General features: G+C 44.8%; 2 protein-coding genes across 10 annotated transcripts; one reads left to right on the top strand and one right to left on the bottom strand.

Moving 5' to 3' along the window:
- The first annotated feature begins 2,206 nt into the window (after positions 1-2,206).
- On the top strand, positions 2,207-94,988 carry LOC117778783 (zinc finger protein 521-like). 9 transcript variants are annotated; one of them, XM_034614574.1, is made up of 10 exons: positions 2,207-2,536; positions 3,221-3,261; positions 10,338-10,391; positions 17,267-17,467; positions 42,767-46,266; positions 46,442-46,526; positions 46,855-46,884; positions 75,831-75,962; positions 83,409-83,524; positions 94,220-94,988. In XM_034614574.1, exons 2-10 carry the CDS (start codon positions 3,222-3,224, stop codon positions 94,247-94,249), a joined length of 4,188 nt encoding a protein of 1,395 aa, XP_034470465.1. In that variant the 5' UTR covers positions 2,207-2,536; position 3,221; the 3' UTR covers positions 94,250-94,988. The 9 variants fall into 9 exon arrangements, 8 of the variants coding, with proteins under 8 accessions (XP_034470465.1, XP_034470470.1, XP_034470469.1 ...); XR_004616844.1 differs by lacking the exon at positions 2,207-2,536 and having other exon boundaries at positions 2,543-3,261; positions 10,335-10,391; positions 94,220-94,739; positions 94,787-94,988; XM_034614579.1 differs by lacking the exon at positions 3,221-3,261 and having other exon boundaries at positions 2,311-2,536.
- An 8,822-nt stretch (positions 94,989-103,810) lies between these two features.
- On the bottom strand, positions 103,811-109,196 carry LOC117778197 (histamine H3 receptor-like). Its single transcript, XM_034613558.1, has 3 exons — positions 108,881-109,196; positions 108,059-108,225; positions 103,811-105,155 (listed from the first exon to the last, which is right to left on the bottom strand). Exons 1-3 carry the CDS (start codon positions 109,122-109,124, stop codon positions 104,403-104,405), a joined length of 1,164 nt encoding a protein of 387 aa, XP_034469449.1. The 5' UTR covers positions 109,125-109,196; the 3' UTR covers positions 103,811-104,402.
- Between the last annotated feature and the right edge of the window lie 3,231 nt (positions 109,197-112,427).

Here is a 112,427-nt window from a genome sequence, read left to right as displayed (position 1 = left end):
GAGAGTACTGTAACTTAGAGACTGAACTGTGCAAGCACTGAGTCAAGTCAACCCTTTTCCCAGTTACTTTGTCACTAATGAAAGTAGCAGCAAAGAGCCCTGGAGGACTGAAGAGCACTGTTTGTTTGTGTTTGAGAGAGCATTCGAGAGGTGCAGGGGGGGAAGGCGGGCGGGCGGGCGAGGTGGTGAAACTTTGGGAGAGCCGTCTGACAGAGCGCTGAGACGGAGAGGGGGAACTTTGGAGCATTGTTAAGATTGAAGTTTTAAGGCAGCTGAGACCTCCTGACAGATTCCAGGCACCGACAAATAGATGTTTCATATGTGTGTGTTTACCAACTTTACTGTAGTTTGAGGGGGGCTTTGAATCTACCAAAGCACCTCACGTCAGTCTGTGTCACTCTGCTTCATTGATCTACTTACACAGGTTGTTATGGCAGCTGGTGGGTGGGAGAAATTATTTAAAAAGCGACGGGGCGAGGGTTGAATTACCAAGATTGAGCAAACAGGAGCGAATCCTTGACATCAAATGTGGGTCACATGTCCCCACTTATTATTTTTATCATCACTATCATAATTATTGTTACGTGTAATTCTCACATATGACGCAAAATAACAAACCATTTTCATGAGAGTCGGTAAATGTAGCTCTGAATTTTCTATTACGTCTCGATTACTTTGTGGTAGGTGATTACCTCGGATGTTTCTAACAGTACAAGGCCTCATTATGAACTCCAAAGTAAAATGTAAACCCTATAGAATAAGTGCAGCATCATTATGTACTCGCATCATTAACTTTTATGGTTATGCTTAACTTTTATAGTGAATTTTCTTTTAACAAAGTTGGATTCCGCCAACAGTAAAAGGCTATCAAAGGTTGTTGTTAATTTTCTCTTCTTCTGCACCAGCCGGTGTTTGGGAGTTGCCCTATCGACAGTTTCTCTCCTTCCCTGTAGGTTTGCAGTGGAAATCTCAGTTTCCTCTCCCATTTGTCTGTGTGAAACAGTCAGAATAGAAATGCATCAAAAGTGGGGGGAAGGGGTTTTCGTGTGACTGTGTGATTTTTGTTTCTTCTCTTTTTTTCTTTTTTTTTAGGTGGGGGGCCCCTGGCATGAGGCTTCAGGCCGTGGAGGAGGGAGAGTGCAGAGTGAGAAGCCCACTGCAGGGCTCCTCTCTGGATCTCATTTTCACGTAGCAAGGGGTAGGGGCCTGGACATCCGCATGCAGGTGAGGGTGTAAACCAAAGGAGGGAAGAACGAAAGAGAGAGAGAGAAAGAAGGAAAAAAGAGACAGAGAGGTGGGTGGGTGGATAGAGAGAGAGATAGCTAGTTAGATAGATGGGTAGGTGGATAGAGAGAGAAAGATAGATGGATAGATGGATTGCTAGATTCTGTGACTATTAACACAACCAGGAATATTATTTAAAACAGAGAGAAATAGAGAAATCAAAGTGTGTAAAGAAAGAAAGAAAAAAAGAAAGAAAGAAAAACACAATAAGAGATATTAATAACTTTAAAGAATGGTAAAGGTGCATGTAATGATACATATGAAGTAATGAAGAATAAATCCATCAGAATAACACAAAAGGGTGCAGACTTTATTTCTCGACACAACAATAGAAATGTTATTTAAAACATAGATGAATAGATAATCTGCAGGTGAGTTTGTAAAGAGAGAAATAACATGTATACCGAGTTAATGACTTTAAAGATTGGCAACGGTGCATTTAATGATGAATATGAAATAAGAAAGAATAAATCCATCAGAATAATATCAAAGGGTGCAGACTTTATTTCTTTACACAACCAAAAAAATGATCTATAACATATAGAAAAATAGAGAAATCTGCAGGTTAGTGTGAAAAGAAAGAAAGAAAAAAAATATATATATCATAACTTAATAACTTTAAAGATTGGCAAAGGTGCATTTAATGATAAATATGAAATAAGAAAGAATAAATCCATCATAGCAACATCAGAGGGTGCAGACTTTAATTCTTGACACAACTAGAAATATATAAATATCTTTATAAACAGCATCAAAACATTTAGCTTTAGATTGCGCATAACGAGATTCTATTATAATCCCAGTGTATAAATGAAGTGATCGAGTGCCATTGTCATGTCATGTCTGTCCCCAGCCCCGCTTCAGGAAAATGTCTCTCTGCTGAACCCTTTCCACCAGAAGGGGGACCAGTCCGTCTGCCGTAGACGGAGAGTGGCCGACGGGCGAGCTGAGGCGGAGGAGACGCCAGGGTGAGCGAGCCGACTCTGGGCGTAGAGTTCGACTCCGGATCCGGGGAAGCAGGCGATCCAGCGCTCCGCATCTTGCCGCGCTCCCTCGGATTTTAATCATGCCTCTCTGTCTGTGTGTGAGTGCAGGCAGGCTGACAATGATTTCCTCAGTGATTACGTACAGAGCGAGTCCCTGCGGGGTAGGGGCCCCCTCTGGAGCCATCCTGATGGCTTTGGGGGCCTTGCTTCCATTTTCCATTATTATGTGGACTACCGGAGCGACAGCGCAGTCCAAGACCTTGCAGGTTTGTGATGAGGAGGGAGCTTCCATCTTCTCTCTGCTTCTTCATCCTCTTTTAAGAGCAATTTAGACGTAGACTTAGATCAGATTCCCGAACCTAATTCATGATTAGCTGACTGGAGTGAGGAAAGGGCTGGAGTCTGTCATAGTTTTCATGCTGTTAGGTGGATATGAAGTGAAAAGTGTATTTATCATTTTTTTTCCTCCTTTTTTTTGCTTTTGTTGCCTTTTTGCCTGCACGCTCACAGGACGCGTTCGGCCGGTGTCTTTCTCACTCGGATGCATTTTGAGGCGAGAAAAAGCGAAACATATTCCACTTTTATTTCTGCTCCAACACCATGCCCGCTGCACGCGTGCGTCCGTGCCCGGAGAATGGAAGCGCATGACGGGATATTCTCGCACTTTTGCCCGCCGATACCCGGCTCCACTAAACGGTCCGGTTGGATTTTATAACACGGTGCACCTACTCATCACAACCGCAATAATAATAATTCACAGTAACAACTCGTAGCGCGGCGAGAGTTGCCTCTGTTTTCCTGCTTTTTTCCATGTGTGATGGTAAAGACGCAGCCGCGGCTTCGCTCCGTGAAATTTAGACAGACTGCTGCACCTTTACACTGTCCCGTGTGTTCGCCCGCAAATTGTCACACACGCAAACTGAGCAACTTCAGCGGGTTTTTCTCTGTAGGATGTCGCGCCGCAAGCAAGCTAAGCCAAGATCACTGAAAGGTAAGTACGGCTGTGTGTGCTGGCTCTCTCCCTCTCTCTCTCTTTCAGAATAATTTCATTTTGAAAGGATGGACAAGTCTCCAGTCTGAACTCGTGGCTCCATCTCTCCTTGTTTTTATTATCTTTACACATTGCGCATGCATGAGATCCACACGCAGCGGCCGTAGCTCATTGTGTTGTGCATAGTGATAGTTAAAGTGCAAAAAAGGGCAAGCTAACGGGGGTGTGTGGGGGGGGTTATGTGCATGATTTAAACGCAAACATCTGGATGTGTTATGGTGGGGAGGTGGTGGGGGGTTTGAGAAAAAAGACGCTCCTGGTCCTGGAACTTGTCTGATGGAATGGGGTGCAGAGTCACGTGACTCACACCCCCCACCCACCACCACCACCCCCTGTCTGAGAAAACTAAGGAGGAAACATTTTATATGTTGGGGGGGAAAGGGAGGGCACTGATGTGTATGTGTGTGTGTGTGTGTGTGAAGAGGTGGGATAAGTGTTGAGTGGTAATTGTACATGTTCATTAATAAGTTGGAAACATCTGGATTTAACAGTCATCAGCTGGAAGCCTGGACACGACACAACTTTATGATGTTTGTTTTTTTAAGTGCCTCACAGTTCACAGGAGATTGTGTGTGATTTGTACGTATTTTCTTACCTTTTGGTGTGGTGGTGGTGTATTTGATCGTGAGTGTGCATGTGCGTGTGTGTGAGAGGGTGAGAGAGGAGGGAGGGAGAGAAGAAATTGAGACAGAATGAGAGAGCAACATGCATGCATACCCTCTTTCTCCCTCACACACACATGCAGACACACACTCTTATTCATGCACTACTTTCCACTGTAGCCCTTTTGGTTGGAGTGTGGGGGGGGGGGGGGAGCTGCTGGGTTTTGGAAGGTTGAGCTCCAGTTCATCTGGCAGGCATTGTATTTTGCTCAGCAAATAATTGTCCACAATTTCACATTCCCAGCTTGTGGTCTGTGGACCCCCTCTCGCCCTCTCCCCCTCTCGTTCTCGGAAGTCTTCATCTCAAAGGAAGATTACATGGTCTGCGGTAGTACATTCATGCAGCCACCATTTTAAATCAATACCCAGGAGAGGGTGGAAATGTGAGTGCATGCACATCTTAAAATTGTCACATTCTGTCTCCAGACCTGCAGCGCTCCATTCACAGTAAACAGCTCTATACATAGATTTCCTATTTTCTCGGAGCAGATTGGCATTGACTGCTTTTTGTTAGTTGGTGTGACATTTGCTATTCTCCGAAGACACATCACTTACATGTAATCGTCTCCTGCCGGCGTGCCTACATGCTACAAGTGTGTGTGGTGCGTGTGCGCGTGCGTGCGTGCATTCGGCAGAAACATCTGTTAAGATATGTGTAAATGTGTGCGCGCGCGGCACAGAGAGGCATCGACGGTGAGCGCATCGCAATGCAAATGAAGTCAGAGTGATGACATTGTTTGTTTTGTTATTGTCACTAAAATTTAAATTGGAAAATTGCAGCTCACAAAACACGCCGACTTTTATGTCTTCATTCCGAGTGCAGGAGCGGAGCTGAGACGCAGATACGTCACAGATATCTCCCTGCTCTGGATCCGACCCAGGGAAGGCCAGGCAGATGTTATTTATTGTTCATTGTCTCCCTCTTCCCTCAGGGACAGAGATACACTTATACAGATGTCCACAATAACTTTACTTGTCATTTCTTCTTAATCGTTGCTCGACACTGCTTCATTGCTGCACTCGAGTTCACAGGAGAACAGCAAATTGTCACTGTGACTGTTTAATAATAAAAATTTTTTTTTAAACACCAAAGTGAACTCTTTAAAATTTGTGGCCCCCAATGTTGTTGTGAGCGTGCGAGAGTCCGTGTCTGCGTGCACGCGTGCGTTTCCCTGCGAACAGAGCCGGGTTGCCAAAGTTCAGGTTTCACTTTTATAGGTTGTCTGGTGCTGACTTGAAGCAGTGGACGGGGCTTCTTTTTTTTTTTTAAATGCACAGAAAGAACACTTTGTTCTGCGGACGGGGAAATAAACAGAGGTGCCGGTGGAACACAGAGGGAAGGAGGAGCGGGCATCATGTGCGGCGGTAGCATGGAGAGTGTGGACATGGAGTGTGTAGAGAGGAGAAAATAACGCTGTGACAGTTGGCACTCCTTTTTTTTTTCCTCCTCCTTCTTCTCTCCCCTGTGTACCCCCAACCAACCCCCCCTACCTCCTCAGTATTGCCTGCTTGTGGGAGTCAGAGGTTATGTTTTTGGTCCCATCGAGGAAAAGGCCAACATTACAAGTCCCGTTTCAATTAAGTCTGAGAGACAGATCCGGCTACGTTATTGCTTGGGGGAATAAATGGCACAGGACAAGACCATACATCATTCGCTTATATGCAAACACTTCACCCCAGCCACTGACATTTACTCAATCCTGAGCCTTACATCTCTCAACTGTAGGCACATTGTAATTTTGTTTTGATGTGCAGATGCTTTTGGGTCAGCACATTGAATCGGTGGCGAGCAGCAAGGAGGGAGGATCTCGGTCCAGATCCTGTGTGAGTGTGTGTGTGTGTGAGTGAGTGTGTGTGATGACTGCCACGTTGCCTGTCCTCCCAGCACTTCCTGACTAACGTGAGGCTGGCTTGATATTTTCATTTGGAGCACAAATGACACTCTGAAGCTTCGGTCCTGACGTGTTAATTGGCTGAGTTGGAAGTTTCCAGGTCCTTCATAGTCTGCATATATATATAGATATATTCTCTGAGCCCATTTGCTTTAAGCCCAGCGGTTGTCATGGAGTCGTTGCTGTGTCATGTATACCTTAAATATTTCATGTTTTTTTTTTTTTGAAGAGTTGAAATTTGTCACCTCATGAATGAACTCTGGAGTTTTGTTTTGCTGTACGTGAAAAGAACATATTATTTTTAAACTTTATGTATGAGCCTCACCGATCAGGTTGATTTATGGAATCTATGGAGGGTATATTAAAAACAAAGTTAGTATTATTTAGCAGTAAAATTCCAGTGCAGATTCGACATTTGTTTTGATTCCCTTCGTGTCAGGGACTAAAATTTGACCTGTCAAGGAAAACTTGAACTGATATTTATCATTTTTTTCAATTCCACGTTTGTCTTAATTTGAAGCCCTTTTGTTTTTAGTGAAAAGAAACTTGACCATGAACTTAATGCCAATAGATGTATAACCACTCCCCTTTCAGTCCTAAGCATAGGCCGGTGTAAGAAAAAAAAAATATGGCGGCACCTTTAAGCTTATTTCTCAGAAAGAAAAAACTACTTTAAAAACTAACTCAGCACTTAAAAAACTAAAAAACATACACTGTACATAGCATGTTTAATGTTAAATGAAAAATCTAAAATACGGAAAACATACGATTCATGCACTTGATTTTTCCTCCCCTGATAAAACGTCTATTAACAGTTCTGTCATTTTCAGTTTATGGGAGACTGCAGTTCTCCAGTCTGTTCACAATTAATGATCTGTGGCATAACACCCATTAACACTTTTCTAATGTGACACAAAAATATGGTTAGTATTATCATTAAGGAAATTATGATGGAGCCGTAGAAAAATCCCATTAGCGCGGCTGTCAGTGCTCTTGACATGCGGCTCAGTGTGTTGGACTGGGGTGTCGCGGGAGCTGGCCGATATCTCTTCTTATTCCAGTGGCATGTGTCTCTCCTGTTGTCATGGATCGTCTGCCACATGGAGGAAGAGTTCTGATTCACAGACAATGATTGATTCCCACCACTGCTGCAAATGAAATCATTACGTCGCCGGGCTTATTTGCATCTGTCTCGTTTGCCTGTATAAATAGCTGATATTTTTTTGGATATTTTTTTGGGGGGAAGCTAAATTTGCAAATGATTGCTTAACAGAATTATCGCCTCATGACAGTGTTTATACTGCTGCTATGGTGGAGCGTAATTTTTAATAATAGCAAAGCTGTTATGATTTGCTTACAGTACACGGCAATATATGGAGGATTAAAAATATTATACAACCTGATTAACACGCTCCTCTATTGCAAATTATTTATGACACTAATCACCAGTTCAAATAATGCTCATTAAGAAAGTTATTCATGTGCAGTGTGTGTCCTCCTCCCTCCCTTCACAGCCCTAATTGAGGAGGGTTGACCTCTTGACCCGAGCTAAATTGAGTTGTAGTCCCTGTGGCGAGCGTCTCCTTCCCGGTCAGTCAGGGCGGATTACACAGCCATTGTGTTCGGCACTGTATCGTCCAAGCTGGCTGTAACCAAGCAGATGAGTCACGCATATCCAGGAACACACTCAGGGTTTTTTTTCCCGTCTTTCTTTCTTTATGCATGAGAAGTGCTGTGAAATACTCACACACACGCACACACACACACACACACACACGAATAGGAAGCGATGCTCTTCTAAAAAGCACAAAACACACACCTCACACTAGTCTCGAAATCATTTGATGCAGTAGGAAAGGGCCAGGCTGCTGGGTCTGTCACGTTTTGCTTATTCACGTCTAATAAATCCTTAGTTTTTGTGATATTTCATCGTCTGCGCAGTCTGTTTTATACCTTTCGCTTTGTTTGGTATATTTTTGTTTTTTTTACTTTATGTTTTGTATTTACTTCCCGCGCAGCTCTCTTATCTGTAGACAATTAATTCATCCTGAAAAAAAGAAACGTCCTATCTTGGGGATTGTCACTCACAATACAATGACAGTTACTATGTTCATTTGGTTTGTGTGTGTGTGTGTGTGTGTGTGTGTGTGTGTGTGTGTGTGTGTGTGTGTGTGTGTGTGTGTGTGTGTGTGTGTGTGTGTGTGTGTGTGTGTGTGTGTGTGTGTGTGGCCCGTGTGTTAATTAGTGGCTTTTAATGCTGTGTCACTTGTTGTGGGATTATGGTTTTCCTGCTCTGCATTTTAAAAATCAAAGGAGCAGCGCCGAAACGGTCCCATGTGTGTTTGGTATTATATTAACAAAACCTAGCAGCATGATTACAGTTTGTCACCGGCTGAGTGATACACTGTACCTTGTCAAACATTAATTAACTGATAGCGGTGACGCATTAACAACAGTCCGGACAGAGTCGCATTCAGCGGAAGTTAAAGTCATTATGAGGTGATCATGAGCTTTAGAGTATCTTAATTAAAACTCTCCGGCTATTTGTGTTTGGACCGACTGTCGATCAAATGTCGGGCCGGTATGAAAACATCACACACAGTTTGCCCTCACTTGACAGCTCATCTTCCCATGATCACTCCAAGCGAGCTAATTAATTATCTTGTGCGCAAACGAGAAAAGCGTTTTGCGCCGTGATGGAGGTTGTTTACTTTAAACGACGCAACTTTTAATAAGTTCACCGTGGTGAGAAATCATCTCGAGCCCGCCGTTATGTTTAAGTTCTTAAAGGCATTGTGGAATAGAATTTTCTGCCTGAACTCCCTCGTCTCACCAACAGGGATGGTAATCAAAACAAAAACTCCAGCTCCCCACCACTGATCTCTGATAGAACCGTGGGGGATTTATTAGGACCCCCTGTCCCTATAGCGCATTTAAATGATCCTGGATGCAAGGCGCTCAACAGTGCTGCAGAAACTCATTAAACTCTCAAGGCGTCAGTCGCTGAGGCCTCCTTTTACAGGACGAGGTTTCCGTGTTGGCTGATACACTCCTTGGTGGCTCCGAGGGATTTACCTCCACGGTGTCCAACTATGTCTATTCCATCACTTTTAATTGATTTAGCTAATTAATTGGCAGACCCATGACCATTTGTTTAGCATATTTCCTGCATACATCAATTATAAATGTTACTAAAGGATTATAGTTCCAATCAGAGAAATTCTTATGGATGTTTCTTTACAAAAGGTTATTTTGAACAAAAGCCTCCTGTCAGTATCCTTAGCAATTCACTTTTGGCTGGACAAGGCCCTGACGGCAACACACTGCAGCTCCGTCGTTTGCCATCTTCACAAGAAACACTTTGTCACTTTCCTCTTCATTTTTTCACCAAGGTTTGACACCACGCTTGACACCGACTCTTGCTCCCCCGAGGAAACGGCTTCTGCCACCATAGGATCCTGCCTTAATTATGCAAAGTACAGGATATTTTGTGCGATTTTAAAAGTGCGCCAGTTTCTGCTTTGGCAATCACTGCCACACTCTCCTACTGGGAGGTCCTGTCAGACTCCCCCCTTCCTCTTTGCCCAGGAAAATGAAAGGCTAGAAAGAAAAGACACAATGGAGAATGCATTTCAACTGCAGGGGTGGAACGCAGAGGCGTAAGAAGTCCTTAGTGAGACCCTCATTTTACATGGAACAGGTGGGAGACTCTTTTGTTCTCGTCCCGCTGTTAAAATCCATTTCATTTCTGGTACTTGACATATCACACGGAACTCTCACAAGTTCCAAAAAGGCTCCGATGTAAGAGGGTCTTACCTTTTACTAAACAGAAGTCGTGTTTTTCAAGGCCAGTGCGGTTTACAAAAAAAGTCCAAAGTGGACGTAATGAGCGGATGTGAGTGCTGATCGGGCTGTCGCTATTTTGTCAACCACTCAAAAATCCAAAATCACTTTGCAGCTGCTGTTATGACACATCTGAAATATTTCTTTCTGTATTTTTCTTTTTTTTTTTTGCATTTAAGTTTTTAGAACAGATTTGTTTTCTGAAGGTTCATGTGTGCACCGGCAATCTACAAATCGTCTTTTTGATCTTTACCTACCCGAGGCTCTGTACCAAAGCAGTCATCAAGGTGTTTTTCACTTGGTCACTGTTGATGTTGGGAGGACGTTTCATGGGAGACGTTCATAATTCATCACGTCATTACCCAGTCCAATATGTTATTTACGTGGGTGTCTGTTTGCCTTGTTGCCAAAACTCATACATATGAAAGGCTTGCGTGGATTCCCAAACCACAGGTTGAGCTGTCGAAAGCTGTTGAAATCTCTTGGAGTTTCCATACAGAAAAATCTCAATAGTAAATAATAAAAAAGAAGGGAAATCTCAACGTGTCGAACTTGTTTTTCACTGTTAACTGTTTCTCTCCCTCTTTTTCTCCCCCCTTCTCTTTTTTTCTGGCAGTAGAAGACAATGTGACAGAGGACCAGCACAGTCCCGGGCAGACTGCCATTCCAAGCGGTAATGCTCCATTTCATATTTCATCATTTTCGGCTGGAAAGTGGATCATGTGTCTGCGTGCTTGTGTGTGTGTGTATGTGTGTGTGTGCCTGTTAAATCTTTGTTGGGCTCAGAATGATATTAAGTCTGCCTTTACTGTTTTTAGTTTTTTTTTCACACTTTAAACTGCATGGCTGGTTGCATGCGTCTTTATAAGACAGGGGCCGAGCGTTGCATCTCTTGTCTGCCAGTTGTGTGCATGCATACGTGCAGCTGTGCTTATAGCTGTCCTTGTGTTTCGCCGTGACGCTTTTCTTTTCTTTTTTTTGGGACTCTTTGTTTCCCAACCTCCTGTATGATGTAGACTGGAGCTACCCAGATGAATGTGTCCTGTCTCCACGTGTGCCATTCACAGTGGCCCTCCAGGAAAATAGCAGTAATTCAGGTCAGGCTAGCAGAGAGCCCCCTATGAATGAAGCCTGCTCCTGATGCACCACACTGTATATTTTCATTTCATTTGTCTCTGGTAAAGGTTAAGTCTCAGGTGTGGTTATTTTAAACCCGATATGGATGGTTTTGCCCAGCAGGCTGGGGACCTTGGGTGCTCCTAGGCTGCCACATTAGTCCAGCATTTACCCACAGTCTTCGGAGCCGCATGCACCACTACAATAGAGTCCGGCGTTTCTCATTCGCTTATGACAAAAGTATGTTCCCATTTTATTTGTTTGCTGCAATTGTCTTCTTTATCATGCAGAAGATATTTAGAGCTAGATTTGAGTTTTTTGATCCAGAAGGTGTCATTTCTGACATTCGGTATTCTCAGTTATTCCTCTCTTATGTTTCCAAATTGCCCGTTACGATATAATTGATCATAAATGTCAGTAATATATTTATTTGTTCCATCCCTGGAAAAAGCAGAGCAGCATCTATCTGCCGCGGTGTTAATGCGTATCGACAGGTATTGGTGGGTGGTTCTGTGGAAAGCAACTGCCTCCTTAGCCCATCTAACCCCAGCTCAAGGGATGAAGGACTGGGCATAAGCGGCAGACTTGCCTCGGAGGCCTCCTGTCATCCAGAGCCAAAGCAGAGCTAATGAGTGTGCCTGATTACAACGACCCCCTCAGACACACGAATACCCCCCCCCCCCCTCTCCCCGGGCCGCCACCACCTCCATCTCCAGAGTGAGGGGAGACAGCCGCCACATGATCGATGTCTGCCTGTGGAGAAATCAGGAGGGCGCACAAATTAATTTCTCACTTTCCTCATTTGACTTCGTCTGACTGATTTATTTTTTAACCCCCGTCTCAGGGATGCAGCTTGACAAATGGTCATTGCAGGATTCGAGTCGTTTGTGGCGGCAAACTTGAGATTTTTCCGGTCGCTACTTCCCAATTCTTCACCTCCAACTTTTTAGAAACGTTTCGCTTGTGAGTTACTGAACGTGGTCTTCGCAGCAGTCTTCCATCCGTCAGTCCTCACGGTTAAACCACTGCCCCACACAAGCCCCCTTTTTTAACGGCGAGCAGCGGAAAAGCTCACCTGCTATAGTTCACGCCTTTGCCACTTTGACCGACACGGCCACAATGGCCATTACTCCCCTGACAAGCTCAAGGCTTAATCAGACATGGTGTCAAGATCTAGCTCATAAGTAGACCCCCAATCGTGCTCTTCTGTGACTCTGCGAGCGTTCTGCAGGCCCTGCATCCTGCTCCTCATTCATGTTTGATACGTAGCAAAGGCAAAGGAGAAATGCTAACAAAAGAGGCATTCTGAAAGATAGACAGTATTATGCGTAGTATAGAGAGGCAGGAACAGTGTGATATCTGAGATTTAATGAGGCTGTGCGCTTTTTTACCCAGAGACTGTCGAGCAGGCTTAAGATCTGCAGCTTGGCTTTACCACTGTGCTGCCTGTGTGTAATTATAACCACATGCCCCATGCTTTTTATTCTCTCTTATATATACATCCATTTCTTTTTTTTCCCCCTCCTCCTTTCTTCCTTTCTTTCTTTTGCTCACGGCTACGTCATATTGAGGCAGTTTTATTTTTTTGGGGGGGAAGAGGGTGTCAACATGGAGTGGACCGAGGCAAAAAGGAGGCTTACGGAGATCTGAAGGGGATGTCTGGATGGCAAGGTGCCGTAGTGTAGTAGTGTAGTAGTGTATAGCGTTGTGGCGCGGCACATGAGACGCCGGCTCTGGCTGAGGTTGAGGCTGCCCACAGATCAATGTACTGCGGGGCTCGCTACAGCAGGAAGAGGAAAGGACTCTTTCACTCCACCACTTCAGAAAATCATATTCTCTATTATTCATTTCCTTTGATGTTTTACTGCACTAATGGCATAGCAAGGCGCTCAATATTATCACTCCCTGTGAGAGAGCGAGGGCAGACAGGCACAGAGAGAAAGAGAGAGAGGGAGCATTTGGTACGTTCAAATGCTGTTTCTCATTTAACCGCTTTGATTTCCATTCTTCCCTGTAAGCTCACATCTTTTTTTTTATTTTTTGTTTTAATGGCAGATGATGGCGTCTGCATACCTGTGATTATATGTGCTACTTCCTTCATGTTCTGTTCTCTGTGTTGTCTCCACTGTTTGTTCTTCCTCCTGTAATTGTTTGGCACATTTTCTCTGTCTGTGCGACTCTTACATTTTTTTTTTTTTTTTTTTTAATCTCAGCATGCATCATAAAATGTTCATAAATTCACTGCATGTTTATTTGTAACATATAACAAGGTGGGAAACGTTTTCTGTCGGCGCGTCACTTTAAGAGTTTAAGGGAGATGGCTTTCGACAAGCACCCTCTGCCATGTTCGAATTTCAAATACATCACAATTATTTAACAGCAATTAATCCTTCAATATGAATCTGGGGGGGGGGGCTTGAAGCAGATAAATCAAATTGCATGTATCCACCATATGAACACAGACCCCCCCCCACGCGCCTCCTCCTCCATGCAAATTCTTGACAATCATTAACAATCTGGCAAGTGTCAAACCTGCAGCCGCGTCGTCGGATCATGACGTCCTTTAATGATGGGGGATCAGTGGATGTGACGGCCTAAGTGGATACCCCCAAATCCCATCCATACAGAGGAGGATACACTCGGAGGCACATGTGGCATTAGAATGTAGTGTGACCTATATATGGAGGGTGCTCGGCAAAAGTTTTAGATTTTTAAATAATGAGGTGCCGGCAACCGTGTGAAGGTTATTCAATCTTAATGTCCTCCTCTTTCTGACAGCCTCCCTCACTCTGATAAAGGAGCGTGCTCACCTTTGATCAGGCCCGCCGACATGTGTCGACAGAAGCTGCTCGCTGGTTAAAATAAATTCTTAATTTGAACTTGGGGGTGGGTGGTTCTAGGGTGGGTTTGCCAGGGAGGGGGCATCATAGGATCAGGGTCTCTGGGAATGATGGGGGGGTGGGGGTAATAATGTTTTCAACACCAAGGTCTTTCATTGCACAAAGAAAGGCTCAGGCTAAACCCTGATGGAGCTTGACGTACTGTATCCACAGGCAAGTAACAGCATATAGCCCTCAGTTGTTTCACTGCTTCTCGTGCTCCAGTGATTTGGGGCTGGATTTGAATGAATTTTGCTTTAAAACACTGACATCCATCACGTGTTGCATTTCAGAAATTGCTCAGTACCCCAAAACAACTGTTCTGAATCTCTTTTCCTTGATCTCGGCATTCAACTTCATTATTTAATCTTAACGCTTTGGGTTAGACATTAGGTCTCCAGTGAGGTTAAAGGGTTCATGGAGAGAGTTAACTTTTTAGGAGGAAATTATAAGGAATTCAGGCTTTGCAGCTCGGCCAGATCCTTCGCTGTATTCCTCCTTTTTCCATTTCTCTTCGCTCATACCCTTCCTCCACCTCCTCCACATGGTCAGCGTCTCCACCTGTCTCAGTGGGTGGGCCAGACAGTGGGGGGACAAGTGTAGGCTTCCCTGCTAGGGACCACACGTCCCCGGTGGGGGTAATGGAGCAGAGAAGAGAATATCAATTAAAAGGTTATAAATATTTAACAGCAGAAATATTCAATAATATAAGGGTGGTGGGTCCAGGGGACTCCTCAACTTACAAGATGAAAGTGGCGGCATGATAAATGTCACGCGGTACCAGAGGAGAGCGGAGTGTGTATGATGGATGGACTCAGACTCAGACGGATATTACACGGCTCTAAAGGTGTCAATCACCATTTAGATTTCCACATTTTATTAGTATTGTACTAATGCACTTCTTCCACCATAAAGACAGAAAAATTCATCCCTAAAAATCCTTCAGTCAGATCTTCATTTTATTCCCCTCATGAATAATTTCTCACACTGAGCCGCGATCGTCTTACTTTGAGCTGACCTTATCACAGTATGGATCAGCTGTGGTCAATGTAGCCTCCCTCTCGTCCTCGCAGTCCACGCCGGCATCGTCAAAACTCATTAACAAAATTAAGCAGGGCGCTATAGGCATGAGGAAAAACTCTCAATGTGCCACACATCCTGCCTCCATATTCCACATGTGATTGTCAGCCATTCCAAGCATGTTGCTATTGATCTGCTGTCCAGCCTGTAGAGACTGGTAGAAGAAGATGTCCTGATCTGATGGATTACTGTATGAGGCCCAGAGGCACAGGAACCTCAGTATTGACGTGGCTCTTTAATCCCAGGGTTGGACGTGACCTTGCCATGTCAACCCCCCCCCCCCCCCCCCCCCCCTCCTTACTCCCGCATCCAAACGTGTAGCAGTGTGCACTTCCAGCAACGCGTCGCAGCGGTGCACTGGAGGTCACCCTCGCTCGACCGAGAGCATCCAACCCAGCCTGAGTTCACTGGAAGTTGCAGCCAAAACTTGTCACTGGAAACAAGAGATAGCAAGGGATTGGAAATCAAACATGCGTAAAGCTCGTTGGGTTTTGTGCTCGTAAATTTTCCCAGTTTCTCTGAATCGTTCTTTTTTTTTTTTCGTCATTCGGCCGTTAGCATAGATCTATTACCCGTGAAACATTGGGAGAAAATCACCTTAACATGAGAAACAGCATGAAACGCATCACAATTCTGTATTTTTATATGAGATAAAACATAAAATGCTTAAATGTAGCTGTAAGTTGTTTCCCTGACAGGACCGAGTTGTAATATTAGAGAAATTAATGATTCATAAAGGAGTCTTAACCTCCTCCACAGGCACCCCGTAAAAAAAAGACATGAAGTGTTCACATTTCAGTGCATATTGTGAATTCTGTGTGTGTGTGTGTGTGTGTGTGTGTGTGTGTGTGTGTGTGTGTGTGTGTGTGTGTGTGTGTGTGTGTGTGGATGAATCATAAGTCTATATTGTGTGGCTTTTGGCCCCAGTCAGAAGTGTTTCCCCCCAGAGCAAGAAAGGCCTGCATCTGCGAGGATTGGGTTGGGATTTTCATTTTCTTGAAACACCTTCTGTTCTGTTCTGCATGGTCCCACTGGGGACCACGGTGCTGATATTTTTAGAGGGCATGTTCCGAGAGCCTCAGTCGCCAAGAGGGAAGGACAATGGAGGGTGTGATGTTACATCAATACTTGGCGCAAGTGGGGGGAAAGGAAAAAATCCTGGGTGGCCTTGATGAGTTCTGGAACGCCTTTCCTCAAGGAATTTCACAGTTTGAGAGCACCCTAAAGAAGGAGGACTTAAAATGGCCGCCCTAGTGTATACCCACCCGATATATAAATATATATGTAAACACCCACACCTGTACACATCAGTACCCCACGCTTCTAGTCCTCGGGCACTGTTAACTGTGTACTAGGCGGAAAAAAAACAGGCTTCCTCCTGACATCCCCCTCCGGAGTTTCAGGACAAGCTGAGGAACACTTGCATCAGTGGGGCTTAAAATGGCTGCCAGTGAAGTGCGAGGGCTTTTCTCCCCCACAAAGCCTTAACCAGGGTGACATGATTGTTTTATTCGAAGAATGTCTTTTTAATCAGTCATATTGTGAAGTGTAATGGCCACAGCGGGGGAGCAAGAGGGCTGCAGGCCACGCCGCCTATTCACATGGTGCTGTCGCCAGCCTGACTCGCTTCGCCATGCCCCTGAATGAAGATGTTTATTGTACATCTTGAGTCAAGGTCTGATTCGTTGTTGGGATATTTTCTAATCACAGTGTTTACAGTATTTTTTTAATCCCAGTCCTGGTTCAGATTAGCCAGGCGCCCACCCCTGGCACTGCTGCAGCACAAAGCCAACAAGAGACAAAACTGCAGATGGATTGAAGAATATTGATGTGCGCGACCCGCGGCTGCCTGCGAGCAAGGCTGAATAATTTAGGGAAGTGTGTGTCGTGACGACAGCCTAACACACACCAATCTCAGTTTTGTATGTTACGCTCCATACATCCACAGTCCTGGCTCGGATGTCTCGATGAAATGGCAACGTCTGTCTCTGTTGATAGACGCTGGCCAATGCAATTCAGCACGCACCGGCAGAATTTCATATTTCTTTGGTCCAGCCAAAACTGCAATCCAGAATTTATTGACTACACATATTCCCATCAGTCTAGTTTCATATACTGAAGTTTTGCTTGGGTGAAGCAGGGCAAACACAACGTAAAACCATTTCTAATAACAGAGCCGTGTGTGCGCGCGAATGTGTGTTAGATTTGTGTGTGTGTGTGCAGTGTGCCACCCTGTCTGTGTGTGCCTGTATATCTCTCACCCTCACCTGCCCAACGGTTCTGTTATGGCATGAGTGGTTGAGTTACAGAGGCCCAAATTGAACCTGCATTTTTATTACAGCTTTTATTATTGTTTTTATTAAATCCAGAGTCTAGAAATCCATTTTATTGTCACCCAGAGGAAGCCGTGGTACTTCACTGTGCGGGTCACCCCTCTGACTATGTGGTGCTGTCATTTCCTGTGGCTCGGCAGATCCAGAGTGCGCCCTCGAGAGGGCGGCGGAGGATGGTGAGACTGGGCGTCTGAGGAAGAGGCTGCTTTCTCCAGAGGAAGGCGAAGAAGGAGAGGAGGAGGACGAGGAGCCGGCGCTGCACAGCTGCGACAGCTGCCGGCAGGTGTTCGAGTCGCTGAGCGATCTCACCGAACACAAGATTAATCAATGCCAGCTGACAGGTAAACAACGTTCAGCCCACCGAGCCTCCCCTCCACTCTGCCACTCAGCTCTTCTCCCACTCCCACACTCACTCAGTGCCTTCACCAGAGAATATGCCACACTATGTGTGTTAGTACACTGCGCCAAGGAGAGCACAACACCAGACTACCAGTTTCCTTGGTGCATATCCAAAAACATAGACACACACAGGCCTCGCACACATAGCACATTATTTATATGTGCTGTACATCAATATCTGCAGACATGACACACAAATAGGCCTCCGTGTGTCCTTATAATAGATCACTGTAGGCCACAGGCTGTATTTATAGTTTGTGCATTGTGTCCTTCCCTGTTTCAGCGTAACACTTTACACAACACTATACTAATTCTAACATTTCACCAGAGTTTAACATGCTGCTACGAGGTCCCACAGTAACCAGACCACCAACTGGAAACAGATCCTTGCTCCAGGAAAGTCCCTCAGCTGGTCCCAGTGCTCACGAGCAGCAGTAGTCATACCTAGTGGGACTGAAAGAGAAGGATGCCATTGGCAGACTGTGTCATTGACCTGTTGATGGATGAATAGAGCTATAAATACCCTGACAAGGTGGCAGACAGAACTAATGATGTGAAATGAAGGTTTCCATGTGCTTCTCCTGGACTTGCTGTCCTCCTTTACATGTCCGTATGGGCCCACATTGAGAGAAACGCCATCTGACACACATTTCCCAATGTTTGGGCGCAGACCGCGTCTCTTTCCATCGTGTTCAGCAACGGAACACAAACAAGCTAAAACTCAATGATCCTGTTTCAGATTTTGCACTGAAGCTACTGTTTATAGATTTCTGAGGGAATTGGAGAGAAAGCTCGGGTAATCTATGTTTACATTCAAGCACAGTTTAATGTCATATTTTGCAACCCACAGTCAGCAAACCACAAATTATAGGGTCAATGTCCCACGAGTTTTACAAAGATTTTCCGTTAGCTGTAAGACAGTCTCACAAACCTAGTTTTGTGCATGTGTGTGTGAGTGTGTGTGTGTTACAAACTATATAGCACAGGTTATAGTGACATGCTATAGGAGAATACGCAATAGACGTGTTTTTAGATAATAGGTATTGTTACTTGTTAAGTACATGATTGTGTGCGTGTGTGTTTAAGCATGAACATGAGGCTGTTATCGTGCCCTCATTGTTGTTAATTTAAGCAGAAACACATGCATGTGCCCTGTAGGAGTGACTTTGTATGTGCGGGCGTGCTTGTTTACTTGTATGTGCGCCACAGATGTGCAGGCGTGTGTGCAAATTCAAAAACACCGATGCTCAGTCAACTAAAGGTGTGAAAATCAATGTACTGTTCCCTTTCACATGACTGTCATCCAGCAAATGCATTCAGCGGTTCGAGGGAAAAAAAGTTCATATCCTCCTGTCACCCTTTTTTCAATGTGACACCCAATTCCATCAAGCCAACACAGATTTGTTGACAGTACTATTTTGGAAACCTGAAAAACAAAAAAAAGCCAATTATTGAAGACATAGGGGGACATGCACTAACCCAGTTTCAATTTAAAAACTCTTTTTAATTGTACTTGTTTTAGCCACTGTCACACACGCACTAGACATCACCCGGAGGAGGTGAACCCGGAGGAGCTGAACACAAAAGTCTGAATCTGTTGAATCGGACATTAAACTGACTCTAGCCTGCTAGCTCTGAGTATAAAGTCTGTGTAATGTCCGACTGAGTCCATGTGTGAGTAGAGCAGGTAACTCTGGGGAGAAGTCATAGCGAGCAGGTGGGAGTGTTGATCTTGTTTCTATCCTGCATCCTCTACCCACCATCCTTCACCTAAAAACAAATCAAGGCTACATCCATCCAACGGTTTAGTTTAACGATCTCTGTCCACTCTAGCTCCGTGGCTCAGTTTCAGTTTTAACCCCAGTACATACCAGCAGGCCTGAAAACGCATTTCAGTTCTTGAACTAAAACGGGGCCAGCAGCATTTTCCAAACTACTTAGTTTAAGTGGCTCTAAAACGCCAGCGTAGTGTGAACGCCATACGTATCTGTACCAGAGTTGATGCGTTTTCAAATCAAAATGTAGCTGAATGGATGTAGCATTTCCAGCTGAGGAGAAATCCCTCCTGTCTGCATCTCCAGTTGTACAGGGCACCTCCTGACAATGTCCAGACCCAATTGTCCAGATAATAGTCGAGCTCAGTTCACATGTGATAACAGCTTTTGAAGTGTAACACTCAGGAACCAGTCAGAAATGTTAATAAAAGAGAGTGTATGTGATTCAGGGGCAGAGCTTTTATGTTCTTACTATTGTAATGTGCTCATGCCTGACTCAGCCATATTTTTCCTATAATTAAGTCCAGCTTTTATAAATGTCAATCTTACGGACAAATAACTCTTAATTGCTCAATGATGAAAAAAACACCGTTTGGATAAGCGCCCCCTTGGAAACCAAACAAAAGAATCTAATTGCCATTAGGGTATTGTGATTGTGCAGAAACACTCTATTAGTATTCAAACACAGTGGGAGAAAAGAAACTTCTAGATGGCATACTAAGTACTTTGAATGTGTGTGTGTGTGTGTGTGTGCGTGTTTGTGTATTCTCTGGAATATGGGAGGAGATTTCCTATGTGGCATTATGTAGACATCCATGACCAATTAATCTGCCTTACATCAAGTCTCTACTCACAGATGGATCCTTTATTAGAGCCATTTTCTAATCAGCCACCAGCACCTGCTAAACCCTCCATTTTTACAATTTCAAATGTCTTATTTTTGGTAAACAAATTGCATTGCTTGACTGGAACCAATCCACATATGGAGATTTGCTTGCTGTTCCCTAACAGCTCGGCTTTCCCCCCCCCCAGCTGATATCTCATAAGGGTATTACTGTGTATTACTTGAACCAGATATGCACATATACACTCAGCACCTCACATGTTTATTCTGGGCCTGATTATATCATGAGAGTCCCTGTTCTGTAGTAAAACACAAGTTTCACAAAAGGACTGAGACAAAACAGACTGAATGAAGTCTAAACAGATTCGAGCAGCATGTCGACCACGCCCGATGGACAGAGAGAAAGAGAAAGATGTTACATGTCACCGCGATCAATGGCGGCCATTGTCTCCCTCCCGTCTGCCAGAGGTATAACACCTTTCCATGCACTTAAGCCGTAACCACTGCAGTGCGCTAAGGGAGCGCATGGGTATGGATTGCCTCGTGTCCCTGATGCGATCGGTGCTATTGATCGCGCTAATGCTGGACTGCGGAGGAAGGCGAGAGCCTGAGAAAGGGAGCAAGGGAGAAGGAGGGAGATGGGGAGAGAGAAAAAGAGAGAGTGCTGCAGGAATGCATCCCCAGGGAGTCCGTCTTGGGCTGGGGCAGGGCTTCAGGAATGCTCCCCAGGAGATCCCAGTGAAGGCTAGGGCAGGGCTGGAAGAATGCTTCTCTGGAGAGTTAAGCGCGGAGGCTGGCTGGGGCAGGGCTGGAGGAATGTTCTCCCAGAGCACCCCTTTAACTCTGGGGCAGAAGTGGAGGGGCTCCACGGGGGGAGAGAGCGCTCCCCCGTCCCCCCTCCGGCTCCAGGATGGCTGCGGATCAGGTTTCCGTGTGGGGATCAGCATCCTGCCGACAGGGCTTTAGGCTGCCCTGGGGAGGAGACAGGAGGCTGGAGGCATTGCTATTCCACAGGCCTTTCCAAAAACACTTCACAAATGCTTTGTCTCACTGTCTCACTGTACTGTCTATACACCCTTGCATTGTTACTGATCCTTCACAGGGAAGGAGAAACAGTGTCTGTAGTTGGATGTTTGTTCTCAGTTGGCACAAGACATGTTCATATGCTCGATATGAGATTGCAGCGGTAGGCAGGGAAACGTGCCTTTAGACCTACTCACCAAAAGAAATACCTCGCTCCTCGGCTCATTTCCACTCGTGTTTACCAGCCTGCCCACACTGTAAATAAAAATAACACCTCTCGCTCCGAATTTAATTCAAAAGATTGCATTTTCACAAAAGCCTTTCACTGTCAGTTCTCCAATTCTGTCTCTCTGAAGATATTTGAATAGCGTAGTGCACACACGGGCTGTCAGCCTGGTGGCCATTCTTTCATTACGGGTCCAGCTCCCTTGAGCAACACCTTTTCTTGTGTCCTTCACTAGAGGAGGGGCATGGCTGCTCCCCCCAGAGAGATCCGTGCCCTGCTATTTTAACCCTCTGTGAGATGACCTTTTTAATAAGTGTCTTTCTCTGTTTTCCTGCCGGCCACTGTGCGAGCAAACAGAGCATGTCTTCTGCTTCCCTCAGATAAAGGAATCAATCAGAGAGGGTGCAACAGTGAAAGAGAGAGAGATAACTGGGCCATATATGGATTTATATTATGTAGATTTCCTCCTTTACTTCTTCCCTGTAGATATTGCAAAATGCACTCGGCTTCAATAAAATACATTTCAGATTTATGAGAAAAATACAAATGAAATACGAATGCTGAGTGAAAAACAATAAGACCCCCCACATACACACACACATACACAAAGCAGAGGAATGGCAATACAGTAAATAGTTTAGACAAATTTCTAATATGAAATCGCTCTTTGTGCCGGGTAACCAGACAAATCTTTAAAACCCGCTGATACATGTTTTCCCCTGTTCCGTTTCTAACCACGACATGTTTGTTTGAAGTGTTTGAATTCATTTACATCAAGTCTTTGGGTCAGCGGCATGGAAACATTCAGTAATACCCTCAAGTACGAACAGGCTCCTGGCAGTCCATGTTTTCTACTAACTGTTTCCAACAGGCTCCGATTGGTTGTACTGTTTCTTTCTGTCTTTTTTTTTATTTTTTCAACTAACTTTGTGTATTGATCCAACAGCTGCTTTGTGGCTGCCAAGAAGAATGTGCCAAACTGCAAAGACTTTATTTGCTTCAAAAGGGCTCACATAAGAGGAGAGCGACATGAGCAAGACCTGATTAGCCGAACTCTGAGCCAGTGCCGTTCATCAGAAGTTCTGCTGTGTTTTCGCCCGGGCGTCTTGCGACATCCTGGTACAAAGAGCAGCACACTGATTACAAGCCTTTGAAAGGAAGAGAGGCGGTCAGGGGAGAATAGCTACTTCTGGCACAACGCAGCCACTGAAAAGAGACCTCATGCTAGAGTGAGCTCTCAGAATTGGGCTTGAGTCTTTCCTGTGTGTATGTGTTTGTGTGAGGGGGGGGGGTGCTCTATGTGATTGTCTATGGGAGAGCGAGAAATAGGTAGGGAGAGAAAGGGAGATGGAGAAAGAAAGGGAGCATTAAAGTCGATGTTTGACTCCACGGCATAGCGTCCCTGTGCATTTCCTCTCGGTGCGACAGTGCCAGTAGCGTTAACAGTAGTGTCATTAGGAATTCAAAGCATATGCCCTCGTGAGGACGCCCTCTCTCTCTCTCTCTCTCTCTCCCCTGTGCTTCACACCGCACACATTATGCACTATATAAAGTATTTATTGGTCTTTGTAAGACGACGACTGCTTTTTTCTGCAGAAAATCTATCAAAACAAGAAAAGAAACGGATTCGTTTGTGGCCTGTGTTTGTGCGATCAAAGCAGAACTGATAGTGACCAGCACTGCAACTCCTTCATATTCACACCCCCACTCTATCTTACACGCCGTCTCAGATGTATTCGCCCTGCTCAATCAGTCATCCGCCTTGGCATGCAAACACACACAGACATATTAGCACGCACATGCGCACACGTGTTCCCCCGTAGCACCTGTGTGCTTGCACTTTGCATTCCAGACGGCACATAATTCATCGGCCAAGACGCAAAACACATGCTGTGATCTTATCCAGTTGACCTCTTTCTTAAGCAGGTAGCCACAAAAGCAGGGCTGACGTGTGGACAGACCGGAGATAATCCCACGTACTCACCCAGAGCCACACGCACTGAGTGAAAACACCATATCAACGACACTGTCATTTCCCCCTCCACTTTGTAGCATCCCTTTGAAATGACCAACTTCAGTCGTGTGACAAGACCTGGCCGTGGAGATGTTGTACTCGGTTTCTCTTACTCTCTCCATCTCTCCCTGGCCCCGGCTCTGCCTGCTCTTTGTTCACTCCCTTCCTCAGCCTGCGAGTCTTTTTCAGCGGCACAAGCAGAAGAATGGCACATTAAATCTTAATAGGACTGCGTCTGGCCGTGTTGAATTGCAGAGCGTGTTAAGCCGGCGCTTTCCTCCCCCTTGGCACACGCTCGTGGAAGTGGAAAACAATTGAATAAAAGAAACCGCTCCCTCCCTCTGTAGCGCAAGTGACTTCGGCTGATCTGCTGAAGCTATGAGACTGAACTTACGTCGGCTCTCAAATGGCTTAAGCCCTTACTGAGAAACTGTAGCATAAATTACATTAGTGCTTTTCAAATGCAGGGACATACATGGAAGGTAGACACAGGATTTACCTGACCACCCACAAGGAAGCTGTTGCATAGTCTCCTCTCAGTGACAGTTGGAAAATCCTGCCATAAAACTCACTAGATATTCTTCGACTGCAACAAAGAGGACAGAGGACAAACTTGCCGGTAGAGGCGCGTGAAATGTATGCAGGCCAGAGGAAGAAGAGGGAAGTTTAGTGGGAGAAAGGGATAGGCAGGAAAACGACAAAGAGACACAAGCAAGGTAGGGGAGAGCCAATCTTAGCAGCAGCAGCAGCGATGTGGGTCCAGGCCTGCTTTGTCAGGCAGTCAGAGGTGGTAATTAGCCAGTGATGAGTTGACTGGTTGTGTGTCCAGTGCACAGCACTGCTGGGTGGGGCTGTGGGAGGTAGATAAGGCCAGCAGTGGGCTTATCTCTGAGAAGGACAGGCACCAGGCCTGCCAGGCAAATCCACCCACAGACCAGCCGCATTTTATTAACACCATCATTAATGCCAGACAGGTTATGTGCGGTGGCTCGGAAGAGAGAGACAGGGAAAAAGTGAAAAAACAAATAAAGTCTCAATTCCTGCTTGGTCGGCCGGTCTAAAGTACATAGCCATCGGTTGACGTGTTTTGAAAGCAAGGAGCTCGTGGAGATGTTTACCAGGTAGGCAGCCAACGGAAGGGCACAGAGAGCGAGCTTGGATCTTACCTCTGGGTTTTGCTCACTTTCCTCTGGGTCCACGGAATTCAAATGATTTTCTTTTTTTCTCTTTCAAACGTGGGACTGCTCACTGGAATAATGATGAGGCAGATACAGAGAAACATAACTAGGCGCAAAGAAAAGGCAAAAATGTATTTAAAAAAACTTTATGGACATCTTCTTTGCTCAGTTTCCCCACAAATGCTTAGTGAAATGTTGATTTTTTTATTTTATTTTGTTCTCTCTGCATAGAATGAACAAGTGGGTAATGTTTTAGTTTATTCGAACTATTTTTATTTAAACAATAATGATAAAGAACATATTAATCATAAAATGTTATTAACCTTAGAAGTTTTTATTTTTTATTTATTTTTATTCATTTTGATCAGATGTGACCTAAACAGGTGTCTGGTGTTTTATGTGGCAAATGAGCATTCACACGCTCTGGCTTGATTTTTATAAACAATCGTGTGACGTGCGTTCCACGAACAAACACTTGGTTTGTAATTAACACTGTGTATTAGCATATCAAATGCCAACGCGCCTCTCAGTGGCATGTTTCTCTGTGATAATTTACACCAGCAGTCGACTGGATGTAACATGGCATTGAGACAAAAACAAGTTCGCCAATCTACATACACCTCATTCAGAGACACCCAAAAAAACATGCATAGCCTTTTTGATTAATGTTAATACTCCCTAATGAAAAGGTCATAGGATTTTGCTTATGTCTGCATGGAAATGTACTGAGCATTGATCCCCATAGGGCTTTTTCCTTGGATGGCTTTTGCCAAACTCCCCAGTAATGGGAGGAAGGGAAGGAGGGAGATGGAGGGCGGTGGAAAGAGTGACCAGTCCGACAGGTTTATGTCTCCCTGCAGGCTGAGCTCTGTGGAGCGGGCCCACAGGAAGGCGTGGAGCCAGCTGTGACGGCATCCTGCTAACCACGGCGGTGTAGGAACTTTGGGGTTACACTATCACCGACTCAACGTTTCCCCCCCTCTCCTCTACCCCTCCCAGGGGTTGTTTTTGTTGGCCAGGGGGTAGTGTTTGGGTGGGAGCTGCTATGGGGCTCTGTGGAACAGCCACTCCTATACTTCAGGATATGAGGAGTACGGTCACCCACGAGGACAGGGATTCTCAAATATCATATGAAGTAACACATTTGTTCCTCAGTGCTAATTGCCATTTTTCGAACTGGAAGGTGGGTTCATAAATTTCGTTTTATGGGCAGGATGGGTGTCGTTTAAGGTCTCCAAGGCCACCAGCTGGACTGTGCTTTGGCAGAGGGAACAGTGTGTCGTGACAGAATGTAATGGTTCGACGGTAAAGCCATGCTATCAGGTAATATAAGGATGTCATCTTAACGTTAAGAGCAGTGGACAGCAGTGTGTGGGGGGGGGGTCCAGCACCACTGAGAATGTAAAGGTCATCTAATCTATTCCACCTCCAACCTGCCTGGCTGATCAATCATCCTTGAGGAGTCAATCGATTTGATCAGAGAGCCGCTCCTAAGAGATGGTTTCCCAACAAGTCGCCCTGATTCACTGGAAGGCTGCAGAGTGTGCCAGCTTGGTTCGTGTCTCTGCGATAAACCAAGACATTAAAAATCCTAATTAAATAGTAACCCGCCAACTGTGGTAGCCATTCTCTAAATATGCCACTGATTTAAAACAGCAAAGAACATCTACTGCTATCACTACATCATGTTATCAGGCTCATTCTATATGCAACGCATGTGCTCTGAAATCAGATCAACAAAATCCTGCAGGACTGACTGACAGCCAAGAGAGATTGGGCTGTAGTAAACAGAGTGGTAATCTTTATATTAGGACATTATGTGCCCCCAGTCAAAGCATGATGCATCTTTCTCATCATGAACTTGGTTTGTAGAACATACCCCACAAACAAAGTCAACAGACAAAAACCATCGTGTGATTGGATTTTAATCCAGTTGCATTATTATTCAGGCCTCCCATTGGCCGTTCATTACTCTCACATGGCGCCTGTGTGGGTTGTTATCACCCAATCAGGCTCAAGACTGCATTCTGGAGAGCATGCTTTCGTTTGCATCCTTTAAACCCTGTGAGCCTTCCCTCTCTCCGGGCCCGCCAACGGAATACCTAATTCCAAAGTAAACTGATTGCTCTCTCCAACAAGATTACGCTGTGATGATGTTAGCCAAATGAGACCGCTATTCGGATGCAACCGGGGCAGGCAAGGATGCTTACCCCAAGATGACTGATCAGCATGTTAAGAGAAACGAGTTTGGGAAAAAAAGGAGGAGAAAACGAGGGATAGAAATCAAAAAATGTGAGAGAGTTGTGCGCGTGGGGGTAAGCAGAAATGTAATTTGCTTCTCACCTCAGGCGACTGGGCTCTGAGGCCAGTAAATATGCAAACAAGCTGAGCCTGGCCATCAATATGAAGACCCTAGATGATTACTAATCTCCACTGCAGAAGTAGATTGAGGTCTGTACAGCAGCACCATGCAACATGAGGGAGGGAGGTTAGAGTCCAAACGAGATCTCCATATTGGCCCCCAACCCCAGTCTCAACTCGGAGTTACGGATATACTTGACCTTCAGTTTGAGAAGTAATACAATATTTATGATGCATACAAATCAGTGATCGAGCAGAATTAAAAATATACTTGTTTTAAACATATATTGCAAACATTTTGAAAGGCTTCATGAATCTTTCATCATATTGTGAATATGATTCAGAAACTAGTGCCGTAACTTCTCAGTAACTTTGAACCTTGTTCTCAGCCCGGTCTTTTCATCATGGTGAGCTCCTTGTCTGATATGAGCTCTTAGACGTGAGGCACAGTAGTTTACCAGCCCATTGTCATTCCCCATCCGTAATCCGGGATAAAAAAAACCTATGGGACACGGACCAGGCTGGAGTCATTAGGTGTGTGCGTGGCTTACCCAGACAGCCAGATAAACCAGATGCCTCGGGATGGCCAGGGGTCATCTCTCTGTGAGAATACGTTGTTGATGTCCTTGTTTCTATCTGCCTCTTCTTCGCTCCCTCTCTCGCTCCTCTTCATCACCCCTTTCTTTCTCTCTCTCTTCCTTGATTGCTGTGCACAGTCATCACAAACACAGAGGTCCGCGTTGGCGCTTAGCAGTCGAAGAACCTGTCAGCTAAAGGGAAGAAGGGAAGACAAACAGGGAGTAGTCTGTGGCCCTAGGTTGAATGCCTGAGGGTGTACTACGTGTGGAGGATAGTTAGTGCAGGAGGATGCACTGCAGTCTGCAGGTGAATCCTCTCATTTTGGGGGGACTTAATGCATTTGAATCATCACCTCTGGGGGGTGTGTTATGACTTTCGGATACAGAGGGAACCTTGATATAAAATGCAGCAAAAGTTCTGTCTCTCTATTTTTTATGTCTAAATACAGCAGGAGGCCCATGTAACAGGAATATATATTCAAAAACTATCTTCCCAGTCTTAAACATAATTGAGTATTCCTTGTATTTTAGAGTGTGTTTCCAGCGTTGAGCTTTACCCTCTGCAGTGAGTGCATAAGGCTTCAGGATGTTTACCTGGCATGGTGCCTGTTGTAGCTGCCCTCCTGTTGAGGAAAAGCAGGTCAGGCTATATCTTTGTGTTTGCTTGTTTGTTTGTGCATGTGAGAGGTTTTTTGGGGGTGTGAACATGCATGTGTATGGATATGTGTGTGGTATGTGTATACGGAGGAGGATGAGGAGATCACACGGATGGAAAGGGTCAGAGAGCGCACTACATTCAGCCAGGAAAACCGCAAGACGCATCTCCCGTGTAAGCATTTATTTTCCAGGAATGGATAGGATGTGCAGGTATGGGGGGGGGGGGTATACTCTCAATCCGACTGAACCATCCATCTGCTCAGCCATCAATCTTCCCCCCTCTCTGTTCATTTACTCATCCAGCCATTTATCCATTCTCGCCCATGACCAAAGGGCCATGTCTTTTTGTGGCCCTGATAATCTGGACCAATTTCCTCTGCAATTTATTTCCCAGCCAACCACCCACCTGGTCAAGCAGCATCAGGCTTCTCAAGGTAGAGCCACTCATCCCAGCAAGCCCCTTCCCACCAATCACATCCTGTTTTTTTTCCTGCTTGAGCCTCAGATCTTTTGGCTTTTGTGTTGTTTTTTTCCAAGTTTCAGTTCCGCACTGGAGCAATGCAACCTTTCCCTCCTTCCCTTATTGTAATCTCTGACACCACTCAGCAGCTATTGTTTACCCCTCATGTCCAACCACTTCTCCGTCTTTGTGTTCTATTACCATCTTCCGTTTCTATCCATAGATCTCCCTGCTCTATCCCCTCTTTCTCTTTCTTTCTTCCTCCCTCCCTCCCTCCATCCTGTCATGGCTCCTCAGTATTCTGCTGCTGTCTTGTGTGGAGTGATTTTGCCCAGACACGTCTGGCTCTGGGTAAAGTGTGGTCCCCAGAGAGCGCGCTCTGCAGCCCCCAGGTCGCCGGCACCATGAATACATTATGATCCCCATTTCCATCCTGTTGCCACGGCAGCACTTTTGGAGCCGCAGGGCGATTAAGACGTGTGCTGTCGATACCCTGATAGGAGCAGAAGTTGGATCTGGATGCTGGCCTTTGATCAGATTCCATCCTCGCGCCTGCTATTGGTGGCTTCGGCACAGGAAGACGAAAGGAAGGTCTTGTGGGCTTTTTATTGGTTTGACAGGCTCACCTGCTGTACATAAGCATACCATGCATCTATCCTCCAGCTCTTTTTTCCCCACCTCTCTGCTTTATCTCTGTCTTTCCTGCCCCAAAACCATTTCCCTCCCTTATTCTCACTTCCGTTGCTCCTCCCCATCACCGCAGTTCAGCTAAGGCAGCATTATACGCAGTCTCTCTCCGCTCTCTGATATTCTGCTTTCCTCACAAAGGAAGCAACTCCCTTACCTTTTATTGTTTCCTTTTTTTCTTTGGGGGATGATGTATAAAACATGGTGCCTCAGGTAGAGGATGTTGGGTAGGAAGCCATGTCCCCCTAAATGGCCAGCCGTGTGCATGCGCCTAACACTTCACTGAGCAATCTGTCAACATGTCAGCAACACATGTTTTGTAAAAAGCCTCTGGTGGGAGCCAGGGGAAAAAAGGCACTCCTGCCAGACCAGAGAGGAAATGCTTTTTTCTCCTCTATGCAGTGGATTTTCTATTGCTGGTGCTCGGTCCCACGGGCCCCCCACCACCATCCTCCCCTCCCCCACGCATACACCCGTTGTCTGCACTTCAGAAATTTGAACTGGGGACCCTCAAGGGGGTTTACTGGGAGGGTGGGGGTAGGCTGGGAGGGAGGGGCTCCCTCTTCTTCAGAGCGTATGAAATTGTGAAGGTATATTGTGGCAGGTCCCCAAGCGGTCTTTTCTAATACCTGAGTTTCTGGCGAAGCTGGAAATTACCAGCGGCTCCCCCGAGGGACGGCTTTATCCACACCAGGAAGGGGAGCAGAACCCAGTGGGGAGGTTGCTTAATGCATGGCTGAAATAAAAGAATTTCTGAGAGACAGAGGCTGAAAAGCTAGCTTTTTTCTTTTTCTTTTTCAACCCCCCCCACCCTTCCATTCCCTCTGCCTCTCTCTCTTTTTCTCCCCAGTAGTATAGTTTACTACTCTCTGCCTTCTCTTGAAGGGTTCTAGTTTAATAAACTTTCAGAGGATCCTGCTGGTGCAGACAGCTAGACAAATACCCTTGTGTGTTCTCTTTTGTCGGAGATACAGCTTTTTGTTATGTTCTTGCAAATTTGATTTCTCCCTCTGTCTTTCGTTCTCTCTGCCGCCCTCTGTCTCTCTCCCTTTCTGCATTTGTCTTCATCTCCCTCGTCCTCCTCTCGCTTTCTGTCTTGCTCTTCGATGCACACACGCGCACACACAACACAGACACACACACAAAGTCAAACTCTGTCTCTTGTGGTTGAGTTTATTGTTTGGTCTGTCTCTCCGTTCTCCCCCTCTGTGCTCCCTTTTGTTTTCTGTATGTTTTGTTGTATTGTGCGGAGAGGCTGAGATGCAGATAGAATGCAGACAGTTTGCCCTGGGTGAAGAGTGCGCACAAGCACCCTCGGTGTCTGTTTAACAAAACACATTCGTCTATTTACACATGGCCTAATGTTTGAAACTCTACTTTTTAAGTGCATCTTACAAGGTGTTTTTCATCAAAGAGATTTAATGCATAATGTTTTGGGGGCAATTCACGCATCCGTCTGTATGGCCTTATTTTCTGCTTTCTCTATGCCAGTAAGCCCTTTTCCTTGGTAATCAGCACCTGTATCTAATGTTCATGGATCATTAATCTTGCCTTGTTCAGAACACCCCCCCCCCCCCCAAAAAAAACAACATAAAAATCTCTCCCCGTGTAAGAAATGCCTCTCTCTGTGCTCCTTTCTTCCTCTCTCTTCCTCCCCTCTGCTGTTGGTAAATAATTCAACCTTTTCCCTGTAACAAGTGCTGGCCTTAATAGGGAGCAGTACCTGTAGTTGGGATAAACAAGGCAGCCGGCCTCACCAGTGAAACAGAGGGATTTGGGCTTCATGAGGGCAGAGGAATAAGTCGTTTCCTTCTGAAAGGCAGAGTAGACTGACATTAATTAAACCCTATAGGATAAAGGTTATCTGAGGCCTAGCAAAGCGGAGACCGTGCATACATGCGGGATGCTATGTCTGCCGAATTCTAATCAAGACCTCCTATTAAAGCGACATGTGTGGGCTCAGGCATGTATAATGTGCGTGGCGTGTTTTCCACTGTTAAGATCTGTGTGTCTGAGGCAGATGCCGATGTAAAGCAGTGACAACATCAAAGGAAAAAGACAAAAACCTCTTTGGCCCTTCAGAAGCAAATAGTCGTCAAAAATATGGAAAACGGTTCAGCGCTCACTTCTTCTACAGACTGAAGACTTTCATGTTCCGAAGACATTGCTTTGCCCACCGCGCTCTGTGCGGATCTTCCCATGGTGCACCTGTGACTAAGTCACCCGACCCGGGCGTCAGCGTGGTCGCTCGGGTGCCATGGCTCATGTTTAACAAATTACCCAGGGGGCCTTGCACCACCTCTGTGCCCACATTTCCTCCCTGCTGTATGCACAGTGCGTGGGATTATATTCCCCGATGCCAACTTCTCCCTCAGACAATGAACAGGCGCGGAGATGACAGTCACCTCACTAACCCAAGAACGCCAAGGAAAATACAAATTAAGAAAGGGAGAGAGCGCCGCGCCGACCTATTGGCTCCCTCTGCTTTTGCTGGATGTACAGTAATCTAGTGTAAGAAAAAAAAACAGCATGGATCCTGCGTAGCGTATTATGAGTATGTCGCCATGACTCCAACCGTACTATCAGTACATCTCTGTTTCTCGCTCTCTACCTGACTCGTCAAATTATTTGCATTCAGAATTTAATTAAAGGTCACCTTATTGGTCATATTCTCTTGATATTTAAAGTAGCTAAGTGAGATAGCTGTGACACAGGTTTCATTCACATCTCATTGTATGCTGCTTCTATATTAGTGGTACAGTAAAGCTGATAGCATAATAATAATGTCTTCTCCTTTCAGAGGCCGATAAAGGCTGATGTCCTCTCGGCTACAACAGTCCAGTGGAAAGTAATTAGCTGATATGGATGTTACTGTCAGTGATAACTGATATTGGGGGACTATTACATTTACTCTCCTGATCATGATCCTTGAAATGGGTTCATCACAGTAAGCTGCACACTCAGATGGACGTGAGATTATTGCATATAGGAAGGAAGACTCCTTATTGTTGCATTAGAGATGTATATTCCAAGATACTTTTCGCAGATTGTTAAAACTAGTGCAGGGCCCGTTCTAAACCTGCCTGTTTGGAACGGGCTGTTTGCTCGACCTGTGGTGTTGCTGGTTGCAGCTTTCTCTTTGAAACTGTGAAAGCGACCCTACAGTAATTGAGGCACAGCAAGTACAGAGCGTTCTACAGCTGCTGCACAAAGAGCTGTTCACCTGTTTATTCAAAGTACGGTGAAGCTCGACTCAGTACGCAGAACCTCGAACTGGTGAATCAGTCGTCGTTGCCTTTATCGTGAAGGTTCTCTTGTCACGATCAACAACGTCACTTCCGTTGATGAGTCCCAGAAGCCGCTGCTTCAGATCGCTGGTTGTCTGTTTGTTCAGATTTGATTCTTGTTATTGAACATATCATGTGTCCAAATCCCATGTGAAGCTGATAAGATGAAGGTTTCTCAAGATACAGTCGGATAGAGATTTCTGGAATTATTGGATTGGATGGATGGATGGATAGATTTTTCTCTTCCTATTATAACACTTGATTCATTTCTAATATTTGCTTGATTCGCCTCATGTGATTTTCAGATGAAGTCACACTGGGCATTTGAGATTTTCCTTAAATGTACTTTTATTGAAGGGATGATAATTCACGTGGGGCTGTTGGTTGGCAGACATGCTGAGTTCCTCTCCTGAGAGAGACACAAATAGCTTCCCAGGTGGTGGAGTGTAACTAAGTAAATGGTTACTAAGCCAAGGAGTGCTGTGCCTATGTAAATAGGGCAAGGAGAAGTATCCAGTGAGGTGGCAGAGTAAGAGGAGGGTATTTAAGGGTAAGATGAACCTCAATAATCTCTTTTAGGGATTTTTCTACAATGACCCTGAAAGTTTTCCAGCCAAATACGTCAGCCTGAAAACTTTTTTGCAAAAACAATCCATTGGCAAAGGTTTTTTTTTTTCTTTTCGCCTGATAAATAGATAAACAGGAATAAATCAATGTGAAGTGAGGGATGAATAAATAAAATGCCCCGTAGTCATTTGTCTGGTTGTATTCAGGCCTCATAGTTCAGCCCTGTATTGGAAATGAAGACGAGGTGGAGGGAAGTGAAGGAACTGATTCATCCGTTGAGGCGGTTGCATGTTTGCGAGTGTGTATGTGTGAGTGTGTGGGTGTGTGTGTGTGTGTGTGTGTTCATGATGCTTAGTAGTATTAGGATATGATGATGAGCTACTTGGATACCAGCAGAAAACAATAGACGGGGGAAACAAAGCAAACCCCTAAATCTGTCTGCCATTTGTGCTCACATACTGCACTCACATGTCATGAGTATTCTGGCACAGTTACTGGGCCAAGGAAGTGCTGGTCTGGGGCCTGGCCCATTCTCCAGAGACCACCCCCCTGCCTCCTCCCCCTCCGCCCCCTTCCCCCTTCCTGTGCAGTCTGTGGACACAGTCTGAGGCGACAAGGTTGCACAACAGCTCGCAAAACCTCCACTTTACAAACATTTACAAAAACACACACACACGGGCTGCCATTAGGAATTTGTTTAAGAAGAAGAAATAATTAGGAGGACTGTGATAATTGTGTCAAGGGGGAAATAGATCAGACGAATTATGAGGAGAACCAGGAAATCTTGCCGCGGCTTTGTTACTTTGCTGTTGGTTCATTCTCGACATTGATCCACCCTCCCATCTGTCATCTCTACCCTGCTCCTCTTCTTCAACCCTCCATTTCTTTCTCTCTTTCTTTCTTTCTGCCTTTCTTGGATCCGAGAGTGAAGGAGCCTTCTGGCTTGAGCAGAGAGGGGATGAAGATGTTTATTCATCTGGAGGGTATTAGAGCCATGATTAAGGAGAGGAGGGAGTAGTAAGGCTGATGCGACGTCTGCATTGCTCGTTCGTGGGCCGCCTGTGGGATTCTGGCCAACGCACCAGGAAAACAAGAATTGAGGGAGAATGAAAAAAAAAAAGAAAACTTGTAGTGAAATCCGATTCTCTGGGGAAAGGACAGAAGTTTGAATTTTAGCCGTCTCGCTCGCGCTCTCATTCTCGGTCTCCCTCTCCCTGTCCTCACTGCTAAGCTAATTATTAATGAATGCGGTCTCTGTTGAACCTTGGAGAGGTGTCAGTGCTGCAGCCACTGAGGGTTAAGAAATCTTGACATTTAAGACAGGGATGCATGAAAATACATCGTCTTGCTTGAGTTGATGCTTGTTTTTCTTCCCCTCCCACTCTCCTCTCCGAGATGCATGTTTTCTTCTCCCTCCTGGGCTGTCTGTAGTTGTTTTACCACTGACAAGCTGGGATGGCGTTGAAGAGGTATCAAATAGAGCCACGTCGTATTAATCGGGGGAACTAAAGGTCATGGGTCGGGAGGCAGGGTCGGGTTTTTTAGATAAACGCTAAGGCTAAAGCTAACATAGGAGTCCATTGCTTTGGGTTGTTTGTGCATATGCATGTATTTTTTTGCAGTTAGATAAAAGAAGATATAATATATAAGACTTTTTATGGGCTTTTGGCAGACAAATGATCCTTTCCAAAAAACCCTTCCCAGTGTTCTGAAACATAGATCCAAGGTTTTGAAGTTATCCTAAAAAAGTGAAATAATTCTTCTTGGAAGTCTCGCCCAAGTTTTATGGGTCACCATGAGGTGGTTTGATGAAAAAGAATTAGACCCCATTTTCAGAATTCACTGAGTGCTGTGCTTGGTTTTAGGTAATGGATGGCACCTCCTGAAACTTGCAGAGCAAACCCTATTTTAATGAAGCAACCATACAGTAACTCAGCATATTTCTATACTCGCAACAATTTTTTTCTTTTCCGGAGATGATCACATAAATCACATTTCCACGAGTAACTAAGAGCCGGGGAAAATAAAAGAGCATCCGAATAAACTCTTGCGCAGTGAGGAAATATTTAGTGGAGTGGTAGCACAGCACACAGCGCTGCAGCATCTCTCACTGAGGCTGACTGGCTGACTGGCTGACTGACTGTCCGCTGGGTCCTGCGCCTGGGCCTGCCGCAGTGTTGGGGGAACAGCACGCACACACACACACACACGCACGCAGAGGCTCCCCTGCCTATTGAAGCCCAGCCCAGTCCGGTCCCGCCTGGCCCAGCACTCCCCTAGCGCCGGGGCAGTGAGGCAGGCGGTGAAGGGGCATGCTGGGGGACAGATTGTCATCCTCCTTCCTTCCCCCTGGGAGGCTCACTGTGGCTGCTGGTCCAGCCAAGACCTGGGGAACAGGATCCTTCCTGTTTGTGCTGTAGTCCACCTGAAGTGGTCAACTGTCCTTCCTCTCCACACCCCCAGCCGTTCCACAGGAGGTGACACCACCGCCACCAACCTTCTCCCACACACAAACTGCTCCACCTGCATCCATACACACACTTCTGACCATCATGCTTCGCAGCACCTTTAGGTCTTATTTCTGACAAAAGCCTATTTTAAAAAAGGAAATAGGAAAAAATACTAGATTTTACTCTTATAACTTTACACTATTACTTACTTTTTGGGCCGTGGGTGAAGCAAAAGGACGAGAACAGTTTCATCCATGTAACTCCAAATACACGTTTAATGTCCGAATCTAACGACCTGAGACATGTGAACTCTCATCTCATATTACATGCATGTAAAGTGCACCACATAATGCAGTTCCGGATCAGAAGTAAATTAGGAGCAGAATATAACATGTCCATCTATCTATATATAATTACCATTAATTCAATTATGTAAACATAAAACTGCAAAATCTAAGATAATCTACAAAATAAATCTCCACAAAAATAAATCTCATTTTACACTACATACTGACTATTTTCTTTACTAATTGCCATGGTGATAGTACCAATGCAATTATTATTACACGGCGTGCATGCTGTGAGGTGTATTTTCGTTCAAGTGCGATTCACGTTTGATTATTTAAAACAACTGAAATCTAGTAATGCGATCCTTTTTTTTTTTTTTTTTATTAAGTACAATTACATTTCTTCTTAATCCCAACTCTGTCACTTTTCCCCTGTAACACTCGATTCTGTCATAGAAAAATGCACAGCAGAAAACAGATTTGGCCAAATAGATAATACTCAGAGATATCAGTCTCCTCATGAAACCAAGTTTGAATTCACCAGATTCAGATTTGTATTTGGATCTGCACCACATTGGACACACTAGTTCATATCTAAATACCATACCCTAAATATGCCTGATGCCTTTTTTCATCAAGATCCATGAATTATTCTCTGAGAAATCAATAAAAATGTTAATAAATGCCCAATATCACCAACAGACAAACAAACGTAGAGGAAAACATAACCTCCTTGGCAGAGATAACAAGACAGACTCCCTATACTTTGTTTGAATGTCAGTTATTTTTATTAGAAACCTTTGTTCAAGTGAAATATTAATACGATTTAAAGAGTTAGATATATAATTTATAAACGCCTTTACAGGCCTGTGTGTGAAAGTGTTGCCGACCTTAGTGACCTCAGTGTGACAGTGTGCAGTTGTTATGAAGGATAACGTTGTACCCGGCGCATTAAGTCATCTCTGACGTGCTTTCACAGTTCAAATTCTGTGGTTATGGATTGTTACGCGATCCTAATTTTCACAGGAAACACAACGAGGCAGTTCCTGCACACAGCACAAACATCCTCCTTCATTTTAGAGGCCTGACATTATTTTAAGGAATATTATTCACGGATTATTATCATTAGTATAGATTTCAGTTTGTCTGTGTTGGTGTAAAAGACATCGGAGTCGTATCGGACACGTGCCAACGCCCACGTAAATAATGGAATTCCACATCTCATGGTGTCTCACATATTATGGAAACAAAAAGCCCAGTAAAGGATGACTGGCCGCCCTACTTTCTCCTCCCCTCGCCTTCCATTTGTCTAACTTTCCTGGGACACCACTGGGGCGCTGTGATTTCTGGGACAGTGACCAAGTGCTCCTGTCTAAGCTGGGGGACGTGGGTAATGTGGACAAAGTAGTTGACAGTTTGCCGCTTCCCCATGGTTGAGAGACAGAGCTGTGAGGGCCAGAATAATGGACACAGAGTCAGGACAGCGCTTGATGTCCCAGCTCTTTGTGTCAGGCCCTGTGTGAAAAAAAACCAAATCCCCATCGACTGCAGTTTGGTGGTGTGTGCCCTGCGCCTCCGAGAGCAGCTCACTGATGAAACCCCAGGAAGTGAAACCTCATTTCATCCCCTGTTTTTTTTGCGCCTCGTCCAGTAGGAGATGGCGTCCTCGCTCGCTGCTCCTCTGGTCGTCTTGCCCCTCCCTCTCCTCCTGTAGCACAGTGAATTTGATTGATCCGTAGCGAGGGGGGAGAGGGACCTGACATTTCTCGGCGATGTGTAAAAAAAATATTGTGTTTGCTTTGAGAAAAAAATAGGCGAGCTAAGTTTACGCACAAAGCACACAAATAGAAAACACTATATTTGAGGCTGAGAACGTAATGATGAATAGCAGCTATTTTAGATACTTCTACCCGTGCTTGTGTGTGTTTGTTTGCGCGTGCGTGTGTGTTAATCAGCTGGATGCTGCCATGTCTCGCCACCTGGCACTTTTGTTGACAGCCACTGGGAATTATCAGTGTTTCATTTTGACTGGATTTGATGTCTTAAAACGGGGATGTAGAAGGACTATGTGAGTAAAGCCCCGGCACCAGGCCTCATCCAATAGTGTCCTCTGAGCTCTCTGTCCCGAAAACCGACTGAGTGATTCGCTCATCTGACTGGAATCAGTCCCAGAAATTTGACATCGCCCCCCTACACACTCTCTCTCTCTTTCTCTCCCTCTCTGTCATTGCTAATGTAAAAATTTCTCTCGCCACCTCCTCTATTAGATCTTAAGTGGTTGTGTCACAAACAGGGCCGTACATGATAACGCGTTGTTCAGACACACATCGCTATTTGGGTATCAGAACAGGCAAAAGCGTGGAGATGACACATGCGTCGTCTCTCGGGAAGGACTCACTACTTTTCCCAGTAACTGTAAAAAGATCCCCCTTCTCTGAATATGAAGTGGGGTCACGGTGTTACATCAGACAAGTTGTCAGCTTTTTGTTTATTCAATGAATCCCTAATCCCCAATGTGCCACAAACACACTCGCACAAACACATCTCTTATGACAACCACTACGTGCAGATGTCTGGTACAACACACAGGAAGGTTTGGCGGCTGAAAGCGCGGGCATGCTTTGCTTCACTGGAATGGCTTTCGAACAAAGTCTAGCTTCACTATAGAGGTGGCAGATGAGTGATAGCAAAAAACACTTTTCTGATGAGATAAGGTCCTGGACATGGATAAGAGTTTGGCTTCCTAAATAGAAGAGGTGTACTGTGCTGTCAGGCAGTGATAAGCAATACTGAACTGCTTCCAGGACCTCAGACACAAATCAGCGATTTATTCCCAAACCACGGCTCCTGAAAGGTTTCAGGAGGTTGAATAACAAAAAAACAATGGAATTACTAATGTCCATTGGCCAAGCATTGTTTTAATGAGAGCTTTGGGCAAAGCAAGCCAATGTCAAATTCTATAATAAATAAGTAAATAGAAAGGTAATTATGTGAATAAAACTCTTTACTTCATTTATTAGTCATTAGTTTTTTTTTTTTCAAAATATGGTTTATAGAGTATTTCACAATATTAAAAAAAGGTCAGTCTATGGATGGACATAATTAGCTTTGCTCTAAAAAACAGAATATCAGAAATCTTTATGGTTAAATTCCATCATAACAGTGAAATTGCAAACTACCAAACTACCACATATGAAAGGAGATTTTACTGGTTTCAAATATGTGTGATCTTGTACATATATTTTATTTACTGTGACACTTTGGCCATTGGTGTATTTGAAGTATTAGGAATCCAGAAACCACATGTTCCCTCTTAATTTGCATTCACCTCAAACTACGACGAAACAGTATCTGTTAAAAAAAGAATTCAACTGTAGTAATTCTTTACACATTTTGAAAAATAGAGACAACATTTTCCGCCATATGTATTATACAGTCTGAAGGGAAACAATGTCATCGGAGAAATTAATGACCTGCTCTCTGTAATTCATTGCTAATTTTACGAATCCAAAAATTGCACAAATAAAAAGAAAAGCTCCTTGGAGACTTTGAAAGCTGTGCACAGAAAAACCTGTTCCCAGCTTTAAGGATCTTATTTGAACAGAAGTATTTACTCTGGAAAAGGCTGCTATAAATGAACATAGAGGAAGTGGTGCACAAAGAGTAGTTCAGACTGGCTTAGAGGAAACTGAGACCTGCGTGTGAGGGGGATTTCTTTTTTTTGCGGTTACCTTTTCAGTACAAGGAAAAAAGAAAAAGTAATTATATGGGGCTGTTTGAAATGTCTCTATTAACCTCACATAAATGTATTCATTGAACTTGACAGGTTTTTTTATTTAAAAAAAAAGGTTTTGAGTACTGTAACTCAGAGTTGAGTTTTTATCTTAGTAGTAAATGTGGCTACGAAACATTTAGCTGCCATCCCCTATAGCAGCAATCCAAATGAGGTTGTTTGGTTCCATATAGGAGACATTTAAAGGAGATGGAAAGGGGGTAGGGACAGAACTCCCAGAGAGGGACAGGCCTTAAGATGGAGGTCTTCCTCCCAGGACGTGACAGGCTGTTGGCTGGAGGATGCTCAGGAAGGCCTTGGCAGACCAACAAAGACAGCCCTTCAGCTGCAGGGTGTAGTTTTTCAGGCCCCAGCATCCCCTTTGGCAGCAGCACAGAGAGTGCTGGCGTGCACAGGCCCCCGGCCCGAGAGACAGGGAAGTAAGGCCCGTTCTTTTATTTACTCAGGCTGCTGCTGAGGCCTGGGCATTTCTTGTCTGGGTGAAGGAGGAAAAAAACAAGTCTCTCTCTCGCTTTCCTCTTGTGGTCTCCCGAGGAAGATTGCTCTTTCATGTACAGTTATTCACACACTTGTTTCGGCCATTGCGCTTGAATCTGTATATGTGTGTACATGCACACGTGTGCTCATATACATGTGTATGTGTGTGTGTGTGACTTGTGAGACAACTGTCATGTACAGTTTTAATGCAGAATGCCCCTAAACAGATGTTTTAATACAGTGGGACAAAGGGCATAATGACCATGTGTTCAACAGAAGCAGCACTGTGGATTTTTGCTTTCGCACACAAGGAACATATGGAAGTCAGGCTGATATTATGATATCTTGATTTCAAGTCATGTGCAAGCCAAATGAATTGTATTATTACGCTGTAATATAATATATATAATATAATATATAATATAAATATCATATAGCAGCTTCTGTAATATTTCACAAAGCTAATACTAACGCAGCTATTTGCCTATCCAGACAACCATTCTGCCAGTTGAGCGATGTTTGCGACTCCCACATGTCCCCTACAGATACAACTTTATGCATGTGTGGTATTGGAGTAAAGGCACTAAATAAATAATATACATCAAGTAAGCAACAACAAAACAAAACATGGGAGGAGGTTGTCCTGACAGCTTAGTAATGTCTCAAGGCAAAGACATCCTCATTTAAGACTTTCATTTAGCCTTGTATACAGGCCCATTTATTTGTTTGTTTTATACGATTGTCTCAAAGCCAATATGTATGACTGTAAGGCATTGGCTGGGGTCATTCTTCTTGCACTGTGTTCTTCTCCTATACCCTGGGAGGCAGCATGAGAGAGGGCAGATCCGCCCCCATCTGTGGAGGAGGGCATAACACTGAGTCACCCATCCTCCCTCAAACCAGAGAGGGAGAGATAGAGAGAGTAAAACACTGAGACATGTATGAGAGATGAAGCAAGTAAATCAGGCAAGGTTTGCTCCTTGAGTGAGATGTGTGTGCAGAGTGGGCGCCTTGCCAGGGGTGGGAGGTTTCCGGGAGGGCCGCGGTGTGGAGGTGGGCTCTCAATGTGCCGCTTTCAGCAGTTTGGAGGGGCAAGGGAATGGCCTCCGACCCCATCTGTTTCCTGAAGATAGGCCCTGATGGGGGTAAGTGCTCCGAGAGGGCATGATATCCTGACAAAGGGCAGATCTCCCAGCAAAAACAACAGAATGAGAGAGAGACTTAGATTTGTCAGCTGAAGGAGAGCACAGAGGTTGGATCCTGGAAAGAGCTCGTGCTTTTCCTTCGTCCCTCTCATAAATCTTAGCAGTTTCCTCTTGTTTTTCCCATTCCAACTTTTGGCCTTTTGACTCAGTTTTTTTTTCTGAAGGGGTTGAGATTACGTTGTTTTATTTAGGTAAGGAAGTCCCCAGCACTTAGAATTCGGCAGCGGAAGAAGTGGTCTGTCACCTTTTGAACTTGTGGAAAGTGGTGCTCTGGGTTTTCCATTCATATCATTGTACAGTGAACCAATGGAATGGAATGTTGGCAACATAATGTTTTGAATAGGGACACATTAGAGTATTTGTAAAACCAATGGGCTGTATGGGCGAAAGCTGTATTGTCAGTTGACTGGTGTTCCCTGGTCATTCTCTGCACCTGTTTGTCCTTGAGTGAGATTGTTAGCCACTTGGTTTTCTCCCCCTATCCGTTTCCCCTACCAACGCTCAACCCACACACATACACACACACACACACACACACACACACATACACACACACACACACACACACACACACACACACACACACACACACACACACACACACACACACACACACACACACACACACACACACACATGCATCAGCATATGGCACATCCATCTATCCAGTATCAGCTGCCTCCCGGCTTATAAGACTTAACACATTGACGAATATGATAATAATGCATATTCTATAATCCAATATCTATTGACTGATGTTCCAAAAGGCCCATGTTTCACAAAATCATCTGTTTTGCAATATAGGGTTTCTAAAGGCTATGTGGTCTAAATTGCACATTTAATCTTCTCTTTCACTCTATCTTGTTTCTCTTGTCTTAAGGTCATTTCAAGGACTCTCGTTTTTCACAAATATTCCCGTCGTTGTTCGGGAATAATAGAAATGTTCTAATTTACCTCATGCCAGGCTTACAATCTAAAGTACAGCCATTGTCTTGTGTCGGCTTTAAATGTCAGAGAGATTGTGTTTTGAGTCACAGTGGGCTAAGCCATTACATGGCCACATACAAGGTTAATTGTAGTAAAAGTATTTCCACTTAGTCTCTCCTCTAATTATACTTAAAATTGCATATTTAAATGTAACTTTTCAGATAACACGTAAGGCGAGGTATTGTTCCCACTGAAGAACAAATGGACTTAGTTGCACAGAACTCTAAATTCATACACCACAACCCTATAATTACTATGACAAATAACACCACGGTGGCCCTCCTTTTTATTTCAAAGAGTGAGACAGATGAGTTGCTAATACAGTCTTCTAAAACACATCTCTTACACACTCTTCTTCTCTCTTTTGTCCCTCTTTCTTCTCCAGACGGTGTTGATCTTGAGGATGACCCATCGTGTTCTTGGCCAGCATCATCTCCCTCCAGTAAGGATCAGACTTCTCCAGGACATTGCGAGGACTACGATTTTGGCGAGGATGAAGGGGGCCCTGGTCTGCCATACCCGTGCCAGTTCTGTGACAAGTCCTTCAGTCGCCTAAGTTTCCTCAAGCGTCACGAACAGAGTCACGGTGATAAACTCCCTTTCAGTTGTACCTTTTGCAGCCGACTGTTCAAGCACAAGCGCAGCCGGGATCGACACGTGAAGCTCCACACCGGCGATAAGAAGTATCACTGTGGAGAGTGTGACTCTGCCTTCTCCCGCAGTGATCACCTCAAAATCCACATGAAAACTCACGCCTCCAACAAACCCCACAAGTGCCCTGTGTGCCGCCGAGGCTTCCTTTCCTCCAGCTCTCTTCATGGACACATGCAAGTACACGAAAGGGGCAAAGATGGCAGCAGCTCCAGCCTTTCTAGAGCTGATGATTGGAAGTTGAAAGAAACAAGCAAATGCAGCCGTTGTGAGGAGGGCTTTGATGTCCCAGAAGAGCTCCAGAGGCACATCGCTGAGTGCCACCCAGAGTGTTCGCCATCAGAGGATGGAGGCCTAGGTGCCACGCTGCAGTGCATCTACTGCCATGAGCCCTTCAGTGATGAGGGCACCTTGCTGACACACATCGACCAGGCCCATAGTAGAGACAGAAAGGGCCACAGCTGTGCTATTTGCTCTGACCACTTTCTGTCTGTTGAGGACCTCTATGCTCACATGGACATTCACCAGCTCCCTGAGTCAAGTAACCATAGTAACAGCCCTTCCTTGCTAACAGTGGGTTACACCTCTGTTTCCAGCACTACTCCTGACTCTAACCTCTCCGTCGACAGCTCCACAATGGTGGAGACCGCGCCACCCGTGCCCAAGACAAGGGGCAGGAGAAAGAGGGCAGCTCAAAATACATCAGACATACGAGGACGTTCATCCAAACAGCCGAAAGTCTCCTACAGTTGCATGTACTGCAACAGGCAAGTATTCTCCAGTTTGGCTGTGCTTCAAATTCACCTGCGAACCATGCACCTGGACAAGCCAGAGCAGGCTCATACCTGCCAGTTTTGTTTGGAAGTTCTGCCTTCTTTACTAAATCTAAATGAACATCTTAAGCAGGTCCACAATGCAGAAGACCATGCTGCCCTGTTAGTCAGCTTACCTGATCCCCTTCTTCAGTGCAACTTCTGCCCTGAGGTGTTGAGTGACCTCAACGGACTCCAGGAACACATCCGATGCTCTCATGGCTTTCCTAGTCCTGTGGCCAAAGAGAGCAATGCCTTCTTTTGCCCCCAATGCTACATGGGGTTCTTGACGGAGACTACCTTGGAGGAACATGTTCGTCAGACTCACTGTGATGGGGGAAGCCTGCGTTTTGACTCCCCCATGGCTATAACTCCCAAGGAGCCTATAGTAGAAGTGTACTCCTGTTCGTACTGCACCAATTCCCCCATATTCAACAGTGTTCTGAAGCTCAACAAGCACATCAAGGAGAATCACAAGAACATTCCACTTGCACTGAACTACATCAACAACGGAAAGAAATCTCTGCGCACTCTCAGTCCTTCTTCTCCAATATCTGTGGAAGCTACCATGTTTAAACAAGGCAGCTCACGTACTTCCAGTGAGTTCATATGTAACCAGTGTGGAGCTAAGTATACCAACTTAGACCTTTTCCAGACTCACCTAAAAACTCACCTGGATGGCATGCAGCCTCAGCTGACCTGCCCACAGTGCAACAAAGAGTTCCCCAACCAAGAGTCCCTGCTAAAGCATGTGACAATTCACTTCACTATTACCTCCACTTATTACATCTGTGAGAGCTGTGACAAGCAATTCACATCAGTGGATGACCTGCAGAAGCACCTACTTGACATGCATACCTTTGTGTTCTTTCGTTGCACTCTGTGCCAAGAGGTGTTTGACTCAAAGGTGTCTACCCAGCTCCACCTGGCTGTAAAGCACAGCAACGAGAAGAAGGTGTATCGCTGCACCTCCTGCAACTGGGACTTCAGGCATGAGGCTGACCTACAGTTACATGTAAAACACAGCCATCTGGAAAACCAGGGCCGTGCGCATCGCTGTATTTTTTGTGGAGAATCCTTTGGCACAGAGGTGGAGCTGCAGTGCCACATCACCACGCACAGCAAGAAGTACAACTGCCGCTTCTGCAGTAAGGCCTTCCATGCCATCGTCCTGTTGGAGAAGCATTTGAGAGAGAAACACTGTGTGTTTGAGGGAAAGCAGCAGAATTGTGGTGCTAATGGCTCTACTATAAGTAGTGTGGATGGCCAACCTAAAGAGGATGCTGAACTCCAAGGTCTCTTAACTAACAGCCATGGCCCAGGGACAGTAGTACGATCTGTTGTGGAGTCCCAGAACAGCCGTGATGGAAGTGAGGAAGAGGTGGAATCTGCAGATCCCATGTTTGGGTGTGACATCTGTGGGGCGTCTTACACCATGGATTCACTCCTCACTAACCACCAGTTGAGAGACCACAATATACGCCCTGGTGAGAGTGCCATGGTAAAAAGGAAAGCTGAAATGATCAAGGGCAACCATAAGTGCAATGTCTGCTCCCGCACCTTCTTCTCTGAGCCTGGGTTGAGGGAACATATGCAGACCCACCTTGGGCCTGTCAAACACTACATGTGTCCCATCTGTGGGGAGCGCTTCCCTTCCTTACTCACCCTGACTGAGCACAAGGTCACTCATAGCAAGAGTCTGGACACAGGAAGCTGCCGCATTTGTAAGATGCCACTGCATAGTGAGGAGGACTTCCTGGAGCATTGCCAGATGCACCCTGACCTAAGGAACTCCCTGACAGGTTTCCGCTGTGTGGTTTGCATGCAGACAGTCACCTCCACATTGGAGCTCAAGATCCATGGTACATTTCACATGCAAAAAGCTGGCTCCATGACCCCCAACCCACCCATGGTCCGAAACAATATCATCACTCACAACCATCAGCTACACCTTCCCCAGAAACTTTTCAAGTGCGCTTCTTGTCTGAAAGATTTCCGGTCCAAACTAGACCTTGTGAAGCTGGACATCAACGGCCTGCCTTATGGACTCTGTGCGTCGTGTGTGGCCGCAGCTGGTTCTAAAAGCTCCAGCCCAACAGTGAATGGAGGAAGGCAACAACAGCAAGGTGGGGCCTCCACTCCAGCACCAACTACAGGTGCATGGGTCCAGAGAGAGAGTCTCAGCCCTGGTGACGGGAAAGGCAAAACTGTCTCCTCATCGTCTTCATCCTCTTCCACATCCTCATTATCTGCTGCCAAGACGAGATGTTCCAGCTGTAATGTGAAGTTTGAGTCAGAAGCAGAGTTGCAAAACCATGTCCAGACGGTGCATCGAGAACAGGCAGGGGACAGCAACAGCGGGCAGCTCAAGACCCCCCAGGTGTCCCCCATGCCTAGAGCCAGTCCCTCACAAACTGAAGAGGTATTGTTAATCAGTGTTGTATTGAATAAGATTGAATAGCTTATAAGATCATGCTGAGGTTCTCAAATACTTTTGTATTGTTATGTCAAATCGGTTAAACTAAAAGGTTTTCTGTTTTGTTATATTATCTTTTATTTAGAATTGATAATCCCTTTGCTCTCTGTCTTATTTACAGAAGAAGACATACCAGTGCATCAAATGTCAGATGGTGTTCTACAGCGAATGGGACATCCAAGTTCATGTGGCCAACCACATGCTGGGTAGGAGAGAACTCTTTTTGTTTCACTCATTATTGTCTTTGTTGTGCTCCTGCAACAAAGTCATAAAACACAGTGCCTCTGCAGAATGTTTGTAAATGTGTTTTTCTACATTTCCCAAAGTATTTCTACTATAGCGTAAATTTGATCAATGTTAGAGGGAAAGATTTTGTGTTATCGTCATCGATGTTACATACGAATAATTAAGGAAAAAAAATCACCCTAAATTCACCACAACTATTTGATTATTTGAAATAAAGTCAGTCTTTTTATACTTAAAAAATGAATCACCTGATATATGTAATGAAATATTTGACCCTGTCTCATTCAGGCTTACTTTCTGGATCACATCACCAAATAGGTGGAATTATTTTAAATATTTTGACCATCAACTGCATCCCCATTGTTGTGAATTTATAAACCATCCTCTTCATTTCCCCATGCATGTGAATGGTACTGTATACAATAGTACGTGTGCATGTTTGTGGAGCAGAATCTCTCCACTTCAAACCACTTTGTCATGACAGTAGTTTGAAGCAGTGGAAACTTACCGTACAGATTATTGAAATATTGAAAAACCAAAACTGATTTTATTCAAAGTGGTAAATTTACGAATCATTTTCCACAGGTTTCAGAAAAACTTCCCATTGCAGGTGTATTTTTTATTTTCCTTATTTTTTTGCTTGTTTATTGTGCCTTTATTATTTCACTGAAGTACCCTGTTCAGATAACTGAGATCTGAATACAACATTTAGGAACATGCTCTCATGCTTTCAGCATCTAATGACGTCAAATCAACTGAAAAAATGGATGTTTGATTTTACTACTTGGTGTATGACTAAATTATTAAAAATTTCCTTTCACAAGATTCTTAAACAAAAAGTGCTGGTATATCACTAACCTCCACATTTTCAAAATGTCTTTACTTTTGGTTGTCATTTGTATGCAGGCAGAATAATTTGTAGAGAACAGACAATTGGAAAACAGGGTTTCTTGCCTGCAGTAAGTAGGCGTCTGAATTCCGGTCTCACGTTCCTTTATTCATTCATTTATTCAGCTCGTTTGGTGGCTCTTTCATTACACTGCATTATCTGTTGTCTTCAGTGGGGGAGAGACTCATTGATCTGGAACCAAACCGCCTCTCTGTTTGGGACACGCTTCTAGGCGCAGGTGAATTTAAACACGGTGGGCAATTCTATCAGGACCGGTAGGCAATTCTATCAGGGACCCACTGTTTGTGCATAAACAATCAGAAGCATGTGATTTGTGATTTTGATGCTGCAGTGTATTTGCAAAGGAGAGAGACGAGATGAGAGTGTGTAGGTGTGTATTTGGTATTCATCTTTGCGATCTGCTCACCCACTATTCTACTGGGGGTGCCTAATACAGTACCATGCCAGCATTAGTCCTTTCTCTCTCGAAGCCAGGCACGGAGCACACTGGGAGGGTAGAAAACAGACCCCCCTACTGGTTATTTTATGTCTTTCAGTGGCACAAGCGCACAGTTCCCGCATAATAGTGGAATTCAGACAGCTTAAGATAACAGGAGGATAGGTGATTGGGTTATTGTTTGATGTTTTACTTCTCTGATATGCCATCGCTTTGTATTCAACACGATCGTGGTTTTCATCAGACTCCCCAAAAGGGTTTCTGTTTGCTGCATTTGTTGATCTGTAAAATATGGAGAAGGCAAAACACGTCTTAATGAAAATGCAGTTGAAAAATGAACTTGTCGAGACGTGACTGTGTTTTTCTTTTAAACAAAGAAAATGGAACCGAACAGAAGAAATAAAAAGAAAAGAAAATATGTTTTTCCCGAAAAGCTGTAAAGAAAACAAATGCGTCAGGTTCGTAATCTAGTGGTTTTGTATGGCTTCTGATGAATCCTTCTTTAATGTAGAATGGGGTTGAACTCAATCCAGACAGTAATAACTGCAAAGCCAATTTGGGCCAAAAACATAGAAAAAAAAAATCCTAATTTGGAAAAGGTCTAAATACCGTCTCTACTGAAAAAAGGGACACTTTCTCCTTTTAATGGCCATCTGCACAGGAGAGGGGAAACAGGGGGCTGGGGTCATCTCCGCTCAGCTGTCAGCGTTATTAGCGTAGGTAATGGAGCAGACGCTGGATTCATAGGGGTGTTGTTTTCATCCATGCCCCGCTCCATGGTGTCAGTTCACACTGATAACTCTATATATAGTGGTGTGCCATGACATAACCATAGTCCTAAGTGTATGGAACAACAAAACCTGAGCCTGTCTCACCCAGACAAGTCCATATTAGCTGCCTTTGTAATACAATCGTCTCCCTAAACTGCAGTGCACTCAGCCTCCACCCTCGTCTTCCTCCCGTTGGGCCCAAGTGCTGGTGGCGGCCTCTTTTGTACGACTGCCAGCACATTTTGATGCATGGACATTACACTCAGATGATGACGTCCTAGTTCAGACATAAAGCGCGGCTCTGGTGCCCAGCTACTCGACATTTACTGTGATAATGGAGGTAAATGAAAGGGAAGGAGGTGGCCATGGATGCAGAAGGGTTTGTAGCCGGCCAGCCCCAGCCCCAGCCTGTGAACGGCCCCACGTGTCTTAAGATGGAGGCCGCAGCCTGCTAGGGCCCAGATGGATCAGTACACATTTGCTGTACAGCTGGTCGCTCTGTTTGGGGACCTGGTGCGATACTCCTATGGAGAAAAAAATGATATCGCCACCATCCAAGGAGCAATTTAATAGCAGGCCAGAAGACAGCTGGCCACTCTTTAGTTTAGAGTTTTTTTGGCATGGCACACTTACAGAATTGAGGGTGTCCGATTTTTCTCCAGAGACACACAGATTTATACAGCTTTCAGCTGCTGCAGTCACTATCAAACCTTTTACTGCTATTTTTCTTTGAGATTAGAAAACAAATCTGGCCATCAGCTGGTTTTGCCATCTTGATCTATAGTTACTGCCTCGGAAAAAAGGATTTAAAATCACCGCTCTTTCACAAAGTTGTCTGTTGTTTTGAGAGGATCTTTGAAGGTCTTTCATTGACACAAAAGCCTGTTTGGTTTTATCAGCGTGCTGTCGTGCCACCCCATTGCTTCACTTTGACCCCACTGTAAACTATGACATTTGGAGCCCCACGGGGGGGCAAGTTTGGCCTATTTATCGCACTGTTTCAAATGTCTCCATGTGGATTTTCAGAGCTCTGACATGTTTTGAAACATGGGCTCTGTCTTAAAGGCTTTTAAAGGTGAAAAGGGTTTTTGCTTTTCTGTTATATCTGCTTTCAATCCAAATTCTCATCTCACTCCCGTCCATTCCAAGCAGCTGCTGCCAAGGTGGCAGTGCTCGGAAGGACAACTGTAAACAAGCAAACCAAACCACATCCCAGAAAAGTGTTTTTGGGGTCACCTCTATGGATTTTTTTGGGCTGGTGACAACACCGAGCTCGAAGCCAAGTCAGGGAGGAGCCTTCTCTCACAGAGAGGAGCCGGTGGCCTGGTCGGCCCAGGCAGAGGGGGGCACTGGAGGGGTGGAAAGGTTCGGGGGCGGAGAGGGAAAGGCACATTTGCTGTACAGCTGGCCGCTCTGTGTGAAGCAGGCACTGTGGGCCGTTACAGAGCTGGAGAGGAGAGCGAGTGAGAGGCCTTTAGCTCTCCCAGAGTTTCTCCTCCTCCTCTCCGCCTCTCTGTCCCCCCCTCCTCTGTCCACTATCTCTCCATTTTCACTACCGGGCGCTCAAATGTTCATATGAAGCAGCCTCCAAAAGACATATTCTGTTGACTGTTTGTGGGGGGACAGACAGGAGGCACACAGCAACACGATTTGAAGCAGAAAGCCTTGTTTTGTTTCTTGCTAAGGGCCGCAAATTATCCTTGACACATATCCTCTTGTCTTTGGCCCCAAGAGCAACTTGGCCAGTGTATGTTGATTACATGGTCTCCATCACTGTCTCTGCCCTGGTGGCAACACATTCACTACTCCATTAAGCATTTTCTCCCCTTGTGCACAAACAGAATATGGTATTTTTATTCTTTGTTTCGTTTCCTATAATCCTCTTTGATTAGGTATGTCTGATGGTGTTCCCTCAGTTTCTGGGACTCTTTCATAGAGCACATACACATGTAATCTGCTAACAAACATGGCCAAACACTCCTCATTTGACTCCTGGGGGGGGCTGGATCAGAGTCAGAACTCGATAGACAACACGGAACAGGAACAGGATCAATCTTATGAAATAAATAAGAGAACAGGCTTGGACCAGCCAGTGGAAACAAAGGAAACCATGCGTGCCATATACTGAGTGTGATATCTGCCTGCTTTTATTAATTGGTGATTAATAACACCTTTCTGTTCGTTAGCGCAGTCACCTCCCGTGCAGCCAAGTGTGTTGCTGCTAATATGCAATTATGCGCACCTTACTGCTCGTTACATTATACCTCTCCCTGACTAATGTGGCGTCCATGAGGAGAATAGAAAACAGAGTGAGCTGCAAAAAGGAGCTATCAATAAGACTCTCACATTCACTGTGTTAGCTACCTGTCTGGACTGGGGTAGAAAAAAAAGTTTCTTATAAATTCCTCAATGTAACCAGGAGACTGCATTAAAAGTTTTACAGCATTGCAGAGACTGTTTTGCTCTTCCTGGTGTTTTTGTTGTAAAGCAGGGGTAATTGACATCACCATGGGGATGCTCTGTTGCTAGGCCAGACAAGCTCGGTCTGATGTGGTCCTTATCTATTGATTTTCCTGACATTTCCCCACACCTCACAGACTAGGCCAACATGTGAGAAAATATCTGATGCTCTCAGTTCATACAGCCTGTTTGTACAAACTCCGTGTGAGCACTCGCTGCCCCTCACCGCATTGCAATTGGTAGGTCGGTGTCGCCATAGTGAAACAGGGCAAATTCCTTTCACAGACTGGTTGAGCTTTGCTCATTTGTCCAGCTAATCACTCTGGAGTATAAGTTTCAAACTATATAGAATTGTATAAATTGTATTTTTCTAATTTGAAGCAGCAAAGGATTCACTGGTGCACTTTTTGGAATTCTCCCATGCAAGTCTAGTTGGGACCTTGGGGCGATCTGAATAAAGGTAGGCTCTTCCTGTGCATGTGGCTATGTTTTATTGATATACAGGAGGGATGTCTCCTTTAGAGTGTTAATGCCAACCCTTGTTCTGAAGTGAAGCCCATAAATACTGAATGATCAGAATTAACCTCTGCATTACTCCACCTCCCCATGGTCTCTGAGATGTCACCAAGGCCGTAGGTGCATGCGGACCCCTGGTCTGATGGGGTTGCTTAGCAGTCTGACTGGAGGGGGGCTTATGGGAGAAGTGCAAACAGACAGTCCTGCCTTACTAAAGGTCAGAGCTGCAACCTACACCTCTCAAATCCCAGTCGGGCCCTGATGGGACCAGGGTTCCAAGCGTGCCTAGAGATGCTTGTAGTAAGAGAGAATTACAGTGAGAGTGAAGTGGCACGCTACTGCAGAACTGTGTTGCTTTTAGAGGTTGTCAGCACCAATAGCAGTGTGACAGATCTGATCTAACTTTGTGTAGTGGCTCTTACTTGTGTGTGTTTTTGGAATGACGGGCACGCTGGGACACCAGTAGATATCATACGCTACTGGACAGGGAAGAGTTTCAATGTTGTGTGTGTAGAGAGGCTTGTGTTAGAACACAAGCAGACTCCAGCTACCGCAAAAAAGTTTTAGCTCTCTTCACGGAGCACTACGGTGGTTTTCCAAAGTACCATGTAACGAATGACTATCCTCATCGAACTTTGGCTGTGGCAGACAGGGGAGGAGAGGGGAGGGGGGATAGGGTCCTGAAAGGCCCCCCAGCGTCAAAGCCTTAATAATCATGTGAGCAGCGCTGGACTTCATTACCCTCCTGTTCGACAGGCCGAGTGCCAGCCTGGATTGCTGGCTGGCTGTGGCAAGGTCAACGGCGGAGGAAAAACCAGTTACTGTGTTACTCTGGAGCGGAATGGAGAGGGGCGGCCATCTGTCAGCTCAGGCCTGCCATACCCGCAGAGCAAATGGACACGGGCGGCCAGAGGAGAGGCCACAGACACCCATAGAGCTAAACCCAGTGAGCATAACACCGAGGCATGGACACGGATCCAGCCAAAGAGATGGGCCTTGGTACCACTAAAACACATATACACACACACACACACACATAGCGAAGAGTATACGGCAATCTCAAAGAAAATTTGGCAGCAGGTTGTGTGTGTTTATGCATGTTTTGTTTTTAGTGTCAGTGCGCTATTGGGCCCCCACTGTTTTAAGTCCAGATGGCAAACCATTTGATAAAAAGTTGATAAAAGTTTTGCTTGGCTTGCCAACAGTAAATGTTTTAATCATAGTGTTCCTTTTATGAAGACAAGCTCCTTGTGACTCTACGTGCGGAAAATGTGATCTTTGCCTTTAGACCATATTTTCATGGCGAGTCAAGGATCTGGTGGAGGCAACATGTTTTCCTCCTGGAGAACAACACAAACAACGGCACGCATTTCGCAGTATGCTCAGGTGTCTCGCTCTTTCATATCCTTACTCTAGTTTTAGTGTTTCACCTTGCTGGCTGTTTGTCTGCGCCTGAGTCGCACCAGCCCTCTCTGTGAGGACCTTTACGATGCCCTCTGGCCAAAATGGAAGAACCCCGTGGAATGTTCCAAAGCTCTCTAATAGGTTTCAGGTGCTGCGGGCCGCTGGCCAGCCCCCCACCATCACCTCACTCTGTGTCTTGTGTGATAGGACTCCCTGCTCCACAGTCAAAGCGTCGCCATTTCTCCTCTAAAAGAGAGAGTGCAGGTCTTCGAAATGGATCCTCGTCGTTGACTGTAAAATCTTTGCTTGTCTTAAAAATACGCAGTGATTTAGTTTTTACTCTTTATGGCAATCAATTGTGGAGAAAACCAGTTTATATCCAATTTGTGTCCGGAGCCTGCTAATTACACAAAGCACCAGTAAGCTGTGACGTCATCACTTCCCAAACAATATTTTTTACATACCTAACAAAGACTGTATATAATGAGGCCAAAACACAGGGGAGAACATTTGTTTCGCTTAATATCCGAATTAACTTGGACAGAGTGTTAATTAATAGGTAATTTAACAGGTCAACTATAATGTCGCAGTTTCTCTCAAGTTCAGGCTGAAACGTCTCTTCCCAATCCACAACTCAGCACATATAGAGCTCTTCCTTGTTTTCCCTCCTCTGCCTGGAGTACCGACCCCCTGGCTTTAGCGTCAACACGCTCCGGAAAACAGGGAGATGGTCCTGGGCGCTTCCACTCCCCCCCCCACATTAATGGAAATCACACAGGAACTCCCTGGATGAAAGCTTTATTAGTTATTAAGGTTTAATGTTGATATCAGTGCTTATATGTTTACTGGAGTGCACGGTACTGCTGATGTGGAATTGTCAGAGAGGTGCAGATTTAGTAAGGAATTAGTGTACACCCAGGATTTAATTAAGGGGATCTATTTCCATCTTGTTAGAAAGAGATAATGTGAGTGCTGCATGCATCGTAGGTTACCATATTAAATGTTGCTTCCTGTAACAGCATTATATCCACTACAGTAGAGCTTGCAGATTACAATATGGAAATAACATCCTACTATATTTAGCTGTAAGAATTGCTATCAAATGTAGATTTAAGCACACAGGCTCTCACAGTACATATGTATTTTTCTCTTTTATAATTCGAGACGTCATTAGTAAGAAGAAAAAAAACAAGCGACAGTCATTAGAGGTAAAATGGTCACACTTCCACTCTTTTCATATGTCTTGTTCCATTTCCAGCGTGACGGTGGAGTGTGAACAATGAAGCGACATGGCCTCTTTGTCTCTCCATTTGTCCCACCTCCGCCTGGAGACGCAAACCTTAAGCCACTCACTCTCTGATTAATCTTTAACATTTATAATTACTAATTAAGTTAGTAAGAGACTTTTAATGTAGTCCTCCTTCAATGGGGAGCGGAGAGGACAACAGATCATTAGCTTCAATAATGAACGCGGATGAGACAGATAATGGCCTGTGATAGGTGAATACTGACAGTTATATTAAATGAGGCGAGTATATGGGAAATGCTGTAGCACTTTGCGGATCCAGAGGCGCGGGGAGACAAGGTGGTGAAGTACTCTGCTAACTCCAGAACGGCCTAAAAGCATGAACAAATCATAGAAAGGGAGACTTTACTAATTAATACATATTACTGTGGTGTAGGCAAGTCTATATTAGCATATGTATCATAGGATGTATATCTGTGGTGGTAACTGTGTCAACCCCAAGTACAGATTTTATTTATTCATTCACACTGGTTTCATTGAGTTTTTTGGTCTCCCTAATGTCTTATCTCTTATCTTGTGTATCCCATTATCCCATTATTACATTAGTGTCTGCATTATCCGGGTGGCTGTAAGTTTCTGCCCATTAAAGGAGTCATTTCGTCTTCGTCTTGTTTTTTTTTTTTTTGTACCTTAACGACGACGACGCTACCCTGGCACATTCCGCGAGCCTTCCCACTTTGGGGGAAGGTGCTTATGCCATAATGATTATTATCATTAAGAAGATATTAATGTGCTTAGTGTTTGCGACCCAGCTGCTCATCATGGCCTGAGTTCCCTGCCGGGGGAGGGAAGCGAGCCGCTGCCAAAACGGACAGTGTGCGTCGACGCCACCGCCCACCTGTCCAGAGGTTTCAGGGTCGGTGGAGGTCACACCTACCTGCCTCCGTGCCCTCTGCCGAGCTGGAAGAGGAACAGGAAATTGGAGGAGATGGATGTGGGCTGAAGTTATAAAAGCACGACTTGTTCGAATTCAAGGGATTGGAAGCATCTCCCTCTAATGTCAGAGTAGTTTATAATAATTATAGTTATGTTAGCTTGTGGTGAGGGCATGGATGTTTTCCCTGCAGAGAGTCAGGCCACAAAATTATTTCAATGTCGTAGGAACACGAGCACGCATACTGTTTTTTTGTTTCGTTTTTTCAGGGGGTTGCATTAAAGTAGAATTGATCAAATAAGTTTTTTTTTAGCTTCTATAATTGTGTTATAAATTAATTTGTGACTTTTCGCACCATCCACATATTTTTTCTGTCATGGCAGAGGAGGCAGTGGCAGGATACTACGTGACGACTCCATGTTTTGAAGCATCATATGTACACAGAGAGACGGCGTGGGGCTGGAGGCGGCCTGGCTCAGCATCCTCCAGTCTCTCAGTTTCAAATTGCTGCTTCATTAGGGCCTGGAAAAGAAACCCATGGTTACATTTAATCAAAATCAGTATGGCAGACCCACATAATCAATCACAATCCTTATCCAATATGCTACATTCTGTAACTACCAAGCTGGCTTGGAGAAAAGTCAATTATAGCCCCTCTCCCTGCTCCTCTGCCGGGCTTGCTGTGATATTATACAGTTTCTGCAGTTGTTTTCATTATGAAAACATGGAGTGTGTGCATCTCACACTTGCAGCTTTTTCCTATTCATATAGCCATTTCCTTTTTCTTTTTTTTTTTTTATACTGCGAGTTCTTGTATGATACATGGACTGGGAGAATGACGCACCATATCTGGAATAATCAAATTAAGTATTAATGGTTTTTGCTCTCAAACTAACATTTGTGTTACACAGTGGGCTGCAGTCAGTGATGCTGTTCATATTTCATATATCTCGTGTCCATATGGAGCTGTTTTCACTGTCTCGCTCTCTGCATGGAATCATTTACAGTTTGTTTCTATGGATGCTCTACTTTCTCACCCCATATCCCTGAGTACATTTATGCGAATGCAAACATGCACACACACTGCACACTAGGGCGCACGCACACAAACACTGCAAACATGCTCACATACTGTACACACACTCATCACTCAATCCATCAATCATTGTTTTCCTCTTTTCCTCGTCTTGTGTGTTCTCTCTCTCTCTACCTTTTTCACTTCAGCGCTCAGCCTCGCACACAAATCAACGCGCTCCACGCAACACACACAGGCTGGGAAATGCACACAGGCACGCACACACAAGGTAGCTAGGTTGGTGGGGGCCATGGCTGCAGCTCTTCTGCGCAGTCCCAGAGTGGCTCCCGGGGCTCGGCTGCCAGTTGTTTGCCAGCCTCTCCGGGTGGAATTCATTCAAATTAAAGCGGTGGAATGAGGCCCGAGTCCCAGAATGCCTCGTCCCTCTCCTTCATCAGCATTCCGCCGATGAGAGTAATTAAAGCAGAAATTAATTCTGCTGTAAGCAGAGGAGCCACAGAATAACTGATATTAGAGGCTGGATGATGAATGCTTGGCATCAAGGGAGGTCTCAGGGGAAGAAGGGGAAATTCACAGATCTCTTTTTCTTTCTTTCTTTCTTTCTTTTTTTCTTTCTTTCTTGTTGTCTTTATTTTTCTATCGTTACACTTTTGCCCACTCCAGTTTTTTTTTTTTAACCTCATGTCTCTCTCGGATATGCCTGCTCACGACTCGCCCCTCATCTTTATGTTCCTTTCATCCTCCGTGGCAACATTCGTCCTTCCGTGTGCCACCTTGTGATTGCCACCGAGAGCTGAAGCCATTGGCTTTAAGCATGACTGAAGACATCACGGCTAAGCCTCCTCACTCAGTAACAGTATTCCACATTCTGCACTGGCGCTCTCATTTCAGTCAACAGGCATATTAGAGTGAACTGATGCTGCAAATGTTAGCACTTTGTTTGTCAACAGAAGCCAAAATGAAGAGTGCTTCCAGGTTAATCTGATAATACCAGGGGCTTACTATTAAGTGCCACAGTAAAAAATATATAATTTAGTGTTATTGTCAGCAGTTATATGAATTAATAATTATGAATTAATAATAATAAATAGCATTCTGTATATAAAGTAGTTTGAGCTAAACGCTGTGTATTATTTCACAACAAGCTGCGTTTATTTTCTCAGGCATAGTTTGAGACTGAACCTTGAAGCTCGCCAGATGATGTGATATTCTACCCAGGATGATTCAATGATCCCCCACGTCCCCTGACACTTTATTTTTGGAATAGCACATCTTTAGCAAGAGCAGTCACAAGACTGAAAGACAAACACCTGAACTCTTGAAAGACTGAGGCTGCATGAGACTGTCAGGAAGGCTGTTTTCCTCGCTCAGAATCAAATGGAATTGAACAAAGGTTAGCTCTTTGGGGCTTTATGGTAATGTGATATACGATGCTGCCGTGGAATTTGCCAATGCATGTCTTAGCACTGTCTGACTCTAAGGAAAGAGTGGATGGTAATTACGCTGACCTCTGCCTCTCCCTCTCTTATTCCGCCCTCTGGGTAAAAAGCCTGAGGAGGTAATAAACAATAGATAGATTTGTCTTGTTTGTCTTGCGGCTGCCGCACTCGTAATGACACACGAGATCGGTGTCTATTTTGAATATTATACATGCCAAGTTCTTAAGGTAGATGTGTTGCATTTTTAATTGGCCTTTGCAAGAATATCTCAATCAGATGTAAATGAACGGAGGCTCAACCTGAGAGTTACTGACTGGTATTAAGAATTTAGTGCGCTGGCACGGAGTCGAAACACTTGAAACCAGAAAAGGCCTAAATGCAGAGGAGATGTCAAACTGTGGACAGAGCCAGCCACAGACCTGTAGGTGAGGCCGTGTTGTGAAGTTGAAAGGTTTGAGGGATCACATCACTGGCAAGGGCCAAATAACCCCTGCTGTTTTATACCCTGGATTTTAACTGGAGATACAACTGCATGCCACATGTAGAGGAAAGAGAAAAGCTGTGTCCCAATACGTGGGCCACGTAGACCGCAAAGAACCCAAATGAGACGGTCTGGTCTAAGGAAGATTACCATCATTTGCGTCTGTCGCCTAGCAACAGTGCTGCATTTGGACACTGGACTGTAGTTGCCCTTTGGTTTTCATCATATGTACTGTTAGCAGTTTGAAGCCTTGCACTTACATCTAAGATTCTTTTGGTCTCGTAGCTTGCCGCCGTCATTATCTCTTGGAAAACGGTTGGTCACTGAAACGCAGTGAATCCTGGGAAAAAAAGATAAACCCATTGGAGCCCTTGTTGCTCAAGGATGGAAGGAGGCATTTATCTGCCGCAATTGAAGGAGCCTTCGAATTAGGAGGGGTCCAGCTACGCCGCTGTGACGCAATTGGTTACCATTGGGGCACAGCTTAAGTCTCAACATACCTCTGATGTAATTAACTTACATTATACACCAATTAGCCACAACATTAAAACAGGTAACTGGTTTTAATTATCTGATCAGTGTATAGGGATAGTGACACACAGGAAAAATTGGAAAATATAGAAAACATAATAATAATAAAGTATTTTATACACAACTAAGTTATAATATACAAACTAAATAGTCACAATCTTAATGTTAGTATTAAGTGTTGGAGAGAAATAGGTGGGCGATGTTTGCTGCAGTGAAACTCTACAGAGTAAGAGCCCAATATTATTCCGTGTCATTTGGCTGCTTCTGTTTCCAGTCTCCCTTTTTCTGTATTCCGTCTTTTGGAAAGATGATATGAAGCGTGAAGCAGAAATAGTAATCATAAAGCACAGGCATTTCCTCTAAATTATTTAGTAATGGTGTCTTTTTATAGACACAAGGTTTACCTATGGACCTTTACTAAAAGCTTGGTACTTAGCAGCAGTTTTCAGAGTGTATCTCTGCAGTGGATCATATTGCTGTGGCGCATGATCTTTCCCTCCATCATTCAGAGTGGCAATGCTGTTATGAACGGTGAGGGCATATCTTGATGTCTGCCGTCCTGGAAATGGTGGCGGCATTGTTTGTTTGTCTGCTTTCGTCCCGCACACCAATAAAAATACGCTCAAAATGAAGCCTTGGTGTAACAATGACCTTAAACGCAATGACACTCTTTCCCATAACGTTGTCCTGTCCAATAGTCCAGAACTCCCCTAAGAGGCCTTACAGCAGGTCTAGGAGGAACCAAATGAGAGAGAAATCGATTACTTTCCTCTCTCCACTGTCTCTGCCCTGGCTGAATTACTGAAACAAGATGCTGCACTTAGAGGAGTCTTTGGAGAGGCAGAGGGAAAACGAGAGAGCGAGAGAGGTGGGGAGAGAGACGCACACTTTTAGGGACATGGGTGCCATTTAGACGAGGACCATCCTCTCTCAGAAAGCCACTAAAAGCAGCGAATGATCCTCTTCCTGTCCCTGGCTGGGAGGTGGTTAGCCTCCTGTGGTTAACTGAATACAGAGCATAAACTCCGGTTTGAGGTCAAAGCAAGATCATTAAAAAGAATATTAATTCCCTAAGTGCGAGCATGACAGTCGCACACACACACACACACACACACACACACACACACACACACACACACACACACACACACACACACACACACACACACACACATACAGTATGATCTGCACCAAAGCTAAGAGTGTCACAGTGACGGCACCTGAGCCGCACCGACCGTATCTGCCACTGTTTCCAGACTTCCTCGTGTCAAATGGGTTTTGTTTAACATCCGCACCAGATTTTATTGTCTGAACTATGAGGATGAAAATGAATCCCGCTCGTTTAGTAGACAGAACGTGGTGCTTAAGGGAACCAATTCCTGTAAGTGCCATTAAGTGGAAATTGCCGTTCACATATTCCAGTGGTTTGATTAATTACACTCTCTCATGTGTTTTCATAAAGGCCCAATGAAATATGGGGAGCAAATTGCATTGTGTTCCTGTATCCTGTTATGTAAAAGCAGTTTAATTATTGACACATGTTTTGCCACCTGGCCGGGGGAAAGGATGGTTGGACATGAATAGAAATCATACAATAGAATATTATGGACGGGTGGTGCTAGCACTTGAGATGCCATGTGTTTCTGTATCTGCGACTCAATTAGTGTCCCCGTCTTCACCTCGCCTCAGATCTCCTGCTGGATCGGAGCGCCGAGCAGTCGAGATCAGCTGGATATGACATAGTTGTGAGGGAAGCGTTTTGTGAGAGCGGCTGCACTTTCAAACCTGTTTGACTTTGTGCGGCAGGACTGCTTTCTGAAAGGTCTCCTCTAATAAATATGTAGTCAAGGAGATATTTTGTGAAGGCTCTGCGGTCTCTCTGGGGGATTTTAAAGATCACTGCTGGCTTTGTGTGATATCTTAACATAGCTCTTTTTGATCAGAGCACAGGCTTAGACGCTGCTTAGTTACTCACACACTGCTACTTTGAACCCGAGGAAGCAGAAGACAACAAGCAAATTTGCAGCTTGAGCAGAGATGTGATTATTCCTCTTTTCCTCCCCTCGTCTTTGTTCCTGGGCTTCCAGTGCTTTTCAAGAGCAGTGCCCTCTACTGCCACGGAGATCGAATAACAGCTCAGTTTCCGGGCAGTGCTCCCCTTCTGCTTTAGCCAGCAGTGCTTAGGCTTCACTCTATTTTGTATTCTACAGTGTATGTGGAGGTATTAGCTCGTAAAACCCTCCTACTGTCATATGAACCCACTGCCGTCCCTGAGTTCTATATGAACAGCAGGGCTCTGATACTTAGTCCCAAGCTGTTCCTGTTTGCCCAAAACGATCAGGCCTGGCCTCGTGCTCTCTACCTGATCTAGTTGACTGGGCTGTGTAAGTTAGGTAGGCAGTCCCTGTCTCCATCCCCCTCCTCCCTCCCAATATGCACTTGGACCCAGGCTCAGGCTGCACCTTTTGTGTTCCACAGGGATAGGGGGCCAGATGGAGGAATTTGATTAACCAGCAGTGGAGGACCAAATGTTCAATTGGATACAGAACCAGTTGGAAGGTGGGAGGGAGCGAGGGATGAGGCGGGGTAGAGGGAGAAATCTAAAATGGCTGGTCATGTGCGCCGGCCAACACTTTCCAAAGGGGAGCCCAAACAGACACTGAGGTGTAGTAATGCAGAAGCCCTTTTCCAAGTACCAGCTGGGCCTTTTAGGAGCCTCTATCCCCACAGCAGACACTCGGCAGCCTCCGAGCAGCTTGACTTTACCATATGTGGAACTTTTTTATGCTCCACCTGGTTTCCCCAGGGGACCCATGCCGCTGGGACGCCGGAGGCAGGTGAATTGCTCTTAATGCAAGGCATTGAATCACTGGGCCAACAACATGAGGGAAGTGCCTAGGGAGAGGAAATGGATCTGCAGAAAGACTGGCGCGGACTGGCGCGACCTTGGAACTAGTGCCTGCTGAGGAACAGAAAACGAGGCCGCATGACGTGTCATTGTGCCTGTGCTCACAATACGCCTCGACTTTAATAATATCCACACTCGTAAAGATTTAACAAAGATATTTAATGGAACTAAATCCATTTGCAAACTCTCAGCTCACATTCAGAGTATCTGTGCGCTGAGTTTTTCCCTGTCTCTACAATTTTTCTGTAGCTGTTCCTTTCAGTTTCATATAAAAATTATTGATATGGATTTTGCAGTATCGGTTTTGTGAATGCAGCGTGACTTTATTCTGATGAGCAGCACTTTTTATCACAAACTAATATTTCTGATCCCCCCCCCCATGCAAATAGTAATTTTCTCAGTAACAGCAGCAGTCGTGCCTCTGGCTGGCGAAAGATATTTTTCTTCCATAGTTTGAGTCCAAACCATCAGGACAGGTAGGTCAGATGAGGGGGGTTTTGGCCTGGGCAGTGGGGGTGTGGTCACTTTCCCGCCTGCACCTGTCTCACTGTGTCTGTGGCACAAAGCCAGAGGTCAGGGGTCACCGCGGGGGGCTGTCAAGGTCAAAGGTTTATCACTCTCCGAGGGGTCCTGGAGCCATCACTCAGACCCTCCAGTACACACGATCTGCCCAGTCCAGCCTCTCTTTTTTTCTCCCCCCCACTCTTTCTAATCCTTCCAAATGGCTCAGGCGAAACTCCTGACAGCAGCAAGAGAAACAAACTGTGGGGTGTGGAGCTCTAAGCCATCAGCTGGAGATTTCACTTTGAAAAGATTCCCTTTTACTCACTGCCCTTTCCACCAATCAGAGGGCCCGCCAGAGTCCAGGCACCCAGAGCAGCTGCCCTCTGACCCTGCCAGCGGTGGTTGGTTTATTTTGTTTGGGCATTTTAGAGAGGATGGTGCTGCTTTTGACAGGTCAGGCAGCAGGACTTGGATGAGGTCTTTAGCAAAGACAGCCAGAGAGGGAGAGGGAGAATTTCACAGCTCAAGAAAAAGACTCTACCTTGAGCTGCTGTTGCAGTTCTGCCGTTCCACTCATATTGCTGGAGAGGTTGTCATATTCATTGAGACATGTGGAAAACGGCCCATTTGGGGGGGGGGGGGGGGGGAGGGGCCATTCATGCAAAGTCAATTCCATCAAGCAGACAGAAATTCCTCGATACCCCTGTTTATGCAGCTGTGCCCTCCGATCAAATTACCAAGCCTTTTACAACGCCGCACCTCCTTCTGCCCCTCATGCTGGTCCAATCCAACCCCGTGTGCATGTGCCAGGAGCCTCAGATGGGTATCCGGCTCACCGGGGAGAATGGGAGAGGTAAAGATGCATGAGGGGGCACGTAACCCAGAGTTCCACCTACCCGCAGCAGTAATTGGGGTAGTGCCAAAGAGCTTCCAGGGGTCAGTGGAGGGGTCTGTCATGTGAGGGGCACGTACAGGGGCAGGCAAAGGAGGCACATCCCCAGAGAAGAAGTACTAACCGTCATGCTGTAGCACCAACTCTGACAGACCGCAGGGAATGGACCCGCCACATCGAGCCTGTCAGCTGTTCCAGCAGCGCCGAGCGATCGTGGAGCCCTCCACTGGGACTGTATTACTGAAGGCTTTTCTTCTCCTGCCTGTTTTATTTTTTTTGGGTGGGGAGGGCAGGACTGTGGGTCTGTGTGCAGGGGGGGTGTTGAGGGGTATAATTGAGAGCACAGGGGGAGCATCGTCTCTCCATCTTATGATTTGGAGGTGAAGACAAGCGCCCTCGGGGGCCCCCTGTCAGAGCTTTTGGGCGCGCTCTGTGCAGACTTCAATAAAAACACAAAAAAAGAATTCCCCCACAAGGGCGCCCGGCTGAATCGCTGACGCCAATGTAAAAGATTCCGTTTTCTGTGAATCATTTAGTACGCGACCCTGAGCTCTCTGCACAACATGACAATAACAGGAAACCCCCCTCTGTCCCCCTTATTGTGAAGAAATGAGGATTGCAACAAACCCGGGGAATGGCAAATTATTTTTTTCACACATACAATTTCACACATTGATCACCCTCTGCCACTCCTCCATTTTCCTGCTCCCCTCCCACCTCTCACTCCTCCTTTCTTCTCCTCCTCTCACTGTATTCCTGTCATGACAAATGTCAAACAGTCAGTTAGGAGGGTGTTTTGTCTTTTTGGTAACCAAGAGCGTGCCAAGTCGACTGTGCGCTGGGACAAGACTGCTGCGGAAGCATCACGTTGGAGCATCAGCATCAGATATTTCTGTGAAAGTAACAGAAATGTTTGAAGGTGTTGTCACAAGCTCACAGGTTCCTGCTGTTTGTGTGCACCAGAGGGAAATGGCGCCTTCTCAGCCCCTTTGTCTCCTCCCTCCCTATTGTTGTTTTTAAACTTATTCCTCTGTTTAGTTGTTATCACTTTTATTGTGGTTAAGAATCTCAGCATGGCTGTTTTTTGTGGGTTTTGACAGAGGGGCTCAGCGTTGTAGTCGGAGTTAAAATTAGAGGAGTTGCGTTTCTGTGTGACTTGGAGACATGTCATCTTCCAGAAGCGGTGGGGAGTCTGTCAGTCACAGCCGTGGTGTGTTTTAATCATCTCTGTCCCACTTGGAGAAGCGCTGACGGTTAGAGTGAGGGTTCCCTCCCCTGGACAATACCAGTACGCTAGAATCTCATACACTCTGATGTCAGACACAGCAACCAGTTAAGAAATATGAGACGTTTTCTTCCTCAAGTTAATCCTGCAAATTCAATAGGGGAATCAAGCGATGTCTGGTGAATTTGAAGACGTATCACAAGTGTGTTTGAAGGGGTTTTGTGATCTTTCAAACGATATGACAGCTGGAAGGAGATTGGCAACAAAATAGCAGGAGTTTGTCACTATAATAAGAGAACGAAGCTGATAGAATAATCAAAACCCACGACGTCTTAGAAGCTTAATGAGCGAGGGCTCCCCCCAAGCGAGCAATATTAATAGTGTTTTGTAATTCTATAGCCCTTTTAATAATACTCCAAGGGATTTTAAATAGACATTTCTTTGTAAAGCAAAGTAGGTTAGACTGCAAATTATATTTTCCATAATGTTGCTTTACAGTGCGTCGCTGAGACTGAGTGTTGGCTGCGGATTCTCTTAAGCCCGCGCAGAGCTGGCCAGCACACTTCACGTTCCCTTTAACCCCAGCCCGCCCGTCTGAGCATGCTCCTCGCGGGCCTCTCCAGAGATACGGCCTCTCATTTCTGAGAGCATCTTCTGACAGTCTTAATGGACAAGTGGTCTCTCCGCAAAGCCAGGAGAGCTCTCGCCGAAAAAGACCACTCTGGGCATGTCTGGGATAAGTAGCGCTTCCTCCTCTCGTGTCTAAGGTTGTGTTTATGGGCAGAAATTAAACGGAGCTGTCAGGTGGAAACAAACATGGAGGAAGAGGGGGGGAGAGGAGAATATTGGCTGTGTTCCAAATCACTCACTAATAACGATATAGTCCACTATATAGAGTTCTTCATTTTCTGGTGTTGTCCAAAAATGGCAGAGGGACGAGAGGAGAGAGGGCAGCATGTCACTCTTATTCTTAGCAAAAATATCGTGAGGATAAAGACAAACAGGTTTATATTTGTCAGCATTTTTTAAAACAGTTTATTTAAGAGTACGTCCCTAATATTTCCGATGGTGTACTTTGTCTTCTTAATGATCGGCAGGTAAAATATGTAATAAGACCAGAGCAGCGCATCACAGCAGAAACTACTGCAAACACGTTTACTTCTGTATATTTAAACATGGTCATTCAATGTGTGTAAAAAAACGTTTAAAATTTACTGTGGGATTTTCCACCAGCTGACGTTGTTTAACCTTGTTTTACCGCTGTGAGAAAATGCGCCAAGTGGTGTAAGAAAGCGTTTTTCGAAGTCGAGTCAGATTTACTTATAAAGCAGTTTTAAAAAAATCACACGAATTTAGCCAAAGTGCTCTACAATCATGGCAAATGTTAAGAGTTATGATATGTGAAATATTGTAAAGTAGGAATCTAAATAATTCTACTAATTGCTCTAATTCCAGTTGGAGTTTGGAGATTTCACAGTTAAAGCATCGAGTGAAATATGCCACTAAATTGAGCTTTAAACAGAAGTACTTAGAAAAAATATCCCTACAAGCCCCCAAGCAATTAATCCAGCCGCCTGCCTTTGTCCACCTACCCATTGTGTTCTTTGTGAAAACCGCTCTCTTATACCTCCACTTACTCCATCCTTCGAGACGCCATTGGAAATCCAGGGCTCTGACTTGAACCCACAGTTGGTTTAAGTGTAATGAAATGTATGTCATGTCTCCGGCTCTCTCCCTCTGGCTTCCCCTCACCCCTGGCCCCCTGAAAGCACTGCCTTTGACAGGAAGGCCTCTGTGGCTTCTTCTGCAGTGATCTTTAGCCCCTTCAGGTCCCATTGACTATTTCAGGACGTCCCTGCGATTTGAGGGTGGACTCAACCGTTCACGCGTGCTTCAGAGCATTGACTGAGGAGAGAAATAGACAGAGCGATGGAGTGGAAGCCTCGGACAGCTAAACCGGCCCTCGGGGAAATCCTACCCTGATGCCTGGCCGTGAAAAAAAAATAAATAAGAAAAACACATGACCTCTGCTCTGTTAGTATTTATCCATGTTGTACAGTGTGATTATTGAAAAACAGCAAGTTGGCGGTGCTTATTATGCGGCTCGTTCTCATTTAGTCTGCGATTTCCACAGTTTTCTCTGTTAGTCTGTAATGTGTGTTCTGTCCTGTAGTAATGATAATAGAAACAAACTATGGAAACAGACATAAGGTGCCGTCTCTGTGAAAGGACCCAAGCTGAGCCATTCCAGATGATGCACATTTAAATCTGAGCATATATTGACTCAGTTCCTAGTACCTGCTTGTTTATCATAGATTCAATCTTTATGCAGATGAGGGTGAACAGATCATGCATGGAACACTTACCTTGCATGTGTGCTTATGAGGCTGTGTATGCGACTCACCTCAAGCTTTTTCTGTCCGTGTGCGACTGTATACGTACGTGTGTTTGTTCCCTTGTGTACATCTGTGCGTGGACATGTGTCTGTGCATGGATATTGCAGCTTGGAGGGAGTGTGCATGTCCACTATATTAGACGGAGCGTGCGAGGGGCGCCTCAGCATGTGTGTGCGCTGCTGTCTGTTCAGAGCTCTCTGCACCAGCAGGGTGCGCCATTCCAATTTACCCATCAGCCACAGAGGTAGGGGGTAAAAGTGCGGAGCATCGCTGTCGGAGATTTCACATTCGAGGGACGAGATTACCAGTCAGGAGACCCCTGTGTGGAAGTGATGAGGGAGGGAGTCGGCAGGGGCACAGTGTGGGGGAGTCGGGACTGTTGGGGGACGGTGGAGTGGTGAGGGGGGGAGAACAGCACGACTCAACGCCACCCTGGAATCCGTGGACTCTCTGTTTTCTGGGGAGCTTAGCTGCCAAGCTGCACATCTGTTTGACACCAGGCGCTGTGGTATGGCAGTCAGGGGCTGTCTGTCCTGATTCACATCTCTCCGTTTGTCTAGTTTGTTCTAAGAATCTGGGCGACTGCTGAAGCTCTGTTTCTTTACAGAAACTGCGTGTTGTATAGGTTTCAGAAAAAAAGAGTGCAGCATTCCTACTTTCAGTAAATTATTTATCCTTTTGTCTGTTTTTTTTTTTTCATTTCAGTCTAACCACATGTAGAGGAAATATTCGTGGATTCTAAAGAACACAACATAATCAATGGCGTTGTAAAATAATCTTTAATAATTACCTCACACCCAGAGAGCCAGCCTCGTCCTCGGCCGTGTTCACTCAGCCTGTGTTTGAGTGTCGGCCAAGTCAGCTATGGCTGCTCCAGGGGCCCTGAAGCCTGTTGGGGAGACGGGACATTCCAAACAGCATAACTCATTCTTTACACCCTCTCCGCTGCTATTAGTTAATTATATGCAGGTGTTTTCCTTTCTCAGGTTTCTCGCTGTAGATCTTATAAAAAATGTAACCGTAAATACATGAAGCCGGAGAGATGGAGAAAAGGAAGGAGAAACAGTGTGGAGGAAGTGGCTGAATGTGCTGTGTGAAGCAAATTATTGCCCCCATGTAGATTCATCAGTTCTCCCTGCTGGATTAAGGAAGGGCCTTTCTAATGAAGTTCGCCCCGTCAAAATGAAGGGACTAATTCTGATTTAGCTGAGGTAATGAACTTCCCCTCTCCTAGTGAGAGCAGCACCATGGGGCGCGGAGAGAGGGGTGGTTGAGGGCGGGGGCAAAGGAGAGTGGCAGCAGGAGAGAGAGAGAGAGGGAGGGAGGGAGAGGACGGAGACAAGACAGGAGAGAGACACACCGAGCGAGGACAGGGAGAGATAGAAAGGAGAGAGAGAGGAGGCTAGGTGGAGAGTGAAAAAAAAAAAATTATGCAAAACGCCTGTCTCGTATTTGCTGAGATATATTAAATTTCCAGTGCGGGTGCCTGTGTTATATAAAATTATGCTAATGTCTCGTGGCCCGCTGCGAATGGCGGCTTGCTGGTCCTGAGCATGCGTGGCTGGCCGCTACACAGAGCGCACTCAGTGGGACTCAGCTTTTCTATTAAGGAAAACCTCTAGACACCTGATGATGAATTCTCTCTCACCAAATGTTCCCCCTTTTTTTTGTGTCGAAAATATGAGCGCTTTTCTAAATGACTTTGGAGAGCCCGGCGTGGCGCTCGGTGGCCTGCGTCGAGCGGAGGGGGGGCAGGGGGGGGCGCGGGGCTGTCCCTCTGCAGCAGGCTAAGGGAGTCAATTAAGGCAAGCACTGATAATTATAAGCCAGCAGAACGCAGGGGCTGGCTAATTGTACCGTGTTCCATGCCGCGAGCCCAGCCAAGGGGCCTCTCCGCAATGCTCTCTTTCCCTGTTCCTTTGTGTGGACCACAGACCCCATAGAGCCACATACCTCAGCCTGACAATGCCACAGTGAGGCTAGCAAAAAAAAAAAAGAAGCATGTGCCCATAATTAACTTTTTATATCCAGGCCACTCACTCTTTTGAGCCCTGAAAGAGATTCTGGTCCGATTCGCACCTTCTCTCCTCTTTGCTCAAAAAAAACTTTCCCTTTGTCCATCTTTGCTGTTTCTTTGCTTTGGTTTGTAATTTTGCACGTCAATTTCCATCGAGCGTCTTCGAGGTCGGGGCGTAGCCACTTGACCTTTTACTTCTTTCTAACAAGAAAGAGCCCAGCAGTTTAGAATAGGCAAGTGTAGAGTAAATTAGAGCATTTCAGCGTAGAGTGGTGTTTGTGTGGCTGCAGGGGGTCCGGCGCTCCCATGCAATCCATCTCAGCAGCCTGCACTGTTTGTCCCCACCGGACCTCAATACCTGCCTGCAGCTGCGGCGCCTACACATCATCCGTTAACAAGTATTCGACTCTCGCCTTTTGTTGTTGTGGATTTCTCCCTCTGCTTTTTTTCTTTCTTTTCCTGTTTCTGTGACCTATTCACTGCTCATTTGACCGAGTTTTAGCCATTGTGGATTTCAGATGTGAGAATGGGAGGTGAAGTGGTCCAGGCGAAACACAAAATGGCAGAATATCCTTCAAAGTGTACAGCAGATCTTGCTGAAACACATCAGGTTGTACTGGCTTTTGTTCCCTTGTGGCCGCCAGGAGGATAATGCATTAAATTCAGTGAGTTTTCAAATCTAAAAATATACACACACAAAATCGGAAATACACCAAATTTCAGAAAGTACATATCTCGACATATCTTGTGGGGGCTAACTTCTAATGCACGTTTTCTTCATCTTTTACCACAGACTTGAGTCACGCTGCTTGTATTTACCTGCTCTAGAGAAATACCACACTTGAAGAATGAGAAACATCATAATGTAGAAGTATATTATTCAGTCACATGTAATGTAAATTTAGAAGGGGAATTTCTTCGGATTTTTTCTATTATGCCTCTTGTTTGCCACGAGACAATAGAGTAAATAAGCCTGTTTATACCTAATGTAAGCCATGCATAGATAAACACAAAGCACAGCAGGTTCTTAATAAATACCAGGCTCCATGTAAGAGGTGGCACATGCATTAGTTTAGTGCAAACCCATCATTTATACATCTGCCTTCATATCTTCTGTATAAAATGCTTTAAAATAATTTAACCATGATGCAGATTAAAACTCTCCTTGATGCTCCAATAACAACTACTGGCTTTAGAGTCTGCATCTTCTGCCACACAGTAAAAAAAAAGCATTGCTTTACACATGAGGATTGGAAATGTCTGCGCAGTGTGTTTATCTTATGCAGAAGGCGACAGTGTCCTTATGTTCTTTTTGTCCACCACGTTTTTGTGAACTCCAAAAGGTGTTCTAGTCGACTAAACCTTTTGTAACCTCCATTCAGGCGTTACGCATGTTTATCTCGACACAAAAAACCTGTCAGCTCGGTGTTTCTACCTCTGGCCCGGCAGCCGAGGGAGCTGTGAGGCGGTTAATGTAGGCGCAGAGTGGCTGATCTTAGCAGGAGCCTAGCCCTGCTCTGATTAGCACCTCCAACGAGCTGCCATGCATCAGAGCTGACATTCTCCCAGAGACATGTTCCCCCAGAATCCTTTGCTCTCGCCGTGCGAGGGCGTCGCCAAACCACTGACATGTCACAGCCAACAATCTCACCTCACCCGTCCTTCTCCCTATGGAGGCTGGAAAGCAGCGTCAGGCGAGCGCTGAACCTGGGACCCTGACACAGAGCTTTGGTGCCTCACTCAGCTTATCGCTCACTGTTCTCCTACCCACATAGTATATGCGTCTCAGACATGCCCACTCCCCTACAGGCAAACTGGGCTCAAGCTTCTCCTTTCATGCTGAGGTAGTTTTCCAATCTCTTTGATTTTATATGCTCGCACTCAAATACATTTCCATCACTGTTCATGTAATACATTAACTCTTTGATAGAATGGGGTGAGTTTTCAAGGTGCTATGATTAAATCTTGTACTTTAATTTCAACATTTTGCACTTGATTCACTCTGTCCTTCTCAAACTGTGGAGGCAGGAAATAGATATTAGTAATGTTCCCCCCGGGCGCCAGTTCTCCAATCAGCTTTGGTCCAGGGGGAGTCCATCCCTTTGCGCGCCCACCTACCACCTCACTACCCCCATCCTCTGCCTTCTCCAAGCCTTAATGGGCCTTGTAGTTGTTCTGAAATGAGTTTGTTTCTCATGAGCAGGGCTTCTACCTCAAGAGAGCACACCACACGGAGGTGGAGTCAATTTGTATTCACCCATAATTCCCTGGGCCTTAATCACTCTGATTTTCCCCCCATTATCTGTTAATGGATAGTTCCCGCCGAGAGAAGAGAGAAGTAAACCCACCTACTGTTTACAGGCCTGAAGCTGTCTACTCTGCTACCATCCACAATCCCGTAGTGGGTTGTATATACAGCAGCGAGTCCGCTGAAAACCAAATCTTCTTGGTTTATTAACATACGACTCCGACTTCCTGCTGAATAGTGTGAGACAGATGGTAGAACAGAGAGCAAACTCTCGCTAAAGGTGAAATTCATCATAAACAGGATCACTTAAAGCGGCTATCTCCATTTTTATGGAAAGCTTTGGCGGGTCAGAAACACAGTATTTCATCGACCTGAACGTTTGGCTTTGATGAATTTCACCGCTGTGTCTGTGGCTTTCTCCGAAACAGCCTGTTCCTGCCTTTTAAATATTCTCAATTTGTTCTCCCACTTGTTTACTCATTACTTTCTGCAAAGAAGTGCCTTGATTGATGTCCTTAATATAATTTGCTAGAGTGTGCCGCTTTGGCGACACAATCAGCACCGGTCCCTGTAAGAGTCAGCTTCAGAGAGCCATTCGCAATTCCCCAGAGACGAGTGTAAATCCAAGAATCAGATTTTTTTTTCTCTTCCACAGAAAAATACTAAGATTTAACCTGAGTTCTCTGATTCGCGCCGCTCCTCATCAGAATGATTATAATAGAGTAAGGGGCAGCAGCGGTGGGGGTGGTGGGGGGGGAGCGCTGGTGTTGGAACGAATAGGCTGAGGGAGAGTTTTTAATTAAGCAATCGCCTGCGTTGTACTTAACGGCACACTATTATCAGAAAGTTAGACTGTCTGGAGTTACTTGAGTTTCAGTCTTTTACTCACTGTCAGTCGACGGCTGTGCATTCGCACTCTGAAGCCAAGTAAGACATCTCTGTCAAAATCGCAGACACCTTTGCCGCCGCCTCAAACTCACAGAATTTAATATGCTGCAGCTGTGGTGTTGTTACATAAAGAGTTCACTAAACTATGCAAGCCCAAGCTGCAAGCCCCAGCGTCCCAAACAACCTTCAGCAGCATATGAACTTCAGCCCGGATGAAGAAGTAAACAGCGCGGAGAAATAAAGACCATTCTTTCTGAGAGTACTTTTTCCTCTCTCCCTCTCCTGTCCTCCACATGGGAGAGATATTAAGCGTTTGTGTTTTAAGGAGCTGTGAAATACATAAACCATGAGCCACAGGAACGCGAGGCCCTGTGGATATGCAGATGGGCTTACTTTGCTGGTGTCAGGGATGCTTAGAGGGAGCAGGCACAGGAGCAGTTCTCATCTAAAGGATTTTCTTAGGAGTGCAGAGGGACAGGGTGGTGGCAGCGGAGAACACTCGGGAGACTCAGAAACGGGGAGTGGGAGGAGGATGAGGATAGAGAAAGAGAGCTGACAGTCCCCTGTGGCCCTGTAACTATATCCAGAGTCTGCTCGCTGCATAGCGAGGGGGTGGGGGCTCGCCCAGGGCCGTGCTGATTGGGCAGCCCAGGAGAAGGGCTGGGGGAGCGACAGGAAGTGACCTCAGCCCAATGAGGCAGCTATAGGGGCGAGCGAGCTGACTTCCTCCCCTGGCTCTCACTAAGAAACAGACTGCCAGCCTGATTCAACCCCTGTTACACTGCTGAATATGAACGCAGCACAGGCTGCTCATGACAGAGTCCCACTCAGATCCTCTGTTGCTCTCTCAATCTTTGATCTGACTGTATGTTACGTAGTACGCTTTCAGTGATGGGTTGTATGTAAACATATAAAACACGTAGTTGAGTTTTTAATGTATATTAATTATATAATCATCAACTTTTTTTGTTGAGGAATCCCAATAAATAGACCAAAATCAACACTGAATTTATCAAAGCAACCGTGCCCATTTTTTTAAGTCACATTAAAAGTCAGATTTTCATTTTACTTTTTTAAATAGTTTTGTATTGTTGGCTTTTATATATTTCTATTTGCTTCTTTTTTTAATTATTACTTGACATTTTAAATGTTTTTTATTGCTTTTATTTTCTTGTCTAGTGAAGCATTTTTTTTAACTTTTGTTATTTAAATAAAGTTTATTTTTACATTAGTGTTTTGTTGTTAGTGTAACCACAGCCTGGCATAGCTAATTAGTAATAATAATAATAAGAGTAATAATACTTACTGAAATAAATATAGCACTTTTCATTGTTGTCGTTACAAGGCGCCTCACAAAGAGGACAAATATAAACAAAACACGGCACGAGGCAAAAAACAAATCAGTAAAATGTTATTTAAAATCAAAGACAGCAAATAAAGCTCAATGAGCCACAACTTTGCACTGGATGAAGTAGGTGTGGGTATTTACTTTTGGCCAATCCTGCTAGAGCACCAAATGTGTATTAGTCCACGATAAATATAGTTTGCAACAACTGCACTATTGACAGCTGTTTTGGTAACGTTTGGCAAAAGACTATGATTTCCAGCTGTTTCAGGAAATGACTTTATATGTTTGCCTCTTCAATAGGAGTGAGTTGGCTTCCCCAGCAGGGCAGAGGAGTAGAGACAGACCCAACAGGGTGGTGGCTTTAATGGGAGTTTTCGTGACATATAAAAACAAAACAATGAACAACATCACACTTATTCTTCATATTTGAAGTATATTTATATCGTTTTGCCATTTTGCTAATGCACCTGCTCACAGACATAAACACACACATGCTCACACACACACACAAGGTCAGTCAGGCAGGTGCAGAGTTATCTGCATAATGAAGCAGGCCAGGTCTCCGAAGAGACAGTGTTGTGCACCGGGGTCAAATGAGGGCTGCGCATATGGCAGAGTAACAGATCTGTGAACCCCGCAGCAAGCTTGACCTCCGTGTACACCCTCACACAGATAAGCAAACTGAACAGTGATCAAAGAGGGCAGTGATCCTCCTGCACGGCTGCCTCGATGCGCTCGTGCCACCCCCACCCTGCCACCCCCCCCCCCCCCCGCCCCCCCCCCCCATTTTCGCTGACGCCTGCTGCTCACACTCGGTCGCACATGTAGGCTGCGGAATATCTCATCTGTCGAACGCATGATTGCAGAACACACCATCAACTCTTTCCCCTTTCAAGCAACGACGAGGTGCTTTGATCAGCCTTTAGCTTTTTGCCAGACAGTCACGGGGGGAGCGTAGTCTGTGAGTCTGACAACTTACGCTTTGTTTTAATGCTCCAGACTCCACCTTATGAGATACACCGGGCCATATTTATATGTTATCAAGAAACGCTTGCAAAAGAACATATGTTACAGTAAAAAGTTCAATATGTTTACACAGCCATTGTTTCTTAAGGCACCGCAGGAGATGTTTCTCTCTTTCTAATATATCAGAGGTCAACTGGTTTCATTTATCACTTTTACTCAGTGTCAATTCATTGGTGTAGAAAGTGAGATACTGTTTATTTTTATACCTCTTATGAAGTAACATGGTCCATAAATATTTACTCTGCCAAGGAGGTTAGGTTTCCGTTTGTTTGTGGGATCATAGGTTCACGCAGAAATTACTCAACCAATATCCATGAAATACTGGGGGGGGGGGGTCAAAACATCTTTATGATATCCTTTATCAAGTAATATTTTTGTTTATTTTAAATGTGACTTTGTTAAACAGCTTCTTTCACACCAGGTGAACATTTATGTGTTGTTGAGTGAGCAGGGAGGATTCACAAACCACGAGGCAGGTGTCTTATCCACTGAATTGAAGGTTCCTATCTTATTGCACCGCAAATTTTCTCAGGACATTTGTTTTGCCGGATTTGCCTAAAGCCCCTTCAATTAACCCTCTACTTGGAACCTCCAGGACGCCAGCCAGGCGCAGCTGGTTGGTGAATTGTGTATTTGTGACTTGTTTTTTGGTACCCAGAGCCTATGTGGCGGGTACTGGGCTGCAGAGATCTGGGGATAAACTCCCAATGAGTCCCCAGTGCATGCACCCCACCTCCCCTCTGCAGTAGCCGGCCATGTCGGGCTTGGCAAGAGTTTGATAAAGCACTAGTCGGGGCCCCGTGGCAGATCGTATAGGCCGTTTATTGACGCGCTGGAGATGGGCAGCTCTCTGGAAGTCTGAGTCAGCAGATCGTTGTGTTGCAAATGAGTGTGCAGGTTCACCGTCTAAACAACTTTTTTTTTTTTTTTCACGCTATCTCTGGCCCCGGGTGAGGTAGTCTAATGTCAAGATAGATGTGGGGGGAAGTCTAATGCCAGGCAGATAAACTGGGACTCTGTCTTGCTATTGGAAGACCTGTCGTACCACTGTATTAAAAATGTTGACACATGAGGTCGTTGTGAGGGAGAGTTGTTTTGGCAGCCATGACGAGCGATGAGATGATTCCTTGATATAAAATGGAGGTTTAAGAAGCTATTTTCTGTCCTTGTAAAGTAGCAATGCACCGTTTTAAATGAGGCAATTTGCCTGTTTCTGATTTAACGATTTCCAGTTTCCTTCATTTAGGCTTCCTTCAAATCTGCTGTAATTTGAAGACGCTAAAAGTAAATTATTTCCTATATAACTTAATCAAAAGGGTGACGCGCGCCGTGTTCACATAGCGCGAGACCTCGTCTGAATGATTAGCACCCTGGCCGCTCATCCAATTTATGCCCGATGGGAGGAGATCTATTATTATATATATTATTTTCATTATTATATTATTATATATTATTTTCTGTCATTGTCATGAAAATCACAGGCAGGAGTCTTTGCCACAAATTTGTTGAATTTTATTTTCTTGTGCTAGAATAAAGTAGAAAAAGGAAAACAAAAAACAAAGGCAGAGTGAGACCTCTGCTATTCACGCTCTTCTTATTTTCATGCTTATGATTATTTTCTCTGTGTTCTTGTGTTTTCTTCTCTGCAGAGGAAGGATTGAACCATGAATGCAAGCTCTGCAGTCAGTCGTTCGACTCACCAGCGAAGCTTCAGTGCCACCTGATCGAGCACAGCTTCGAGGGCATGGGAGGGACGTTCAAGTGTCCTGTCTGCTTCACAGGTGTGTATTCTGCTTGTGTTTAGGTGTATGTGTGTGTTACTCATGTTGTGGGGACCTAAATCTGTTTAAACAGTCACAGTATGGGACAAAAGGGACAAAACGATATTCCTAATAACATAAATCATTACATTTTAAGGTGAAGATGTGTTTTACGGTTAAGGTTTAGGTTAATGTTAAATACCTATGGTTAAGGTCACAGTTAGTCTCCAGGAAATAAATGTAAGTCAATGTAATATCATGGAGACTTTGTGTGTGAGTGTGTGTGTCAACCCAGTGAACTGATAAACACATTAGAAAGTCACGAGCTAGTTTTTGTGTTAACTTTTCGGAGACGTTAACATTCTCACTCTGCAAAGCTTTGCGTTCCAAGCATCTTTTCCTTTTCTTTTTTTTTTTTTTTGTGAAGTGTGAAAAGGCAAATGGGCTCTAAATGAGTTGGTTAAGGTCAAGCAAGTGGGTCGGCGAAAAGCTGAGAGCAGTTTGCTGCATGTGGCTTTTTTATTTCGTCAAATTGCCTCCAAATCAAGGCCAAAGAAGTGTCATGAGGTGGGGGGTGAGCTGAGGGGAGATGGGGAGGTGGGTGGTTGGGTGGAGGAGTGGGGGGGGGGGAGAAAAGGAGATGTGCTAATTGTGGATGGCAGTGGTGCTGATAGCTGTAATGATCTCATCTGTCTCCGTGCGTGGAGGTGGAAGGACCGGACTCCTCCTGAGAGGATGGTGCCCTCCTTCAGTGTCAACAGGGTTAACTATCTCTATAATGAAATCTGCAAAGTCGTTAACTTCGGCTCTTCACTCTTTCTCCCTCCTCAGCTCTTTACTCTTCCTCACACTTTTTGGTTTCTCAGCTCATTTCCCTTTTCTCGTGCTTCCTGCCCACCCCCCAACCCCCCTCCGCCCCCCCCGCCCCACTCCTCACGCATCGCACAAGAAACTCATTTGTGTATCCTCCACTTGTTATATCAATTAACATCCTTACCTCGCATTTAAACTTTGGCTCGAATATCTTTTTTTACCACATTTTTACCTCTTCATACACTTCGCTACCAAAGCTCTTTATTCATCTCCCTCATCTCTTATTTCTCTCCACCTTCTCCCTCTACTCCGTCCTGCTTCCCCCGTCGCTGTTTTGGCCTTATCTCTCTTTTAGCAAAAAGCCTATTGATATATCCCCTCCCTCTACCCCTCACAGGGGTCCGGGCATTTAATATACAGAGCATGCCTCCTTCATCTGAGCCTTCATTTTCCACCGCCTGCTTTGACAGACAGGTCCCCCCTCTCCCTCCGCGTCCATATCGATCACAGCACATGAGAGAGAGAGGGATGCTGGGAGGGGAGAGGGGAGGAGGGAGAGGCAGAGTGTACCCTCAGGACAGTGGTCGCAGAGCCGACAGACAGATGGGCGAAAGCCTTTGGTAGTGCGGGGAGGCCGGGTACGGACCGAAAGGCCTCCCTCTGTTGGGGATGCGGGGGACAGACAGACTGAAGTCAGTGCACACGGAGGAAGAGGAGGAATTGAGAGATTTGCTGACAGCTGTCCTTGAATATATTTGTTCAAGTTGAGTCTGGTGTGAATTAGAGAAAGGCACTAGTCTAACACCTTAACATAAATTGACTGACAGCATATTGTTTTAATTAATGTAGTGTTAGAAGTCTATAATAGATACAGAAGGCTTTATCAGAGGTGGAATTTTTTTCTGATCTTTTACTCAAATATTCAGGAACAATAAAAGACTCCATATTAAGCCCTTCATTCACATATCTACGTAGCCATGTCTCTTTTAGAAATTATCTTAATATGATATTATTTAGCAACATTTAGCAACAGCAGAAGCAATATGAAGGAAAGTAAAGCTGCAGACTGTTTTCTATCGACACAAAAAGGAAATGTTAATGAATGTATCAGGAAAGTGCAAAATAAATTAATTTGCTTTCCTACAATATCTGCAACTAACTCATGATTAACTTTTGTATTGTTGTGCTTACGCAATCACAACACTTGGTTAAGGTAAGGGAAACATGGTGGTCTCTTTAAAACTTGACTCAAGACAGATAATGATTATTTAATTAGCGCAAAACCACAATCGTTTCTTAACCTTAAATGTTGCGTAAACTCAACCACATGCAGGACTCAGGATATAAAAACCTGGTTTCCTTCACAATAGTTGTTTAGAAGTAAGGATAAAATGTTCAAGTAAAAAAACTAACTACACAGAATTACTCCCTGTGTACGTATGTACGTCATATGTGTATAATATAGTCGATTTTTAGTTTTTGCGTAGATTGTTAGATCTCTCTCAAAGTTGATCTATCTAATGTTAGGTAGTTAAATGAATAACAATACAGCGCATACTATAATACATCATATAGTTTGCAAGTAATTTCTTATGATGCAAAGTAATTAATAGTAGGACAGTAACAACTATATTATAAATGTAGTGAAGGAATAAAGCAGCATAAAAAGTTTATGTAAAGTGCAAGTTAACTCAAGTTGTAAAGCTCAACTATTTATATCCCTGTACTGAGCATTAAGCAGGTTTTTTTACCAGAGACTCAACAAGTCTTGTAGCATAAAGGACCATGGCCTCTTGTCCCTCAGATACAACCCATGGGAGCTCTTATTGGTTGTATCCAACACGTGCACAAAGTTGTAGAAACGTCCCTGTTTGGTTTGATTTATGCACAAACTTTTACATCAGGTTTAGGAAAATATTAAAGGTTAAAGGACCTTTGTTACCTCCACCAAGGAGGTTATGTTTTCACCCCTGTCTGTTTGTCGGTTGGTTGGTTTGTTTACCACAGAACTTGGTGGAACAATGCAGAATGGGTCAGGGAAGAACCCATTCAATGCTGGGACAGATCCAGGAATAGTTTTCTGCTTTCTTTAACAATTTTTTTTAACATTTTCCTTGATTTCTCAGAGAATAATTCATGGATCTTGTTTAGGGGACTGATATTCATGAGTGTGTTTGGTGCTGATCCAAATCTAAATCTGGATGTAGTGACTTTAATCGTGATTTCAAAAGGGGACTGTAGGTCCTTGGCGGAGGTATGCGCTCTACTGTGTGCCAGTCAACATGCTGTTTAGGTTGTGAATCAGTTTCACGCAGGAGACAGTTTTCTATATGTGCAAAGTGTTTTACCAACTGATCCATTCACCTCAACCTCCTCTTCACTCGGACTTCGTCGCTCTGCACTACTTCACCTCGCTTCTTCCTTTGCTCCTCTCATAATTACTACTACGGCTGCTAGCTAACAGTAAAACTCTGGGTCATAATAAGCTGCTCTGAGGTGGTTTCATCCAGGAGGAACATCATTATTCACAAAGAGGTTCCTTTTGTTTAGCCGATGAGGATGAGTCTTTATAAAAACTTAATTTACAGTTAAAAGGATCCCTGTTAGTGACACAATGAGTCTGGACGTAAAAAGCAAAACTTTGATCAAACGAGGTGGTGGCAGTGACAGAGGCTGGGTCACTGAGTTCACCTGATTAACAAGGTTACTCTGTGTTTAAGAGATCATCCCCCCTCTCGATGCCCGTGTTTTAGTTTGATCTACCCCGCCATGACCCACAACTCAGTGGGAGGCAGGAAGTGATTTTCATTCTTTGACATACCTGATTATGCTCAATCCACTCCGAAGGGGAACGGAGGGAGGACGAATCGTACTGTAGAAGCCAGACCGGAGGAGGAGGAGGGAGGGAGGGAGGGGAGGAGGGGAGGAAGGGAGGAAAAGTAAGTCATACACAGTATAGATGAGGGAGGGAGACAAAATAGAGGAGAAAAGGAGACAAAACTTGGAGGAAGCTGAGAGAAGGTTGCAACTGGCAAGTTTGGATGAGAGATGAAAGTGGGGGAAGAGGAGGAGGAAAAGAGAGCTGCGTAGGGGAGGGTGGAGGGGGGGTAAATGGAGAGAGGTCCATAAGCCCCAGGATGATGAGAGGGAGGCTGACTCTCTCAGGACAGATTTGACAGGTTTCAGAAGTGGGGGAGCCTGCAGCTAGAAGTGTCTGCCTGCACCCTTAGGAGCCGTAGTGAGGGCTGGTGTGGAAATTGTGATTGGGAATATGTGCTTAAGACAAACAAAACAGAAGAAAGTGTGCCTGATGAAAGTCCTACATGTTTGTGTGTGTGTGTGTGTGTGTGTGTGTGTGTGTGTGTGTGTGTGTGTGTGTGTGTGTGTGTGTGTGTGTGTGTGTGTGTGTGTGTGTGTGTGTGTGCACTTTACTTATGTCACAGCACGAAGTACAAACTCGAAAAAACTACAGGATGCACTTGCTTTAAAATCCGCCAGAGTCTGACAAACGCAGTCGCTTAATTAGTTTCCTGTTTAGCTGCTGCCCAAACTCATGCTCGTGCAGCGTTGGAATCATAACAGCTTACATCCCAAAACTTTGACAAAGGCCTTGACTCTATATTAGCAGTCATCAGCTTATAGCGGCGAATCATCTCCCACAGCCGACGTGTTTGTGTTGCCTCAGAACGCCTGGATCAGCCCCTGCATTGTGAACTCTTAGATTAAGCAGCAGCCAACACATGTAGGCTAGACGAATAAATAAATGAAAAGGCGAAAGGGGAAAAAAAAAAAGGATAAACTTTTTTTTTCCCCTCTTCCTCCCTGCACAAACAGCTTAGTATTGGTGCAGTGCAGCCTGCAGAGAGCACCACCCTGCCAAAATAAAGATGAGCTGGGGCCTGTAGTAAAGGAGACGTCTGCCATGGGCGGCCCCTGAGATCTAATCAGAGGGCTTAATATCCCCCACAGCGAGGAGACCTTGGCCCCTCAGCCCCCTCAGCCCTGACACCCCTGACGCCCAACCCGGCTCAGCGCTCTGCTCAGCTCCGCTCTGGCTCCACGGCCAACAAACTCCACAAAGTTTTCTCTCTCTCTCTCTCTCTCTCTCTCTCTCTCTCCCTCTCTTTCTCTCTCGCCTATTCTCTCTATTCTCAGCAGGGAGAGACACAATGGCCAGCCACTGATCCTGTTTGGATGTGGTTTTGGATTATTTCTTCCCTCTCTCTCTATGTCCTCATTTTAACCCGTGAGGAAGGGGAGCTTCTGTTCCTCGTCTAAATGGGCAGCGCAACAGCATTTTCAAATATGACTCATTGCTGCCAAATGCCAATACAGTGTCCCTCCGTTGCCCCGTATCCGCTTATCCCTTCATTACAAGTTGCATGCTAATTTGAAGAACAGAGATGCAGACAAAGCCTCTGAATTGTAAACTCTCGCAAATTATTTAACGGTAACTGGTTAATTTTACAAATGCTGAATTTATGCATTTATCTTATGATGCAAGCCCTTAAATATATCAGAGCTGAACCAAAATTTGCACAAAAAATTAAGTTGTTGAGCTCTGATTTACAAATTGGCTAATAATCTTGTAAGTGCCCTGATCTTATTTTACGCTCGGACACTCGTGGCTTTGAATACCGAGCTATAATTTGGCTTATGGCTCTGAATACAGAGGTTTGATCCCAGTCTCCCCCGTGTGTGCCGAAGTGTCCTTGGGCAAGATACTAACCCCATGTTGCTCCTGACGGCAGTGCTAGAGAAAGTGCTGCACATAGACAGACACACTGCATGAATGTGTGTGTGTGAACGGGGGAATCGCTGAACTTTTGACTCTAAAGTGCTTCGACTAGTCATCAAGCATCATCTGTAAAAGTGCTGTATTAACACAAACCATTTACCACTTTAAACGCACACAAGACATCATGTGTCTCTTCCTGGACCTGGACCAGATACACATGTAAACAGGGAGAAACGGCTCACTTGACGTCTCAGTTGTGTTTAGCCCCATCGTACAGTATTTGAAGGCCCCCCCAAGTCTCTAATCCATTTTTATTTTTGCTGTATTGACTTTTTCCTCCTCTAGCCAAAGACATAATGAAGGCTTCCTGCAGCTGCTGTGACCTGCTTCTGTGCAGCATATGCAGATAAAACACAGCAAAAGAAACAAGCTATTGTTCATCATTTATTACCCCACAAACAAAATTGTCGTCTCTTTTTTCCGGAGCATTACAAACACGCGATCTGGCCGAGTCCTTAACCTTGAGCTGAAGCGTTTTGTAACAGGCTGCGAAACCAGCCGTCGATCCGCAATTATGTTTGTCTTCATATCGCTGTGGTCGTTAGTTTCAGAAATGGACCATGGAGTTGTTGTTTGTTCATTAGAGGAGGTTTGTTCATTTCTGGTTAACACGCTGCCATGTTGCAGAGACAGCTGTCACCCAGGCATTAGCAGTCGGAAGGCGTCACCTCGGTGTGTCTGCCGCTTTGGATCTAAACTTTTCATTTCCCAGGTCAGGAGTGTGACATTCAATGAAGCCGAGTGCGTCTCAAGTGTACGCGGCTCAATAATTAATAACCACTCTCCCAGGTGAGCTCAAATTGGGACACGTTAATGTTGCAGAGCCCCCCCGCCACGGGGCTGCTGCGACCCCAAAGCCATCTCCGACAGACACCTCACCTTTTGAGGCGATGCTTTTTTCCCCTCCTTCTACTCGTGGCCCCACGGTGCATGCATTAGAAGAAAAGTTATTTTGAGCCGTAAGAAATTCAAATGAAGCCCCCGCATGCTAACTTTTCCAGAGCATCCAGACCTTTGAGATTAGACAGCCATCCTTAAAGCACAAGGGTCTGGGATAACAAACGGCATGTTTGAAGTGCTCCTTGGAGAGTGCAGGCACACACACACACACACACACACACACACACACACACACACACACACACACAGCGCAGACACCCACACATGCAAGACACATGCACTCAAGGCGCACACAATCACATCCCCCTTAGCTTTACAGCGTGGACTGTGGCTTAAGTGTATGGTATATGTTTTAAGTGCCAGCGAGTTGTTTGTTTATATGATGGTGAATGTAGCCTCAGTCTGCATGAATAAATAGTGCAACACCATGAATATTTATATTGTCAATATAATTAGCGATGTAGACTAATGGAGGCCATGTTTTCCACTTGAAGCCATGCCAATTTTTTTGTGGTTGTTGTTTATTTTCTGGCTTGTTGTCCCCACAGTAGTGCTAAATAAAGAGCATCATTATTCCCAAAACAGTTCGCTGCCACTCGCTCGGTCTAGTACCATGAATATGACCACTCTAGTTTTACTGTTAACACCTAAATCGTTCTCCTTTGTTTCAATTATACATCTCATAACAATGCTTTTTTCATTCTGGATTGTGTGTTTATTTGTTTGTAATTAAGTAGTTTTACTTGCCATCTGACACAGTCTTCAGTTTTTATTCAGGCAGATGTGGCTTTGATCTTGACTTTAATGGCGGCCACAAGGCTCTTCTCTAATCTCATCGTGCTGTTTTTTATAAACAGAATCTGTACAAGACTCTGAAAGGCCTGTAAAATTTGTACTAACACTTATAAAATGTCTTTTTCTGTCCCCGTGTCTCCCTTCCCCCTGTATGTGAGCAGTGTTTGTCCAGGCCAATAAGCTCCAGCAGCACATCTTCTCTGCCCACGGCCAGGAGGATAAGATCTACGACTGCTCACCGTGCCCACAGAAGTTCTTCTTCCAGACAGAGTTACAGGTGAGCCTGGGGCTTGGCGGAGCAAAAGGGGCCACCGGCACAAACCCTGACTACTAATCACACATGACAGCTTAACAAACACTAAACACCGTGCTCCAGCTATCCCCTCCATCCCGGGCCGGGGTGAGGGACTCAGAAGGAATTATTTCAGTCCGTTTCCAAAACTCATTTGTGATGTGCAGATATGATTTGATTTGCTTATTAGACCAGCAGAGCACTAAAATATCTGGAATTAGAGGATTAGCGGAATGTTCATTTTTGAAGAGGTAATTACAGACAGTGCAGAGGCAAAAACACAGTCGAGTCAATACGCCTGCATCTCCCCTCCTAATCACAGAGGAGGCCTCATGGCTAAATATGAGCTGCTTCCTCTGGGAGACCGTATCTGCCCTTCAACAAAGTTAGCAGTTGGACTTATGAACTCGCAATGTTAGAGAGATAATCCATTTTCTAGCAATCTTTTTCTCTGGTCCTTGGAGAAGCAGGAAAAAAAAATTAAACAGACCTTATTATATTATTTCACTGTGGTGGTGTTTTCAAGCCGCTCTGTTTTGTTTGGGGGATTCTCCACCGTACACATGGCACACTTCTCATATCCAGATCTTTTTCTATTACCTTCTGAAGCTAAATCATTAAAACATGAGCCGTATATACGCATCCTGCTCAATCCAATCACAGAAATTATTCTTAATTTGCCTTAAGCGCAGGATGAAAAACCAGCAGCTCCTGACCACATCCTCTAAGTGCACCTCCCTGAAAGTTGGATTAGCAGCGCTACGTATTAGCAGGTAGCCAGAGGAAGTATCCAGGGCTCGGCTGCCTATTGATCGGCAACGATTTTCATATTGAGATTCAGGTTGTAAACACAGAGGTGTGTGCATGCCAGGAGGAAGGTGAATGTGATCATTATCCGCTGGTCATTTCAGCACCACAACTATGAATAAAACACACCCTGATCCAGCAACATGCAACTCCACCACACAGAAGGTTATTTAACAAGCGTCGCTCTCCTGCAGACAACATGGAGTCTTTTCATTCATGCCAAGGCCTCCTATTTATCACATATTCATCCCTCATTGGTACGAGCAGACTCTGTATATAACCAGGGTTGTTGCAGGTACCTGTAAACAATCTCAAATAACCTGGGGATGTTTTCTGACTTTTCGTTCTCCTTTTTTTTTTGACATTTTTGGGAATGAAGTGATCTCCGCCTCCCGGAGGTGTTGTTTCATGCATGATTATATTGTTTTACACTCTGTGTGAAGAGACAAGAGCAGAACATGAAAGACCTATGGCACTTTGTTGTGAAACAGGGGGTTATGAAAGGAGAGCGGGAATGAGCTTGGGGGATAAGACAATCATTATGCTCAACCTGTGCCATGCTGCAGAGGTAGTCCCATGTGAGTGCATGCTCACACTCTCTTATAGTACTTAAAGACACAAGAACATATACTGTTTCCTGTCACACGCATACAGAAATAAACAAAGTGTCAGAGCTTATTTAAATTGTGACCATCTCAAAGCTATTTTAGTTGGGTTTTTTCCGTCTTTATTTTAGGATTCAACTTCTGAAGTTTGGAGTGTTAGATTTGCCCTTTTCACTGCCTATAGTTAAAGCCTTCAACAAACAGTGTGGGTTGGAGTCTTGTTTTTAGTTGTTGTTTTTTTGCGCAGTTGCCATTTCCCATGCATCACACTTCAAAATGTCTCACTGACACGGGGCAGTCGTTTGTCAGTCTGTCTGAAGTGGAGCTGTCTTCCAGCAGCGAGAGGAGTGCAGCCTCCCTCTCTTTGCCGGGTCTTGAGTTTGGAGTTTCTCCCTATTTCTCCCTGACACTCTGGTCCGCTCGCCGGCTGCCTGGGCTCCTCATCTCTCACAGTAGTCGGAGGGGTCAAAGGGCCAGTGCAAGCTGGGAGAAGGAGCGGCGAGAGGGAGAGCTGCCACGGCAGGTAAAGGGAAGCAGGAACGATATTTTATTAATTTGCTGCTGAGATCCTGAAACAGACCAAAGGCTGTGACAGGTATCCAGTGCACCGCTCCACTCTCTCCCCCACCGCCTCCCCCCGTGAACTCTACCCTGCGAGGGGCTAGCCAATTTTCGCCAGCCTGTCGAGATGGATGATGGGAGAGCATCCGTCTAATCAGCCCTCCCAGGACCCCCCGCCCAGCCGCCCCCCTCAGACCGGCCAGATTGACTGACTCCTGGGCCTGTGTGCCCCAGAATCCAGATTCCAAAGGAGAATAATCTCTCTCTCTCTCTCCCTCCATTTCTCTCTTTCCTCTTTCTTCTGCAGACAAAAAAAATAAGCACTGAGATGCATAGACCACCGTTCCCCTCAAAACTCTCCAGAGGTCTCTCCTCCACCATCACACACACTCACACAGCCTCCACCCTGCATACCCCTCTCCCTCACCCCATTAAAATATGGAGCAAAGTCTAGATATTTCATGAGGTGCTGATGGGGAGGGCAAATGGGCTGGCTGTGCGGCGCTCTCTCTGACCCTCAACTGCTGGCCACCCCTTGAGCAACGACGAGGCGAAGCTTCACTATTCGCTCTCACCAAATATAAAATCCACCGTCCTCTGGTTTTAAAGGCAGCTGTCCCCCTATGAGAAAAGAAAAGGTCCCAGGGTTCCAGCAGAGGCCACGTTGCAATGTGAAACTTGATAATAAACTTCCTTCTCCCTCTGCGTTGGCTTCAGATACAGTAGCTTTTCACACTGCGGAGGGAACTGAGCCACTGACAATGCTGCTAGGCTGGATTAATTAACCAGATTCATTAACTGATGAATGCGCAGTATTAGCCACAGCTTAAATCTGACATTTCTCTGAGTGCAGTTCATTTGTGAGGAAACGCACCAGTTTGTCTCCTCCGGCGACGCGGTGCGCCGGAGAGTTGCGATCAGAGACGTCTCTCCCACCGATGCCGCCATTCCTCTGCAGACGAGACAATGAGATTGAAGTTACACAACAGCGAAGATGACATTTTTTTTTCCCTGTGCGAGATTCCCCCGTCCCTTTTAAGCTGGGCTGTCTTTTATTCCCCTCCATCCTCCAATTTCATTATCATTCGTCGGAAGTGACACGAGAATGTAAGTCATGTGTTAAGTCGCGCAGCGTTCGACGGAGGAGTGGAGGGACGGGGGTATACTGTATGACTTCTCCCTCCTCTCAGACGCCCGCAGGACACGTACCTTAATTGGAGTGTCTTTTAAAAGGATTCCTTCAAAGACAATCCAGAGCTGCGCGGCCTTAATGAGTGCTGAAAGTGACAAGAGCACATCTGCATCATGTTCTACTTCCCCACACAAATGAGATTCTCCTCTCCCCGTGTGATAGCCATTATTGCCAAGCTGTGACCAATTCCACTGTTTTAATTAAGCATATTTATAGGCTTCATGGTCACCGGGTCAGAGTAAACAGCTATGTGTGTCATAACGTCTGCCTGAGACGGAGAGAAGGGGAGAGATGGACAGTCTGGGAGAGAGGAGGCAGCGGGAGAGAGAGCAACATAGGAAACAAGTGCAGGAAATGGGTTAAAGAAATCAGCATAGTGGCTTTTATGATGTTATTATAGGCTAATAAACAGATTTGCTTTGTTTATTCTATGAACGATGACACTTAAAACTATATTGTAGGCATTTACTTACCCCAAATAAACAATGTCACTATTCAGAGTGAAGCACAGAGACTTAATTCCCAGGAAGTTTTCCTTTCTCTTTTCATTTTTGTGAATTTTAAAACATGCCCCCAAAAACCGCCCCTACTGCCCTGCGCCCCAAACACGTGGTACGAAAAGCAAAGCGCCGCGTGTTTGTCCCTAAGTGGCTCTCAAACGCCCCGTTTCCTCTGAATATCTTGATCTGCCAAGTGTGACAGCTCCTCACGCTTTTGAAAGTCGCATATATATTTATTTCCTTTTATATGACAACTTGTTTTTTTCTTCATCACCCCAGGTGCTCGCATTTCTGTCACCATTTCAAAAAAGTTGCACTACAAAATAAAAGAACAGTGAATTAGAGAAGAAGAAGAAGAAGAAGAAGAAAAAGAGAGAGAGAGGAGCTGTTTGTGAGGCGCTATCATTAATATTTTAGCTTATTTATAATTATGTACAACACTGTACACACACGGCACTGCACTGTAAATGGGGACATAAACACTCTTAGATGACTAGTGATGTTTCACAATAGTAGTGTTCTAGTTTTGTAGGTGGATCAGAATTAGACAGCATGACAGACCTAATGATCCTGGGAGGATATCCTTTTACTCAGCATGCGTGTGTGTGTGTGTGTGCATGTACTTCTGTGTGTGTTCTCTATGTATTTGTCTTTGTCTCTGTCTCTCCCGGGGTCTGATATGTGCATGCAAACATATTGTCTGGAGGGAGACATGACAAAAACTCCCAGAAGCCTTTGAGCTGTTCCCTTTTTTTCTCTTCTCTTTTTCCTCTGTTGCACCACTGGGGAAAGTTAAATCCAAACAAAGAGGAGACGCTTGGTTGTACTGTGCTAGAATCCATCACCGGATCTCTCCCTCAAACATGTCTCCTTTACTTTTTCTTAGTTGACTTTTTCAGCAACTTTGATAAAACAAAAACAACAACAACAAAACATTTAAGATGCTTCTTAGGAAATTCATCACAGGTTTAATTTACCGTCTGCAGTGATTTGATTTGTGAAGTGTCTCTTATGCTGCTGTTGTTGTTGTTGTTAACAGAAAAAGCAGCAGAGGCCAAAGTAAACAAGCATTAGAACAATAATTCCCTCTTGAATTTGATATTCACAAACAGCATAAGTAATTTAACTCTTCGGTTTTGGGGGAAAGGATGAACGACACCGATTGTCGGTCCATTAAAAGCTCATTTTCCGATTGCGCTCCTCCGTTTCAGTGGGAAAACATGAGAGTGCAGATCGGCTTTCGCTTTCTCACAGAAGCGCGGAGGAAATATAGTCCTCAAAAAATATCCACATCCAGCAGCACGCGAGAGGGAGGTGGTGGTGTTGGTGGCGGCGGCGGCGGTGGTGGGTGGGGGGGGGAGGTAGGATGCTCTGTAGCGTCCCTAGTCAAAGTCTGTGCCCGACTGAAGTGGTTAAATGTGAGAGTAATTGTGTTTTGTTTCTGGGACTGACATGTGGAACCCCATGGACCCCATCTCCCTCCCAGTGACAGGCAGAGATCCTCCCCCCTCGCTCTGTCTAATTAGAGGATGTAGCCCAGGGCTCGTGTCCCAGGAAGACCCATCCCCCTCCCAAGATGGCTCCCCAAAGAAAGCCCTTAATTGGGTTCTTTAGTCATAGTCTTCATTTCGGCTGGAAAGGCATCTGTGTGTTGCTATCACCTCAGAATACAGTTTGTATCGCTCTCTTGTGTTTTTTTTTTCCTCTCCTTTCTCTCCTCTCCCTCTCGCTGGTCCGCTCTCTATTGCTTTCCCTTCGCTCCCTCTCCCCGTCTCCCACTCTCTCCTCACTTAATGAGGCCCCATAATAACACAGCAGTTGTGCAGTTGTTTTGCTACCTCAGTCAAACAGCAGGATCACTGCATAGTGTGTTTCTAGTACCATTCACTTGTCTACTTAGACAAGGTAATGAGTATCATTTGGAGCTACAAAGCACCAGCCCACAAAAAGGGTGGTCCGTCATCTCCGGTTACACCTCACAAGTACTTGGTCGGGGTAGTTAGACATCTAATCAAAGCGTTTCAAGCGTTATGGATTTATGATGTCTTTTTACAAGCGTTCAGCGAGGACACAAAACGACACACACGCGGAAGACATCGAAATCTATCGCTGTTGTCACCGTATAGCCTGGCGCTGTTACTGTATATGACCACGGCTCCCCGGGCACCGCACTTCAAACAAGACGGTCTGTTACCAAGGAGACGGGGCCCCGGTTGTGGCACAACAGTGTTTGGGGTCAACCCTCCCCACGGCCCGATAAGTGATGACTGTGGAGAATGCCAACCGCCGTATTATTTATTTATTTGATTGTGTTTCTTCATTGGCTAAACTAGGCAGCAGTAAGCCTGGCCCGAGGTCAGAGCAGGAAAGGATTACTCCCTCAGTGGACCGGTCAACGGTAGGGAATGCACAAAGGGAGGGACTGAGTCAATACCGGGCCGAGTTCAACACACCATTAAAGATCAAGGCAGGATGCGGCGTGCTTCGTCTCTCCTCCACGGCGGTGTGTCGAGCGATAAGAAAACACTTTGAGCAGTTTTCACAAAAAGAACCCAGAGAAGTCCATCATTCCGTCTTTCACTCATCACACGAACATAAATGTCGCTCCCTTTGCTCGGAGTCAGCCGGCAGCTCGGCGCCTCGGAGACAGACCACAGGTTCTTTGTTTTAGCATCATTAGGTGACGTTGTCTTATGCGTTAATTAAATTCCTGAGTGATGACTACGGCTACGCGCAGGTCTCAGTGGTTTTGTGCACACTCCCCGTGCTCCAGATGCAGCTCTCCACACTTATACTGCTCATGTCAGGGAGAGGAACCGGGGTCTGACTGATAAAGGCTTTTAATCAGAGCTTAGAGGGGGATGTTTACAATTTTCTGACTCCTCTTTCAAATTTTGATTATAGATAAACCAAATCAGACACTTTAGCTGCAGGGGTTAAAATGAGTGTGCTTAACTCTTCTAATTAAATAGTTTCATTAATGACTAATCCTCACTGTAAGTAACACTTACTTGACTCACTTACAGACCTTCATTACAGAATATGATTTTTAACATTTAGTTTAGATTTCTTCTTTTCGCAGTACTTAATAATTCATAATTGCAGTATTTACAGAGAATATCCAAACTTTGTCTTTATGTGGGGCGTTTACAGTGTTGTTGCTGTTTTACATATTACACACAGAACGAATGCTCTATTTTAGGTTGTGTATGTGTATAAAATTACAAAATGATGCATTATAACTCATCATTATCAGTTCTATAGTTGTAGTTTTTGTGTCTTACTGGCTTTTTGTAATGCATTAATTACACTTCAGAGTAAATGCAGTTTTATTGTGCACAGTGTAAAACAACTATTACAATTTGAGTTGTATTGTTTGTTGTTTTTTGCAGTAGCATTACTTCTTAGTATTCATGGTTTTACCAAATGTATTAATATACATTTTTAGATAATATACTTAACATAATTAGCAGTAGATAGTTGTGATTTAAAGATGCAGCGTTAGTACCTGAGGTCTACATAATGCGGCACATTCTGGTGAGTTCACTGGCCAGCTCGAAACTCGTGTAAAAACACACTCTGTTTGTCTGAGAAACCTTGAAGAGGCCCCGGCCTAAAAAGCTGTTATTGCCCACTCAGCGCTCTAACCGCTCGATAAAGGCTGGGTTTAATGTTACATGCTGAAAAGCACCAGGTGGAGGCGCAGACACGATGTACTTAACATGTGCTCTGCAGGTATTAACATAATGCTAATCAAACATTGTTAGCGTTACCATTAAGCTTTACATCCTCTCTCTGTGATGTTGGACAATGTGAAGATTGTCTTTAATGCAGCGAGATCAGATGAAAGAGGGGATGTGTCTGCGAATCTCGCTCCGTGGAGCTGATGTAAGAGGTGCACCTCTGTTGCCTCACTGGAGACCGGGTGCTATCGATGGAGACCGGAGCAATAGGGAACGACATAAAGAATGATTAGTTAATAAATCAACTCCCCAGCCTGCTTGCACTTTCCCGCTCTCTGCTCTTCCCCAATCGTTCTCCATATTTCCCTCTTGCTGTCTGCGGCAGCGTTAAATTCCTAAGACATATTGCACCTGTTTGCATGGGTACACAAGACCCCTGCTGGGTGTTCTCCCTCCTCTTCCCCTACCCCTGAGGGCGTTGCAGTGGGGTGATGTAATCAGATGAAAGTGGTGGTTTAACGGTGGCACAGAGCCGGTGAGAGAACAGGAGAGGAAGAGGCTCGCTCCGAGCCAATGCAGCCAGTCTTCATAAGGGAGAAGCGGGTGCGCATTATTGATCAGAGCAAAATTTAATTTAGTGGAGAATTGACTGCTGTGGTTTACCTGAATGCTGCTGGTAACTGGGCCCTGCAGCAGGCCGGTGTGGCCAGCAGGTGGTTGAAAGGATTGAGGAGGAGATTAAGGGTTGGAGAGAAGGGAAGGAAATGGATGATAAGGGGAATGGTGGAGTTTCAGGGGGAATTGGATGGCATTGAAGGAGGGAGTGAGGACGAGAGCTAAAAGGCTTAATGGAGGGCATCTAATCCTAAATTGCGGTGATTCTGGTGTGACACCATTAGTGACATCCTTCTAATGGAGCGCCGGACATTTCGGACATGTTCTTGGATTAGGTGTTTCACATCTAATTTGACAGTTTTGGTTTTCGGTATTACACTTATGAAGAGGTACTTAAAGAATTAAGGACAAAGATCAGAAGGTGAATTTGCACCCCCTCCTTCACCCTCTGTGCCCATACACAGAACAGTTTATAACCACTCTTCGGAGTTCACTATCCACAGAGATAAAGGTATCTGTTTCATTTTCTTTCAACGTTTTTTCCCCCCACTTCTTTTCCTCTATTTCCCTTTAGTCTGCATGGCTGCCACAGCCACTGAAGTCATTTAACACCGTCCTTGAGAAAGCCCTCAGTGAGAAAACTCCTGGCATGTTTAAGGAAAAGGTAGAATGCAGTGTGTGTCAGACAGAGCTGGGACATGCAGGGGGGGGGGCATTCCCCAGAGGGGTTATTTTCCCCTCTAATAGCTGTTACGAGCCCTACATTATATCCAAGGAGCTACGTTCCTTTGGGGTCCACACACACACACACACACACATACACACACCTCGACGCACTAGCACACTCACACAAAGACATGCACACTCAGTTGAGCACAACTCTGTTTCTCTGTGTCTCTCTGTTTCTCTCTCTTCCACATACACACAGATACACAGACACACACAGACGCACACACACACTGAGTCCTAGCCGCTTTGCTCTCCCCGTGTCAATATCCTGCCATTTGAAGTCACGTACTGCAGGGGCTTCTGGGAGTCGCCGAGGAGCCAGGCTGACGGGTAATGGGCCGCATTCATTAATAAGGTTGCCGTGCTCCTGTCCCTCCTCAGCAACGCCAAGGATGTCTTCACCGGGGGGTAGGGGGAGGTTGGTGGAGTGCGAGGAGGGGGGAGGAGGTGAGGTGAAGAGAGAGAGAAAGGGAGAGAGAAAGCGAGAGAGAGAGAGCGAAACAGAGAAAGAGAGAGAGAGAGAGAGAGACAGACATCTAGAGAGAGAGAGAGAGAGAGAGAGAGAGAGTGCGCCCCGTGGGGAGTTTCCTCCCAGACTCACTTAAAGGAGCTTTATTTCAGCAAGAGAGGAGAGAGTGAGGCGGAGGAGCTGTCTGGGGCCGCCTCTTTAAAAAAAAAAAAAGGGAGAGCGGGGCCCAGGCGAGCCACGCTAACCCTTACAGGGGTCACACTCCTGCTCCCCGTCAAACAGCTTATTACCCCACCTGTCGGGAAGTAATCGCCCTAGCTGAAAGGAAAGCCGTCAAGGTGTTTAAATGCTTTATATGGAAGCAGCTGAAAGGGTAAAGAGGGAAGGAAGGAATGCAAAAGGGGGCTAATAGTTATCTCGCGGCACTGCCCGAGGGACCCCGCACCAACAGGACTGAAGGTGACTGCTTCCCCCCCCCCCCACAGAGGTTGCAGTAATCATTTTAGATCGTATCTCTCTCCCAGTTCCACCTCAAAAACTAGTAAAGCAGTTTAAATTGTTTTATTTTCCCACGTGCTCGTACGCTTCATTTTTGCACCTATTTTCAGGACAAAGTGAACGTGTGCATCGAGGTGTGAGTGTATGTGCTCTTGCATGCGTGCTGATGACTCGGTGACAGGTGTGTCTAGTCCATGCCAGTTTAGAGAGTCCAAGGCCGTGTTTTAAACAGAGCGCAGCAAGTGGGGCATGTAGTTTGCATTAAAGGGATTAGCAGTCACTTCAAAAGATGACCTGGATTCAGCCCACCAGGGACACCAGTTACACACCCCCTGGTCCACACTCCCTTTAAAGAACCTGGCACAGCTGCCCCACTACAAACACTCTCAATGGTCTGTGTGTGTGCCTGCATAAATTTGGGAGATGCAGCAAAACAGAGCGGTGCTGTCAGCTTGTTATCCTGTCAGAGTGAATTTTGCACCTTTACATATTTGCAGACGTGTGGGGGGATCAAATCGTCAACAGCCCCGCACCTGCGCCTGAACAACTTTTCCATTTTGCGCGCTGTACGTCTGCAGCAGCACGTTCAATACGTTTAAGAGTCAATGGAAGATATTTCATCAGGCGTGTCAGTGCCATGTTATGGATTTGTTTCCATGGACACGGGCTTTGATCGGAAGGCAGACTTTTGTGAGGAGTGGGATGTTATCTATCAGTGGTCTTCTCTGGTGCTCGCCATAATCCCAATGCGAGCAGCCATTGATCCACTGGCAGGTTTGACTCCTGTGTGTTTTAATTGGATGTGGATAATGAAAGCCTAATAATGATGATGTACAAATGTCAAGATAATCAAAAGACACCGCCTGTCAATCCTGTCATTCAGAAGAAGATGCAACAACAGCACCGGCCCTGGCCCGGAGTGGGAATACTGTCTGCGTTATGAAAGGAAAGAAAAACTGAAGAAAGCTCCTGCTGTATGTGATCATAATGTTTCCCCCCGTTTCTCTTTGTGTCCTCGCAGAACCACACGTTGACTCAGCACAGCAGCTAACATGGCAGAGATCAGCGGCCGGAGAAGAAGGATCACGTGATGCAGAGAATGTCTGACCGCCAATTACCGTCAGTGCAGTTTTTCCACTGACCGTCTTGCACTGAACTTTCAATTCAGTTTCACCACAAGGAACCACGCCACAGCAAGAGAAAAAAAGAAGCAAAGAAAATAACAGAAAGAGGGGGTAAGAACATAAAAGAGCCCTCTCCGTTCTTTACCGACCATTATTTCAAAAATAAAGAAAAAGCCAACTTGTTTGTACATAGAATTCTTCATGTGTTGCTTAACTACAGCTATATTGCAATCTTATACAGTATTTGCCAATGTACAGTTCAAAATGTTTGTCCGAAAGAGAGATGGGGGGGGGGGGGGGTAGGAGTAAAAAAAAAAGATCAATAACATTGTTAATCAGATCAGATGCGACTCGACCAGTTGTGTAAAGGAGAAACAGGGAGCCGCTGAGAGTGTAGGGGTCTGTAGGAACCGGCAAGTGTTGTCAGGAGGACTCTTTTCATCAGCGCCGCTCCTACTGCGCAGTATGTCACTCTGCATCCTGACATGGTCAATCATTACGGGGTAGGCTTGATTCACCAGCAGAGGCTGAGATCTTGTCCGTGTGTCTGTCGTAACACGGCTATACCAGAGGACCAGCTGAGAACGGCGGTGCGACTAATCTGCGCTGCCTGTGCTGGCGTTCAGATGAAAAAGAAGAAAAAAAAAAAAGCCAACACAGAGGAGAGAAAAACAGGACAGGATGCTGATATATGCAAACGCAGTGACACAGATTTGGAAAAGGCTAGTTCCTCTGGTTGGCTCGTGAACAGAAGCTCCCATGTGGCTCTCAGAGCATGGGGGAAATCTTCAGCCCACTGACTCAACCTGTACATTTCTGTTGTTAATGTTTACTGCTCTTTGAAGCCTGGAGATTACTGGATTTTGTTTTTTTCCTATTTTGTTTTGTTATCTCTACATATTTTTCACAATGGGGGAGTAAATCCATTCGGATTCGGGGTCATGAAGATTGAACGCAATGTCAGTCCGTCTCGGGGATACACCGCAGTTACAGAGCTCGGTGCCTGGCTCTCCTGGAGAGTGCCCGAGTGCTCGTCTCCCCTTTTTTGTTGCAGTATCCCATCGCTCTCCGCTCAAGCTGGAAGCCACTGTGGTGTCGTGGCACCACACAAAACTTTAAACCATTCTGTTATGTAAATGTTTTGCATTCATTGAACCTGAGATGCACTTTTGTATGAAACTTTAATGTTTTGACATTTTGATTGAGAAATGTTCGTACACAGTTTACAGGAAATCACCATCTCCTGCAGCTAAAGGACAGTTATCTCCGATGTTATTAAAATGTATTGTACAAATATGGAGTTCTGTATTTGGCAGACCTCGTTTTTTTTTTGTGTTGCACATGTGATGGAAATATTAAAAACTGTATGAGGACATGGCTCAGACGTCCCTTTATTATCGATCTAAAAGGTGTGCGCCAGTGAGTGAGTGTGTGTGTGTGTGTGTGTTTGCACAATTAACAGACAAGACCTATGACAGCATAAAAGCGATCATCATCAAAAGCTTACACTGCTTTTTTTTCATTGTCTCAAATTGCATCCTATTTTTCCTCGCTCCCTCGTGGCTCTCGCTAACGAACATCTGAGCATCTTAAGGGAGGTCTGTGTTATTAATGACTCCATTACCCATCACCCTGTGCGGTCCCATTCTACACACCCTTGCGCTAGGTCTATTTAGGGAGCCTCCAGCACTCCGGGGGACCGAGGGAAAGATTCTTCTGCCTTTGCCGGATGGGACAAAACCCGTGCAACAACATCTGTCTGTCTCGGCGAATGATTCATCAGCGGTGACACACGCGCAGCATAACATTTGTTGAAGCTTTGGGTTTTGTTTTGAAAAGGCCCTGCTGCAGCCCGCAGCACTGTAACGTTATACTGAGAGAAACAAATGATTGTAAAAAATAGCAGATTTTATATGGGAAATAATTTATGTTGTATGCATATCCTAACATAAATAACGAGTAATATTCATATATAGCCTGTACTGGTGTGATCATATTATGAAGTAAAACATAGATGTGCTCCCTCTGGATTGAGGGATAATATTAAAGCTCATTTGTCACATCAAACGATCCCAGTGTTTTATCAAGCATCAGGCGTTGTGAAGTTTGTCTTTCTGAATTTTTCAAATGAAGCACGTTGCCCGTCGTCTGTTAGCTTTTTATTACATTACTATAATGAGGATCAGATGAGGAATGGACCGGGCCCTCCAGCAGCGACAGACTTCCACAGTGGAGACGCAACCCCCTCGTCCAAAAAGCAGCGATGGTATGGTCCAACATTAACTGTCATACTGAATGCAAGCTGGGCATCCATTAAACAACTTTGCTAGCATCTCCCCGTGCCAGGCACTTTTAATAAGCTTCAAGGGCATTTGAACGGGTCCAGAACTTTGCTTTGCCAGAGATGGACTGGCCCACATCATCCATTACATTAAATTGGGTGGCGGCCTCCAGCTCATATTTATGATTTAATTAAATTCACTTGTGAGGCGTATCAGAACCACTGCGGCCTCCCTTTTAAAGCCAGCCTAAGCAGCAAAACACACACACACACGCACACACACACACGAGTGCATACACCACCGTTGTGTTTCTGACACTCGCCCAAGTGTGAGACTTTGTGGGCGCTTTGGCAGGGGCGTTCTCAGGGGCTCATTTAAAGCAATATAATTACTCAGCCCCCAAGTATTCTTCCATCAGAAAGCAGCAGAATAGATGGCTTGTTCAGAGATAACTTAGCCCGGCCGATCCTCAGTGGTGTCGTCGCCTCATGGTAACCTCGATGCAATTGGCACTGAACGCTGCCGAGAGCCTGGCCAGTCCTCAGTGAAGCTGGACAGCCGGGCCAGATGTTTGAGAGCAGCGGAAATGCCATTGTTCTCGTCCAGGTTGTGCGTAAAATGGCATTTTGGTTTTTTTTATTTGGGCGTCTCATACCCCTAGTCCTCTGGAGGGAAAGTGGCAGCCTCGTGTTAAGACTTTATTAAAGAATTATGAGATCCCACTGAACCTGCGTAGTAGGTTGAAAGCTTAGTCCCACTTTATCCAGTGCGAAACATCCAGCCCAGGTATAAGTCTGTGTTCAGTGCTTGTCCCCTTGTGTTTGAGTGTCCTTGCTCTTCTTTGGTGCAAAAATGTAGTTTGGTGAAAACTCCACATTGTTAGGCTGTGCATTCCTCCCACAGAAGGAGACCTCAGAGACCTCTTATGGCATTCAATATGTGCGCCCAAGCATGAGATCCAGATCCATTTGGCCGGGAGATCCGCTGGGAGTGTCTGGGGTAACCCAATCTCTCACACCGGCAATTCACATCCAGAGAGCCATCTTTTCACTTCAGAGCTGTGTCAGCAAAATGGACGTTCTAAACATCAGTATGTAGCCGTGCCATTGTGTTTATAGAGTTTTTGTTATTGTCGTTTGTGTATTTCCTGTGTGGTTTTGTGCACATCCTGTTTCTAGGTCTGTTAAAGTTTAATTGGAGGAATAATAATAATGGCAGTAAAAAAAAAGAAAACAGTTATGAAAGTCAGATTTTTTTCTGCAAATGTGTGGATGGCAAAGACAGTAATAATTACCGCCTTGTGTGTGTTTGACAAAGGACAACACAAAAACTTGTGGACGGATTACCACGAAACTTAGTGGAAGGATGCATTATGAGTCAGGAAATAACCCATTCGATTTTGGTGCGGCTTCCGATAAGGGGAATTCATAGATCTGGATGAAAATGTCAGTCATATAGTTAGGAGACAGATAATTTAATGCGGCTGGGTTGAATTCAAGGCGACTGTTGGGCCTTGGCGGAGGTACACATGCTCTACTTGGTGCCATTGTGGATATCACCCCCCAGGTCTTTCTCAGAATATACACCCTCACCCAAACTTCAAAGTGCACATGTACAGAACTAGAACATGTGAATAAATATATTTTCCAAAGTAAAATATTCATTCAGTGCTGATTTGTGCCGGGGTGATGCATCTTTCATTTCCATCATCCATTTTATAAACTATTGGTCCCTTTCAGGTTCACATGGGGACGGGAGCCAATCCCAGCTCACGATGGATAAGAACCACCCTGGACGAGTCGCCAGTCTATCAGCGAGTTCGAACACATAGACAAACAAACACAATCACACTTTCCCCTCCTCTGCAGCCCCTCCTAATGATCCCCCCTGTCTCCTGAACTGGGAGAGCTGAAGGTGAGTCTCCCCCTCCAGTCATCTCCCTCTGCCTCACCAAGACAGACACTTGAAATAGACGAGGCACTATATCTTTTTTTTGGGGGGGGGGTTGGGATGGGGGAGGGTTTTCAAAAATGTATTAAACACCAAGCAATAAAATATAGACCAGGTGGGGTCAAATTCACTGCAACTCTCCAGGCTCCACAGCCAGTGTGGCTGGTGTGATGAGATGAGGACAAAGGAGGAGAGTCTAACAAGAGGAGAGAAAAAGGGAAAGAAAGTATCAATAATGCAGCATACACTGTATACAGCTGAGAGAGAAATGGAAAACACACTGCCTGAGAAAGAGAGGGAGACAGAGAGATGAGGAGGACGAGGAGGAGGAGGAGGAGGAGGAGGGCGCTATGAAAGTCTGGACTGAGTCATTTTATATCATAAGTGCCAGAACATGAAATTCATTGGTTAAATGATTTGATTTCATTGTTGGCAGTTCAGGTGGGTCAGTGCGTTGGGTGAGCGTGGAGACACGTGCAGGAATGTCAGCGCAGATTTCTGCACTGCAGTCGGTTTAATGTCTTTTATCATGTTATGTTAATGCTGACATGAAGTTATCTTTACTGACAGACACATGTAATGAAAAGAGTCTTCTTCTTCTTCTTCTTCTTCTTCTTCTTCTTCTTCTTCTTCTTCTTCTTCTTCTTCTTTTTTGATCGTCCATTTGTTAGTGTTTATTACCTCTGACAAGCAGGGCATGGTTTCATCTGTGGTTGTTGGTTTGTCTGTTGCATGATTTCACAAAAACTGCTGGACGGATTACCACCAAACACGTTGCAAGGATGCAGTGTCGGTCAGTAATGGGACGGATACAGGAATTTATTTTCCCTTTTCACTGATTTCTCCGAGAGAAATCGGGCATGTTTAGGGGACTGATATTTATGACTGTGCAATTTGGTGCTGATCCAAATAATACACCAGATGTAGTGAATTTAAATGTGGTATCATAAGGGGACTGCTGGGCCTTGACGGAGACATTTGCTCTAAGCTCAAAAGTCTGAATCTGAAACTAGTCATGTTACTGTTATTTGGTTGCTGTTGTTTTCAGTGTAACTTAAATCGACTATGCAGCAAATATCCAGCTTTATGTTTTTCAATTCTTTTTGTCTATGTGTATGTGAGTGCCCTTGTATTTTTAACAATCTGAAATGTCAGTTAAACCAGTGCTTTGTGTCATCAGTTTGTCTTTTCATCCTTTTTTGATTATTGGTGACCAACTATAAAATGTTTTATTCTCGCAGTAATCCCCTCATTCTCTCTTCCCTGTCTCCCTCTTTATCTTTTCTTATAATTTCATCAATCTCCTTTATTTTTTTTTTAAATCTGGGGCTTCCCGTTCATTCCTCCCCTCGTCGTTCGCTCTCATCCTCCCTCACCCATGTCGGTCCTCATTCGCTCTCGCTCCCCCCCCCCCCCCCCCCCCCCCCCCCCCCCCCCCCCCCCCCCCCCCCCCCCCCCCCCCCCCCCTTCTCCCCCTTTGCATCTCTTGTATTGTAAACAGCTCACAAAAGCATGACAAGGTCTCTGCTCATGTTCCCCCTGCCTCCCTCTCTGTTCTCCCAGCTATTTGTTATTGTCTCCCCGCTATCGAGCGTGTTTGTCTCCATCACGCTTTTCTTTAGTCTGTTTTTTTCCTCTGCGTCAGAAAAGCAAAAGTTAATTAAATATGGAACGAGATGGAGCAGCATCTCTTTAAACCATCATGTCATTAAAATGGCATCCCTGGGAGATCAGCTTAAAAGGAGTCTGAGAACAATGTCTTCCCAGTCAGATATTTATGGGCCTGGTTATGTAAACATGCTCCCTTTATTCTCTATGTATATTTCATGTAATTATCACTTTTTGTAGCGCATCCCCCTTGAGATTCGCAGAGGCAAGAAGTTACTGGGGGAATGTCATTAGAAGAGACTATTGTTACTGCGCTGCTATGATGCTGCACGGCTACATTCTCATCCTGGTGAAACCTTTTATCTATATTTGACTTCATCATATAAAAATCATCAATGTCTTGTTGCAGCATATCTGCAGCTGCGACTCAGAGCTCATGGCCCCACTCGTGCACTCTGCAGCTGCCCGTCATTATTAGAACCAAGAAAAACACATTTTACCTTCCACTTCCAGCGTGCACGTGATCCGGATGCAAGGAAGATTCACGGATGATTTAAAGGTTTGCAAAAAAAACCTTCACACCCCGTGGATGCTTGAGCTAGAGGAGCTGAAGATGTGGAGTGAACCTGATTCCGTGGGCAGCGGCAGAGGCCGGCCACTGGTGCTCGAAGGCCTGGGTGCCAGCTGACGGAAGCTGCTAATTAAGAGGGCTGGAGAGCCAGTGGGGGGGCCTTATGAAACAGGGGCACCTGGGTTTCACAAGAGGGGGCCGGGTATCCATCACAACTCATCTGCGTTGCACAGGAGAAGACGGTAGTTTGCTGCAGCCCTGTGCCACGTTGCACTCGTTCACTCATGGCATGATGTCAAATAGGGCTCACACAAGAGCCCCCTCCTCCCTCCGCATGTGCCGTCACAGAGGGAGATGTTATTGCATGGCATGATGAAATTGTACATGTCAAGGTGCATTTCAATCAAGCTAAATGCGCTGAAATGCAGATGCAAACAGAAACAGCTGTGTATATAGACGTGGTCGAATACACGTGTAATGTAAAAAGCAAAAACTCACTGACACTATATCTATACTCCCACATGCATAAGGTAATGCCCCGCTCCTTTCCATTGTTCCCTGAGTCTTCTCCGCTGTCGGGTCAAAATGTCTCCAAGTAATCTAACTAGCTCCGACTTAAGGGACAATACAAGGTCTGCCGTGAGTTCTGTCATTACTGTCTTACCCACCAGAGGCAGATACAGCTCTCGACCACCACTGAACCTGCCATATTGCTATCCAACCTGACCCCACAGATGCAGTAAACCTAAGTGAACCATAGTTTCCAAAGTCGACAGCAATAACCACTGCAGAATTGCTTTTAATCAACGTCTGAAATGAGGGTGACTTGAAGCGTCGCCCCATGCTGATTAAATGTAATTGTTTAATTGCCAAGTGCTGGGAACCCATCCTAAGAGGATTCCAATGGAATTATTTAATCTCTAGTCAGGAAGTACACTGCAGGAAAAAAGCAGAGGGGGGAAAAGAGATGGAGGAACGGAAAAGGAGAAAAATTAAGCAGAAATAGTCAGTTTTTCTTTTTGAGTACGTCCCTCATGAAATATTAACGGTGGTTTACTGCTAGGGAAGTGAAAAACAGCCTGTGTGGGGGTAAGACACATAGAGTATTTTCAAAAAAGGGGTCACAGCTTTAACCTGTATCTGCAGACTTAAGTGGTTTGTTCTTGTCTGCAGGTTCACTTTTATGTTGCAGTTTCACTCCAGAATACCACGAGTGCAGCATATCGCATGTTAAATCTTCAAGTCAGACATTCAGTGGCTTCATTACACATCTGTCACCTTTTATCTTCTGTGAGGATCAGATCTCTTGTCAGGTTTGAAAACAAGAACTTTAGGTTGAAGACCATCCCCCCCCCCTCGGATCCCAGACTGAGTCTCTGCTAATGGGGCTCTGTAAACTTCAGGGGCACAGGTGAGCTCTATTTGGGGTCAGAGCTTTTAGACACTTTGATTGGGGGGTCATAGACATCCAAACCTCCCATGAGCACTTTCACTCAGGCAAAGAGAGGGGGGCGAGTAGGAGTAGGATTTAAAAGGCAACAAATTATTATTTCTCATCTGTATTTTTGATGCTGCAACTCCTCCTGGACCGATTTAAGCTGCCATGATCCCCGATACACCCTCAGCCGGTGGCCAATTGCTTCGGCACACCTGCCAAGACATTTCAATCTATCAAGAAAATCAACAGCAGTCGTCCTGATATAACTGCACAAGGTGCGAGCTCTCCTCACCGTGATAAAGCTCTCGCTGTCGCATTTAGATACATAGGGAGTAAACCCAGGGATTGCCGTTCTGCTGATAAATGCAGTTCTGTCATCCCAAGGGAAATGTGCCTGCATCCCTCTGGTCACAAAGTGCCGCTTCTGTCCCCCCACCATGCCACGGGCGGAGGGGGAGCGGGGGGAGGGGAGGCAGCATGGGGGCCTGCTCCCTGCAGCTGTGCCCTTATTCCCAGCACCTGACCAGGAGCCCAGATGTGCACGCAGGCAGCAGCAACAATTTGAGCAATGTAAGTCCCCTGTGGGACCCAGGCACCTGCAAACGTAACCCCACTATCTAACATGATGGCATAATTACAGGTTTAATAAGTCTGCATCTGTTAAAAGCTCATTTAATCTATCACGTCACACCTATACCCGGACCGGAGAACCATACAAAACACAAAAATGGTATTGCACTCTCAGCATTTCATCTGCACATCAAGCTATAGCCTCTCTGCACTTGGCTTTGACCCAATTAGCCATCAAGTAGACAGCAACTCCACAGCTTAACGCTGCCATTTATATGCTACAATGCAGCACACAAATAATTAATATAAAAATTATTATTATTTCATATCAAACTAGGCTCAAAGAATATCAGCGAGTAAAGGGATGTGTTTATTTTGAAAATTATAAACAATGATTTACGCATTTTTACAAAGTATTTATACAATAATTTTGCTTTAAGCAAAAGAGACAACATTCATGCTATCACTCTAATATTTCATCCACACAAATAGTTACAGAAAATAGTATGACAAGGTTTAAAGAGTATATAGATCGACTGCGTAAGCATAGGACATATTGAAACCAGTGTTTTTTAATTGTATGGGTTACGTACAGTGAAATGATTCACTGTTAGAGAGCAGCATCCATATCCATAGACCTTTAATAATAATGTTACATTCTTCTATTAGAGTTTGGATCGGTCAACATCTGGGTGCAGCAGCAAAGCAGGTTTTGAACTGACGAGTCAAACACAAAGTGTTAAAGTGAAAGAGTTCGTGGAAACCGTATTTCTAATAGACTGCGTTCACTCCATGATGAATCCTCGGTCACTGCACACACAGGGAGCTGTGAAGGTTAACGGTGACATCTAGTGGCACAAGGAGACAGTACACACACCCGCTCCTCCTCCGTTTTCATATTGTTGATAAATAAGTCGCTTCTCTAACTAAACGTTTTCTGTACAACAAACTTACGTCTTATTTCATTCTATTACATTTTATTAAATATTCTACACTATGTGTCTCAGGGAGATGATCGCCTGTGTGGTTGTTTTGTAAACTGAGAATTGAGTACTGAGAATAAATTCAAAATAAAAGCTGTTGAACCATAAAAATTAGATATGATAGCAAAACAAACTGCTTGTTAGCCTGCAACAGTTATCTTTCGTTTTCTAGAGAATATCTGTGGACAATGCATGTGCTAAATAATGAAGTCAAGCAAAATGCATTTCTTGATATCATTTCTATCGATATACACGGTACAGTACATATGACATAGCTGACGGATTTCATTGTTAAATTGTCTGCATGATATTTATCAAAAGGCCTTGAACAATGTTTCTGAATATTTTGCAGTTTTTTCTTTGCTCCCATGAACCAACACAGAACTCATAAAGTTCTTACAGTAAGTGACAACTTATGATAATCAATATCAGTAAATATATATGATACTTTCGTTGGCATACTAATACTTTTAAGGCAGCATAATTATTTTTCACTCTACGATGAATGTTTGACACATTGAACATTGAACACAGTGAGTCAATAACATCATACTCTGCAGTACCAACATTATACATCCAAACACAAAGGAGACCCATTCATTATGGTCTGTCTGACACACCGTGTTGCACAGTTCGACCTTGTTTCTAGCTTTGCCACATTGTTAGTTCATGCGCTCGTCACTGGCCAGCACGAGGGACCGAAGGTGACTGGGTACTGTGCCGCTTTGCACAGAGGATCTTACTGAAGGCCCTGCGGAAGCTACTGTGGCAGAGCGGGTACAGGAAGGGGTTAATAGCAGAGTTGAGCCACAGGAGCCAGAAGGTGACCTCGTACCAGTGATGCTGGATGCATCGCCCTCTGCAGGCAGCGCGGATGATCATCAGCAGAGTGTACGGTGCCCAGCAGATGGCAAACACGCACACTATGATGGCAAGGGACTTAGCTATTTTCTTATCCCTGGACAGACGGCTCGGCATGGCCCCCCTGGTGGGGGAGGGATCCAGTTTACCCAAACTGGGAGAGGAGGTCTGGGAGTTGAAAGAGCCTCTTACAGCCAGTTTCATCCCAAACCCCCAGTTGTGGGAGAGGGGGATACCTTCCCCCTGGGCAGAGGCAGGTTCGCTCATTTGAAGGTGTAGCTGCACCTGCCTGCTCTGGAGCCTCCTCCTGCGTATGCTGAGGTAAATGCTGAGGTTGAAGAAAGCCACTGAGAGGAAGGGAGAGAAAAACTCCAGCATTGAGGCGCTCAGCAGGAAATACCAAGAGTAATAGAACTCCGCAAAGCACTCGTCCTTTGGCACTCGGCTTCTGCCCACCACCAGCTCCCAGAATATGATGGCTGGGCCGTACAGGACAAAGGCCAGCACCCAGACGGCAATCATCTTGATTATGGCTTGATGAGTCATGCTCTGTCTGGCACGATAACTTACCTGTAGCAAACATAAGCACAAATCATACAATATATACTGACTCATCGCCAGTGTTGAGTCACTCAATTGCTGAATTCTACTATTGTCATAGAAATACATTCAGGTCAAAATAACAATTGAGTAAACAATTGCTTGATCAAGAAAGAGGGCAGTCAAAAATAAACATCAGGAAAGTAATAATGAGTATCATGCAGTACATATAATTTAAGGAGACCTAAAAATATGAATGGAGTGAAATGTACAGTGAAAACACAATATGTACAGTGTGAACATATGTACAGTGAAATAGATTCCACATAAGCCGTTGAATTTCACAGACAGAAATGAATATTCCAGAGTTAAAATGTGAAGTCAAAGTGCATTAGTCCAGTGAAGGTGTGTGTGGTTCACTGGGAGCACAGCTGCTTGTACAGTCTAACAGCTGCAGGAAGGAACGACCTGCGATACCTCTCCCTCGGACACTCAGCGTGGGTCAGTTTGTCACTGAAGGGAGCTGCCCAGTGCTGTGATGGTGTCCTGCAGAGGGTGGGACTGGTTGTCCATCCCAGATGACAGCTTCGCCATCATCCTCCTCTGTCCCACCACCTCCACTGCTCCCAGGACCGAGCTTCCAGCTTCCAGCCTCTTCCTGTCAGCAGTTGAAATGCTGCTGCCCCAGCAAACCACTCCAAACAAGATGGCCGGTGCCACAACAGAGTCGTAAAAGGTCTTCAGGAGCGCCCCCTGCAGTCCAAAAGACCTCAGTCTCCTGAGCAGATACAGTCGGCTCTGGCCCTTCTTATAAAGTGCAGTGGCATGATCGGTCCAGTCCAGTGTACTGCTCAGGTGAACACCCAGGTTCTTATAGGAAGTCATTATCAAGAAGAAAACAGGTGGAAGTTCTGTTCCCCTACGTCTTTCAGTGGACCTGTCCCTAGAAGGGTGTGCCAGCCACCTTCCCTCTTCTTTTTTTTAGAGAGTGGAGTGAGGACACAAGGATATAAAGGGCTCATTCTAGTGTAAAGAAAACAACAATTCGCAGGCCCAGAGCTGAAATCTGATTGGCCCCTGAAGTGCCCCTGTCCTGTCAGTAATATTCTTACTCACTTATTAACCATACTAACAATAAATATGACAAATTGTTGAGTTTTGTGAAGAACACAATGTGCTTGAACAACAAACTATTTTCAAAATGTATTCATTGATATAGAGCGAACAGTAACAACGACTTAAATGTGCACCTTACTGAATAAGGAATTGTACATGTACTGTATGTTGGACATATAATTGGCCTCTCTGAGTAAATTGTGGCCCCTCTATGGACCCTGATATAGAAAAATCCTAGATCCACCACTGATTGTACTCCTTGGATGCACATATGTAAAAAGAATGACCAGAGGATTTTGTTCTTGGACTCGTTTCTGCAGGGATCGCCTCCAAAGACATTCACGGTCTGGCCCTTCACATTAAATCAATCACAACGCAGACATAGATTCCACCGGTTACATCAGCGTCACATCCTGAGTCCCTGTCCACGTTCTTGTTCAGCGGGCACCAGACTTTACAACCTCTGCAGCTGCTTTGAAGATATGACACTGTTCGGAATAAAGACGATGAAGACTCCCAGGTTATGAAGTGACTGGCCCCTGCTTCCATAATAATGTATCACTGATTCCACATTTCACGTTATCCTTTTAAATCTTTCCATTCCTCCCGATGCCTTGCAGGATGAATCTTAGCTCATCATCATAATCAAACCTAATGACATGATGTGATATCTTCTCTCTATTACTGTTCAGTCAGTGTTTTGCTAACATGCTTTGATTTAATCTAACTGCCGCGTGTACGAATCTAATCTGAATCCATGTCTTCTTTCAGAGGACAAACTTTGTCCTGTGACTGTCGATGATATTCTTTGTCTTTCGATGTTCACAGAGAGAGAGATGCTCTTAGGAAACTGCTGCTTGGCTGCCGGTGGCCTGCTTCTGCTGATGATTGATCTCTCCAGGTTGGAAGGACCGAGGAGGATCTCTATGATCAAAGCTAGCTAATTAAAGAAGAGGCTCTCTCTCGCTGGTGTTATTTGTATTCATTGCTCTGATGTTAAGTGTTTGCTTGTGAAAGGAAACAGAACACTGTCTTTGTCTTCTAATGCCAAGCCTCATCCCACCTCTGAGTTAATACGCGGCGTATGGGCTACAGTCAGCTGGCTAATGCACACGCAAGCCTCAACAAGAGAGTCAATGGGGCTAACAGCTGCAGAGGTTTGGAGATTCACGCTAAACACAAGTTATGTGCAAATAATAGAAAAAGAAAATCAACATCACTCACTATGTATTTCAGAGAAATAAATCAGCTGCATGGATGAAGTTTGAATTATTTAAACCTGCTTGAGTAGAAATTTAAGAATTCAAGAATCGTTTCGCTTATTGACAGTTGTGTGTTGTTTTGAGGCCCAAAGTCCAAATGTGGTTTTTTTTCCCTCTTCATCATGGGGGAGAGCTATAATTAGGGGTGGCACTGCGCCTGACTGGGTCAGGAATGATTAACCTCTGCAGATGGGCACATTTTGGAGACTGAGGTGGCACTGCCCCCATCAATGACCTGAGAGACTCACCAGTCAGAAAATGAAGCCACAGACCACAAGCGGTGAGCGTTTGATAGTTACAGGGGGAAAAAGATCTTTAAAATTTGACATTATGCTTCAAGTGCTTCGTTCGAATGTGAAAAAGGTTATTTTTCTCTGCGTACTCTGGTCTACCTTAATTTGACAATCTCATTTTCTCTGAGTGTGTGTGTGTGTGTGTGTGTGTGTGTGTGTGTGTGTGTGTGTGTGTGTGTGTTTGTGTGTGTCACAATCCCGATTCACATTGATGTCCCTGTGTATTATTTTGTGGGTGTGGGGCACAGGATGTTCCACTCACTGCTCTGGTGACTGAAAGGAAACGGTCGTAGCTGATGAGGACGATGTTGAAGGCGGAGGCAGAACAAAGCAGGTAGTCCATGACCAGCCACAGTTTACACAGCTCTCGGCCCAGCGTCCACCGGCCGGTGAGGATGTACGGGATGTAGACTGGGATGCAGAATGCTCCTGCAGACACAGGTATGCAGGAGAGGGACAAAACAATAATTATCATAATATTATAGAACCAATATCAAAATATCAAATGTTCTATACCGATATATCCTTATATTAACACATTTACATCAGAAAGAAGAGTTTAAAACCATAACCTTTACTTAGGAGCAAAATTCAGTGTAGGATTTGACATTTATCGCAATAATCATCAATATCAAATTGTTATCTTGATCTTATCCCATCTTTATCAGCACATTTTCAGAAATGTGACACTTAATAAACACATGCTCCATCATTGTGTGTTATAAACTTGTTATTAAATGTTTATATAATGTTTGTAAATGCTAAATTAGGCGGTTGTATGTAAAGTGAACTTTGAAGGAAGGAAGGTGAGTGACAAAGAAGATCAAGGAAAGTTTACCTGCTGCAAAAGTTAAGCATTGACATTACAAAGAAAGAAAGAAACAAAGAAAGAAAGAAAGAAAGAAATGCTGCTTAATGTGGTACTGTTGAATTTGCTGGTGCACATCTGGCACAGGCACAGCAGCACCAGATATCTTTAGGATTTCAGCATCATACAGAAAACAGAGATAGCACATCCAGCATTTGAAATCCACACTTCTCTCTCTGATTCCAGCGTCTGTAAAAAAATTTAAAAAATACTTACCTACGAGGAAATCTGATATTGCCAGATTGAGGAAGTAGTAGTTGCACTGTCTTCTTAAACTCTTATCCACTTTAAAGGCAAATATGACCAGCGCGTTCCCCAAAACTATCACGAGCACCAGAGTCACCATCATCACCATCAAGACGACAAACGGGGCTCCTGAAAACACGGAGCTGCCCTGGAATCTAGCTGAGGCGCCGTCAAAGTGGTGCCAGCTGGAGTTGAGGTCTGTTTGCTCCTCCATGGTCCTGGTGGGGATGTGAGGGGGGGACGATGCGCTCCAGTCGACTTGCAGTGAGGATTAAAAGCCAGCAACAGGTTCCAGGCGCGTGGACGTTACAGCCAACGAACACAAGCTGAGCTCAGTGGCCGAGAAAATCCACGAGAGAGCGCACGACGCCTTTCACAGAACCGCTGCCTGCATGGACACGGTGGTTTACGCATTTTACGCACCGCTGCAAGATGATCAATTCTCTAAACTACCATAGTATAGAAACCTATAGTCTAACACACATATTTAAGTTAGAGTCCGTGTGATATATATATAAAAGTTTGGGTTCTGGGAAATGAATGTGCGTCAAAACAGACATGTTGGGGATACGAGATATGATACTCCCACACTTTGGTTAATGCAAAGAGATTTTTGCAACAGAACACCCTTGATAATTGTCTTTAAATTGCACCGTAAACTCAAACAAATGATGCATTTACGCTAGATGCAATTGATTTCTCTTTATATATTATAATGTTCATGCTGTGTATTAATACAGTGGGTTGGCCTGCCTGTTTAATAGACTCCATATCTATTGAAATCCAAAAACCTTTGATTGACAGGTAGACACAGGCACCAACATCTGGACAAGATGCATTTTGTATCTGGATAAGGAAAAACATGTTCATAAACACCCATGCATAAATGGAACAGATAACAGATAACCTCTCAGCAATGAACAATAGAGGTAAGCCTAACCCTAAGACAAAATACACATTGTAACATCTAGAAATTAGATGTGCTTTTTAAATAGCATCTCAATTGCACCTTAAGCTAATGCACAAATACAGTTTTACACTCTTGTGCAATCACACCACTGAACTTCACTTTTCTGTAGTGAAAGGTCTATATAATGTACATATTCTGTTTTTATTTGTTTAATTCGTTTGACTTCTTCTATATGTTTAGTCTCTTGTCCACCTCATTCTGACTCAGTCTGCTGCTTTAACAAAGGAATTTCCCCGGTTTAGGATCAATAATCAATCAATAGTTTTATCTTATCTTATCTTATCTTATCTTATCAATTAAATTTCATTTTATTCGCATAGCACCAGACCACGGTACATTCTCTTAAGGCACTTTACTGAGACCTTATAGAGAAACCCAACAGAGAAAATAAACTGTGGAGAGAAAAGAAACCTGGAGCAGAAGCAGACCCGTGTTTCTTTTGACAGTTCTGACATTTAGCCTTTTCACCAAACAACATTTGTATGTTGGGTTACAGACGTCTTCTCCTAAGATAATCAGATTTTTTTAACCCTCTCTGTTTTTACCTCCCATCCTTTTACATGGGAGGTAAAAACAGAGAGGGTTTTACCAGCAGTGATGAAATGTTTTTTTGTATTCTCGTCTATGGCTCTTCAAAGTCTAGTATGAACTTGGAATTTGGATATTTCATGTTCCTGGTTTGTGAGTGAGTGTGTGTGTATAACCTCCTATAGCCACAGACAGTGGAGGAGGCTGCAGGCCTTATTTGCATTCTGATACTTTCCTGTCAGTCCCCCAGCTGTGGTCCGACAGAAATGAGAAAGGCTGCAGAACAGTAGAAGTGACTGAAGGAGCCCAGCTTGAATTACTGTTATTTTCTCACAAATGGGACTCACCCCCATCTCTCTGAGTTATAGTCACAGCACAGTTGCAGCACAATAATCCACTGCAGACAGCAGCACATGACAAGCGTGGGAGTTTTAATGCAGCTTCATTCAGACCCCTGAACAGCATTGTTCACAATAAGCTCACTTAAAGTGAAACGTCTGTCCAAATCATTGTTTTTTAAGAAATTTGATCATGGCAGCTTTTGCAGCTTTGCTCCAATTCTTTCATTTTTAATTCATTTTCACCATCATACAGTATGTCCCAGTTCCCACTCCCAGTGTGTCAGTTTTGACAAAAGAAGAAGAATTGAGCACTTAACCATGTGAGAAAAGCAATTTGTGCTTGTGTTTTTCACATCAGGGTGACAGCTCGGAAAACAACCTTTTAAATAAAATATAAAACAACAAAAACGAAAGGTGCACACGGCAGGAATTCCATGAGGAATTTGAATTATATACTGTGTATGAACATAAAGTATGTATGTCATTAACTGCCCTCCTTTTACTATATAGGATGACCGGAAATATAACAAATGACAAATAACAATTTTCCATATTTCAAAGGTCTCAAATCCTGTAAAATTGCAAGTCCTCATATTCATTAAATTATCCCTTAAGGGCCAAACCATAAATTCAACATTCAGGTAGTTTCTGGCTGCCTGTAAACAAGGCTAATGCTGAAGCACCCGTTAGTTGCAAATGTCAGTTATTCAAAATGCAACAAAAGCGCAGAGACTTCATGGAGACTGGCATTGTGCCGTCATGGAAACTAATGCACATGGGCTGACACCAGCGCTGCACTATTGCTGCGCTGTGACACTTTTCACGGAACAAACTTTCCCATGAGGAGCAAATCACAAATTGTAACTGAAAAGCTCTTCACAACAGATAAAACGTTGGCATCAGTTTTGCTCTTCTTTAGATTTAATTTCACTGGAGAGGACAAATTGTATTCCCGGGAATTAAATAAGTGTCTTACATAATGCAGAGATCAAACAGGTGAATCAACACAGCATTAATATTAGATCATCAAAGGTCAGTTGTTCCTGGTAATAAGAGGACAAATCTAATATTTGGGAAAATCCTCTCCAAAGCCTGAGGTGTATTTTGAAATATTATTTTATTTTTTCTCTAAATAAAATATGTAAAAAAAAATTATAGTACATATTAAACCAAATGCAAGGTGAGTGTGTCAGGGAAGCAATCAGTTTAGCAGGTGCACTGTGGCTGGATTTGGAAATTCAAGTGCAGCGACTCATCTGAATATGGAGGGCACTCAGAAACAAAGCAGTGTCACAGAGGGTACACACAGGCTCCAGTGTTGCCGATTATACTGGGCCCTGCTGTGGCTCTCCATTACTCCAGCACTCAAGTGTTTGTGTTTGGATGCTGGGCTGGAGTACTGATGCTGCCATACTGTAACAATGCCCCGATCTAAAGTAATCACGGCAAAAATTTAACGAGAACGTGACCACACATCACGATTCTCCCTTTAGGAACCAATGGGAAGATCTTTTGAAGGCAATAGTCATAATACAGTGAGTTATGATTTACAAATTAGTACATATCAGCATGCACAATGCAATTCATCATGATTATATTGGAGAATTCCCTACAATGTATGGTTGATTAGATTGTATTATTAGATTTATGTGACAAAATTTAATAAAGCCCAATGCTT

This window comes from Hippoglossus hippoglossus, chromosome 17 (genome assembly GCF_009819705.1).
Source record: "Hippoglossus hippoglossus isolate fHipHip1 chromosome 17, fHipHip1.pri, whole genome shotgun sequence".
NCBI classification, from domain to species: domain Eukaryota; kingdom Metazoa; phylum Chordata; class Actinopteri; order Pleuronectiformes; family Pleuronectidae; genus Hippoglossus; species Hippoglossus hippoglossus.
Note: the sequence above shows the minus strand (reverse complement) of the source record. Positions and strands in the feature narration are given on the sequence as shown.

What these genes read in the sequence shown, in the direction of transcription:
- LOC117778197 (XM_034613558.1), bottom strand. Translation starts at nt 109,124, where the DNA reads ATGGAGGAGCAAACAGACCTCAACTCCAGCTGGCACCACTTTGACGGC. An exon ending in AATATCAGATTTCCTCGTAG is followed by an intron (nt 108,226 to 108,880) that starts GTAAGTATTTTT and finishes CTGTGTCTGCAG; the next exon opens with GAGCATTCTGCATCCCAGTC. An exon ending in TCCTTTCAGTCACCAGAGCA is followed by an intron (nt 105,156 to 108,058) that starts GTGAGTGGAACA and finishes TGTTTGCTACAG; the next exon opens with GTAAGTTATCGTGCCAGACA.
- LOC117778783 (XM_034614573.1), top strand. Translation starts at nt 3,222, where the DNA reads ATGTCGCGCCGCAAGCAAGCTAAGCCAAGATCACTGAAAG. An exon ending in TAAGCCAAGATCACTGAAAG is followed by an intron (nt 3,262 to 10,334) that starts GTAAGTACGGCT and finishes TTTTTCTGGCAG; the next exon opens with TAGAAGACAATGTGACAGAG. An exon ending in TCTTCCAGACAGAGTTACAG is followed by an intron (nt 83,525 to 94,219) that starts GTGAGCCTGGGG and finishes GTGTCCTCGCAG; the next exon opens with AACCACACGTTGACTCAGCA.